Source organism: Zootoca vivipara, chromosome 1 (assembly GCF_963506605.1).
Source record: "Zootoca vivipara chromosome 1, rZooViv1.1, whole genome shotgun sequence".
NCBI classification, from domain to species: Eukaryota; Metazoa; Chordata; class Lepidosauria; order Squamata; family Lacertidae; genus Zootoca; species Zootoca vivipara.
The window spans coordinates 117,391,034-117,535,212 of NC_083276.1; the positions used below are offsets into that span (position 1 = coordinate 117,391,034).

The window sequence follows — 144,179 nt, forward strand, 5'->3', positions numbered from 1 at the left end:
AGGGAAAGGTCACCTGAAGTCCTAGGAACGAAATAGAGGATTCAAATGTGCAAATGAAATGAAATAAAAATAACAAAAACTAGTTGTGTGGTGGGAGGGACAAGGCCGTTTAGCACCTCCTCTCATATATGGTTTGATCAGACTTAGTCTGGGAAGCCAAGCCTAGGAGAACAATCCGCCATAAGGTTAGGCAAACTAAGGCGGTCACCTCAGGCTGATGATTTTGGGTGTTGCAAAATGGCAGGAAAAAAATGGTAGTTATAATGAACAACCATTTCGCACCAGCAACCATTGGGGGGGTCCCAATTTATGGTCCACCACAAACTACATCTGGGGATATGTGGCCCACAACAACTGAGAGCTAGAACCACAATAACTCTCCACACCTCAGATGCTTATCTGCTTAGTCCTTGATTCCTACTACTACCCTCCCCCGTTTTTACTGACATAACGATTTTGGCTATCTTTTCTGCTTCACAAGTAGAAACCTAATAAGAAGTTTAACACTTGGTCTTAAAGATGATTCATCCTTTGTAAGGGGATGGATAAATTCATATGCATGCACACACACACACACACACACATGGTTGTATCTATTTTATGCTTATAGCTGCAATAAATTTGATCTGATCTGATCTAAACAGTTGATCATGCGCTAATGCTTTTGTTACGTTACGTTCCTATTTAGGATCGAGGCTGATCTATTTTTAAAACGATGCCTTTGTTATGTGACATATTGTTCTATTATAAAGTTGTACAATTAGCTTTTCCCCTCTACTTGCCCAGAGGAAGAATGTTGCGTCAATATGTATACACTTCTCTCAGACAAAATGATTTCATGGTGCTTTGTGTTTGTTTTTTCCAGTCTACCTCCTTATTTCCTTCCAGCTTTTCTGGCACTGCAGTCCTTTGTTCTGAGAATACCGTTATCCCCATATATTCCAGATTTGGACTGAGAGAGTGAATGCCTTGTCTAGAGCCATCTAGTAGTTTTTGTGGATGAAAAGAAATACGGATTTTATCGTTCTCACTAATACTACACTACACCACACCGTCTCTGGGCCATAATTTATACTGTGTAAATCTGTGTTATCTCTGTGTGGTTTAGAGATGTCATTGGGTTGGAGCCAGGGCTAGTCCTACTCAGATTAAACCAATTGAAATAGACAGGGGTGATGTAGGTGCATTCATTTCAGTGGGTCTCCTGAAATTCTCTGAGAAGGATTAATTTTGGATACAACCCATGGTTGTCAAGTTTGGCATTTGTTGCCAAGTCTATGCTATGCACACCTTTTTAATCCATGTACTTTTATCCCAGTGTAGTCTAGTTTTTAATACATGGGTAGGCAAACTAAGGCCCAGGGGCCAAATCCAATCGCCTTCTAAATCCGGCCCGCGGACAGTCAGTGTGTTTTTACATGAGTAGAATGTGTCCTTTTATTTAAAATGCATCTCTGGGTTATTTGTGGGTCATAGGAATTCGTTTCCCCCCCCCCCAAAAAAAAATAGTGGACAGTGGACCGGCCCCCTGCTGAAAACATTTGCTGATTCCTATTTTAATATATGCATGCCATCCATATTTTGGACATGACATTTGCACATAGAGGCCTAAGTACACAAGGCAGGATTCGGCTTGGCCCACTCTCTGGTCCCTCAGAATTGGCTCTGGTGGGTCAGAACCCCCAGAACAAAGTGCAGGGAGAGAAGCAGACAGATCGTTGCCTCTGGTAAGCTGAAATGCTTGCAAAGATGGAAGAGCACAACACTGAATCTCTCCCATAGGCTAGAACTATGTGGTAATGTGATGGTGTTGGTGATGATTAAGAATACCACGCCCGTCTGGCTGGGCCTCCCCAGCCACCCTGGATGGCTTCCAGCAGAATGTCAAACGTTAAAAACCTCCCAATACAGGGCTGCTTTCAGCTGTTCTAAAAATTGTGCAGTTCTTTATCTCCTTGACATCTGATGGGAGGGCGTTCCATAGGGAGGGCGCTACTGCCAAGAAGGCCGTCTGCCTGGTTCCCTGTAACTTCACTTTTCACAGTGAGGGACCCGCCAGAAGGCCCTCGGTGCTGGACCTCAGTGTTTTGACTGAATGATGGGGGTGGAGACTGGGCCGAGGCCGTTTAGGGCTTTAAAGTACCAACACTTGCTCATTGGTATGTTCAATGGTCTGTTCATTCCGTTTGTACAGGGTAGAGGTTGTACAACTGGAGTAGTTGTGCAACCTCTGTGCAAATGTGATGCTTATCATGGGCATCATCATGTTGCTGGCCAACATTTCTCTTCTCCCCATCCCATGTGTACATTAGAATTGTCTGCATTTTGTCTTTAGAAAGGAGATGGTTCTGTACACTGATTGAAGTGTGTAGAAGAGGGAATTTTGGCAGGTACAGTGGCACTGTCTGAAATGGAAAATTTCCACCCCACTGTTATATAGTTACAATAGTTACAACAGCTTTATCCTCCTTTGATGTTGTCATCTTTCCAGGAAGGTTTAAAACTTGGCATCTCTCCAGAAATTCACCTACAGAGTGGAGCAATAACAAAGGCACAGAAAGCTGACAATTGTAATCAAAACTTTAGATAAAATGAGATGCGATTTAGGTTTTGCATTGCAGGTTTCCAAGGTTTGCTGAAGAGTAAGAATAACCATTCTCAGTGGCAAAAAAAAAATATGCTTTGTCTTCAGAGATTTTTGCCAATGGAGTAGCATGTAATTGGCATCATGAGAGCAAAATAATAAATATTATTTCCCCCAAGGGCTTCTTTGTACATTACTTCTTCAGATATGTAGATGTTTTAACTAGTATGAGTAAAATATTTAAATTTTACAACGGAATAAATACAGGACTATTTTTCTAGCAAAAAAGAGGTGCGGGAACTCACCATGAACACCTCTCTTGTTCTCGTATAATGGCAATGGTGCCCACCTGAGAGGTGCCGGAACTGATTTCCGGTGAGTTCTGGCAGAAAAAAGCCCTGGATAAAAAGCTAAGGTACCTGAAGAAGTGTGCATGCACACGAAAGCTCATACCAAAATAAAAACTTAGTTGGTCTTTAAGGTGCTACTGAAGGAATTTTTAAGGTGCTACTGAAGGAATTTTTTTATTGTACATTAACTAGTTTATGTAAAGTATATCTTTGCATACCTAATGTGTGTATCCTACAAGCACAACTACTGTCGAGCTAGAATTGGTTGTGGTCTTATGCTGAGTGGACACCAAATAGCAAGTCTGTGTTGAGCACCATGCAGTGTGTGACAAGGCCCTGAACATGGCAGATGTATTGTTTTCTTTTTGAATTCTTCACATCATTTTACCCGCAGGACAGTTTCTCCTTCTTGGGCTTTTGTGATTCTTTCATCGTAGCACTGTTATTACACCTCAGGTGTTATTAACTCTTGACAGGTGTGTTTATGCGAACAAGGACCAGAACACTTATTATCAATCCAGTTATTAGCTATTCCCTTCGGGGAGCATCTCTGCGCACAACGGGAACTGAAGCATTAATCGCCACCCATGGATGCAGAAAATAACTACAAGTAGGAATGTGATCAACAAAAAACAGGTGGGAAGTGCCGCCAGTATTCATTCACCTATGGATGTGTTAAGGTATGCAACACTGGCAATGTAAGATAACAACCTTAAACATTTAAGCAGTGCTATCTAATCCCCATTTTCTGAATCCACCACTTTGAACTAACACTCTGCCCTCCAGTTTTCATTTGCTTAAAAAAAATTTGTTTAGGTTTTTTTTTTCAGATTTTGAAATTTACAATTATCAAACAACCAACATAGAAAGAGAATTCCGGAAAATCTCCTGGACTTCCCTCCTCCCCTTTGTGAGTCCTTATCTTAACCTTTTCCTCCTGCATCTTGTCTATTAAACCAAAATCTATTAAATCTCCATTATAACGAAAATTCAACATTAAACTACAAGTGTTATTCCAATCCTACTAATAAATTTAATTGTTTACAATGGTTTTTAAGGTTAAATTATTTATTTTCCCCGTTCCAGTTTTTCTTTCCTATGTAGCCATCGTTTGTTCATCTCTTGCTATCTACAATTCTTCGCCTTTAAAGGGCAATCTTTTACTGAATTTAGGGGGAAGGTGTCCAATGTTGGCCTAAGACATGGTGCTTCCTTAAATGGAGCCCAGACCCACCCCCTCCCCATCCCATAAGAGGCTGCTTTATACTGAGCCAGACCATTGTTGGTCCATCTAGTTCAGTACTACTGCAATGGATGGGTTGAATGCAGAGGAAGTGATGGGACGTACCAGCTGGGGAGCCCACCAAGGGAACCGCCAGAGGAAGAAGGCTCTGAGCCAGGGAGTTGGTAGTGGGACAATGATGAGTAGTCAGAGGGAGAAGAAGGAGCCGACTGGGAGGAGAAGGTGTCGGAAGCTGAAGAGGTAGCAGGGCTTAGTGAGCAGGAAGAAGCTGTGGCAGAAGCAGGGGCTGGTGAGGAGCGGGGCCAAGAGACAGAGTGTAGGCAGGGCTGCTGAAGAATCTAGGGAGTCTCCCCTTCCTGCTGTAACCAGCTCCCCTCCCCTTCCCCCCTGGTCTCCCAGAGCACAAAGAGGAATGAAGAGGGTGGAGCAGAGATAAACAAGACAAAGGAGCCTCAGGTTGCTGGGGAAGGACCTAGGGGAAGACCTTGTTGGGCAAAGACCTACTGGGAAAAGTTGCTGTGGTCACTAGACCTGAGCTGTTTTGGTTTCTTTGAATAAAGAGATAAATTCACTGGCACTGGGTGTTTAATGATGACCTGCTCCTGACTCCCAAAAGTTGGACTAGTTCATGGGTAGACAAACTAAGGCCCAGGGGCCGGATCCGGCCCAATTGCCTTCTAAATCCAGCCTGCAGACGGTCGGGGAATCAGCGTGTTTTTACATGAGTAGGATGTGTCCTTTTAAAAAAAATGCATCTCTGGGTTATTTGTGGGGCATAGAAATGTGTTCATTTCCCCGCACCCCAAAAAGTATAGTCTGGCCCCCCACAAGGTCTGAGGGACAGTGGACTGGCCCCCTGATGAAAAAGTTTGCTGACCCCTGGACTAGATAATCCTCCGCTTCCCTTCCAACACTACAATTCTATGATTCTACATCTGAGCACCTTTTGTTGTTGTTATTGTTGCTGCTCTGGAGCTTTCCCCATGAAAACCCGCTCTTTAAAGCTGAATCGGAGCAAATGGCAATCTGCAGAAAACCCAGATTGACCTCAAAAAACAAAGCTAGGACACAGAGCTTTAAAATGAGGACCTGTGCTTGGAAAATGGGGAGCAAAAGGTAATTGTGGAGAAGCCCTGAGTTGCACCACGTCAAACTGCAGAGAATGGCAGTTACAAAACTGAACCATTCTCTATATACATTTTTTAATAAATGCTTCACCTACTGTTAGTTTAGTAGATTATCAAAGGTGATGAATTCTAGATACCAAGAGGTAGAAAATAATTATGATTTAGAAAGGAAGACTGGAAGACAGAGAACTAATTAAAGAGGAAGGATTCAGGGAAACTTGGTTGGAAGATTAAAATTTGTTGCAGACCAAAATTTGTTACAGAAAAATTTCAGGAACAGACTGGAAAGAGAAGTTGCTGAATTGGAACTCATTACCAAGCTTAAAGCCATGGAGCCACCTGGGATGAATAAAGACATAGGATTCTTATCTCATTATGCATGATCAAGCTTTCTTTAGCACCTCAGCCCTTGCTTCCCCCCCCCCCCGCCCCGCAGGACCAATTGCAGCCATCAGCAGTCGTTAACAGCCATCTACAGGTTTACCACTCCCATCAGCCCATCACCCATTCTCCCCCACCCACCCCCACCCTCTGTATATACATAAGGGTCTGACGCTTCTGTTTCAAGAGTATCTGAGGAAGTGTGCATGCACACGAAAGCTCGTACCAAAATAAAAACTTGGTCTTTAAGGTGCTACTGAAGGATTTTTTTTATTTTTGGTTGGAAGAGTATTGCTTAGAATTTTAAGAAATCAAAAACTATGCAAAAGCATAACATTGTGCCAAGGTTTTTATTATTTCAGCTCTGTATATATACTGTTTAAGCTCTAAAGTTTCTAAGTGGTCTGCAACAAGATTTCAAAAAGCACATACAGTGACTAAAATCAATTAAAATTAATTGCCGAAAGAATAAACTTCCTTGCAATGTCTGCTGAAAATAGAAGGGTCTTTGTCAAGCACCTGCAGTTCAACAAGGAGAAGATCTGACTGATGACAGCCTGGAGGGAGTTTGATGGAATTAGGCCCACAATACTGTATGCATGACTTCTGGTAGATGTGAGCTCCGTAGCTGAGCTGTAGAAGATCACTTACAGAGACTCCCTGGAGGGTGCATTTCTTATTGGACTAGGGCAGTGTTTCCCAATTATTATTATTTTTATAAAATATTTATTTGGTTTTTCACATTAAAATTATACAGTCACATATCCAACATACAACATGGAAACAATACTCCAAAGAATCTCCTGGACTTCCCTCCTCCCCTTTGTGGATCCTATTGTTAATCATTTCCTCCTGCATCTTTATAGTAATCCAAATCTTTTACCTCCTCATTGTCTCCAAAATTCACCATTGAACTACTAGTGTTATTCCAATCCTACCAACAATTTTAACTGTTTACAATGGTTTTTTAAGATAAATTGTAATTTCTTATTAAAACTTTGCTCTTCCTGATCTCCGATTCTTCCAGTCATTTTAGCCATTTCAGCATAATCCATCAACTTGGTCTGCCATTCTTCTCTGGTAGGGGCTTTATCTTCTATTTGTTTCCCAAACTTGGGTCTCCAACTGTTTTGGGACCACAACTCCCATGATCCCTTGCTAGCAGGACCAGTGGTCAGGGAGGACGGGAACTGTAGTTCAAAAACAGTTGGAGTCCCAAGTTTGGGAAACACTAGACTAGGGACAGAAAGGGTCATACTTCGTAGGAGACACGGGTGGCGCTGTGATCTAAACCACTGAGCCTCTTGGGCTTGCCGATCAGAAGGTTGGTGGTTCAAATCCCCGCGACGGAGTGAGCTCCCATTGCTCTGTCCCAGCTCCTGCCGAGCTAGCAGTTCAAAAGCACACCAGTGCAAGTAGATAAATAGGTACCGCTGCGGCAGGAATATAAACAGCGTTTCTGTGAGCCCTGGTTTCTGTCACGGTGTCCCGTTGCGTCAGAAGCGGTTTAGTCCTGCTGGCCACATGACCCGGAAAGCTGTCTGTGGACAAATGCTGGCTCCCTCAGCCTGAAAGGAAGATGAGCACCACAACCCCAGGGGTCCTTTACCTTTTACCTTGATTTTCTCTGTGCTGGACTATTTTAATTTGTGAACGAATATTCAGATGTGGGATTCCTCACCTGCCATGTGAAGGTGTAATAGTCCAGAGATTAGGTTCGACACCTCATTGAGAATTACGGTAAGCCTGTGTTTGCACTGAGACTTGGATGCAATATTACAGGAAAGTAGGGAGTGTTCATTATTATTTCTTTTTGGAAATCACTTAGGCTCTTTGGGTGGGGCTGCTTCCCAAGTCGGCTTCAGGCAAGACCTGCTTCACTTCCAGCTGGAGGGGGATCCTTGCGTCAGATTTTCAAAGCTTCAGATGTTTCCCCATTGAATGGCTATATGATGACTGCTGCTGTCAATGCCAAGTAGGAGCTGCTCTGAGGGAGCACATCAGGGCTTTTTGACAGCTACTCCCAGACATGGCCCCAGAGCAGGGACTGCTCCAAAAGCTCAGGCTGCCCGTCTCAATAGCTACAAAATTCTGAAGGCAGTCTGAAGCTTCAGACTCGCCTCAATGCTTTGTGACTTAGGTTGGTGGTTTGCTCTGCTTCACTTGAATACTCCAGGTTTTTTGCCCAAAGTGGATGGACATCCCTATAGCAGAGCCACTGGCTGGGTACCAAGATTAGAGTTAGTGATGACTTTTGCAATAATCTAGACTGCACTGGAGCTGAGCTGGTTGCCAGCCGCTCAAGTTTCATGTGAGCATTGGTTACACCGAGGTTCCACTGTAGTATTCTGCAGCACGCATTTCTTCCGTCATAACAAAATAAGGAACTGAACAGCAAGCGTTATCGGAGCAGACCATTATAACTGTGCAACCCATTTCAAAGTCAGATCTGTTGAGCTACTGAAATGTGTATTCTCTTTAATTGAGGTGATGGCAATAGCCATTAACATTCATTTTTATGTTTCTAATCCCATCTCCTACCCTGATTTTGTGGAAGAGGTAGACAGGCTTCATGGTACTAATTGGATAGTTCAAAAAAAAATTCTTGTAAAAGTCATACAGACACACACACACAGAGAGAGAGAGAGAGAGAGAGAGTGAGTGAGTGAGTGAGAGAGAGAGAGAGATCATCATGAGGCACAAAATACAATTATAATGGCTTTCTCTAACACCTAATAATAATAATAATAATAATAATAATAATAATAATATTTATGAACATTACCAGGTTAGCCAGAAATCCATTTCTAACCAGCAGTAAGTCCCATTTAATGGTGCTCACTCTCAGGTACGGTAAGTCAAGTTAGGATTCCACCATGATTGCATTTTTAAAAACCAACTGCTAAGTAAGTATCACAGAAAAACTCAGCCACCTCTGCCCTCCTTACCATTTTATTGCTTGTTTGGAGACCATAGTAAGAAAAATATATATTTGTGATTTGAAGGGCATGGGATTGCTCTGTTGGAATGGCACTAAGCCGAGACCACCACAATACAAATTGCAACCACTGGGGACATGCAAATGGACGCTTCGGGGGGTGGGGGGGTGGACAACTATCAAAAACAGTAGCAGGAATGCTTATAGCGAAATCCATCACACATGGAGTTCGCCCAGCCCAGTCTGGAGAATGGGAGCCAATTACATCATTTTTGCAAAATGCCAGAGTAAGCTGAGCTGATGTGCGTTGTACAAGTTGCAAGTGGAAACAGCCAAGTTTGCACAAGGACAACGTGAGAAGAAGAAAAATGAACAGGTAAACGAAACCCATCACTAATCAGATGAAATATTAATAGTTCTCTTTTGACCCTTGATTTTCTATGAAGTTGACAAGGGGCACTGCCTTCTCTACATCATTACAGTGGTACCTTGGTTCCCAAACTTAATCTGTTCCGGAAGTCTGTTCCAAAACCAAAGTGTTCCAAAACCAAGGCGCGCTTTCCCATAGAAAGTAATGCAAAACGGATTAATCCATTCCAGACTTTTAAAAACAACCCCTAATACAGCAATTTAACATGAATTTTACTATCTAACGAGACCATACTGATCCATAATAATAATAATAATAATAATAATAATAATAATAATATATTTATACCCTGCCCATCTGGCTGGGCTTCCCCTGCCACTGGGCGGCTTCCAACAAACATTAAAATACATCAAATATCACGGATTAAAAACTTTCCTAAAATGAAAGCAATAATCAATGTACTGTTCTATATAATAGAATCATAGAATCAAAGAGTTGGAAGAGACCACAAGGGCCATCCAGTCCAACCCCCTGCTGAGCAGGAAACACCATCAAAGCATTCTTGACATATGCCTGTCAAGCCTCTGCTTAAAGACCTCCAAAGAAGGAGACTCCACCACACTCCTTGGCAGCAAATTCCACTGTCGAACAGCTCTTACTGTCAGGAAGTTCTTCCTAATGTTTAGGTGGAATCTTCTTTCTTATAGTTTGAATCCATTGCTCCATGTCCGCTTTTCTGGAGCAGCAGAAAACAACCTATATGACACCCTTTAATATATTTGAACATGGCTATCATATCACCCCTTAACCTTCTTGTGAGGGACAAGGGATACAGGGAAGTCCCTCCCATCTTAAGTTCCAGCCCATCCCCAAGCGCTGGAGAGAGTAGGGAGAGCTCTGCCTCTAGCGGAGAGTCAGGAAGTGGGGTCCGAGGCTCAGGCAAGGTTGCGGAGCCCATGCACCAGGTGGGACAGGAAGTGGGGGGCCCGGGGGGAAGGCCAATCCCCCCAACTCCCGAATTGCGACGCAAACGTAGGGGGAAGAGGTTGGGTCTCCCAAAGCTTCTGTGCTGGAAGAAAACGCGCCAATCGCCATTCGGAGGTTCTGACACCTCACCTTAAGGATGCATATTTACCGCTCTGAACACTGTAAATAATCAGCACTTAATAAAAGCCTAAAAAGACCATGCTGGAGTCGTTACTCTAGAGTAGCCATATCAGGCCCTCTGACAGCAACCTCCGAATCTTTTTTTGGCTACTTTGGAGTGCCGCGATGAGCGCGCAAGAGGCTGAGCATTGGAGGCTGGAGGCTGAAGCAGCGAAGCAGGAGCTACGGAACCTTACAGCGCAGGCACAGCAGCAATTGCATGCCGCTCAGGAGGAAGCGCGCGGGGCGCAGGAGGAGCTGAACAAGCTGGTGGACCAGGTGAGGACAAAAGAGGAGACTGAGAAACAGCTAAGGGTGATGGTATTGGACCTGCAGAAGAAGTTGGAAGAAGAGAAAGCGTACAAGAAGGGGGCAGATCGCCACAGGCGACCGGGGGAGGTCATCAGGGTGGGGGACAAGGTTTGATTGTCCTCGGAAGGTCTTCCCACCAGGGGGCGATGCAAGAAGTTAGCACCCAGGAGGCTGGGCCCCTTCACGGTCACGCAACAGGTCAACCCGGTAGCCTTCAGGCTAGCACTGCCTGAGGACATGAGAGTGCACCCAGTGTTTCATAGATCCCTGCTGTCGCCGTACAGAGAAAGCACCAGGTTGCGGGACAGTGATCAGCCTCCAGAGGGAGGGGGGGAGACGGGAGACGCCCGACGACTCAATGAGGCAACGGAGATTTTAGACTCACGGAGAGGGGTGAGAGGGCTGGAGTACCTTATGGCATGGGAGGATACTCCGCCGTCCCACAATGAGTGGATACCGGCCACGGAAGTACCTGAGGAATTTTTAGTGGAAGAGTTCCACGCCCTTTTCCCCCACAGACCCAAGCCCTGGCACATGGAAAGGGAGGAGGAGGGGGAGGGGCGGGAGGAAGGGATAGCAGGCAGCAGCTCTCCATGGAGATGGGAAGCGGAATTTGAGGATACGGAAGAAGAGGTGTGGGTTTCACCAAGGTCGACTACGTCAGAGGCAGGAGAAGACTGGCAGAACATTTTTACTCCCACCAGCTCTGACGCCACAGACTTTTTGGGATTCCAGTCTTCTCAGGGGGAGAGGGAAAGATCGCCAGATTGGGGGGAAATTTTCACACCCACAGGCTCTGACACCACGGACTTCTTGGGGTTTCACTCGTCCCCAGCAAGCGGAGAGCCCTTAGGGAGGGGGGGAGAGGAGCCTGGGAGGGGGGTGGATGTGAGGGACAAGGGATACAGGGAAGTCCCTCCCATCTTAAGTTCCAGCCCATCCCCAAGCGCTGGAGAGAGTAGGGAGAGCTCTGCCTCTAGCGGAGAGTCAGGAAGTGGGGTCCGAGGCTCAGGCAAGGTTGCGGAGCCCATGCACCAGGTGGGACAGGAAGTGGGGGGCCCGGGGGGAAGGCCAATCCCCCCAACTCCCGAATTGCGACGCAAACATAGGGGGAAGAGGTTGGGTCTCCCAAAGCTTCTGTGCTGGAAGAAAACGCGCCAATCGCCATTCGGAGGTTCTGACACCTCACCTTAAGGATGCATATTTACCGCTCTGAACACTGTAAATAATCAGCACTTAATAAAAGCCTAAAAAGACCATGCTGGAGTCGTTACTCTAGAATAGCCATATCAGGCCCTCTGACACTTCTCTTCTCCAGGCTAAACATACCCAGCTCCCTAAGCCGTTCCTCATAAGGCATCGTTTCCAGGCCTTTGACCATTTTGGTTGCTCTCCTCTGGACACCTCCTAGCTTTTCAGTATCCTTCTTGAACTGTGGTGCCCAGAACTGGACACAGTACTCCAGGTGAGGTCTGACCAGAGCGGAATACAGTAGTACTATTACTTCCCTTGATCTAGATGCTATACTCCTAATGATGCAGCCCAGAATTGCATTGGCTTTTTTAGCTGCTACATCACACTGTTGACTCATGTCAAGTTTGTGGTCTACCAAGACTCCTAGATCTAATAAATAAAACAGTACTGTAGATGATAAAAATCAATATTATTATTTTTCTTACCTGCACTGATGATAGTCCTTGTTTGAATGGGGGGGGGCTTTTATCCATTTCCACAGTCAATCAAACAATCAATCAATCAATCAATCAGTAGCTGAACTGGGATCCACACAGTCACAAAAACAAATTAACTGAAATCCTCAAAACAAAAAATGCAAAATAAATAGCAGAAACAAAAGCACCAAATATAAACTCCAAATATCACCTCAGAACACTGCAATTGGAAACGGAAGGCTTAAATTACAATGGGGGGATGCAAATTAGCATTGCAACAGGAAACACAGGGGACTAAAAACGGAGTACATTAAGCATCCGAAAAAAGTTCAAAAACCGGAACACCTACTTCTGGTTTTGCTGCATCCGGGTTCCAAATTGTTCGTGATCTAAGCTGTTTGAAAACTGAGGTACCACTGTAATACAGGTCCTAATTCTCCGAGTAGACCTGCAGTTTGAGTTCTTAACCCAGGTGTAGGGAACCTTTGACCCTCCAAATGTGGCTGAACTATCATCCCTGACCATTGGTCACGCTTGCCATGACTGATGGGAGTTGTGGTTTAGCATGATTTGGAGAGACAAATGTTCCCACTTCTGTCTTAATGGAGGCATCTCTCCAGGGGTGTCAACTTGAATAAAATACTGGAGGGTGGCAGGTAAGCCCTGCCCCGCATAACCAATCACATGACGCAACACACACATACCATTTGAATGGCAATACCCATTAACTTGGGGGGGCGGACCCCTCAAATATTTTATTGGGGGAGCAGAGACCCCTCGGCCCCTAGGAGTTGGCTCCTATGAATCTCTCCAATTCTGACACGCACACACACACACACACACACACACACGTCACCACAAAACCACCCTACTCCGATCCAAATGTCTTCATCGAGTCATGTTGCTGTAAGAAGAAAGTGGAGCCCATCAAAGATGCTATTAAGTGTGTATGATCAACATAGTTAGCTGAGACTAGGGCTACCTCAGTCCAATGGAGATTTCCCCTAAATTTCGAGAATTGCTGTAGAATAAAGAGAATGTTTTAGCTGCTGGCATTTGGTGAAAAGCACTTTAAATTTAGCTGAAAACAGCTGTCCTAGAGAGACTGAAAATGCCCCCCTATTGGCCAACGTGTTTATGATGTTAGCACTCTGCTTCCCAGCAACTGTGAATACATTAATAGATATATCAACAATTAAACAGTACTTAAACATTTCATTAAACAGTGTCCTTGAAACCTCGCTCCTCAATGCTTAAGTGTCATCATAAAAATTGTATAAAGCGACCTTCCCAACACCATTCCCACACCAGTCAAGTCAGATTCCTGCTGGGTTGCGAAGGTTTCTTTGTTAATTTTTTTTATTTTAAAAAAAATTAAACTGCTTCCCAGGCGTGATGTCTCCTGAAGCAGTGAACAATGGGATCAAATAATGAAAACATTAACAAAAATATACACATTACATTTCCTATAACCATCAAATAAACTGTCTATGAATCCACCATCAGAGGACGCAGCAAAGACAAAGGACAGCAGCAAAATGTAAAGAGCATTGGAAACAGAAGTGAAATGGCAGCCTGGGTGAAAATATTATAACTCCCTCCATTTGAGTACAAACTGAGCATGGACAAAGGCAGAGTTTTACCAGCATGTGCACACATTTAAAAAAAGGGGGGGGGACTAGCAAGGGAAAATGGCAGAATGATTTAAGAATGATTTATTTTCACTGTGATCCTGTTTCAGTGGTACCTCGGGTTACAGACACTTCAGGTTACAGACGCTTCAGGTAATAGACTCCACTGTAGAAATAGTACCTCAGGTTAAGAACTTTGCTTCAGGATGAGAACAGAAATCGTGCTCCGGCGGCAGCAGGAAGCCCCATTAGCTAAAGTGGCGCTTCAGGTTAAGAACAGTTTCAGGTTAAGAATGGACCTCCAGAACTAATTAAGTTCTTAACCCGAGGTACCACTGTATTTATTTTGCTACCTACTTTGTTATTTCTCCTAGTGTCTAATAGGTTGCGAATATACGAAGGCTTGGATGTGGAAGCACGTAGGCAGAAGTTAACACAAAGCAATAAAGGAAAAAAGAATAACATTTAGCAGGCCCATTTAGCTTCTGTTTTGAGTTTTCCATATTGAGGCTTCGGTTTTGAGGCTTTCACTTTCAGTTTTTGAACATTTGGAACTTGAATGGACTTCCGGAACGGATTACATTCGAGAACTGAGGTACCACTGTAGTATTATTATTATTATTATTATTATTATTATTATTAGCTGCAACTATACCTTTGAAGCACATTCAAAGCACAGTTTGTTCATTATAACTGTGAGGAGGAAACTATAGTCTCCATAATTCCTTAAGGGTAGGAATGTGCTTTGAATGTGCTTTAAAGAATATGCGCAGCCTGCATACAGTTATGTGGCTAATATTCAAATCTGAGAACTGAGGGAAATCCCCATTGTTTATAGCCCTGTCTAGTGTTTGGCTTGCATGTACTGGAACCCAGATAACAAATGTTACCAGACCAGAATTCCTTCATTTCACCTCTGTTATCTGCAAAGCCTTCTTTCATGTTCTGACATGCCAACTTCACGTCCCGTTTTCTCCTACATTTTGCACACCAACCCATCAAAACACAGTCCTCTTCCTTCTCCCCTATTCCTTAACTTTCACAGCCTTTTGGAACCTCCCCTATCCTGTAGAGAGTCTAAGTTTGTACCAAAGAAAGCACATTCGGTCATGCACTGCCCCCTGGTTTGAATGGGATAAAACCCGAGGGTAAAAAACACAAAATTTGTGCGGAAGGTGTTGTGCTTTCCCACATTCTGATAAAAGTAGAATAAGGGGGGGGAAATAAGAAGAAAGCTTCGAAGTGGAAGCACCGTTAGTCAGGAAATGAATAGCTGAGTCTTCTTCCCTACCGATCCTGTAAAATTTCCCATGACTCAAGATGAACACATAGGAGTAAGATACAGATATTTGCTATCAGCTCACTGTGCTTTGCTTCAGTAAATTAGCTGAACTGACATTAGGAATGATGTAGTCTTCATTCTTGTTTTAAAACATTTACACACACACACACACACACACACACACACACACACACTTATTTTAAAATGTGTATTGTGATTGCATACACATATGCAACACGGAGAACATGAAAGTACAAAAAACTTAGGTGAGATAAAAAGAATGGAGTCAGGTTACAACTTGAAAGTTAATCAGATAGCAACTTAACCACCATTTGCATATCTACCCCGAAGCTATTGAGCCACCATTCGGGAATTTTCCCCTGGATGTCCATTTTGCCTTTGAAATCCCAGTAATGTCCAGGAAAATGCAGACATACAACAGCCCTACTGTTTCAGATACAGTATTTGTCAGGAGGCAATCGTTCATTGTCCCTTATATTTGTAAAAGAAATTAATGCATGCTATATGCCTATGGCATCAAAGGAGTCCTTTACTTTTTGTCCATGGATTAACCCAGGCATCCCCAAACTTCGGCCCTCCAGATGTTTTGGACTACAATTCCCAACATCCCTGACCACTGGTCCTGTTAGCTAGGGATCATGGAGTTGTAGGCCAAAATATCTGGAGGGCCGCAGTTTGGGGATGCCTGGATTAACCGAATCTGACTGGTTACTTTTTCTGATGTTGCCTTTATCCTGTATTCAAACTATTCCATTGTTTCATTTCATTTCAAGGAAACAGATACCTTATGTTTCTTTACAGCTAGAGGAAAACATTATTCGTGAGTGTGATTTTTGGAAGGAAAGTACGAGTGAAATCACAGAATGAACCACATTCAGTTCAAAGCTAGCATGGTGATGTAAGACGCATATTAAATCAAAAATAGATGTGCCCTGCCTGAATTTGAGGATGTTTTTAGATGTCACATTGGCAGAGAGAAATCAGCTTGGGCTGTAGCCATTTGTAGAATTTCAATGTGCCAATTTCCAAAGCTGACCAGAATTTTTATTCATATAAAGTTTCTATTACAGAAATAATGAAAAGCAGATTTTTATTTCCCCTCTGGAAAAATGTACTGTTTGTGGCCACGGATCTTATGTTTTGAATTAGAATTCCTCTAGTTTGCTTTCGTCCAGTCTCTGTGCATCCCAGAAAATATAAAACCAAGATAAAAGACCAGATTTTGTGTGTGCTTGAGCAAATGCGCATGCGCGCAGACACACACACAAACAGCACTCTTTTATATGCTTCCCATCTTCAACAGCAAGCTGAATTAGGATTTAATTGTTTGCTGGAATACTTGGAAGGCTTTTTGCAGTGCAATATGTTATATAGACAATAAAACATTTGACATTCCAAGGCACAGCTCTCTGGGAGTTATAAGAAGATATGTGATGAAATATTCATGGAATGGTTGCCTGGATAAAAAACGTTGCCAAGCCAAATTGATAAAACAACAACAACAGAGTGGACACCCAACTACCTCTGTGTTGATGTTCTTTTCTTATGAAAGTGTATCATTGGGATGAAAGGGTGAGCCTGATATAAGCATACTATATGCCAAGATATATAAAACACTCTGAGAAATCCTGTTATGCAATGGGAAATGACACTAGTGAGCCTTTCCATCATGTATTCTCATTTACACCCTCAAACAAGGGAAGGTTTTCATCTCCTTTATTTGATTTTGGCCAGTTTTCACGAGCCGCGTCGTTTCTAACACTTTTGCGCATTCCCCTAGAAAATGAACACTTGTATTTCTGAAATGCATATCTTTTTTGTTTGCTTAATATTATATACACCTGCTGGTGTTTGCTGCAATAAGAGTGTGCAAGTTGGGGGGCGGTGGAAAAAAAACGGAAGGCACAACTGGGACACAGGGAGCTACTATCTGGGCAACTGGAAAACTCCTACTGGTTTGGTGCCTATGTAGTATGTTGTTGTTTAGGCATTTAGTTGTGTCCGACTCTTCGTGACCCAATGGACCATAGTACGGCAGGCACTCCTGTCTTCCACTGCCTCCCGCAGTTTGGTCAAACTCATGTTTGTAGCTTCAAGAACACCGTCCAGCCATCTTGTCCTCTGTCGTCCCCTTCTCCTTGTGCCCTCCATCTTTCCCAACATCAGGGTCTTTTCCAGGGAGTCTTCACTTCTCATGAGTTGGCCAAAGTATTGTAGCCTCAGCTTCAGGATCTGTCCTTCCAGTGAGCACTCGGGACCGATTTCCTTCAGAATGAATAAGTTTGATCTTCTTGGGACTCTCAAGAGTCTCCTCCAGCACCATAATTCAAAAGCATCAATTCTTCGGCGATCAGCCCTCTTTATGGTCCAGCTCTCACTTCCATACATCACTACTGGGAAAACTATAGCTTTAACTATACGGACCTTTGCCGGCAAGGTGATACCTCTGCTTTTTAAGATGTTGTCTAGGTTTGTCATTGCTTTTCTTCCAAGAAGCAGGCGTCTTTTAATTTCATGATTGCTGTCACCATCTGCAGTGATCAAGGAGCCCAGGAAAGTAAAATCTCTCACTGCCTCCATTTCTTCCCCTTCTATTTGCCAGGAGGTGATGGGACCAGTGGCCATGATCATGGTTTTTTTTATGTTGAGCTTCAGACCATATTTTGCACTCTCCTCTTTCACCCTCATTAAAAGGTTCTTTAATTCCTCACTTTCTGCCATCAAGGTTGTGTCATCTGCATATCTGAGGTTGTTGATATTTCTTCTGGCAATCTTAATTCCGCTTTGGGATTCATCTAGTCCAGCCTTTCGCATGATGAATTCTGCATATAAGTTAAATAAGCAGGGAGACAATATACAACCTTGTCGTACGCCTTTCCCAATTTCGAACCAGTCAGTTGTTCCATATCCAGTTCTAACTGTAGCTTCTTGTCCCACATAGAGATTTCTCAGGAGACAGATGAGGTGATCAGGCACTCCCATTTCTTTAAGAACTTGCCATAGTTTGCTGTGGTCGACACAGTCAAAGGCTTTTGCATAGTCGATGAAGCAGAAGTAGATGTCTTTCTGGAACTCTCTAGCTTTCTCCATAATCCAGCGCATGTTTGCTATTTGGTCTCTGGTTCCTCTGCCCCTTCAAAATCCAGCTTGTACTTCTGGGAGTTCTCGGTCCACATACTGCCTAAGCCTGCCTTGTAGAATTTTAAGCATAACCTTGGTAGCGTGTGAAATGAGTGCAATTGTGCAGTAGTTGGAGCATTCTTTGGCACTGCCCTTCTTTGGGATTGGGATGTAGACTGATCTTCTCCAATCCTCTGGCCATTGCTGAGTTTTCCAAACATGCTGGCATATTGAGTGTAGCACCTTAACAGCATCATCTTTTAAAATTTTAAATAGTTCAGCTGGAATATCATCACTTCCACTGGCCTTGTTATTAGCAGTGCTTTCCTATGTAGTATCTCTGAGCACAATTTGACAGCTAGCACAGAGTCATAGCTCAACCCTATCCAGGTTTATTCTACCGTAAGCCTTGCTGAGTTCAATAGGACTTAGGCCCAGGATCGCTTCATTTTGTTCAGGGGTCACCAACATGGCAACTGTGCGTCCACCAGTACCTTCTGTGAAAGGCCTTGTCCACAAACAGCTCTTTGTTCTTCTTGCTCAGTTCCTGTTTGCACTGGCTCATCATTTCCTGGGACTACTGGAGAATTGTGGGTGAGGTGGGTGCTTTGTGGAAGAGACTCATCTGGGACTCCTGCCCGCATTTGAGACTGCATTCTTACTTCTCTCGCCTCTCTATGAAGCTGGCATACCCTCCAACATTTCTCCGGTGGAAGTAGGGACATCCCCTTCCATAATGCTAATTTTACTATTTATGCCCCACACATTTTACTGGGTTGCACCAGCCACTATGGGCAGCTTCCAACATATATAAAAACATAATAAAACGTTTTAAAAAACCGTCCATATACAGGATTGCCTTCAGATGGCTCGGGGATCGGATAACTCCAGACCCATCAGCATTTCTCCAATGAAAACAGGGACATCCTAAGGAAAAGTGGGACATTCCAGGATCAAATCAGAAAGCGGGACAGCTTCTCTAAATCAGGGACGTCCCCGGAAAATAGAGACACTTTGAGGGCCTGAGCTGGTACCTGGACAGGGCACGAGCCAAAGGGTTTTCCTCCTGCAGCTCTCAGCTAAAAGTGAGCAGTCCGAAGATACAGTGGAGAGGACATTAACAGAGTGTCAGTCCAGACAGGATGCATATGGAAATGGAGGAGAGGAAAAAGCTAGCTACATGTTGCTTGAGAATTCAATGTTCAATGGAAATTTACTTGTGATTCCCCCCCCCCCCTCAGCTTTGGGTAGCTATGCTTACACTGCTTTTGAGCCTCGAGTCCGTTTTGATTCACAGTACTGATGTAGTGGTTTCATTAATGATACAGTACTGTTGATGATACTGTACGGTTATCTTAATCGTATTCCGTGAGTGGCAATGATATGATTTATTTTGATGTAAATGGTTCCGAGGTCACTTCTGAGTCCTGGCAAAAAGTGGCATAGGCCTATAAGCGCGCATTGAATAAAATACTGTAATAAATTGGACATGACTCACATTTCATGGGGTGCCAGGGTTGGAGTCTTACCCTGCTCTCCGTTCTGAACAGAAGAGAGAAACATCCCCTCACCATTTTGTGGCTCTGTCTCTCTTTATGTTTTCAGGCATGACAGCCATTTTGTATTCTGCCATGGCGCTGCTGCCATTTTGTGACTGGTGCCCAAAATTCCAAATACGCTCCAGTGGCCCCAAGAAATTGGCACACACCCCTTTTTTTGGGTGTATACAAAGCTTATGCTCCTAACTCATGAGAATGTACTTGATAATTTTTTGTCCTACTCATCCTCCATCATGGAACTCAAGGCGGAAAACGTTGAGTTTTTAGGCATTCTCCTCCTATTCAATCATGGACCAGACTTGGCTCTGCTTACTCAGCTTCACCAAGGTTGCCATGACAGGTGGGGAGCTTCTTGTGGATTACTCTTTACTGCCTGCTGTTCCATCTTAGTCAAACCACCCACATCCATGGCAGATTAAAACGAAACAAGCAACTGAGAACATGGGTAATTTAATATCGTTCTTACCACTAATAGCTTATACAGTCACTATACACATTCCATGGATGAAGCTAACTGCTCATTCAGTTTGACAGATGGCAAGAATATGTCTGGAGCATGTAAAAGCAGCAACAAGCTTTTCCGCGGCAACCGTAGATCCCTAACCATGCTTAAACTCCTGTTGGAAAATGGCTTAAAGAGGTTCTGTAATGAGTATCACTCATGGTTTCCTTAACTTCTTGTGAGTTTAATGTGTCTCCCCCCCCACCTTTTCATTGTTCACTTATCTTTGGCATGGCCCTGTGTGGTTGTTGAGCCCATACCCTCCAACATTTCTCCAGTGAAAATAGGGACACCCTATTCGAGGAGGAGGAGGAGGAGGAGGAGGAGGAGGAGGAGGAGGAGGAGGAGGAGGAGGAGGAGAATTTTATTCAAATCCCGACCATCTGACTGAGTTGCACCAGCCATTCTGGGCAGCTTCCAACACACACACACACACACACACACACACACACACACACACACACACACACACACAAACATTTTAAAATTTCTCTATACAGGACTGCCTTCAAATGTCTTCTAAAGGTTGCATAGTTACTTATCTCCTTGGCTTGGGGGGGGGGTGTCACATAACTCCATACCCTCCAACATTTCTCTTATGAAAATAGGGGGGAAACGGGACATTCCGGGATCAAATCAGAAACTGGAGTGGCTTCTTAGTTAAAAGATTTAAAAGAAGAAGAGAAAAAGGATTTGGTGCAAAGTATTCGAGATAGAAATTCATTAAAAAGTAAAATATTTAGGGATATGGTTAACAACAAGAAATATAAATGTGTATAAATATAATTATGAAAAAGTATGGTGTGAGATAAAAAGGAATATAGAAATATGGAGTAGAATAAACCTCTCCCTATTAGGAAGAATTGCGGCAATAAAAATGAATGTGCTGCCGAAAATGCTCTTCCTTTTCCAGACAGTCCCAGTAATTGTTAAGGATGACTGCCTCAAAAGATGGCAAAAGGATATTTCCAAATTTGTCCCCCCTGGGGGGGGGGAGAGAGGCCTAGGATTAAACATAAGATACTTACACACACAAAAGAAAGAGGAGGCTTTGCCCTCCCAGACTTTAAATTATATTACGAGGCTGCATGTTTGGTTTGGATTAGGGACTGGATAAAACTGGAAAGGGAAGAAGCATTAGATTTGGAGGGACATGACAACAGCTTTGGATGGCACGCATATCTATGGTATGGGAAAGGGAAAGTACATAAAGGATTCTATAACCATTATATCATTAATATATCATTATAGAATCATTATAAATCATTAATGAGAGTGTGGAAAAGGCACAAGGATTTCATGGAACAAAAAACACCTTGGTGGCTATCACCAATAGAAGCTTCGTTACTCAAACCGCTTGGCAGAAAGGGAAAATGGCCTATCTACAGAGACTTACTAGAAGAACAGGAAGGTAAATGGAAATTAAAATAGTATGGTGAAATTAAAGATCACTTTCAGAGTTGGTTAGCATTACAGACTATTAAATGAAATCTTCAAGGATGATAGAAAGAAGGGGTTTAGTTATACAACTTCTGGATTTCAAAAGGACGTGATAGAAGAAGATGTGAAACTATTGAAGAAAGCTTATACCGGTAGTATTCTGCTAGAATGGGAAACAAAAGACAAAGAGGTCAAATCGGTTATGATTAAATGGGCGCAAGATGTAGGACATAATATACAATTTGAGGATTGGGAAAAATTGTGGAAAGTAGATTTAAAATTTACAGACTGTTCCCTTTTGAAGGAAAACTACATGAAAATGATGTATAGATGGTACATTACACCAGTAAAAATGGCAAAAATGTATAAAACTGGGTTAAATAAATGTTGGAAATGCAAAGAAAAAGAAGGTACTTTATCATATGTGGTGGGAATGTAGAGAAGTTTAAAAAAATGGGAAGATGATATATAATGAACTGGAAAAAAAAGTTTAAAAGGACATTTGCAAAAAAATAAAAAATAAACAGAAGCTTTTTTGTTAGGGTTTTTAGGACAAGACCTGCCAAGGAAAACAAATAATCTATTTATGTAGGCTACAACAGCGGCAAGAGCAGGCACCCCCAAAGTTCGGCCCTCCAGATGTTTTGGATTACAACCCCTATCATCGCTGACCACTGGTCCTGTTAGCTAGGGATCATGGGAGTTGTAGGCCAAAACATCTGGAGGGCCGCAGTTTGGGGATGCCTGGGCAAGAGTCTTTTTAGCAAAAGGATGGAAGAATGAGGAAGTCCCAACGAAAGAACAATGGCAAGAAAAACTGATGAGTTATGTGGAACTGGCAAAGCTAACACACAAACTACGAAAAAAGGACAGTTGTGACTTTAAAGAAGAATGGGAACTTTTTACAAACTGTTTAAAAAGACAACAAAAGAATTTGGACTCCTTGGCAGGTTTTGAATAAACATTCACAATTTATTAGGAGAACATAGGATAGATAAGGTAGAGATATGTACAATTTTACAACATGCAGAGAATAACATGTGCAAATAAACCAGGGGGGGGGAGCTGAGGGAAGTCTTGGGAGGGTGGGAATGTAATTGGCTATACTGATTGATAATTTGTTTTGTTAAATTTGTTTAATAAAAAAAATTAAAGAAAGAAAGAAAGAAAGAAACTGGGCCGGCTTCTATAAATCTGGGATGGTTCCTGGAAAATAGGGACACTATGAGCCTTGTGGAACCAGCTGCTTTAAGGGCTGGAGACTGGCGGCCAGCCGCCTTAGCAGTCAGAATACAACCAACATTTGTTGAGACTATAGCATCTAAAGCACACCACATCCCCCCAAAGAATCCTTAAAACTGTAGTTTGTTAAAGGTGGTGGGAATGGTAGCTTCCATGATTCTTTAGAAGGCGTGAGTTTTGAATGTGCTTTAAATGTACGGTGTGTACACAGCCTTTGTTCCTGCTGAGAAGCATTTCACATTAAAAGAAACCTGATGATTTATGTTGCAATGTTTGGTAGAGACATAAGCTGATGCAGAGAAACCATTCGAGAGAGTTTACGGAGATCTTGATTGATTAACTTCTGTAGAATAATAACAGAAACCATTTGTGTTGCAATTATATCACTAACGGTGCAATAATAATTAGAATACTTATGTATTTCTAAATACTTAGAACAGATCCATCAAAACCAACAGATTTAAGTCAAAGTAGATGTTTGGATATATCACCCAAATATTATATATATATATATATGTCTTGTCTCCAGAACTCTCTGCTCCAAAGGAAGCCAAATCATGGAATCTACCTGAAATTTCTGATCGGGGTGGAAGTGGGGAGACCATTATGATTATGCTAGCAGTGGGATTAAGTTTCCTTGGCGAGAAACTGTGAACTGGTGAGACTGAGTCAAAAGGGAGGTTACAGCAGCAACTACCCATGCAAAAGAAGATTTCATTTGAACAGTGAATCGAGGCCTCATAGCACCACAACCGACAGTAGTGGCAGTAAAACCAATAGCAAAGAAAATAACATAAGAAAGTAAGAACATACGAAGAAGCTAGATGCCTATAAGAAAGCTGAGTGATTGTTTTCGGTGCCCCTCTGATGGATGGGGGCGCATTCACACGCCAATTTTGAGGTCCTGTCTTTTGTTTTGCCCTTTCAGGCGTGGCAGCCATTTTGTACTCTGCCATGCTACTCCTGCAGCCATTTTGTGCCGAGTGCAAGTCGAGGACCTAAAAGATGGTGGCAGAACAGCCATATCACGGTCAGTAGGCTTCACATCAACTGATGCTATGCTTGAAGTCTTAACATGAAAATCAAGAGCCCTTACTTCTGTAAGGATCCAAGGCTGGCCAAATGGGAGCGTAATAATATCAAGAAAAACCGTAACTGTGGTTTGTAGCCAATGTAGCACTAGGTTAAAGTCACTTGGCAATATACTTGTTGCACCGGTGGAACATTGTTGTGTAAGGGGAAACCCAAGTACATTACTCAAAATTATTGTGCAAAAGGTTGCACAAGAACCAACTGTTGCACCAGTTTCTGCTAGTGCAACTGTTAACGCTGGATTCCTTTGTTGCAGGCTTTTGGGATATGGCCGCTTGAGTTATACCGTGCTTTATATATACAGTACATTTAAAACATTTCTATCCCACCTTTTCATATAAAAGTTCCAGGGAGCTCTTTTCTACTGAATTGCTTCATGACGATGTTTCCTACTGGGCCAAATTATCTCTAGAACTGGGATGGGTGAATCTTGAGATGTTGTTGGACTACTGCAACTCCCATCTGCCCCAGCCAGCACAATGGTCAAGGGATAATGCGTGTTGTAGTCCAACAAGATCCGGAGGGTCAGAGGTACCCCACCCCTAGCACAGAATATACTTTTTCAGCTTGGTAGACAAGACCCACCTGCCTGGGTGTTGGCTGCAGCATTCTGGAAATATAATGTAGTTAGCCGGAAAGAAAGAGAGCTGAATTCTGCAGCTCACCTATAGTCAGCATAGCTCTGGAATTCCAGAGCTCAGGCTGATAACTTTCTTTAAAATGCAGGCAGGTAAAGCTAGGCTTCGTCAACCTCGGCCCTCCAGCTGTTTTGAGGCTACAATTCCCATCATCCCTGACCACTGGTCCTGCTAGCTAGGGATCATGGGAGTTGTAGGCCAAAAACATCAGGAGGGCCAAGGTTGAGAAAGCCCGGGTAAAGCATTTTTCACGCGCATAGCTGGCAGATTTGTAAGTTTGGGACAGGACTGGGTCCAAAATATAAATCCTAGTTCCACCTGTGGCAATAGCTCCAATAAAGAGGCAATTGCTGTAGGTGAATCAGGGACAATTCCTTCCTGCCCAGAATGGACATAGCTGCCAAGTTATCCCTTTTTTAAAGGGATTTTCCCTTATGCTGAATAGGCTTCCTCGCGAGAAAAGGGAAAACTTGGCAGCTATGCAGAATGGAGCAAGAATGGTAAGGGGAGATGAGACATACTTTCTCTGCCTGTGAGATTTGTCTAAACTCAGCTGGTTGGGGATACGGGGGGGGGGGAGTACACCTTGTCTGTATCTCTCTGACCGGCTGCTGTGATGGTTTTGTGAAATTATGGTGGGGTGGTTTTTTTTGCCTACATGTACCCGTGGGAAGGGACGCGGGTGGCGCTGTGGGTTAAACCACAGAGCCTTAGGCTTGCCGATCAGAAGGTCGGCGGTTCGAATCCCTGCGACGGGGTGAGCTCCCGTTGCTCGGTCCCTGCTCCTGCCAACCTAGCAGTTCGAAAGCATGTCAAAGTGCAAGTAGATAAATAGGTACCGCTACAGCGGGAAGGTAAATGGCGTTTCCGTGCACTGCTCTGGTTTGCCAGAAGCGGCTTAGTCATGCTGGCCACATGACCTGGAAGCTGTACGCCGGCTCCCTCGGCCAATAAAGCGAGATGAGCACCACAACCCCAGAGTCGGTTGTGACTGGACCCTTTACCTTTACCTGTCTCAGTAAATCCTAGGATCTGTAGCTTACCCTCCACAGAGCTACAATTCCCAGAAGTATTAACAAGCTACAGTTTCCAGGATTCTTTAGGTGGGAACATGTGCTTTAAATATATGGTACCTTAGTGCAGAGGTAACCTTTATAATGGGCAAGAAGATAGGAGAAGAGTCCCTTGGTGCCTTACCCAATTGAGGCAGTTTTGGTCGGTAGGGCATGGGTGTGGCTAGGCCTCTCCAGCTTCAGGCCTGCAGCATGAGGATGGAGGGAGGGAAGGCTGGCTGTGAGTGGGTTAGGCCCTAGGCTGCAGGTGGAAAAGGAGGTGGAAAGAGTAGGATTGGTAGGTTAAAGAGACTGGTAGGCAGATCATTGCAGTCATTAAAAAGCCTGCGGAAGTTTACTTGCTGTATGCAGAGTTGGGGGAAGGCAATTAAGTTTGTGCATCACTTGTAAGTGGTTGCACCACACATATATGGTTGTGAGATTCAGCACAGCATCAATACACATAGGTTGCATTGCCAGAAATATATTCTATCAGCACAGGTTTGCCTGCTAGATGGCACCATCACTTATTTGGTGATGTTGGTCCTTAAGTGGCAACTATGACCGTTCTCATACGAAGAAACTTGACTGGTTAGTTCAAAAAGAGAATCTTCCATTAGCTTTTAACCCTTCCTAGATCCAGGACCCCAGGAATTAGAAGGGGCCCACCCAGGCATCATGCAGGCTGATGCCCCCCCCCCAATGCACAACAGTGTTGCAGTATGTTTCTGTGTGTGCATACTGGGGGTTCAGTAGAAAGGAATGAAGGTGTCCGATCTGGCTGGAGGTGTGCATATCTGATGGGATCAGTAGGTAGATTGGGGAGGATCATCAAGCACAGGCATGTTAGGAGTGTAGGTATATAATAAAAAATACTTGCACACAGATTTCTTGCTCTAGAAGTCATTTTAACTTCTATAAAGTAGCTTGCAGTACCTTTTTATCATCAGATGGGGTACCAACTGTTTACCTTCCTATAGAGTGATAGCAATCTGTACTCTAGATTCTAGAAACATCCTTGCTGGATTATTGCCCTTGAAGACTGCCCACAAACTGTCGCTGGTTGAAAATGCGACAGCAGCAGGACTGTTCACTGGCATTTAGTGCTGCAAACATACTATGCCAGGACTTAAAAGAGGTTCACCGGTTATCAGTCTGCACCCAGGCCCGATTATAGTTACTGACTTTGCCTTTTAAATCCTTAAATGGCTTGAGATCGGGGTATCCAAAGGACCACCTTCTCCAATGAGGTCTACCTTGTTATGCTATTGAGACAAAATAAAAAAATTCCTTCCAGCAGCATCTGGTGACTTCTGTTTCAGTATAAGCACCTGTGACTTCTGTTTCAGTGTATCTGAAGAAGTGTGCATGCACACGAAAGCTCATACCGATGACAAACTTAGTTGGTCTCTTAGGTGCTGCTGGAAGGAATTTTCTAAATATTTTTTTTATTATGTTTCTTTTGTCTCAACTACGTCAGACCAACACGGCTACCTACCTGTAAGTATGCTATTGAGGGGCACTTCTCTGGCCTCCTGCACCTTCTGAACAGAAGTATGTGGCTACCTGTGGGAGTGATCCTGGGGTTGATGTCGGCAAGCCGCATCAAGCCTGGCAAATAGAGCTGTCAAATATAAAAGGTTGTTATCGCGTGTAATGCTGGCAAGCCACATTGTACGTCAGTATAGGCACACACGTATCTGTAAGTTGGGTCATTGGGACAGAGCAGGGCAGCAGGTCACCACAGGACTGGACAGAGGTGGGGAAAACAGGATGGAACTGGTTTGGGCAAGTTGTGTCAGGGGAAGCAGGTCCAAGCCAGAAAGGTTGAACCCAGGTTGGGAGGAAAACAATGGGAGGTTTGGAAAACTACCAGTAGTCACAGGATTAAGAGGAGGGGGATGTGTAAAGAGTGCACATGTGACAAGGAGGTGTCTGAGGGATACGTGAGGATCAGGCACTTCCCTTATGGAGGTAAATTTGGGTGTTGGCAGGATGTGACACGTAGGGAAGTACCACCTTTTCTGGGATGTCCTGGCTGTCATTGGAGGAAGACTGCACTGTTGGTTAATTATTTACTTTGTAAATAATTATTTACTTTGACACAGCCTTCGACTGTGTCGACCACAGCAAACTATGGCAAGTTCTTAAAGAAATGGGAGTGCCTGATCACCTCATCTGTCTCCTGAGAAATCTCTATGTGGGACAAGAAGCTACAGTTAGAACTGGATATGGAACAACTGATTGGTTCAAAATTGGGAAAGGAGTACGACAAGGTTGTATATTGTCTCCCTGCTTATTTAACTTATATGCAGAATTCATCATGCGAAAGGCTGGACTAGATGAATCCCAAGCCGGAATTAAGATTGCCGGAAGAAATATCAACAACCTCAGATATGCAGATGACACAACCTTGATGGCAGAAAGCGAGGAGGAATTAAAGAACCTTTTAATGAGGGTGAAAGAGGAGAGTGCAAAATATGGTCTGAAGCTCAACATCAAAAAAACCAAGATCATGGCCACTGGTCCCATCACCTCCTGGCAAATAGAAGGGGAAGAAATGGAGGCAGTGAGAGATTTTACTTTCTTGGGCTCCTTGATCACTGCAGATGGTGACAGCAGTCACGAAATTAAAAGACGCCTGCTTCTTGGGAGAAAAGCAATGACAAACCTAGACAGCATCTTAAAAAGCAGAGACATCACTTTGCCGACAAAGGTCCGTATAGTTAAAGCTATGGTTTTCCCAGTAGTGATGTATGGAAGTGAGAGCTGGACCATAAAGAAGGCTGATCGTCGAAGAATTGATGCTTTTGAATTATGGTGCTGGAGGAGACTCTTGAGAGTCCCATGGACTGCTAGAAGATAAAACCTATCCATTCTTAAGGAAATCAGCCCTGAGTGCTCCCTGGAAGGACAGATCGTGAAGCTGAGGCTCCAATACTTTGGCCACCTCATGAGAAGAGAAGAATCCTTGGAAAAGACCCTGATGTTGGGAAAGATGGAGGGCACTAGGAGAAGGGGACGACAGAGGACGAGATGGTTGGACAGTGTTCTCGAAGCTACGAACATGAGTTTGACCAAACTGCGGGAGGCAGTGCAAGACAGGAGTGCCTGGCGTGCTATGGTCCATGGGGTCACGAAGAGTCGGACACGACTAAACGACTAAACAACAACAACAACAACAACAAAATCTCAATAAAAGGGGGCTCCTGCTTCTGTTCTGGGTCTCCCCCTGGAATTTAATACCTTGTGTTGCGTCTTGTTTGCCACTCAACACTACCTATTGGAGAATGGGTACCACCACTGAAAATAACCCAACAGTGGATCTCCCTCCCAGCAGCCTTTGCTATTTAATGAGTGTCTGGCAAAGTTTGTCCTGCACTTGAGTTTTTAATGGCCTTTTTAAATTGCTTTTATGATTCTGGTGTTTCCCCTTGAATAAGATCTGTGTTTTCTTTCCTGCTTTTCCCCCTTGTCTTAATTTCAGAGGTGTTTATTTGTTTGTAAAAAAAGGAAGAAAATACTTAGCAGTCTGGAGGCTTTGACAATAGGATATAAATCTTGAAAACAGAACAACAGATGTTATGTACTAAGCTTGGATCCTAGAACAATAGACAAGTAGGATCCTGGAATGCAACAACTGATTGGCTTGCAGGAGAAGACCAATCAGGCTCCAGGAAGAAGTTAATCAGCCTATTAGGCTGGTAGGATCGTAGAATGCAACAACTGATTGGCCTGCAGAAAAAGACCAATCAGGCTCCAGGAGGGAAGCAGAATCAGCCAATCAGATGGGACTCATCGTGTAAATAATGTATATAAAAGCCTGACATTTTTTTTGGGGGGGGGGGCATTTCATTCACTTTTTTACAAGCTACAATAAAGAGCATGAAGTCACTACAGGACTGGGAGTATATTTGAAGAACCTTCCATTTTGGTGCAAGTTTAATAGCGAGTGGAGTTGCTTTACTGGATGAGATTTTGCATCCTGTTTCCTATGGCAAGCAGGGCATGAAAGTGACAGCCTCCCCTCACCATCCACCTTTTCTCTTGTGAAAGTGTGGGACCCTTTTCAGGTCATTCCTGCACGTTTATTCCAAAGCAGGCCCGAGGCTCTGTTTGGCACAGCTTGCTTCCTAGCCTCTGGAAAAAAACACACCACCCTGACCTAGAGTGTTGTGTGAAGTGCGTATTGGGGCTGCGGATTCCAAGACTGCTCAGTTGGTAGAGCAAGAGACTCTTGACCTCAAGATCTTGGGTTTGAGGTCCACGTAGGGCAAAAAGATTCCTGCATGGCAGGGGGTTGGACTAGATGACCCTCGCGTTCACTTCCAACCAGAGGTGTACCTAGGCTCCATTGCATTATTGGCAAGGAGCTGTATCAGCACTCCCTCTGTCCCTTGCGCCAAAATACTGGCCACCCGGAGCAGTCTGGGAAGTGGTGCCAACTTGAATAAAATATGTGTGTGTGTGTGTGTGTGCAGGTAATTGATCACACCATTTGAATGGCAATGCCCATCAACTGGGAGGGGGAGCCCCCTCAAATATTTTTTTGGGGGGGCTGAATGGACCCCGATCCCTAGTTGACTCCTATGTGCCTGGGTACTGGTAGGCTTCTAGCCACTCTGAACAGGATGTGGTTTTAGGGCAGTGTGGCTGCATCAGGCGCTGCGCCACGCCACACCACATGGGGTGCTTTGACGATGCTATCAAAGTCTGGGGGTGCCAAATTTTAGAGTGCAGCTGAAATTTTGAGTGCCCAAAGCCGGCCACCGCTGCAAGCCAGAGCAGAGGTGTGATTTCTGCGCATCCCCCTGGACTGGCACCCTTGCTGGGGGGGGGGGCAACCCCTAGGTATGCTCCAGGGGTGCCAACTTGGGGGAAAAATAGTGGGGGATAGGGTGGGAAGTAAGCCCCACCTCACATAATCGAACACATGACACTATCTGAATGGGAATTCCCCTCAAATATTGTATTGGGTGAGGGGAGCGCCGAAGGGCTTAGGAGTTGGCTCCTGGGATAAGTTGACGACGACTCTGGGGTAATGGAACCGGCGTGAGGCGCCCAGGCGGAAGATGGTTCCGCCAAGGGCGCCCATCGCCGTGTGTGCGCTGCTGTATTATGTGCGGCATGAGGGGCCGAGGCGACGAGAGGTGTAAACCGCCACCAGGGAGGAGGAGGAGGGCCTTGCTGCCCTCTCTCTCTCTTGTGTTTGGGAGAGCGGGTGATGTAAGTAGCCGCTCTCTGAGGAAGGCCAAAGAGGGCGCGTCGCTGGCGGCGCTACGGCCTGCTGCTCTGAGGAAGGAGAGGCGGCGGGAGGAGGAGGAGGAGGAGGAGCAGGTGCCCATGCCGGCTTGCGAAAGTGCCTCCTTCCTTCTCGCAGGCGGGCTGCGGGTGCCGACGCTGCCGCGGGGCGGCGACAACCCCCCCCCGCCATTTGCCCGCCGACGGCGGCACCGGCGTTGTGTGTGCCTGACCCCTCCCGGCAGGGGAGCAGCTTAGGCTGGCGGAGAGGCTTCCCCTCCCTCGCCCCCGCCTCACAGTGGCTCCTGCCGCCGCCGCCGCCGCCGCTCTGAGGCGACGCAGTGCAGAGGTGCGGGCAGGTTGCTCCGGCCCGAGCCGCGGCTTCTCCTCCTCCTCCTCCTCCTCCCGCTTGGAGGGCGCGGGAGCCCCTTTCCTCCTCCCCGCGACGCCCCAAGGAGTCCCCGCGCGTGGGGCCGCCGCCGCCGCCGCCCTTCCCTTCCCGCGGCGCCCCACCCCCGGCCATGACCACGGCGGCGGCGGCGGAGGAGACGACGGCGTCGCAGCAGCAGCGGCTCCTGGTCTTCTCCGCGTCGCCCCCCTCTCCGCCTTCTCCCTCTCCTCCGCCGCGCCGCCTCTTCCTCTCCCCCAAGTGCTGCTGCCCCCGGCGGCTGCCGCCGGGCTCCAGGAAAGTAGCTTGATGAGTGTCCAAAGTAGCAGTGGAAGTTTGGAGGGGCCGCCATCTTGGTCCCGGCTCTCCTCCACGTCCCCACCGAGCCTGCAGGGCTGCTCCGCGGCGGCGGCGGCAGCGGCGGCGGCGACAGCAGCAGCGACGGCAGCGGCCGTGGCGGCCTCAGCGGCGGCGGCGGCCTCCCTGCTCCGCAGCGGCGCGCCGCTCAAGGAAGGTAAACAGCGAGAGACCGGGCAGGGGAAAGGTGCTTCTCGGGGCCTCTCCTCGGCCGCCGGGGGGTGGAGAGGGGAGGTGATCGGGGAGGAAGGAGGAAGATGACGGGCTCGGCGGCGGCGGCGGTGGGGGAAACGGGCCCTGGGGGAGGGAGGGGCACGGCGGCCGTGTCAGTAGCGGCAGCAGCAGCCGCCGCCTGAGGCCAGTCCCAGGCTTTGCGGGGCCGAGTGCGCGGCGAGGGCAAAGGAAGAAGAGAAGAGGCGAGACATGTCTTCCTTCTTTTCTGCATCCGACGGAGGAAGAAGGTCTGGGCGCCGCTTATCTCTTTCTCTCGACACCCCCCTCCCCAAATTACTCCCGAAGTCGGGGGGGCGCCCTGAAACCTGCACCCCAGCCTTCTCGCACAAACTCAAGCCTCCCAACCCTTAATCTGTTTTATTTATTCTTACCCAAAAAATGTCGCCTTGAATTCCTCCCACCCCCGCCGCCGTTTACAGTAGCTGCTGCTGCTGCTGGGAGGGGAGGGAGGTGGATGTTCATAATGTTTTCCTAGTTCCACGGCGAATCGATCTCTTAACATCGATCTCTTTCTCCTCTTTGTTTTTAAATGGCTTATTTTTTATTTTTAAAGATTAAAATATTTCGGAGGTTTTCTTTCCTCGGGAGATGGTTAATTCTTTCCTTCCTATTGTAAAGTGGGGTTTTATTACTGGGAAGGAAGAGAAGCGGGTGCTCCTTTTTATATATCTATCTATAGATCTATATATAAAATATAGATATGTAATTTCCTGGCTTTTCCTGGTTGGTTATGATGATGAACGTGGCTGTTTTGCTTAAAATAAAGAAGAAGGAGGAAAAAAAGGGTCGAGTCGCTTTTGGCATCATGGAGGTAGGATGGTGGAAAAGAGACAAAGATCGAGGCACTTATTTGATACAAGAAAGACACTTTCTTCAGCCATTGGCTTCCGACAAAAGTGACGGAGACACGTTAAAAGCCAGTACAGAATGACTGCAACTTTCTCCTTTTCCTCCATCGCATCTTGGATGGTTTACCCCCCCCCCCTCTTTCCTCCCCCTTCCTCCCACCCCTCTTGTATTAGAACGACAGTGAGCGAGAGCAGGGTGTTGTGGGTGTTTGCAGGGAATATCTGTATGAAGGTTATGTGCAAACAAGTCTTTTTTATTGTTTGCCCTTTCCTACCTCCCCCTTGTTCCTTGCATTAAACTATGTAGCCACAAGATGTAGCAATTATACAGTTTATGAAATGATTAAAGCTCTTTTATTTTATTCGAAATTATGGTTAGCGAGGGAGAGAGGGGGAACTTTCATACAACATATGGTATTCTGGAAGAATGAATATTGCATTTTCATGATTTTCAAAATGCGGTTGCCCTTTGACTGTAGTGCTTATCTCAGGGTATTGAATGGCTCTTGCCTTTTGTTTTCATTGTGGGGGGAGGCTTGGGTTCCCCTCCCCCTTTCCTTAAGCACTTGCTAGGCAGCATTAACTTTCCATATGAAAAATGTTAAGATTTTTGAGAAATTAGATGCTGCCAATCTAGAAGACACTTCACATGTCAGGAATATCATTATCAGCAAACATTCTTAAAGATTTCATTTTAAAATGCTTAGAGCCGTGGAAATATATAGTAGAAGTGTTTGCTCTCTTTCTCCATTCCACTACTCAGACTTGCATCACTCCTTGTCACTTTTGCACACGTTCCTAGATAGGAAGCTGACAATAGGAAGCTCAGATTGGCATGAAAACCTTCTAGAGGATACCTGAAATGGTTGGATACAGCATATGTTAAAAACACTGATGTGGTAGGCGTTTTGGTGTTGGCCGTTACTTTGTGAAACTTAAGCTCAAGGGAGAAGAGGCAAAGTTTATATGTGAACCAAGTTTATTAAGCTACTTGCTTTCAGATATTGTTTAACACCAGTAGTGTGTACTACCTATTTTTTAAAAAATACTAGGTCAGTATTTTTAGACTATGTTGTAAAAATCTGATTGGAAGTTTTTGTTAAAGCTGCTTCAAATATATGAGTAGAAAAAATGCTCATTTTTCTGGATGCATGTGTCTAGTTCTCACTTTTAGAGGTTGTATAGCAGCTAAAGTCCAGTATACGCTCTTAGATTGGGTAGAACAGATTGTCATTTATTTACTGTGCTGAGGTGTCAGTCTGTGGTTTGTTAATTCAGCTTACAAGGCCACCAAGGAATGCAATTGGTTTAATACTGGTCTAGAAAGCAAATTGGTATTTGATTTTTTTAACTCAATGGGAAGCAAGATGGTATTCAGTAAAACTGAGAATTTGTATGTCACATGAAAAGTTTAATCCAGCTTCCCACAACCTTCATTCAGCACTTGTTATACAACTGTATGTTCTCTCGTTGTATTTGTTTTGGCTGTCTGATTTTATGTTGTAACCTCTAAAACAGAGCACCTCGAAAGAGAGAACTTTTTGCTCAACTGTATGAGAGCATGTGTAAATGTAGTGCTTTCTGGCTGTACAGTATAGTAGGGATGTAGGATCTCAAATTTTCTGCTTTCACTTTTAAAGCATCTGGAAAAATGTACCGTTATGGCAAAACATGAACAAAGATTCAGAATCTTAATATATGTGCAGATTGCTGATTTGCTAAGCCAGTGTTTCGTTTGAAGTGTTTGTCATCTTAATCTAGACAGTTCTCATTTATTGGAGGGCACTAGTTCAGCCTTGTTTGGAAGATGCAAACACCTGAGAAATATTTTCATGTGTTTCTCAACAGCAGACTATCTTCTTGAAAATGAAATACTTAATAAGGTACAGAGTTAAATATTTCCTAGTAATTGAAACTGAATTTGAAACCTTCACATTTTCAAAAGGACTGTCATTGTCTGAATTATGTGACTCCATTGTTGAATAATCTCTGAGTATGTACAACCACATCCAGCTTACCTCCATCCATGGTTCTTACATTCCAGGTTCCTATGCAATATTTTCCTTTACAGCATCGGACTTTCCTTTCGCTTCCAGGCATATCCGCAACTGAGCGTCCTTTCGGCTTTGGCCCAGCCGCTTCATCAGCTCTGAATCTACTTGTACTTGTCCTCCGCTCTTCCTCAGTAGCATGTTGGACGCCTTCCGACCTGAGGGGCTCATCTTCCAGCGTCATAACTTTTATATGCCTGTTGTCTTTGTCCATGGAGTTTTCTTGGCAGGGATACTGGAGTGGCTTGCCAGTTCCTTCTCCAGGTGGATCACGTTTAGTCAAAACTCTCCACTATGACCTGTCCATCTTGGGTGGCCCTGCATGGCATAGCTCATAGCTTCTCCGAGTTATTCAAGCCCCTTCGCCACGACAAGGGAGAAAAGCAATGACAAACCTAGACAGCATCTTAAAAAGCAGAGACATCACCTTGCCGACAAAGGTCTGTATAGTTAAAGCTATGGTTTTCCCAGTAGTGATGTATGGAAGTGAGAGCTGGACCATAAAGAAGGCTGATCGCCGAAGAATTGATGCTTTTGAATTATGGTGCTGGAGGAGACTCTTGAGAGTCCCATGGACTGCTAGAAGATCAAACCTATCCATTCTTAAGGAAATCAGCCCTGAGTGCTCCCTGGAAGGACAGATCGTGAAGCTGAGGCTCCAATACTTTGGCCACCTCATGAGAAGAGAAGAATCCTTGGAAAAGACCCTGATGTTGGGAAAGATTGAGGGCACTAGGAGAAGGGGACGACAGAGGACAAGATGGTTGGACAGTGTTCTCGAAGCTACAAACATGAGTTTGACCAAACTGCGGGAGGCAGTGGAAGACAGGAGTGCCTGGCGTGCTCTGGTCCATGGGGTCACGAAGAGTCGGACACGACTAAACGACTAAACAACAACAACAATGTACAACCACTGCTCAAGATGGAGTTGATTGTTGTGTAATCATGATAAAGGCAGAATAACAAAGTTCATCGTTTAGAATCTACTCTGAGTTATCAAAAATAGATAAACTTTGTGGATCTTGTTTAATGTGCATTTTGATTAATATAGATTTTTAGCAGTATAGTTGGTGACCACCTTGTATAAACATCTTGTGCATGTTTAATCGGAATTAAGTCCCAATAGTTTCAGTGGGACTTCAGGTTGCAAACGTAATGCAAACTTACCTGAGAGTGTCAGGTAGCTGCAAAACACTGTAAGAACTGCTATGTGTCTTACACTGGAAGTGACATCACAAGATAAGAACAGTAAGTCCCCTAGTAAGCAATAGAACAGGATAGCATACTTTATGTGACATATTTTTTTTTTACATGTAAACAAATATGAAAAATAATTCTAGCGTGCTGAAGTTCAATTTTTTATGTATGTCTTGGTGCTGAGTAAGACTTCTAGCTCTATGCTTCATGTAAGCAGACAGTGGCTAGAAATGTGTTTTACTGTTATGAGACTTCCAAAAATTTCTTAGTACCTTGTGATGCAACTGAATGTTACTTGCTTAATTTTCAGGTAGACCTTCGTAACGGTACTTATTTCCATGTTACCAATGGAAGATGCTTATGTTCATTTACAGTAGTGTTTATATTTTTGTTTGGGTCGCCGCAGGGCAGAGTATCCCATTAACTTCAATGAAAACACTACACAGTAAGCTGTAGTCATTTAAGGCTACAATCCCAAGCACACATACTATAGAGCAAGACCCGCTGAATACACAGGATTCAACTTCTGAGTAAACATGCCTAGGTTTGCACTGTAAGTGTGATATGTTATCCACTGGTACTTTTTTTGTAGCCCAGTCTTATGATTTAGTTGCTGTTGAAGACAGTGCTAATATTCCTTTATTGTATGTGGTATATCTTCTGTCTTAGTAACAAATATATTCCCACTTTCTTGAGAAATGATACCAGTTCTCAAACCTGATCATAATTGGTATCTGATTATCAATGTTCTCTGTAATCCCTGCAAGCAAGACTTGGGGTGGGGTGAGAGAATGCAACAGTACCCGACTTGAAGTTACCATTGCTTTAGAGCAGAGATTTTCAAAACTGTGTCCATCAGATCCATTCAGGTATTCCATGGGAAGGTTGTAGAACAGTAGAAAATATCCACATTTGATCTCTCCCCCCACCCCACCCCCTGGACTTGAGATCAAGGCCATTCTGACTTTGGCCTAATTATCAAAGGGGGAAAAACGTCCCTAGTCTAGGTCAACTGTTTTTGTAATGCAACTGGTTTTGACAATGATGCTGGTATAGAAGGAAAAAAGTTTCCCCTTCATATTCATTGTGTTAGACCATGGTTGTTAAAATATGTATGTGCTTTGATTAGTAGAATATTAATGGTATCCTGAGACCCCTGCCAATTTTCAAGTGATCTGTGGAGGAAAAAAGTTTGAGAACTGCTGTTCCAGAGGTATTGGCCCCCTGCCTTTCTGTCTGCGAGCTGTTAAACTGCTAAGACTTAGTGGTGGTAGAAGCATGTCCCCTCTCATAACTTACTTGGTGCCTCATGTTTGGGACATGAACTTAATTCATTGCATGGGCCACTATTTCTCATGTCAAAACAAAACAATAACTTACAAAAAGGTTATATTTGGGATAAGGTGGGCTTGTGAATAAAACTCACATTGACAGAGAGGCTTAGTTTTCTAACAAGTAGATATTACATGTTTAATAACTAGTTCAGGCTCTACTTGCATAACTGTTCCAAAATACGAGAGCCAGTGTGGTGTAGTGGTTAAGAGCGGTAGACTCGTAATCTGGGGAACCGGGTTCGTGTCTCCACTCCTCCACATGCAGCTGCCGGGTGACCTTGGGCTAGTCACACCTCTCTGAAGTCTCTCAGCCCCACCCAACTCACAGGGTGTTTGTTGTGGGGGGGGAGGGGAAAGGAGATTGTTAGCCGCTTTGAGACTCCTTCGGGTAGTGATAAAGCAGGATATCAAATCCAAACTCTTCTTCTTCTTTCTTATGCCAATGATGGAAAAGAAATGGGTTCTAGAGTATGTACATAAAAATACCCTATTAAAACCGAGATGATCATTACCTTGACTTGAGGTAACTTAAATGGGGAAATAAACAAATCCTCTAGAAGTATTTTTAGATCTGTGTAGGAAGTACCCAGATTGTCCCTTTTTTTAATTAAAAAAAAAGGAATGAGGTGAGTTTTCCCTCTGACAATGATGCTCAAGTTTCCAGAGGAAGGTCAAGTAATTTATTTTTGATTAGGTTCTAAGCAGCTGCTTTCTGCACTTAAATTAACTGCAAGAACTTGACTTTCACATTTTAATTGAAGTCTGGAATAATTATCTGATTCATACAAATCCAAAGCTCTTCTATATGATAGCCTCTCTTTATCTTATTTTGAAAACTCTTGATGCCTCAACTGTTCATGGAAAAGCTATACACCTTGAAAGCTATATTACTGTTTCTTTACTGAAATTCCAAATGTTAAAGTTGTCTGGCTTATGGTAATCAAGAAGTTTTACCTTTCCAATTCACCAAACCAAAGTGAATTGTAGCTGGCCAGGTTTACTTAACAAAACTTAGTTTGATGTAGGTCATATGTTAGTTTGCCTCGCTAGGTTTCAGCAATGCCAAACTCATAAATGGCCTCTCCATTACAGATGCTAGTTGTTGTTGGCATCCATATTTCTCAGGAGGCAATGGAAGTGAAGTCAAATGGTTGGAAACGGGGTGAAGTCAAATTGTTGGAAAGTTGCAGTGCCTGCTTTGGCTGTAGAGACTGATACGGGAGAGCCATGTTTTGTTGCAGCTGGGGCAGATGAAAGCATCCAGCTGTGCTGCTGCAGATGCACCATGGTGTTTCTTCTCTCTGCGCTCCTCCTAGCAGTCATTCCTCATCTGGTCAATACTATGGTTACATGACATGTCAGTCTCCAGGGACTGTGATTGTCTGCAAGAGATTCATATCACCTTACAGATATTAACTCACATTGCAAAACCCTTTAGTAATTCAGTTAGGAATTATTTAGCACACTAAAACTAATGTTAAAGAAAGTATTAGTCATCAGTATTACTTTATAGTTGTTTGTGCAGGCTATAGCCCTGAGTATCATTGCTGTGTTGGTATTTCTGATAATCTGCTACTCAAATAGAGGCCTATTATGTGTAATAATAATAATAATAATAATAATAATAATAATAATAATAATAATAATAATAATTTTATTGCTTATACTCCGCCCATCTGGCCAGGCCTCCCCAGCCACTCTGGGTGGCTTCCAACAGGATTATTAAAAACACAACAAAACATTAAATACTTTCCTAACCCGGGCTGCCTTCAGATGTCTTCTAAAAGTCAGATAGTTGTTTATTTCCTTGCTATCTAATGGGAGGACGTTCCGCAGGGCGGGCGCCACTACTGAGAAGGCCCTCTGCCTGATTCACTGTAGCTTCACTTCTCACAGAGAGGGAACTGCCAGAAGGCCCTCAGAGTTGGACCTCAGTGTCCGGGCTGAACGATGGGGGTGGAGACATTCCTTCAGTTATACTGGGCTGAGGCCGTTTAGGGCGTTAAGGGCCCAGCACCAACACTTTGGATTGTGCTCGGAAATGTACTGGAAAATGTCCCAGTTTAGATGTCTTGGGCTTTAGGAATATGCTTTATTATGTGCTCAGATTCCCTCCTGCAGTTTCTGGTTTGTGGTAATTATAGTTTGATATCATAACTAGAACAGAAGTCACTACTTGGAAAGGATTTCCCATGTTGGTTTGGAGACAAGTTTCTGATTGCAGAACCAAAGTTTCCATGATTTGGATAGCTACTGCAGGCTACACATGACATAGGTAGCGTGGCAAGGAAGTGGAGGAAGCCAGTGTGAAATCAAAGCATGTTGCCCAACCATGGTTGTGATGTAATGTCTGAACTGAGTCAGTGGACTGGTTTGTATGTACCGTTAGGCTATGCCTAATAAAATGTGAGCTGCTCCCAAATCAAAACAAACCATGGCTTGTTCCGTAAAAACCGGGTTGGTTTTCCAGCTGCTTTTGTCTTGTGCTTTTGTAGCTTGATAATCATGTGGGTATGGTCAACCCTCATCCTAGAAAACCTTTTTAAAAATGACATTGGAAGTTACAAGGGGTAGAGAACTACCCCATAAAACTGGCGATTTAGTATAAAATTAAAAAGGGTTGTATTACACTGAAACTCGCGTAAAGTGTTATGGAATATTTTCTATGCCAAGCCAATTCAAATGTGTATTGATGTGGTAAAATGTTACAAAACGAAGCCATGCTGTGTCAAGAGGACACTTATTTGCCTCCCCTGGATAGTGTTAGCTTGAACAGCAGTACAGTATGGGCATATCTATTTTATCTCACTCAACTGGGAGGGGTAGTCAATGCCACTAAAAACGGAATGAGGATTCAAAATGACTTGTAACAGAGAGGTCTGGGCCCAAACTACCAAAATGAATTTCAATAGGGACAAATGTAAGATTCTGCACTTAGGCAGGAAGAACCAGCTGCACAGATATAAGAAGGGGACACTTGGCTTGCCAGTAGTGCATGTGAAAAGGATCTAGGGGTCTTAACTTGAATCAACAGTGTGATGCAGCAGCAAGAAAAGCTAATGTTATTCTAGGCTGCATCAGCAGAAGTATAGGTGTTCTGATCAAGGAGATAAGAGCTACCGGTATTTGATAGTGTAACAGACTTCCTCAGAAGGTAGTGGACTTGTCTTCCTTGGAGGTTTTTAAGGCAGAGGTTGGTTAGCCATGTCATGGATGCTTTAGTTGAGATTCCTGCATAGCAAGGGATTGGGCTGGATGACCCTCAGGTTCCCTTCCAACTCTACCAATTCTATGATTCTGCTATATCCTCTGAGGGAAAGGTGTGATTAATAATAAAAATGAATATAACTATGTCTGTGTCTCATTGAAACACTACCCATTTACTTAATGGTTCTCTATAGTGGTGCCTAACCACTGTAACTAAATTTTGAGGCCCTGCACAGTGACTCATTGCTTCCTTTATTCCCACTCCCTTTTGCAGGTGAGGTGGGACTCTGTCTCTCAATCAATCTCTGTCTGGCTCTTTTAATGAATCTGTAATTGACTTGTTAAAGATTTTGCAGGCTGATAAGAGATTTATGTAGGTTATGGTAGCTGCATCTGCACATCACAATTAAGCATGGTGCCTGGCCTATCATGGTTTACTATGAATGGGCAGTCTGCAGATTCTTACTGCCTGGTTGTTCTAGTTTCATTCCTTCCCTGGTGCAAGTGGGAAAAACAGAGGACAGAACTCACTGAACGAACCCTGGGGTGGTGGTGGTTCTGCTTGTGCTTTCTACCTTCTCCGCTTGCATGGATGACCCCCATGTAGCCCCTGAAACTGGCACTAGAGGGATCAGGAGAACCCCTAAAACAGCACATGGGGGGGGGGAGATTGTTCTATTTGGCAAGCTGATAAGTGTTGGATTCCACCCAAAGTCTGGAAGCAACAATTAAACTGCTTCCTGTTAATATCCAGACAGCATGGTTGGTTGCTTCCTAACAAGCCATGGTTGATAACCAGCCTTGAAACCATGGTCTGTAGATTTAGGAATTCTGACTTGTTAGGAAGCAGCAAACCATGTTAATGCAGAAACCATAGTTTATTGCAGTAAGAAAGCAGAGTCATTGTCATAGGAAAAATAAAAGTGTGCTAAATATGATTATTGTATATACAGTGGTACCTGTTGTATGATTATTGTATATACAATTGGTTCCGGAAGTCTGTTCATAAACTGAAGCGTTCATAAACTGAAGCGAACTTTCCCATTGAAAGTAATGGAAAGTGAATTAATCCGTTCCAGATGGGTCCGCGGCGTTTGTAAACCGAAAATTCGTAAACCGAGGTGTTCGTAAACCGAGGTTCCACTGTATAGAGTGTAGAATCCTAGAGCTGGATGGGACCCAAAGGTCATCTAGTCCAACTTTCTGCAATGCAGGAATCTCAGCTAAAGCATCTCTGACAGATGGCCATCCAACCTCTGCTTAAAAACCTCCAAGGAAGGAGAGACCACCACCTCTCGTGGGAGTCTATTCCACTGCTGAACAGCTCTTGCTGTCAGAAAGTTTTTCCAAAAGTTTGGTCGGAATCTCCTTTCTTGAAACCTGAACCGTCTAACATACAATTATTGGTTATAGAAACTAAGTAGCATTATATATATGGCTTGATAAGTTTGAAGCCTGAGAGCTGTTTTTATTGCTAGTGTATTGAAGTGATTGGGAAGAAATGCACTGTAATTCTCTGTATGAATTAAATTTCAATTTCAAGTGTGCTTGAATAATTTTCCGCTATTTTCTAGTACTGTGACTTATAAGAATTACATAGTTCAACAGCTACATACAAAATACAATGTTTATTGTCCATTTATGTCTGTTGCGATGGGATATACTACTAGTGTGCCTTTACTGTTCAGTTGTAGTAATCTTTGCTGGACTGCCACAAGTGTGATACAAAGTAGTTTGAAATGTGAACAAATTAGAGCCAAGAATGTTCCTGATGCTACCGGGTACTTTGGCTAGTGTCTTTGTACCATGCATAATACAGCATACTGATGACTTATTTTTCCCCTCTGACAAATGTCCACCCAGCCATTCATTTAAAACTTACTCACTGTATGCTAGACATTGACATCGTCAGTGTAAACTAATTCACACTAAGTGACAGAATTATTGAAAGATGTCTGAAGGAACCAGTTTCAAAAAGTTCCCTAAATATGTTTTTAAGAGTGACTAATTTCTTCATGTACTGTGATTCATCAATTTTTTTGTTTAAAATCACAATTACATGTTTGTTCCTGGTGTTAAGTTGTATATAGGTTACTGTAACTTGAATGCATCCTCTGTTTTTCTTACTTTCTTACTTAGTAACATATTAAGATTTGTCATTATATAGAGCAATAACAGAAATGAAAAGGGGTTATGAATAAAAATTACATTTTGAAATTAATATATTGGCTTACATCCCAATTATTTGATCCATGAGTAGGAAAAAATGCTTTCAAATAAATTTTAAACAAAACATTGGTATCATTGGGCCTTTGGGGGTTCAACATGATGACCAGGAATAAAATGCATGTTCATATCATATCAACATCTCAGTTAACATTTCAGTCCATTACTTTGGAAAATGTTGGGACTGAAGATTCTGCTATCTCCTTGTAATACAGTTTCTTTGGGATGCATTCTGTTTGATTATCTCAACACTCTAAATGTAGTTAAATGAATACTACCCTTTTCAGCAGTTAAGTTCTTTTGCAATACATATATAGATTAGTTTGTATCACTTGCAGTTTGGATTAATATAGATCAAGTGATAAAAATTTCTCACTTTTATTTGTTATTGGGTGCTGCTCTACTTCAGCTTCATTTTTTCTTTTCAACAACATTGACCACTGCATCTTGGAAATTTCATTTTCTAGCTGAAGAAACCATTTTGCAAAGTTTTGGAGAAATATATTGGTGCTTTTGAATGTGTTCAAGTGTAGTGTGACATATTGATCAGTTTTGGGTTTAGTTTCAATTTTAAATGCTAGAATGGAGTTGTTATAATCAAGGTACTGCTTGATTATTGAAAATAATTTGTATACTTTGTTGTTCAAAATGGTGTTGGTTAGAAATAGGAGAAAAGGCTTTTAACAAGTAGAAAGAACTTGCATCCAGAATTCTTTCTTAAGTAATCTGCTACTCTTTCACTTTTGACAAATTGAGTTCTACATAACTCAAAGGATTGCATATTCTTATACAATAAAAGCCATCAGTTTTCATATTAAAAAAATTAATATGGCAGCAATTGTTCCTATTCCCTGGAGAGAGAACCCAGTACAAAATTCCTGAATTAGAATGTGGGTTTTTTAATGTGACACTGTGAAATTTCGTCTCCCTAGGAAAGTGTAGCTTCTACAGAAAATAGTTGTCTCTAATTATTGTTATATTGCTGAATTATGGTTATTCAGTATCAGTATAATCAGGAGGGTTTGGATTCTGGTTTTGAGTTGTGTTCTACATAGCACTCTAACAGACCTAATGCTGTATCTTGTAATTGACTGATTTGGGTATCATTTTGTGTAAAATATATTTTTCTTTCTCTTTACTTGGTTTTCAGTCACTTGATGGAAGTGGTCTTTGACCCTTGGAAGCTTATGCCAAAATAAGTTTAATTTAATAATGTTGTTTAGTTAAACATTACTATTAGCTATTTAGTTTTGATTCTGCAATTTAAGTTTGTGTGTGTTTCTGTGCTCCCCAGATTATTTAGTAAGCCTGGTTCTAACTACTCAAATATTTGGTGCATCTTGAAAGAGTCAAAGGATATGACTGTCATAAAAGAACATTGTGATGTCAGCACATTAAAGTCTATTGCCCAATGTATATTTCAGTGAAGGGAATTCATCATTGTGATAGTTGTCTGCAGGTATGCTGTTTTATTGTGCTGTTAAGTTTTTCTAAAATGCAAATTCTGTAGACTAATATACATGCTAAATGCCAGCAAAGTGAGGTTAGTGTACAGCATTATTGAAGTTTATATGTTCATTTCTCAAGCTTGAAAAAGTCTAGTTCTTTCATATACTTCTGGGCCATATTGAAGTTAAACATGTTGACTAGTATTTTAAATGCTGTTTATGTAGTACCAGCTGTAGACATGCTTTATAAAGCAACACATTTCAAATAGTCCCTTGTCTTGAAGCTTACAATATGAGTGAAGCAACAGGAAGATGGGGACAAGGGTAACCGAATAGGAATAAGAATTCTTACTTTAAAACATTAGTTAGATTCTACCTGAAATACCAGAACATTGTTGCTCAATTCAGATGTAATATCAAACTGTGGTTTGTCCAGGCCTGTGGGATCCCTCTTCCACTCTTGCAAGCTGGTTGCACCATAAATTGTTCTCCCTTCCTCCCTAGATGTTGTTTGCATTGTGTATGCAAACTGGATTTTGGAGGCTAGCAGTATGTAAAGTTTTCCAGTTTGGACATCATAGAAAAATGATGCTTAGTGAAAACAGAAGCAAGGGAAGGAATATTTGTATCTCTGGGGGTACTCTGGACCATGGTTGTCCAATGTGTCTCATGTGATCAGGTGTGGCTAACTGCGTGTTGCCCCAAGTTTTCAGCAAGTTAGGGCCAGTTTGTGAAATTTATTGGTTCTCTACTTGTGTATGCATGCACGTGTCTCATATAATCTGTACTGATTATATGGGAATCTCTGTATTCTTGATTATTCTGGACAGTATTATGGAAGTTTTAAATAAGGAGTTCAAAATCTGAAAAGTGGTTCTCAAATTTGTGTTTTAAAAAATAAGGTTTTAAAAGGATTTGGGGTGGATAGGTCACTAGAACATTATGAAAAGCTTATGATGTGCAATTTTTTGTACGATTTCTAAAAAAAAAAGCCTATCATAATTATTTTGAGATGAATCAAAGTGTGGGTATAATATGGAATTAGTTCGTTGGCAACGTAGGCTTTGCTTTGCTGGCTATATTAGCTGCCTTGGAATGTATTGAGGCTTTCTGTAAGTTGAGCTTGGCTTAAGAATCCAAAAGTTATACTGTAGTTGGTGGCATCAATCAACAATCATTTATAAGTAAGGGGTTTTTTGCATATAAAATTTGTCTACCGGGTATCATCTAAAAAGATAAGTGTAAAAGAATAATACAGAATTTATAAACATGACCACAAGTGGCATGCAATAAGGTGTACAATTGTGTTGAGCTGTAACCTGATTGTTGTCTCATTTTAAACTTTTCTAAGAGGCAGAACTGGTCAGGAGTTTTGTAAGCTCCCTTGAATGCCATTTTGACAGAAAGGCAGGGGATAAAACAAAGTACAGTACAAATACCCTGTTTCTCATATTTTAAGACATACCCATAAAATAAGCCATAGCAGGATTTTTAAGCATTCAAGGAATATAAGCCATACCCCGAAAATAAGACATAGTGATAGGCGCAGCAGCAATGCCAGCCGCGGCAGGAGGAGGAGGAAAAAAATAAGACATCCCTTGAAAATAAGCCATAGTGTGGTTTTTTGAGGAAAAAATAAATATAAGACATGTCTTATAATATGAGAAACACGGTAGTAAAATATCAGTGTTAGTGGAGGCTGCCTGAACTCAGGGCCTGCTCTACTTGTTACATATTTGCAGAACAAATGCCTCAAACCAGGAACACATTAAGTTGTAAGAACACAATTTGCTTTAAAATAAAAAATAAAAAATCTGTCTGGCTTCAAATATCTCTTGGAGAATGATAAATTATTAGTGTGTTCAGATATTTATGCACATGGAACTGTGTTTAAATTATCTAGTTGGTCATTATAGGTGTGGTCATTGTAGAAGTTTGAAATATTGTTTTCCTCCTGTTGATAATAAAAAATGCGTAGTGTTTTGAATGCACAACTTAAACAAAATTTCCCTTGCTGGTTTAAATGACAAAATGAATTTAGCTGTATATGCATTTTCATTAACAATTTCCTCTCAAAAATAGTGGATATAAAAATAGAGTTTCTTTTCAGGTAGTGGTTCTACTAATGTATAATTTTTCTACTTGAGTAATAGCATCTTTGAGAGTCACATCTTTCGGTGAGATATGGATTGGCATCTGATTCCCCCCTATATTGAATTTCAGTTATGCTTCATTTTGTGAGCAGCAGTGGCATATTTTGAGCAACAACATAGTTGGATTATAGGTTTGTATTTTTACTTTATACAAATTTTTTATTCTATGCCAGAAGGACTTATAATCAAACTATCCCTTTAAATTACAGTCTTAGGAACAACAAATCCCTTGTGGTATAGCTCTAGTCTTTAAAGATCTTGTAGAAGAACTATATCAAGCAATAAATTTATAATGGTAATTTATTCCTTTATACTTCTTTGATTCCATTCAAACGAATGATATAATAAACTCTATTATATTTATATTTATTTAAGTTGAAATGAATACAATTTGGAAAAATCAAACCAGAGGCTCTGGGGGATCTACATCTACAGCTTTCAACTGCAAGACCAATTTTGTTTCTGCTGAAACATCTCTAACATCTGTACTGTTTGGAGAAATTGTAATCATCACACAATAGTGACTACCATTCATGTTTGTTTATGTTCATTTTATATGTAGTCTTAAACTGTTCACTCATAAATCACTTTTTATACATTTCCATTGCTTTAGGGAGTTCAGGTGATCTTGTTTGTTACTCATACGCTTTGCGACCTTCTCCATTGTTTTGGTTGCTTTTGGAGAATAACTTCTTAAAATAAGCCAATTGTTAGTGTAGCAGTGCCAGACCCAGACCTGTCATATATCTGTCTGTCTGTTCTATCTATCTATCTATCTATCTATCTATCTATCTATCTATCTATCTATCTATCTATCTATCTATCGTTGGGTAACCTTCCAGGGAAAACATCATAGAGGTAAATGTGTTGAAATGTTCACCCATCCACCACTTTTCTCCCTGCAACTCTTTCTCAAGCTCTGCTCACTTCCATTAGTAGCAGTGGGGGTTGTGAGGCAGGGGTGGAAGGGTGCAATGATTCAACATAGTGCTCACCTACTGCTTTTTTAATGGAAGTTGGGGGGCTCTCTAGTTTAGTGTCAAGTTCAGTCATGCATACAAGACACAGATCTTCTGTCAAATAGGTAGGTTCTTCTCCCCATGTCCTTCTAGATTCAGAGTGTATTTGTACCACAAAACACTTGAGGGACCCAGAACAAATCTTCCCCATACTTTCCGTATTAAGATGCTAAGGAAATGGAAGATTGTTTAAACAAGTGATTACTCAATGATTCCTTCTGTGCTCTGTCCGTGGTCCTATTTCAGTGTGAGACAAAATAGCACCCCTAAAGTGGGATCTAGCTTTAAAATGCTGGCTAGGAGCAAACTCTGTGTAGCCTTAAGTGTGCCCAACCCTCTGTCAACATGTGCTAAACACTCTTGTTCCCCTGATAGCAGGGTGGGGGGGGAGGGGAGAACTCCTAATAAAACTTCCACAACTCTTGTTCCAGGTAATCCTCAACCTTGATAAGGTGTGAATTGCTATGTGGTGTTTCAGGGCCCCTCTGCTTAACTTATTGAAAAATAGATGTTTTTACATTTGCAGTTTTTGGAGTCAGATCTACCACAATTGGAATGACTGAGGGGGGGAAATGCATATAAAGGGCCTTGGTATTGGTTGCCCTGCATAATGCAGTTTAAATCTCTTAGCAGCATGCCATATCTACAGATGCTTTACCCAGAGTCCGTTCTGTCTATTTCACAGAGGAGAAGAGCATGATTGGTAAAACATCCCTCCTCCTCAATATTTAGTCTATTTCCATAATAGACTGATCACTCACTCCCTTAGGATTATGTGCATGAGCAAAGAGACGGGGTGGGGGGAGCCTGGAGTCAGTACTGAAATGACATTAAGCATTACTTGAAATCTTGCTCATAAGGAGGAACAATTGTCATATTTTATTTAATTATTTGACCAGAATGAAGTATAATTACTCTACCATCAAAAGTCTGTAGCATCCTTGCTTTTTTCTGTTTGGGCAGCTAGATCAGAATGCAGACCAAGACCACAAAGAAGAAAACCTCTTTACAAATGGTGGCATCTCCAGTTCATGTTCCATTGAAATATTTGGTTTGGTGGATCACTCTACAATTTTTACTTAATTCCAAAGTTTTTGCTGAAATGTCTTAAGTTAGATTTTTAAAACTGATAGGAAAATGCTGTGTGTTAATCCTGCTGTAAATAGTGCATGCTATATTCAGACTTGATCTTGTATATCTTGGATTTTGAGAGCCATTTTTCAGATTTTGGCAGACTGAGTTTATTTCCTTGCGGTAAATATTACTGTTGCTAAAAAACACTACCTCAGAAATGCCATTTAGCCATTCTTGCATTGTGCTGTTAACCAGCTGTATCCCTTTCAGCTACCTTTAGCACAACATCTTAATAGTATTGGTATCTTACAACATGGTTGAGAAAATCAAAGTGTTCATAATGTGCAGAGTAATTCAAGGTTTTCTATTTTTTAAACAAATATTTGCAGTGCCGCAAAATGAAATGCAGATAGTTTGTAAATCTTCAACAGAGGCAAGCTCTTTAAGATGTTAGAGTAAAACTTATGTAGGAGAATCTAAGTAAGAACTTCAGAAGCTGCAGCTAGTCAATTTTGGGGCGATAGAAGATGCTGCTTCTACAGACCAAATATGGTCTTGCAATACGTACATGGGAAATATTATGTTTACAGGAAGAGATTGTCCTACATTTTTGGCAAGGACCACTGATAAAATTGAATAATCTTTTCTAATAGCCATGCAACTTAGAGGAATTTTTTTTGGGGGGGCCACTAGAATGTCCTTTGAAAGATTGCAGTTTCAAAGTATTGCTTGTCAGATGATATAAATTAACTTAGCCTTCTGTCTGTGTTTTGTTTTGAATTCCAAAGAGATATACTTTGATGTTGATAGGGCATCACACCTTGCTCTCTGACCTGTAGCAAGGAAATATAAATAAAGACAGAGCACAGATAATGTCTGACTTGAGTTCTTACATGTGCTAATATTTTTAGAAAAATATTTTAGGAACTAGTGTGTTCAGTCAGCTTCATATAGAGTCGTATACCACTTGCACCCCAATATGTTTAGGGAGTCCTCAGGAGCAGTTATGTCAACGTGCCTGGCTGTCATTCCACACCAAACCAAGACCTTGACAGTATTGCTGTTTCTGGATTTTTGAAAATCCCCAAAGCACATTTAGTAATACCTTTGATTTCCTAAATCTTCATGGGTGGACGACCCTAAAGGGTACCTTACACTTGCAGGGGGTGAGTTTGTAATACCCAACTTCACCAGATAATCGGACAATGACAACAGGGTTGATTCACCCCCTCCCAATACCCAGATGCCCTCCTTCACAAGGTGGCGAGGTTTCCTGGTGAGCAAAATGGAAATATTACAGGCCACATCCACTTCTCCCTCTCTGATCCTTCAATCAAGGTTGATGCCTTCTGGGCAAAGCTGAGTCAAATCTATTCAGTCCAACACTCTCAGGTCTCAGTAATACAAGCCAGATCATAGACTCATAGAACCGTAGAATTGGAAGAGACTGCAAGTGTTATCTGGTCCAACCCCTTGCTATGCAGAAGTCAAAGCTCCCTCATCCATAGTCAGCTCATGGATGAACATGGTTTTATTAGTCCCCTGGCAATAATGGATTAGCTAGTTTTGTTTGACTTGAGATGCTGTAATGACATTTACTAATGGTTTACCAGTGTATTTCCAATATATCAGTTTATTGAGATTTCATAGGACCGTGGTTGAGCCAATCTTTTATTTATTATTTTCAGTTACACCTTGCTTTTCAAGTACATAATCAGGATGACTTTCAGGAAACTATTAAACACAATTGAAGCCTTAATGTATGAAATAATGTGTTGACCAAACCCGTCCTTCGTCTTTGGTTGGCATGTGAAGCACTAAACTTTGCTTCAGGAAGGAAGTTAGGTATTCCAAGAGGATGAAGTAACATATTTGCCCCTTAAATAAGTGACTGCAGTAGTAATGTCCCATTGCTGTTGCACTTTCATAATGCTTACCATCTCTAGCTGTGAGTACCAAGATGCAGGATGAACCCCAGTCTTGAACTTTGTGGGAAGCAATTGCAAGGCTCATGAACTGACCTTCTGTCAATGTTTGTTTGGCCTTTTGGAAGGCTGTGGGAGACTGGTTTTCATTTCAGTAGTCAAAATGTCAGCAGTTTAATAATGAGAGGTGTCTCAGGAGCTGCTTGGTTCAGGGATATTCTGAGGCAGAATGGCTTGGAGTTTATACTAGTGCTCCTTCTTACAGGAAAATGATTTTTTTATGAGCAATGATTTGTAAGTATTTCAATCAACATGAAAACAAAAGCTGCTTTGTATTGAAGTGATTCTTGGAGCAATAGTGGAAAAGCACTCATTACTGTACTATATAGGACACAGACACACAACAAAAACACACACTTGGAGCTGTTCCCAAGCAGTTCAGTGAATTTCCAGATACTATTTGTGTCAACATTTCATAGCCATCTACATCAAAAGTTGCAGAAAAGTCTAATATATGTATATGTCAATACTTGATGTGCATTTCAGAAGATGATGCAATGCAAAATATGTTGTAGTTCGTGCATGTTTAAACCTGCCATTACCACTTTTGCTGTCCCATTAGATGGCATTAGTGAGAATGGTTTTATGTGTAGCTAGTATTTGTAGCAATCAAGCTTTGCAAATATTTTCTGAGTTCTGAAAATACATTAATAGTAGCATAATCCACCTTTGCAAAAGAAATTTGCAGTAATGATCTTCGATTATTTTAAAGAACAAGGCTTTAAGACCTTCCTTAACTGCTCTGGATAACATGTCATTTGCTTATTTGCTCTAGAAAAAAAAACCATACAATTTTAGAGCCTTTGTATCTCTGTGTGTGAAAGTGGGAGAATGAAACAACTGGATATGTTTTTGCCTGCTTCTCTGAATTCTAAGGGAGGTCAAATAACTTATTGATATTTATTATTGATTTTTTTTAAGTCTCATCCTTGTGGGAATGCAGTAAGAGTTGCATAAGAGAAAAATACAGCCCCCCTACCTTGAGGAGTTTAAGGTTCTAAATTAGAGTGACCATGAAAGTTCAAGGGACAAATTTTAACTGTGTGCCAGATCTCTTGCATGGAGATTGCTCTTACGGACTGCCCTTGAAGCTAATATCACCGTCCTGTATAAAATATGCACTTCAAAGTGAAGGAGAGGAAAATATTTTTATTATAAAATCTTGGAATAGGTTTTTTCATTGTTTGGAGCTGTGTTAGAGTAAATGCTGCAGTACTTTATTACTTAGATATTACTTAGATATTTTTTTACTGTTGGAACTTGGTCACCAGCAAGTTGTCTTTTATTTGTTCTCTTTTATGTATGTTAATACCCCATGTGGCTTTGACAAAGTACAAAGCGGCAAGTATAATGCCTTTGCTAAAACTTTCATGCCCAGTAATGTACTCAGTAAGGTTATTGTTCTTATAAGTATGATTTTGAAAGTTGTGCATGATTTTTTTTTTAAAAAAAGTTTAGATATGGCTTCATTGTAGTTCTTCTGAAGTTTTAGTAAGTCTAATGGAGGCTGTTATGTCTTCTATGTTATCTCGTAAAGGGGTCAAAAACTCTGACCACTCCGCTGGAAAATCTCGATTAAATTGTGTGAATGTATTTTGAAACAAGTCAAATTCTTCCCAACCCAGTCTCATGTGTCTTAGTGCCACTTTAGGCTACTGAGAGTTGGCGAAGATTGAGATTTATTTTTTATTTTTTGGCAAGTAACGTACCTGGGTTAGGATGGGAGCAGAGAACTAGCATGCCATATTTCTTGGTGAAATCAGCTCCCCCCGCCCATGTCTCTTTATATATACCGTATATTCTGGTAGGTGTTACCTGTGTCAAAAACAATAATAACAGAAAATAACATTGATACAGAAAACACGCTGCTTCTGATCTTTATTGCTGTTTCTAAATTATAATTCACATGTAACATTTTAAGCCGTATCGTTTTAAAAATATGAGCGGTTCTGTCTGATTGATAGTCTTCAGAGATAATGATTACAGTGGTACCTTGCTTTATGAACTTAATCTGTTCCAGAAGTCCCTTCTTAAACCAAAAACATTCTTAAACCGAGGCACACTTTCCCTAATGAGGCCTCCCGCCGCCGGTGCCCTTCCACCGTTCGGATTCCATTCTTAGACTGAGGTAAAGTTCGCAAACTGGGACACTACTTCAGGTTTTGCAGAGTTCGTAAACCGAATCGTTCGTAAACAGGACTGTTCTTAAACTGAGGTACCACTGTAGTTGCCAGTATATATCCCTTACTAGTTTTCCTTGCATAGAATTCAAATCCTGATGACATTGAACATTGAAAAATTCATTGAGTTAATAAAAATCTAGGTACAGTAATCTGGTCATATCATGTTTGAGAACCTTGAGGTTTTTTTTTTCTCTCTGTGGTGCATCACTTATATCAGGTCTGCAGAAATATGGTAGCCAATCTCTGGTAGCCAACTGGTAGCCAATCTTTAGCTGCCAGTAGCTCTGTTTTTAGTACCCAACTCACTAGGGTTTCCCGTCTGTACTATTAATTATTCTTACCAGTATATAGTTCAGAGTCCAAGGTCTTTGACCTATGGGTCTCGGATGTAGGTGATGAAATGCAGTGTCTTCTCTTGATTCAGGTGTAGCTGGTCGGATGGCATAGTTGATTTGTGTATTAGTGAATACATAACGGAGGCTAGTCGAAGTGTCTTTACAAGCAAGTATAAATAAGCTGTTGTGGGTAAATGATTATGTATGAACAAACACCAGGCTAATACTGCCTGCCGCATCAAAAAAAGGCAATGTTTTCCTTGGAAGAAGTCATGTTTATTAATGTTATAAGAATGTTCATGGGATAGGAGTGAAGACTGTATTTGAAAGGTGCTTACTTGAGGCAAATGATGGAGTTAATCAGCCCACCTGACTCTTACGTCAAAGTTTGGGGAGATCACTGTGCATTGGAGCATGGTTAGAACATGTACAAGTCGTTTTCCTTAATGATTTACTCCTGTTGACTTGAGAAGGTTTCTCTTAAAAATGGAAGGAGGTTAGGTGAGAGGAGCTTTTTATCTGGATACGGTAAGGTATTTAAATACAGTTGAGACAGTATTGATCTTTTTATTGGTGCCTTGTGTTTCCATTGGCAGTGGGGATAATATATCAATGAAACGATATCCTGCTGACACCTTTATGAGTCAGCTTTGCTAATTCTTCTGATCTGCTTTCCCCCTTTAACTTGCTATTGTTGAACAGATTGAGGGAAATACTTTTTTATGATCCTTTGATTCCTGAGATGCTGCTGCTTGTATCTGGTATTAATGCAAAGTATTTTGAAGTTTGGTAATTCAGCAGATGTCAAAGGCACCAACTAAAGACTCTATGCTAATGAAACAGTCACCTAGGGGCAACTAGACATGTTGGTGGTATTCTTACGTGTTAGAATTCCAATCCCTGCAGAATTCTTTTAAAGTGGAGGGAAGAGATAGTAGTATTTGAAGCACAGAAAGGGTAGGGAGATTTCATGTGTACTGAATCCTCAGGCTTCCTGAGTGCTTCTCCCTGACATTTCTTTCTACTTACCTACCTACGTACCTACCTGGCCCAGGTCACCCAGTGAGCTTCATGGTCAAGTGGTGATTTGAACCCTGGTCTCCCATGTCCTAGTCCAGGGGTCAGAAAGGTTTACCTCGCCTGGGCAGGTTCACTTCTGCACAGATGCGATTTCCAGCGCCATGGAAGCAAGTTCCTGCTCCGCGCAGCGCTGGTTTAGCGCAGTGCGCAGGGACTCACCGAACGGGCAGCTTGGTTCGGGGGCTGTTTAAATGACCCCCGTGGGCTGCTTGTGGCCCATGAGCTGCAGGTTGCCGACCCCTGTCCTAGTCTAACACTCTAACCATTATACCACACTGGATCCCCTCTGGGGATCCGAGATAGAAAGTAATTCTATGGATTGGAAAACACTGTAGCTCACACCTGGAAATAATTTATCCAAAGGTAATGTCACATATTTCAGTTCTGGGTAGAAATTGAGAAAATGGTTCATTATGACGGTGTAGATCTCCATATTCACTCACTGATTTTAAAGAGAGGGGAAATTTACATGTCTTTTGGCACAGAAGGATGAAGAATGGAGAATTAATGCTGTAAAAAAGAATATTAGCTTGCTCTCTGGGTGTGTACATGCAGAGAAATGAAAAGAGCTAGCAAGGAAAGATACTACAACCTTGATTTTTATCAAATCAAAGTTAGAACCAAATATTGATAATTTAAATGCAAGCTTCTGTAGTTTTATTGATAGTGGGTAGTGATTAACTGCTGGTGTGTTTAAAACATCTGTCGTTGCATTATATGAAACAAGTTTTTTATATTATACGACTCCTGATATTGTACAACAGTGAAGATACATGTAAGAGGATGAATGGGTGATATTTATAAAATTAAGCAGCTTGCTTGCCTAACGTTGAAGTGCAAAAAAATACATCTGATTGTTTTTGAACTTGTTCCCTGAGTGCTGCAAATTCAGTAGAAGGGTATGCTATAAATACTCTTAGCAGATAAATATATCCCCCCCCCCCGGTACTCATTTGGATAAAAGTAAAATTAAATTTCAATATTTTTAGAAAGCAAAGATAAAACCCGGGCTTATTACAATTTTTCATGGCACAATCTTAGCACTGGTAGATGATATGGAAGCACAAGTCCATCCATTGGAAGAGCATATATATATTGTACTTTTCTGCTCTACATACCTGAGGCAATAAGACCTATCCCAGTACTTATTATTCATACTTTTCCTGAAACACTAAATGGCCCCCTTGGGCAATGGCGGCACAGCAATATCTAGCTATGCTTGTACTCTTAACAAAGAATATGGCAGTTCTGAGTTTATGTAACCAAATGTATTCATTACTACCGGAACTTGGTGATACTATTCAGGCTTTTTGAGAATACTCTAGAGTAGTCCAAGTTTGGTCAAGAATCAAACTGAGGAGCTGTTTGATATTATTTGTCAGTTGTCTAGTTCCACAGAAGATAATAGTTCCTGTTATTCTTTTGTTCTGCATTACTTTGCCTGCATTACTTTGGGCAGGCAACTGATACATCTTTAAACAAACAAAGCCTCTTGTAGCGTTTTAGTTAGATTCCTGAGCAACAGCACAGAGATTGGCTTGTAGATTTTATATAAACATAGCTTGCATTTACAAACTACTTCTGATGACAATGAAGCACTAAATCTAAACTCCAAACATTTTGCTTTAAATGGATTGTTGTAGATTGAGCTGCCTTGAGCTCAGATTCTAACAGCTCAGCTTAACTGGGTTGTTCGCTTGTTTTAGTCTGCTTGTCTGGATTTCAGATACAATTGTACCTTGGCTCCCGAACGCCTTGCGAGTTGAACATTTTGGCTCCTGAACGCTGCAAACCGGTGAGAGTTGCAGTGAGTGTTCCGGTTTGCAAACATTCTTTGGAACCCGAACGTCTGACGTGGCTTCCGATTGGCTGCAGGAGCTTCCTGCGCTTTGGTTTCCGAACGTTTTGGAAGTTGAACGGACTTCTGGAACGGATTCCGTTCGACTTCCGAGGTACCACTTTGCAAAAATTCATGGTTGGGCAGTGCCTTTTATTTGTACCAACCAAAGCGTAGATTAGGCTCTACTTGGTGCTATACAGATTTTTCAGCTAGAACAGTGGTCTGTTCCTCCCATTTTTGTAAATATAAAATGCAGAAAACAAAAAAGAATTGGCTAGTTTTAAAATTAACAAAATTGCAGAGTAAACATATTACAATTATTCACTAGTTGAAGAGAGAAGGTAAGAATTAGAGTCTTATCTTCAGCAAAGTTCAGTATTCTCCAAGACACATAGACGATGCAAAGAAAGTCAGGGTATCTGTGAAAAAAATCTGGGTAATGACTGCATTCTACATTTTCAAAAATGGATCAGCTATTTTTTGTATGCCCTAGCAGCCTTTTGTGCACATTGTAACCTGTGTAGTACCTAATAGAACCTAATCTAATTAAGTCTGCTATCTTTTCCTGTACTCCATCTTTAGACTGTGACTAAATGCAGACACCATGGCTTCATTATCACAGCAGCTTTTTTACTATTTAACATCCAACTTAATGAAGAGCACTGAAGCACTTGAAAGATATCTCACTATGCTGTGACATTTTTATTGGTTCAAATGAAGGTATTGCCTGATAGAGGATTTTGGATTATTTTCTCGTGGAACAAAATGGCCTTTCTTCCTTTTTCCTTTCTGAATAGTATGTGTTAATATTCTACAAACGGTCTATGTTAGTATTGCAACTAGTAGAGAGCTGGTTCTAACTGGTCACTTTTCATGATCTGCCCTTTACTATTTCTTTTCTTTTTTGTTGCATGTGTTGAAGTAGAACAAAAGGCTGTACTGTTTTACTGCTTGGTGCTACAACTTGAAGGATTCCCACTGGTCATTAGATTTTCAGTGTGTGTTGAGCATCTAAACTTAACATGCTTTGACTTAGCATGCTTTGAAAAGTGATTACAGGACTGAAATGCTGTCTCTTCCACACTGGAATGGACTAATAGGCAGTCTTTTGGATGCCAGTAAAAAGGAAAAAACCAGGCAATTTTGGTTTAGGAGGGCGATATCCAGTGTTGACAGTGCAGTAGAAGAAAGCACTGGTAGGGCACTCAATTTTCACCAGCTTACCCTAGCTACTGTTGAACTTTGCTTTGCATCCCGTACAACAGTTGCCAAATATTTTAAATCCAGAGAAGAATCTAAATTAATCGATAAAAGCAAAAGCTTTTCCGATAAATTAAAGCTTTTCTGTTTTTAAGGGGACAGTTAATTGTAATAATTTAACAAAAGCTACCAATATGACTGTGCCATTATAGAAACCTTGAAATATGAGTTTCTGGTAAATGTATGAATCTGATGAAGTAAGCTGATGACTACCAAAGCTTTTGTAACAGTTGAATATGCTACTTAAGACAGACTTATAAATAAATTCATATAGGTAAACTGCTTTTTTCTTAACTAAACTTTTCTGCTTTAATAATGTAAAAGGAAACATTTATAACCATGGAATATAAAATTGTCCTGTTTGACATATTTAAGAAATTTAAATCCATAAATGCCTTAGTTTAATGCAAGCAAAATTTCAAATATACTGTACCTGGTTTCTACTTCTTCTGTGAGTCTTGGTTTGTTGGAATTTAGTTGTCACCCAAACTTTCAGATTTTTCATCTGAGGCTTGGGCATCCACAGCAGGTATTTTGCTCTTTCTGCTGCACCTACTTCTGTCTTTTTATTCTCTCAACAAGGCAATAAGCTGCTTTTCCCCTAGTCAGTAACAGTGATTTGTGGGGAGAGGTGAAAAGGTAGACTATGAGGGAGGAGTCAGGCCAAAAAGGCAGAAGAAGCAGGATGTTCTCTTCCAGCATCTCCAGGCGAGAGCAAAGGTTACCAAAAGAAAGAAAGCAGCAATTCACAAACAGTGAAACTCCTGTACAGTATGTGTCTTATGAAGAGGTCTAGGATTGATATATATATGTCAGAAAAGTAATTCTCTAATTACAATACTTATTCTTTGCTAAAGTTCATGGTTAGCTAGGAGAGAGCTTAATCGTAAGTTCAGATGGCACACTGGGTTCAGATGGCATGCTAAGCCAACCTTTCGCTCAGCACAGGGTTGAAGAAAGCAGCTGGAAGCTCCCCTCTTGCCACCCTCACATTCATGTGGTCTGGCTTACAATGTTGTGTGAACAGGTTCAGTGGCTACTAGTCAGGATAGCTGCTGCTATGACTTAGTAATCATTTTTTATATTCATTTCAAGGCAATTTGCAAACGTGCCGTGAAAACAGCGAAAATGGTTTTTTTAAAAATAATAATAGAAAAACAGTAACTAGAGAGATGTTTAAAAACAATAAAAAAATGAATGCTTAAGACAGGTTTTCATCCAGCTGGAAAAACAAAAATGTCTTCAATTATAGAATCTTAGAATTGTAGAGTTGGAAGGGACCCCAAGGGTCATGTAGTCCAACACCTTGCAAGGCAGGAATCCTGGGTGGGCTCGAACCACCAACCTCATGGTTAAAAATCAGGCCCATTGTGCCACTGGGGGCTCCACATTGTTTCCGGAAAGTACAGATAGTGGGCACCTCTCATATCACAACAGGGATGCTTTCCCACAAAATTGCCAGTGCATCTCCGAGACTATGGAGTGGGCCTCTTCTTGAGACGTTAAGGTGAAATTCCTGCAGAATACAATGACCTACTGGGAATATAAGGGATAAGAGGTTTTCTCAAGTAATCGCTCCTGAGCTGTATAGAACCTTTTAAGTTACTACCAAAACATTGACTTTGACGCACTAGCACAGGGGTCCCCAACCTGAGGCCCCGGGGCCGGATGCGGCCCAATTGCCTTCTAAATCTGGCCCGCAGACGGTCCAGGAATCAGCATGTTTTTACATGAGTAGACTGTGTCCTTTTATTTAAAATGCATCTCTGGGTTATTTGTGGGGCCTGCATGGTGTTTCTACATGAGTAGACTGTGTCCTTTTATTTAAAATGCATCTCTGGGTTATTTGTGGGGCATAGGAATTTGTTCATCCCCCCCCCCCCAAATATAGTCCGGCCCCCCACAAGGTCTGAGGGACAGTGGACAGGCCCCCTGCTGAAAAAGTTTGCTGACCCCTGATATTGGCAGCCAGTGCAAATCTCACAAGTCAGCCCTGTTTAGAGAAGTTTTTAATGTTTGATGTTTTATTCTGTTTTTAATAATTTGGGAGTCGCTCAGAGTTGGATGGGTGGGGTATAAATAATATATTATTATTATTATTATTATTATTATTATTATTATTATTTGTGTGCAGGTGGTAGTTTGCCCCTACAAGCAATACAGAATGCATAACATAAACTTTGCAGCATTTTTGAGGCCTAGTGGCTTTGCTTATCTTCTGAACAACATTGCTTTTGAGCATAGATATGCAGTTCTGTGTAATTTCTTTCCCAGCTTAGGATAGCATATATGGCAGGTGTATCTTGGATTGTGCTCAAGATGGGCATCTATGCAGATGGAGCACCAGTGACTTTACTTGGAAGAAATATACCCTTTTCTGAAAGAAGACTGTGTAATGTCGTACATGCAGGTTCCGCTATCTGCCCACTCAGTGTGTAGAAATTCACTTATCTGAACACAAATAATTAGGCCTAAACCTTGCTATACATCCCACTGGAAATTGTCCAGTTCCTCACTTCCTAGCTTGTTTGTGCTTTGCTGGTCAGTGACAGCCATTTTGGGCAGAAAACATGCAGGGAGGGAGCGCGATTGGGCAAAATAGAGAGCAGGAGAGATCAGACAAATCAGTTTTCTCTTTGTTTCTTTTGCTGGTTGGCTGCAGCCATTTTAGGAAGAAACCATGGAGGGAGTGGGGACAGACATTGAGCAAATCCTGGATTAGATATATTCACATAAGGCTCAGTGGAAATCATGGACTCGTTATGTGAACTTTCACCTAATGAACAATTTCCAGGGAGCACATTGTGTTCCGTAAGTGGGAACTGCATGTACTGATTTAAAATTTAGGAATTCTAAGATTGCACGTGGTTGCAGTTACACATTCTATAACAAATGAAATGTTTTCTTCTAGGTGCAATGGATGAGCTTCATAGCCTGGATCCAAGAAGGCAGGAATTGTTAGAGGCTAGATTCACAGGAGTAGTGAGTGGAAGCACTGGGAGTACAGGAAGCTGTAGTGTTGGAGCAAAGGTAAGCAGTAATATTAGCTGTACAACATAAAGTGCTCTTTTTCAACAAGTGGTGATGATCTGCCTCACCAAGTGTATTAAGCAAAATGTCACAATGAGGTGCAAGAGAAATGCTGAAGTTCATTCAATACTTGGAGTTCCTTTTAGCAGCATCTTCTGGAAGTAGTTGCACAAGCTATTGGCTATGCCAGAACCTCTAATTATGTTCACAAGGTGACCAGAATATGCATGTAGGTGGTAGTTTCTGGAAACATAGACTCTGATACTATCTTAATATGATATAATTTCTAACTAGCTGTTTGAAACATATTATGCCAAATAGTGTCTCTGTTTCTCAACAGGCCTCAACAAATAATGAGAGTTCTAATCACAGTTTTGGAAGCTTGGGATCTCTAAGTGACAAAGAATCAGAGGTATGAAGTAGTTAAACAAGTAAACTGACACTTCTACTGTAAGATTGTTATAACTCTTTTTCATACTTGTGTACTGTAGGCCTCATTCTTGAAATGTACATGCCCGTGAGATTTTCCTGAATGGTTCTACATTGAAGATTTGGAAATAACCAATATTTTAGTGTTTGTGCAGGAAGATTATAAATGCTATGCCGGTCATGTATGAGTAGATTTGGTTCTATGCAAATGGAAGGTTTGCTAACCACTTTTAATTTTCTGTTGGATAACGCTATCTGAAATATTGGGATATTGTCAATTTTTTAGTTAATGCAGATCAATTATTCATCTTTAAATTCTTTCAGTGCATAGTGGCTTCCAGAATTACAGCTGCACTATTATGTGTGCAATTTTTGGTGATGACTTCATTTCAAAGACTAATCAAATATCTGTCTTATTTTATTATGAGATTGGAGTTGATTGGTAATACCTTTTATTCTTAAGCTATGACCCTTAAATAGGACTATATACTATTTAGCAGCTGTACTGCTAAAGGTTCCTTTCAGTTCTTGAAATAGCCAATTCTGTACACCTTGGAATTTCTCCAGCTTGCTAACTTTTCTATAAGTCTATGTGAAATGACGTGTAAAACTTCTGTTGGTGAAATTCAGCTGTACGTATGTAGACACTTGCCCGTGTAAAGGGACTTAACTGTCTTCTCCCTGCAGCCTCCCTGGGTGCCTCCAAAGTCCACTCTTATGGGGCCCCAAACCCTCTAGAGCAGATGTTGAGGGCACATGGAAGACTGCAAGGAGGAGGACAGGAAGGTGATGTCCTTGTTGTGTGACCCAGTCTGTTCTGCTAATGTACAGACAACATTGGTGTGATCAGCAAGTACAGTACCAGTTTCCTTCTGCCTATACCTACCCAAAGAGTCCCTTCAAAGGCCCTGATCGCTGTGCCATCTCAAAGTGAAGTGTAGCAGTGGCTACAAAAGGCAGGGCCTTGTCAGTGCTGGCACCTTGTTTATGATCTTTGTGGCAACAGGTGAAGAACTTTTTATTCACCCAGGCCTGGTAAACTTTAGTTTTCAAAACAAACCATAGGGGCCATATCCAGTGTTGCAGCTCCACTGGCACAAGGGCTTGAGTGTGCACAATGGAACTTCCTATTCCTCTCTTGTCCCCTCCAGCCTTACCCCCCTGCATTGTCAAAATCGGTTCCAGATGATTGACAGACCCTCCAGATTTGGGGCAGATTTGGGGCACAAAGGAAAGAGAGAAAATTGAAATTCCTGCAGAACCTTGCTGGTGCAGCATTAAAGACAATCCTGGGTGTTTCAGTACATTTTCAGATAAACCTTTTGCCCCCTGCTCAGTAAATTGTTTTGTTCTGTCTCTGCTAATTTTTTTTTTTTGTTTAATTGATCTTGGTTGGTTTTAATAACTCTATTTTTAATTTTTAAATGTTGTGTGCATCAATTTTGTAAGCTGCCTAGATATATTCACTGGTATATGTGAGCTCTAAAACTTTGAATGTGTGTGCATTCTCTTTTTCTCAAGATTGTAAAAAATTATTTGACAATAGAGCTCCTGTTAGGATGTGGTTGTAGGGTTGTAATTTCAAAAAGACAACAGCTTTCTGATTACTTGTGATTTCTCCAAAGTACTTGACTGTAAAATGTAGGTTATGCCTGGGATTCAAAGAATGGTGCAGCTATTTTCGTGGGGGGTGGGGAGTGTGCTTTTTCAAGCAGCAGCTTTCTACGCTACATGGCAACTACGCCCGAAAAGAAGGGGTTTCTAAAAAGCCGAGGACCCATCACATCATATCAGCATAAGAATTCCCACTTGACACCTATAATCCCTTGTGCATGCCTAAAAGTAGATCTTTGCATCAAATTCTTTGCATGAATGTAAAACACACATTTAGAACGATAAGTTTTTTTTTTTTAAAAAAAGCTTAACTCAGAAACAGGACAGACTTCATTTCTCCTTCACTTTGTCACTGTAGTTGTCAGTGCACCTAGCAATTCATCCACTACATACATTAGATTTGGCACAACAACTTCTAGCTTGAAATGGGCTTACTTGTATTCAGGAGTGTTCCAAAACGATTGAAGGGTCATCTGTTTTCGATCACATTGTTGGATTGTGGTTGAAATGTGAAGAATTTAGAAAATGCTGTTTTGACTCAGAATTACTTAGCAGTACATTTCCCCCCAAAAAGCTATACTTGGATTTCAGCTGTATATGGGAAATAGTAATTGTCACAGTGGCCGGAGTAGGCTACTTCAGAGTAACGACGCTACGCAGCTCTGCATTTTATTCTTTTATTGGTGCTGCGTATTTACAGTGCTGAAGTCATTGCTATTTACACGGAGTGATGTGGTCAGTCGGTATCAGAACCTCCGAATGACTTTTGGCGCGTCTTTCCCCAGCACAAAAGTCTCGGAAGCCCCATCCTCTTGCCCCTCCTCTTTCTGCGTAATTCTGGCGTTGGAGGGATGGGTCTCCCCCCCTTACTTGCCCCTTCCTGTCCCACCTGGGACCCTGGCTCCGCTACCTTGCCTGAGCCTCGGACCCGACTTCCTGCTTCCCCACTGGAATCAGAGCTCCCTCTGCTTTCCCCTGTGGTCGGTGCTGGGCTTGAACTCAGGAGGGGAGGGACTTCGCGATATCCCCTGTCCCTCACATCCACCCCCCTCCCAAGCTCCCCTTCTCCCCTCCCCAGGTCCCCCCCAGGTGTCGGTGACGACTGGAAGCCTAAGAACTCAGTGCTTTCCGAGCCCGTTGGTGTGAACACCTCCGCCCAGTCCTGCGAGGCCCCCCCTTCCGCCTGGGAGGACTGGAATCCCAAAAAGTCCGTGGCGTCCGAGCTGGTGGGGGTAAAAATGTGCTGCCAATCTGCTTCTGCCTCTGACTGGGTGGATCTTGGTGACACCCATATCTCGTCTCCCGATTCCTCAAACTCCGCTTCCCAGCGCCATGGTGAGCTGCTCTCCCGTGCCTCCTCCTCCTCCCCCTCCCTTTCCATGTGCCAGGGCTTGGGTCTGTGGGGAAAGAGGGCGTGAAATTCTTCCACCAAGAATTCCTCCTGTATCTGAGTGGCTGGGACCCATTCATTCTGGGATGGCGGAGCGTCCTCCCATGCCATGAGGTACTCCAGGCCCCCCACCCCCCTCCGTGAATCAAGGATGGCCGTGGCTTCATTTAGTTGCTCCCTGCCTCCCCTCTCCCCCCCTCCCTCGGGGGTTTGTTCGCTGTCTCGGAGCCTGCTGCTTTCCCTGTACGGCGACAGCAGCGATCTATGAAACACTGGATGCACCCTCATGTCCTCTGGCAGTGCCAGCCTGTATGCCACCGGGTTGACCTGTTGCGTGACTGTGAAGGGGCCCAGCCTTCTGGGTGCCAGCTTTTTGCACCTCCCTCTGGTGGGAAGGCCCTCCGAGGACAACCAAACCTTGTCCCCCACCCTGATGACCTCCCCTTGTCGCCTGTGGCGATCTGCCCCCCTTTTGTACGCTTCCTTGGCCCTCTCCAAGTGTTCTCTGAGCTGTTGGTGCACCGTCTCCAGTTCCTCTGCCCAATCCTCAGCCTGTGGGCCCTCCTCCTCCTCCTCCCCCTCCCTCTCTGGGAAAGATCTGAGGTCGCGCCCGTAATTGGCCTTAAAGGGCGACACCCCTGTGGAGACGTGCACCGCATTGTTGTAGGCAAATTCTGCCAGTGGCAGTCGATCCACCCAGTCTGTTTGCCGCTGGCTGACGTAGCATCTCAGGTACTGCTGCAGAATGGCGTTGACTCTCTCCGCCTGTCCGTTGGTCTGCGGGTGTCTAGCTGTCGACAAGCTGACCTCCACCTGCAGGATGTTCATGAGCCGCCGCCAGAACCTGGAAACAAATTGGCGGCCACGATCCGAAATAACCCTTAAAGGTAATCCATGCAGTCGGAATACGTGGTCCACAAACAGTTTGGCTGTCTCTTCTGCCGAGACCGCCCTGGCGCACGGTATAAAGTGGCACATTTTGGACATGAGGTCCACCACCACCAACACTGCGGTCTTGCCCCTGGAAGAAGGCAGATCTGTGATGAAGTCCATGGACACCACTTCCCACGGCCTGTGTGGGGTGGCTAAGGGCTCCAGCAATCCTGGTGGCGCTGCTCTGACCACCTTTGCCCGCTGGCAGGTGTCACAGCCCCGTACATAGTCTCGAACATCTTCCCGCACCCCTGGCCACCAGAAGTGTCTCATGACTAGGTGGGCGGTTTTGTCCCTTCCAAAATGACCCGCCGTTGGGTTGTCGTGCATCTGCTTGAGGACTGTACGTCTAAGCTGGGTGGTGGGCAGGTACAGTGCACCCTTGTAGAAAAGCAGCCCCCTGCGTTCTGCAAAGTCTTTTGCCTGCTCCCTCCCCCCTCTCAGTTCTCTGAAGATGCGGTTGGCAAATTCATCCGCTGCCGTCAGTGCTGTGAGTTCTGCCTCGCTCACCACTGCTGCTCCGCAGGACCATGCTGACGGGGGGGAAATGTGCCTGGGTGCTGGTGGCGCCTCCTCCTCCATGTACTCTGGCTTGCGGGAGAGGGCATCCGCCCTGACATTCTGCTCTCCCGGGATGTAGTGGATGGAGAAGTTGAAGTTCGAGAAGAACTCTGCCCACCGTATCTGCCGTTGATTGAGCACCCTGGCAGTTCTCCAGAACTCCAGGTTCTTGTGGTCTGTGCACACCTGGATGGGGTGCTTTGCGCCCACCAGGAAGTGTCTCCAATGCTTGAACGCCGCGTGGATCGCAAGAAGTTCCTTATCAAACACTGTGTAGTTTCGCTCAGGCTGGGTCAACTTCCTGGAGAAGAAGGCACAGGGTCTCCACTCCCTGTTGGCGTCCAGTTGCAACAAAATGGCGCCCACAGCTTTTTCAGAAGCATCAGTCTCCACGCGTAGGGGCGCGTCCTGAACCACGTGGAACAGGTTCTGGTCTGAGGCGAACACCCTCTTGAGGCTTTCGAACGCTGCTTGCGCCTCTGGTGTCCACCTGAACTTCTGCTTGCCTCTCAGGCAGTCAGTGATGGGAGCTGTAACGCGAGAGAAATTCTTGATGAACTTCCTGTAGAAGTTGGCAAAGCCTAGTAGGCGTTGGGCATCTTTGCGCGTCCTGGGGCTGTGCCAGTCCAGGATGGCCTGCACCTTGTCCTTGTCCATCGCCAGCCCCTTGTCTGACAGCTTGTAGCCCAGGAAGTCCACCTCTTTGGTGTGAAACTTGCACTTCTCCAGCTTCACATACAGGTGGTTCTGCTTCAGGCGCTGCAACACCTCCCTGACATCTTTCACATGCTGCACTGGGTCATTTGAATAGATAAGGATGTCATCTAGGAAGACCAAGCATTTCCTGAAGAGGAGGGACCCCAGGACGTGGTGCATGAAGGCCTGGAAGCATGCTGAGCCCCCTTGCAACCCGAAGGGCATCACCAGATATTCAAAAGAGCCCAGAGGCGTGAACATCGTGGTTTTCCATTCATCGCCTTCCCGGATCCTGATCAAGTTGTACGCCCCCCGTAGGTCCAGCTTGGTGAAAATCTTGCCCCTGCGTGCCGCTGTCAGGAGATCGTCCACTCTGGGCATGGGGAAAGCCACTGGCTCTGTCACCGAATTCAGCCGTCTAAAGTCCACCACAAGACGGCGCTGTTGCGTGTCTTTCTTGTCCACCCAGAAGACCGGGCTGCCCCCTGCTGCCTTGCTTTCTCTGATGAACCCCCGCTTGAGGTTCTTGTCGATGAAAGCGCGCAGATCCTCCAGTTCCTGGTCTGACATGGCGTACAGCTTGGCTGGGGGTATCGTCGCCCCTGGCACCAGGTTGATCTGGCAGTCAAAAGGCCTGTGCGGGGGTAGGTGGTCGGACTCCGCTTCGCTGAAGACCTCCTGCAGGTCCCAGTACGGCTTGGGTATTGCCTCACCCCCTTTGACATGCATGGTGGCCACCGTGGCTATCGGAGGCCCCTCCCCTGGTTGGTGCTGCATGCAATGTTCCAGACAAAAGTCCGACCCAAACGTGATGCATCTCTGGTGCCAACTGATGGAGGGGTCGTGGCGCGCCAGCCAGCTCATGCCCAAGACGATGGGGGGGTCTGAGATGGTGGTGACGTTGAACGCCAGTGTCTCTGAGTGCCTTCCCACCGTCATTCTCATGGGGGGGGTTTGATGTGTGATGGCCCCTCCCAGCAGCTCTCTGCCGTCAATGGTTGCCACGTGCAGAGGAAAATCCAGCTGCAGAAGCTGGATCTGGTGCTCTTCTGCAAAGTTTCTCGAGAAGAAGTTGGCTGAGGCACCACTGTCAATTAAGGCTAGGACTGTCAGTGGATAGCCATTTGGGAGTGTTAGCGTGACTTCTAGAACCACTCCTGCTCTGGGAGGGGTGGGCTGGCTCTGCTCCGCTCTGTGCGGGTGGGCGGGCTGGGGCTGTTGTCTGCTGACTGTGCCTGGCTGCTGCCCCTTGTCTCCTGCAGCCAGGCTTTCCCGTTTCCCTGCTGTGGTGCTGCGTCAGTGGGGGAGGGCACCACCGTTCCCGCCTTTCCTTGCCACTCCCTGCGATGTGGGCAGTCTCTGACGAGATGCTGGGGGGAGTTGCAGAGAAAGCAATTCCCGCCCCTTCCCTCCTTGCGTCTTGGCGCCGCTGGGGTTTGAAAAGCCCGCCCGTGCGCGCTATCAATCTGCATGGGCTCCTGGTCCTGGCTGGCCCCAGGCGTGGCTTGAAAGGGTTGTTGGGGGAGTGGCTTCTCCTGCGACCGTGGGAACCAAGCCCGCTTTGCGCGCGTTGCTTGCTTGTCGTTCCACCGGGATTCCTGTCTCACCCCCACCACCAGAGCCGCTTTGCTCAGCTGATCCATAGTACTGGGCTTTGGACCTCTCGAGAGCTCATCCTTCACCTCCTCGTGCAAACCCAAGTAGAACGCCGCTTGCATAGGAGGCGACTCCAGTACCCACCCCAGTCTGTGCACCAGCATGGTGAATTTCGCCCAATATGCGCGAACTGTCATATTTCCTTGGCGTAAATTATGAAGTTCCTCCTTAGTCTGGTCCATATGACTATCGGACGAATACATCGTTCTCAAACCTTCTAGAAATTGTTGGACATTTTTCATGCAAGGATTCTTGGTTGCGATTAACGGTCTTAGCCACTCCCTGGCTGCCCCGGTAAGGTGTTCCACAATAAACGCTACTCTGTGCTCATCATCGGGGAACTCATTATGGTGCAGCTCAAGAGCATACACGATCTCAGTCTCAAAGCCATGATATTCCCTCGGGTCTCCATTGAACTTGCTTACTAGGGTCCCGGCTCTCCTTCCTGGCAGCACTTGGACTTGGGGTGCCCCTCCCGCCTTGTCTTTCTCTGCATCCAGCTTGCTTTGGAGGTCTACCGCCACCGCCCTTAATTGCTGCTCTCTTTCCTGAAGCGCTCTCACCTGTTCCGCAAGTTGTAGCCGGTCTTCCTGGACCTTCTTAGTCTCTTCTTTAGCTGCCTTTAATTCTCCCTGTGCCTGCAGCGTCAGCTGCTGCAGCTCTTCCTGGGCTTGTTCCGCGATCTGCCGCCATCTCTCCGCCTCTGACACGCTCATCCCGGCAACTCCAAAGTAGCCCAAAAAAGGATTCGGAGGTTGCTGTCACAGTGGCCGGAGTAGGTTACTTCAGAGTAACGACGCTACGCAGCTCTGCATTTTATTCTTTTATTGGTGCTGCGTATTTACAGTGCTGAAGTCATTGCTATTTACACGGAGTGATGTGGTCAGTCGGTATCAGAACCTCCGAATGACTTTTGGCGCGTCTTTCCCCAGCACAAAAGTCTCGGAAGCCCCATCCTCTTGCCCCTCCTCTTTCTGCGTAATTCTGGCGTTGGAGGGATGGGTCTCCCCCCCTTACTTGCCCCTTCCTGTCCCACCTGGGACCCTGGCTCCGCTACCTTGCCTGAGCCTCGGACCCGACTTCCTGCTTCCCCACTGGAATCAGAGCTCCCTCTGCTTTCCCCTGTGGTCGGTGCTGGGCTTGAACTCAGGAGGGGAGGGACTTCGCGATATCCCCTGTCCCTCACAGTAATGATTTCTGCCTACTGTTTTATGAATACATTGATTCCAATGCCTTTTGGCTTCTAACTTTTCAGTGTTAGTTTTTAACTATGGTTTGGCATTGTGTGCAAATTGAGTACCGTTGGGTACTCATTTTTTTGGCCACTTCACCCCAGATGCTTGTTAAGCTATAAATACACAAGGGCATCTGTAGAATACTCATTGTTAACTCATGATTTGTTAAACGATGGCTTAGCATTATGTGTAAACCTGGCCAATAAGGAAAATAATATTAACGTGTAATTGGGAAATTGCAGTTTTGCTTTCTTTTGAAACTTGGTGGTGGTGGTTTGGAGCTTGTGTCCTAGGAAAGCAAGCGTTTACTGTAGCTTTGATCCAGAGTTATCCCATCTGTGAACGGAAATGTTCATTCTGTTCACTAAAGGGGTTGAGATCCTTTGAAGGCACAAGTAGGAGGAAGGCAGGGAGACGATTTTTGCTAATTCCCCCTTGCCACTATGAAGACTGCTCACCCAGTCCTCTGTAGCAGCTCTTGGGGGGTGCTGCTACTGCTCCCCGCCCCAATTCCCTTATTCCACCTGGAGCATCTCATGTGGAGCTTTTTGTGTGGGAATTCTCAATCCAGCTCTCTGCTCTTGTTTACATTTTTAAGAATACTTTCTAACACTACCTTGAATGTCAAATGAGAGTGTACAAAATTAATGTCTTGGATCAATTCCCACGCACAGCATACATATAAGCACAAGGCATTTCACATATTCAGAGGGGTTGCTGTTCATCCCTCCATTCTATTCTGGAGGGTCTCCTGTTTTTTTCGGGGGGGGGGGCAGTTATGGCAGATGATGTAGGGGTTGCTTCAGAAAGGGAGTGTGTGCAGTAGGAAGGTCATGTGACAGTTCTTTAGATCTGAGCCAGTCTTTTCTTTAGCTCATAGTTGTTACAGTCAGCTTGTAGAGGTGTTTTCAATATTTATATGCAAGCAAATTAAATAATAGAATAATATTAAAACAACCTGGTTTACTGGGGTGATAGAATGAAGTAGCTGCAGTAACTTGATGCGAGTAGGGATTTTGTACAATTCTTGAAAAAAACATTTTATGTGTCACCTTGGAGATAAGTGAAGCTGCCTATTGGTTGAGCATCTCTTTCTATGCACATTTGTGCGCAGACCTGTTGCTGGTTCCTTTTCTATGCATTAAACAGCATGATTTTATGTCTGGCAGACTCCTGAGAAAAAACAGTTGGAACCTTCTAGAGGAAGAAAAAGGAAAGCAGAAAACCAGAGTGAAAGTAGTCAAGGTATGATATATATCATGTACAACTGATTTTTTTTTTAAAAAAATTGAATCATCTAGTAACATTTCAACTTCTTGGGAAAGAAGTCCTCCCTTTTCTGTGGGCTGTGTACAAGTCACACCGTTGCTTCGCCTTGTCAGCTGGCATCTAAGCTGCACCAAGTAAAAATTCCACTAAAAGTTGAATTTGGCTTATGTGTAATTATGGTTTTCTGCTTGCCAAATTGTAGTCTCTAGCAGCACTTTACACAAATATGGCCCTAGGAGTTAGTTTCCTTCTTGAAAAGACAGGATGGAGTCAATTTTGTAGTTATGCTGTCTTCAGCTGAACAGTCATCCATTATGGTTGTTTTAAAAACCAACATTCTTCCTTGTTGCTCTTTTCATTTCATATCATTTTCAATCTATATGTCACTTTTCCACATTACTGATCTCGAAGCAGCTTACAACCTGTTGAAATGACAAAATATAGAACAAAAAACACTGTGCTCTTCTAGACACATTAAGAAGATAATGAAAAATTAACAAAATTCAAGAATTTACTTTCCACATAATAATACTTTTAATATTCAACAAAATATTAGCAAACAATAACAAACTCACCCTGTCAATTACAACAAATTAATAATTGCAAGTATTGTTAACAAAGCAAACAGCGTTTTGATTCTGTCTTAGGGCTTTTCAAACTCCTTCAAAGTAGCCTGGAAGGGACATGTGGCATGTTTTATTTTGTCTTTTGACAGACACTCGAAGGATCAACAAGTCTCTATGGATGCCAAAAATATACTATCTCAGTTTCTTTATTTGGATGGCAAAAAACTATTGGAGATGTGTTCACTTGAGAGCAAATAGAGTGTAATACAAAAATGTTTCAAAGTTGAGGCGGTCTATTAGAATTTTTTAAAATATACTAGCATTGGAATTGATAAATAGCACTCTGTATTGCTATGAAGATTTGGAACAAGAAATAATATCTGGTTGCTTCATTTGCTTATATTTGATTCAATTGCTGGCAGTAATTAGTTCATGAACACCTGTCTCGTCATTCTAAAAGGCTCCCAGCCGTCCTTTGGAAGAGAGTGTGCTTGATCCTGGAGAAAATGCTATTTTTAAATTACATTTTCTTATCTTTGTAGACTTTTGTCCAGAGTACAAAAGTCAATGTCCTCAATACACATTGATACACGCACATGCAGAATGAACATGGCTGCTTGTTTAACTTTGCAGATTTGATGCTTTTAAATTAAATCCAAAAATTTCAGAAGTTGATTTGCATTGTTTAACCATAGCACAAGCTTTGAAGTGTGTTTGTGTGGGTGCTTTACCGAAATGCTGCTAAACAGAAATTGTATAATAAACTTGTACTGTATATGGCTTATTGTTCCTACTATCTGAAATAGAAGAGAAACGTATTTTAAGAGCAGTCCACAAATTAGCTTTAAGCAACTGTTCCGTTGGAGGACTTTATTCTATTAGGTCTAGCGACTAATGTGTTACTTTATCAAACTTGTCTGAATGGGTTTTGCAGAACCCTGTTTTATTTTTGTTGGAAGAAATGGTAGCTGCTGGTTAAATAAAGAGGAGTGAAGGACCATCTTGTTTTATTGTTTAGATAAATAGGCATTCCGTTCATAAACTCATTAGAGATGTGCTGTTGTACGACACACCTTAGAAGTGAGAATAGTTTGAGGGTTATAGTTGACACACAAACAGGCATACCTCCTAGTTCCTTCCTATACCTGTTTTGGACTGCTGCTGTTGTATCTTAGATTGCTATCTTGTCCATCTTCCCAGAAGATCTCAGGGTGACAGGCTCTGCTAGATGTTATTGGCATAATTTTGCACTTTACAGTGGCTTGCATCCAAGAAAAGCTTTGGACCCAGACACAATTTGCTGCCATCTCATAGAGAACACTCTCCTGGAGTGTATGATTGGTGGTGCTCCAATGCTTATTTTAGGGTGCTCACCACGATTGCTAATTCATGCTAATAACAATAATAATAATAATAATAATAATAATAATAATAATAATAATAATAATTCCATAGAATGACTGGTAGACATTTGGAAAATGCTTTCTGAAAACTTCATTCCAAGCTATGGCCAAGTGGAAATTGCCGCCAGTAATGAATTTTTTATGGAAATAGGCATGAGACTAGTGCTCTGGAACAGTCTCATATTATTCTTCATGTGATAACTTTAGACAAATTTATGGTTTTAAAGAATATTTTGGAGAGGAAAGAAAGCATTTCATGATAAAAGGAAGAAGCATTACTTTTTAAAGCAGAAGCCTATGTGTGAGAGAAAGATTCTCGGGCCTTTTTTTCTGTACATGGGAGATGGTCATAATGACTTTGAAAGCTGTCTTAAAATGTCTTGATAGGCCAGTATCAACAGCATCTTGCAAGTACAATTGATGATCCTATACTTGACCTATAAAGCAGTAAAAACTAATGTAGGTGTCCTCTGTGTGCATTGTTGTGAAGTGTAAGATGTTATCTATACCATATTTATATGTAGAGAGTGTTCAGAAAGTTGTCTGTCTTTTCCATTCCTTGGAAATGTATCAGAGTGTTCTGTGTGTGTTCAAAGAGCCATATGACCACTTTGTATTTCAGTCGATGTTTGGTCAGTGCTGTTAAGGAACCAATGCACATGTTCTTAGATTTAAACTTTTTATCTTTCTGGAATTTGGGGTACCTTTATCTTCTAGATTTGTTTTCAAACTATGGTGATTGGTGTTTAAGGTCTTGCGCTGAGCCATCAGGATCAAGCAGCTCAGAACGGTAAATGGATATAAGTTGCTGTGTTTCCTTGTTACTACAATGGTCATACAACTGCTCAAATGTCTTTTGCTGACTAAATCAGTCCTATTAATTATTCAGCCTGTGGAATTAGGATAAGAACACAGATAAGTAGGCTCTTACTTACAAATCCTCATGCCGCAATCAATCTGCAACCATAAGGTGTTTAAAAGGCCTTGTTTACTGCAAAAAAAACCTAACGTGGCTACCGTACCAATGCGATCTTGTACATGTCAGCTCCGACGTAAGTTCTATTGAGTTCACTAGGACTTGGTTGGAGTTACAAGGCAATAGGATTGTGGTCCTGATTATCCAAGATTCAGCAAACATTAGTCACGAATAAGTCTGCTGAAAGCAATGGGAATTTCAGTAGTAACAAGTATAAATCTGGAGAAATAAGGTTGGTCCGTATAGTCTTTGAAAAAGTGATTGTTCAGACATTCCTAAAAGATTAATCTAAGGAAACAAAGTACTTGCCAAGCTAACGAGAATCTGTGAGAAGCTAAAATTAAACAATACCTTACAGCCTACATATCGCACAGCAGAAATTATATGCTTTATTGTCTCTCTAATCTTTTTGATGATTTTTTTTTAGGGAAAAACATTGGTGCACGTGGGCACAAAATTAGTGACTATTTTGAAGTAAGTTTATGATTTCACTATATTCTAGTTACGTTGTTTCTGTTTCATACATCAAATGTAGCTTTTTCTGAGGGATATAAACTATTGTATTTGGTTGTTTATTTTTATTTTGTGTATAAACATTTTTTCTTTTCTTCATCCCAAAGTGCATAAGGTAACAAACATTTATTTAATCCCTTTTTGAATGCTCTCTCAAACTATCTATATGTTGATTTACTTTGTTGGGGAGAAGATGGTTGTCACTAAATCTAGTGCAGGTCTTCTAAAACTGGTAAACTGAATAAATTGGGGTGCATTTTGACTTTTTTGTACTTAAACCATACAGTTCCAGCTAGAAGTTCCAGGTAGTGTTGCTGTCCTTTCACTCTCAGGCTATGCTAATTGGAAATTTATACAGAGCTAAAACAATATGGATTTTGTGACCCAGTCATGCAGTTGCTAGTTTTCTAACATTGCTTTTGTGAAAAAGCTTCAGACATATAGTCATAACTGGAGACTAATGGAACCTAGTAGGAGATGTGACTCTACTACAATGTGCTTTTTAGAACAAATGAGCAAAAGGTGTCATCAGTAGAAAAACGGGCTGCTGCTAATATCCTCAGTTTTAGTATCAAGTGTATAAATTGTCAGCAGCTTCCTTAATTTACATATTTAGACTTGATGGCATTCTGCACTATTTAATAGATTTCTCAGTTATGGGAGAATTGCACAATCTTTCTACCGTTAAATTTTGCATGCCTTTCCTGTGAAATTTGACAATCCCTGGTTTCCTAACTGTAATACTGTATACATCTTCAACAGTTTAGTTTTTTGCTTTTAAATTAATTTACTTAGAATTTCAAGAAATATTGAATTAAGCAAGTTAGGAAATAAAAGTATTTCCAAAGACTTTCCCCCCTCATTTGTGCTTGTTGGTAAGCTATGCTTGCTGGTAGCTTTTCCAGGGTAGTGTCCCTCAAGAACAGGCACCCTCAAACTTTGGCCCTCCAGATGTTTTGGACTACAATTCCCATCTTACCTGACCACTGGTCCTGTTAGCTATGGATCATGGGAGTTGTAGGCCAAAACATCTGGAGGGTCGCAGTTTGGGGATGCCTGCTCAAGAAGCTATTGAGTATATATTCTATGTTAGCTGTTTCTAGAGGCCCTTGATATTTTTAAATGTTTTAAATATGTATTTATTTTATTTTAATAGTATTGTTCCATTACTTTGTTTGCTGCCCCGGGTTTCTTTCAGGAGGATGGATGGGATACAAACTTAATAATGTACAAGTTGGAGATTGCTCCTGCAAAAGTGAACGCCTTTGCCTTAAATCAAAAGTTATAATGGCAGTAATACTAAGTTTTGCTCAAGCATCAGTTAATGGGCAATTAGTTTTTATACAGAAATAAAAATGAAGAATTGTTGAGTGTTGAATTGCTGTTATGATAAACAAGTTTGTCTCAACACACCCCATGCAAATCACTCTGAAGGGTATTGCATTTGATTACATAATCTGAATTTTGCTTAGTACCTTTCTGTTAGCATATAATTGATTCGTTCACTTTTTTCCAGTACCAAGGTGGAAATGGGTCTAGCCCAGTAAGAGGAATGCCTCCTGCGATTCGCTCTCCTCAAAATTCACATTCTGCCCCTTCTTCCGTAAGTTTACTCTGTATAATTATAAGCTTATGATTCAGAAATGTTTATGATAGTCAAAACTAATCATACAGAGGCAGTGCTTTGATAGATTGTTCCCTTAGAACAGGGAACGTTTGACCAGGACTGATGAAATTGGAAGTGCAATATGATCTGGAGAGCCACTGTTTCCCCAACCCTGCCTTAGAACACACGCAAAAACACCAACAACCGCTTTTATTGTATTGTTACTTTTTGTTTGCCTCCCTATTGGCAGTATGCTTGCATAGAAACCAGCGGTTGAGTCTTTCTGCCGGGCAGTGTGATAGGAGTGTTCTGTTTCTCCTTTCTGCAGGTCCACATGTTGGGGGGCGGATCCAGATCATAAATAACACTGTAATGTTAGAAGTTTTTAAATGGCCTTAATGGGGTATATCCAATGATGTTCACGTGATTGAGAAATGGATTTCTGTTTGCATGATGGGACTTATCCTTCAACTCTCTGGAGCATATTTTTGTGGAGTGTGGGAGGTGTAGGGTCTAGGGGAGGAAAAAGAAGTCCCATTGGGTGAGCAGACATACCTGTATGTAGTTAAATGTTGCCTAATAAAATTATTCAAAGTGTCAAACTTCCATGATTTGTCAGTTCTTACGCTTGCACTTTTTTGGAAATAATTGGCAGGAGCATTTGAACGTGGGAACAGGTTTTTACTGTCGGGTTGCCATGTTTCCAAAAGTGAAAATCCGGATGCAAAAGTTGTTGAGATTTTCTTAGTTTTGCCCAAAGTTATTGAGCTCCCCCCAGCCGCAAAATCGCTAATAAAATAAAATAAAATCCAGTGATTTCCGCCCAGACACTGTTTCCGACTGCTGTATTCCAGTTATGTCTTGGAAATTCTGGACGTATGGCAGTCCTGTCTTGCTGAGCACTGGGGTAGAATATTGCCAGAACATTTCTGGCCCCCCTCCTTATAAAATCTGAAGAGAAACCAGAGTACTCCCCTCTCCTTATCTGCTTTGAAAAATATAGCCTATTAAATTTTTTAATGTGGAGAGGGACCTGCAGGTAGTCAGCTGGATTTTTGATAATGCAGCTTGTAAGAAGGTGAAGGTCCAATCTAGAATGGTAAAATAGATTACGCACATCCAGTTGTACCCGGTTAGAGAAACGTGAGACATTTTTAAATCTCAAGTTACTATATCTCACTGAGGAGAATTTTCCCTTCCCCAATTCCCGGTCCTACTCCAATACTGACAAAAGCTTCAGACTTTTATCTTCTAGTAGCTGAGAAAATTGAAGCAATTCCAGTTAAATACCTCTGCACGTTTAATCTAACGAAACAATGGTGTCTTCAGTGGGTCTGGATTACTCCCCTGGTATTTCTCCCTCAATTCTGCTATAGGCAAAGCTCTTGGGAATGAAAGAAATGTTTTTCTCTTCTTCCCCTCCTCTTGCTCCTTCTTGTAACTATATAGAATCCACAGGCATGTTCAGTTTACAGAAACAAAAACAAAAAAACCCCACACAGGTTGGCTTTTTCTTTAAAATAGAGTGTTTCCTCCTACTTCTTCTTTTTACTAAAAGATAATTGAGAGGGGTTTCAGTTATGCATATTTGGAAGATTGTCAGTCCCCTTTTTCCAAACAAGTATTTCAGGACACTTCCCCCTCCCGCCATGTATTTTGGTTTGGGTTGTCTGAGGCACATCTTTCCAGTCAAAGATGCAGCGACGCCATGAGCAATTTTCTTCCCCATACATCTCCTAGGTCTCTGCGTCAGAGGTGGGAGAGAGCCGCCTTCTGCTGTGTCCCCACGAAATAGTAGGGAGAAGCAATTCATGCTTGTCCTTGGACTATTCTATTAAATTATTTCTTAGAAACCTCTAGGTAAGGTCTGCCATTGCTTAACTGTTCCCTTTCTGATACAGCAGTTAGGGAGGCTGGTGTTTTTGTGTAGCGTTGCTTCAGAAATGAAGCGTTCAAATAGGGTAGCCATATCTTGAGGAGCAAAAAGAGGACAGCCTCAGCTGCTGTCAGCCCAAGCGCCCCCCCCCCCAATAAAACCCCAGACATTTCCTTTAAAATGTAAAAAGTTGCCCGGATGTACATGTTGGCCCCCCAAAAGGGAACATGTCCAGGTTTCCCCAGATGTATGGAAACTCTAACCAGCCATTACCATCTAAAGCAGGCACCCCCAAACTACGGCCCTCCAGATGTTTTGGCCTACAACTCCCATGATCCCTAGCTAACAGGACCAGTGGTTGGGGAAGATGGGAATTGTAGTCCAAAACATCTGGAGGGCCGAAGTTTGGGGATGCCTGATCTAAAGGAAGAATATTCCCTGATCATTTGTGGGGTGAAATATATTTGTTCACATACCCTGTGTCAGCTACAATCTAGTAGTTGATGCGTTGTTGCCTGTTAAAACAGCTTTACCAACAAAGTGTCTCCAAGCATTTTTTTTAGAAGAGCTGTTAATTTCCAATAGCTATAATTTGTAGTGAGAGTCTTTGAAATAATATTGTGTACCAAAAGTATTAGAAGATGCAGCAGTGGCTCCCCTAATTGCCTTCCTCCCTGTTGTCTGCAAAGTCTCTGCAGTTGCTGAGACAAGTAACCGGTTGCTAGAATTTGGATAGTGATGCAGGATAAAAGTGTTTCCATTAAGAATTAGCACATTTACAAACACAAGTCTCAAGTCTATTGAAAAATAAATTGGTAATACCTGAGGAACGGAACCTGTCCAATGCAAAAGGGGTGAGGTGGAAGATACAGAGGTCCCTTGATTCTGTGCTGTCTCTCAGAGACCAATTTATGTTGCTGTATCCATGCAGTTGCCTTATACAACAGCCTTAGAGACTGTTTGAAATGGTATTTTCTCTGAAGGTGCATGGAATGATTTCCCCCCCGTTCATTACAAAATAAATAAATTGGGGACAGTTCTGACATTGGTGGCAGAGGCAAATGGTGACTTCGTAACATTCCCTGCAGACAATATTCTCATGTACCATGAGGAAGTTTCAGTCCTCTGAGATCGGAATAGTGTAGCTTTTAGTACTGGAGAATGAAAAACCATGTGTATTCCAATTGTAGGTACTTATTGCTTGTAGTAGAAGAAATACAGTATATGGCTGGTTTTTATTCATGGTCTGGCTACAGTGGATTCCAAGCATTTCAGGTTTCAGGAGGGTGAAAGAGGACAATGTCTGGCCAGGCAATTTACTTCGTTCTTATTTCTGCTTTCCAGTTACATGTAAATCTTAAATTTTATCTGTGCATATTTAGGTTCGACAGAATAGTCCTTCTCCTACTGCATTATCTTTTGGGGACCACCCTGTTTCACAACCAAAGCAGTTGTCATTTAAAATTACTCAGGTGAGCACTCTGGATTGTACTTCTATGCTTAATGCTGAAAATACATGAAGCCATTCTATTTCATTATTCTACACACATACACATCAGTTCTGGTTTGTAACTGCTGCTTAGAAAAGGTGCTGGGTGGTTAAAACTAAACTTGAAGTATTTGTTGTTACAGTGAAAGATTGAGAGTAAGTAGAAGCAAGCCATTCTTCTCTCTCTGTATTTTACACCCCATTCCCAGCATAACAACACATGATCTTCCTAGGGGGATATATATATATATATATATATAGAGAGAGAGAGAGAGAGAGAGAGAGAGAGAGAGTACAATTTCAGGAACAGATGCTTTGGGATTTAAGGTCTCGAGATTCTGATAAATGGAAATGAAAACATCAACAAAAGTTATTATTATTAAAATTTGTATACCGCCCTTCATAGATCTCAGGGCAGTTCACTACATAAAAATACAAGGTAAAAAACACAAAATGCATAATAGCGAGATTCAAATGGAAAAGCAGGGTGCAGGTAACTTTTATCAAGGCTGTGTAAAGTAAAGGTAAAGGTACCCCTGACCATTAGGTCCAGTCACGGACGACTCTGGGGTTGTGCGCTTATCTCGCTCTATAGACTAAGGGAGCCGGCGTTTGTCCACAGACAGCTTCCGGGTCATGTGGCCAGCAGGACTAAGCTGCTTCTGGTGAACTAGAGCAGCGCACGGAAACGCTGTTTACCTTCCCGCCGGAGCGGTACCTATTTATCTACTTGCACTTTGACGTGCTTTCGAACTGCTAGGTGGGCAGGAGCTGGGACCAAACAACGGAAGCTCACCCCATTGCGGGGATTCGAACCACCAACTTTCTGACCAGCAAGCCCTAAGCTCTGTGGTTTAGACCACAGCGCCACCCATGCAAAGATAACACAAACTTAAAATTCACAGGAAAGTAAGCTGCCTTGTGCTAATTCAGACAATTTCTTCATTTAGTTGTATTGTCCACACTGACTAGCAAGCAGCAGCTGTCAGGATTCTTTCACAGCCTTCTCTGCCTGTGGAAGGGCTCAGTTTCTAGCTCCTCCAAAGTATGTGCTCTACCACTGAACTGTAGTCCAATTGTACAGCGTTAGCTGACCTGGTGCCCTCTAGGTTTTGAACTCTAGCCCCCATCAACCAATCCCAGTCAGCAAGAAGGGCAATAGTCAGGGAACATGGGAGTTGTAGTTCAGAACATCTGGTGGGCACCACATTGGCTCTCTGTGCTGCAACTTAACAGATTCCCTTAGGTCCAGAATGCTTGTGAAGCAGCAGAAGTGTGTTGCCAGGTGAGGTGGTCCTCACGCTGGTTTTCTCTTTTAACTTGCAGGACTCAAGACAGAAAGGTGGCATAGCCATTTGTGCAACCTGGCATGGCAGTGACCGGTGCTGCCTCTTCTCTTGAGTCATGCATAAACCCAGTTCAGCACTATCTGGATTATACAAAAGGCATACAGTATTGCTCATTTCCTTCTTCTAAGAAAGGGAAGAATTTAGAGCTGCCACTCTTCAGGCTTCTGATAGTATTTACTCTTTTGCCCTAGGGTGAATAAGTTAGTGGTAAATTAAAAGGCTTCATTCTGATGGAACTTTGATGGAATTTGATAAATATTTGCTTTCCACTTCCCTACTATTATTTTTTTAATGTAGACTGATCTCACAATGTTGAAATTAACTGCACTTGAAAGTAATAAAAACCAAGACCTGGAAAAGAAGGAAGGTCGTATAGACGATTTGCTCAGGGTAAGTGTGATAATGGTAAGATTAAGAGAGAAATATAGGGTTACTTACACTGCTTTTAAAATGTCAAATTACTTGTATTGCATTTGACTTAAGCTATCAGAAAGACATATAAATGTATGATTGCCAAGATACTTATAATACTGCATCCTCCAAACTCTAGGAATCTTTTTGGGGGCTGGGGTGGGGTGGACTGATACCATATTTTTAATACCTGGGGATAGAGAAGGCACGACTTTGGGTCTATATGTATGCAATTTATAATTGACATTCCTCGTTTCCTGTATTTGTGATTTGTTCATGCTAAAAAAAATCTTTAGGAAAAAAGCCCTAAGAACTCAGTGGTATAGAACTGACTGAGCAAGGGGGCGGGGAGATGATTAGGTTGGAAGGGGAACTGAGTAGCTGGAAAAGGAGGAGGAAAGAAGCTATTTTAGTGTCCTCAGAGATGGAAGGGAGAGTTGCCCCAAAGATATGAATGGAAAAGTGAACTATTTTTAATATAGCTGGGATTTGGACACAAGTGTGTCACCCAACCTAAGCTGGGGAGAACTCCAAAACAGGCCGGTGAGGACTGAGCCTGGAATGCTGTTTGTGTGTGTGTGGAATGGATGGAGAATAAATGAGAAATGGAGATGGAGGATGGAATAGGGCTGCTGAGACCCTATTCTAGAAGCATTCGGCCTTTGCAGCATTTGATCGCAGGGCCCCACTCGTTACAAATACAATTTCATTTGATTCTCAGGCTAATTGTGACCTACGGCGACAAATAGACGAACAACAAAAGCTACTTGAAAAATACAAAGAAAGGTTAAACAAATGCATTTCAATGAGCAAGAAGCTTTTGATTGAAAAAGTAAGTTGGATTTTGTTATATATTTTTGTTCAGTATCCGCAGCGAAGCATACTCTGTCATCCTAATCCTGTAAATCAGGTTAAACTGCAATGGCATGAGCTGCAGTTTGTGTCATTTCAGTAAAAACCTGATCCAATCAGCAGTAAGGTGGGTCAGATACCTCTGTGTCCCCCTCTTACTGTAGCAGTGCAGGAAACTGCTTCTCTGGGTTGATTCCCACACAGCAAGAGAGGGGCACTGTGTAAGGTGGGGGCAGATGCATGGATTTGTCTCATAGGTAGATCTTCCCTCCAGGATGAAATAAGTCGATGAATTAATGGATGAGAGGAGGTTGTTATGGTCATATGTAAGAAGGGGTAGAAGAACTACTACCTTGACGGTGCTGTATTTAAACACAGAAATAGATCCCTGGGTCCTGGGATCAAATTCCAAGCTGGTATGAGGGAGAGTCATGATAAAATAGGCTTAATTTGAAACTATTTAGAAAACTGGAAGAGGTTTTTTTTCTTCTTCTGATGCAAAGTAGAAATAGCACCCTTTCCTCGCCTCCGTTGAGAGTAGCAAACCTGTCCAGAATACAGTCTTTTTTTTTCAGGAACAGGAGGAGGCTTTAATAAAGAATGCAGAAGGTTTCAGCTTTCAGCGCTCTCGTATTTGCTTTGCTTGATACCACAAGCACAAACCAGTAAGGCACTTGCAGAGATACTCAAAGCAACCGCATTCTGCTCGGCGTTAGCAATCTCAGCTGATGTACTAACTGGGTGGGTGGTGAGCTGCTTCCCCCCCCCTCCCCCAGTGCTGAGGAAAATGCAATATCCTCACAAAATAGAAGCCTTGAAGGAAGGTATCTTGGATCCTTGTGCAACAAAATAAGCGTCAGTGTTGCATTTCTTGTGGCAAAAACCCGTTGCTGAGAAGGAAGGGCTCTAAAACTAACTGGTGATATTTTTGATTTCCTTAGAGCACACAAGAAAAGCTGGCAAGCAGAGAGAAGAGTATGCAAGACAGATTACGCCTTGGGCATTTTACGACAGTTCGACATGGTGCATCGTTTACCGAACAGTGGACAGATGGCTTCGCATTTCAGAATCTTGTGAAGTTAGTCAATATTGTGTTTTTAAATTGTTCGTAATTACTAGCTCCAAGGAGTGGACGTTTTTATGTAAAACTGCCGGCTTTGGGTTTACTTTTTACATACATCATGGTATTCAGGCTTTTAAAAAAAGAAGAAGAAAACAGAGGAAATCTCAAGAGTACAGTAGAGAATTGACTTAATCAGCTGTCTGTTGAATTTCTTACATTTGGTGATTTTGAAAGCAAACACATGAGTAGGTTTGCATGCATTTCTCAGTGAGTCTTGAAAAGAAAGCAGACTTTTAGAACATGGGCACTGTAGATTAATGACTCAGCTTGACCCAGGCATCTACAATTTATGAAGTGCTCTATCGGTGTGCTTATTTGCCATAAAGGAGCAGCAACAAGTAAATGAGAACCTAGTTGACTTGACTGCACTTCCACTAGCATAAAATAGGGAATAGGAGAGGGAGAGCCTGTAGTTGCTGGTAAAAAAAAGTTGCCTCAGTAACATAATTTAGCAGAGACTTGGCAGAGAATGACTGAGAAGGTGTATAGGTAGAATCAGAGTGAAGAAAAGTAGAATTCTTGCATTTTAATTTCTTAGTTTGAATAGAAGGCTGTCATGTGTAGTCTATCTGGTTTAGTAGTAATGTTACTAAGCCTTAGTTAAGAAGATTGCTTGGGATGCCTCTTCAAGTTTGCACATATGTCAGAGAACCCTTATTAACTAAGTTACTACTTTGCATGTTGGATTATACATCTTAACATATGTCTTGCACAATTTTTTAAATAAAAAAGCCAAGCTTCTGGAACTATTGTAATTCAGTTATTTGAATGAAGAAAACATGGCTTATTATGGAGATGTGGAGGATATTTGGGGGCCTGTGACCTGTGCCAGGTCAAATTTGGCCCGCAGACTAGAGGTTCCCCATTTCTGCTTTAGGAAATCAGCTTAAATCCACAAGAGAGTTAAAACAGTTTTTTAAAAAATATATAAATTCTGAAAATCATCTTAAAACAATGCTTTGGGTTTGCAGGCAACAGGAGTGGGTAAATCAACAAAGGGAAGATATAGAGAGGCAAAGAAAACTTCTGGCAAAGCGAAAACCTCCTGCTACAAATAATTCTCAGGCGCCCTCTGCCAATTCAGAACCTAAGCAGAGGAAAAACAAAGCTGTCAATGGAGCAGAAAACGATCCGTTTGTTAGACCCAATTTACCACAATTGTAAGTTCATACTCCTTTTCTAATTATGTATCGAGTATTTGTCATGTTGGTGCTCACAACCACCTTTTTGTAGCCGTTCACAAAGTTGGAGAAGCTGAATCTTTCTCCCTGCTTGTAATGGTCCTGGTGTTGTGGCTTGGGGGGTGTTCCAACGATGCATGTCTTCCAAAAGTGTTGATAATTGCAGGTTGCTTGTTTATCCTACAGAGCTCTATAGGGCCATTTCCGAAGCCTGCCCTCTGTGTTCTGTATTTTAGTTATGACAAGGGATGGAACTGATTTTTGTATACGATGCTCATTTTGGTTTAGAGTCGGCAAAGTGGTGTAAGATACGTAGGTGTTCCAATGAATACTAAAGCTTGGGTCCCAAACTGGTACTTTCTGAATCTAGGACATCAATAATTCAGACCCTTCTGGCATCAAGTACCCTTTCTATTTAAGAACGTCACTGTGTAATCTGTTGCTCATTCCTATAAATGCGACATGACTTTGCACTAGTTCCACATTATTACAGAAACCTAATATCTCTTTGTCATCCTTTGTTATATAAGATGCCTTGTCATATAAGATGCCTTGTAGACCAATAGCATTTAGCACATACTGCAACATCAGCTGCATTTGATTCAAACACCAAAGAGGAGTTGCGTGAATTTCACTGTTCTTTGATACCTCCCTGTATCTTTTAGGTAGGAGTGTGGATACAGTTTTGGTATCAGAACATTTTGTTCCACATTAAGCTTCCGGTCATTCAGAATGTAGCGGATTCTACAAGATGCTGGAGGAATTGGCTTTCTGTGTTATGAATCAGAAATTAAATATGTTTTTTCCCATTCAACTTTTAGTAACGTACTGTGACTTTTCGTCTGCAACTTTTGATTAAAATGGTTTGTTATCTATGGTAATTCCTGCAGGCTAACACTAGCAGAATACCATGAGCAAGAAGAAATTTTCAAGCTTAGACTAGGACATCTCAAAAAGGTATGTTTAATGGTTTAAAGTGCATCTTTTTTCTGATCATACAATACTGTAACCATAGACTCTACCCCATTAGTTATAGATAAGATCCAAGTAAGCTGTTTAAGACTGAAAGAACCTTGCCTGTAGTTGGAGCATGCTTTGAAATACTATATAGAGCTGCTCAGATAGTCAAAGTTGTATGTCACTTTTAAACTGAAAGGTGTATGGTGATTTTGCATCGCTTGTGAAAACGTCAGTATTTTGTGTCTTGCATTATATACCATGAAGAATAGCCATTCTGTTAAATGTCTAGTTTTTAATCAAAATTCCATGCTGTCATTTTGAATGAGGAAAGGAAGGTATCCATAAATTACCCTTTGGTAATGTTAACAGTTGCTATAAGAATGTGTCAGTTACATTATAAAGTTAGTAATCTGCATTTTTGGGACAAACACTACACTGTATACTCAGTACTTGTACTTAAAAACTAGCAGTGGTAAACTTATTGTTCAATTAATAAGATCAGCTTAATGGACCTTTTTTCAGAATACTGCTCCTCTTTGCACAGTGGAAGCTTTTATTTGCTAAGAAAGGCATTATGCAGCAGAACATTCTTCAGGAAAAACATTGCCATCTGTTTTGTTGCTCTTTCAACTCTTGAGAAAAATGCTATCCCATAAGAGAATAGATAAAGATTGATTTTTAAAAGTAAAACATTTGTTTCCATTCAAACTTTTTTTAAAAAATGTAAACAACTTGTTGTGTGTGTGTGTGTGTGTGTGTGTGTGTGTGTGTGTGTACCTTATAGTCAATCTCTAAACTGATTGAATGTCCTCTACCAGATACATTGGCTTAAAGGCGGTTTTTCTTATTGAAAAGCCAATTTGATAATTTCTCAAATATGAAAATTTAATTCATTTGCAGATTATTGGATTTATACCACCGTTAAGAAAATATATGAAGTATAACACATAGGAAACTAGATTTAAGTCAGTTATTTTGCATGAACCAACTTGAACCCTGCATTTGTCACCCGAGGCCTTTCTCCATATGCCCCCTGTAAGGGAGGTGTGGAAAGTAACAACAAAAGAAAAGGGCTTCCCATTTCTGGAATGCTGTGCCCAAAGAGGTTCGCCTGACATCATCACCTTTTTTTTAAATAGAGTTCAGACAAAAAAAATTTTCCCCAATGGTTTTGGAGCTTAATTTTCTGCTTATCCTTTATATGCATCACCTGCCCCACATACAAATCATTTATACATATCATTTGCCTCTACATGACCAGGCAGGCACAAAGGTTTTTGAACTTGTTTAGTTATGAAACTGGTTGTGTCTTTCAGTTTGGGTACTATCCTCATTGTTGCAAGAAAAAAAAATGAAAACATCAACTAGAGGCTTTGTAGGAGGAAATATCTTGTGAATTATGTGTATGTCTTTCAATTTCTCCTTCAAATGTTGAGATCCTGAAATAAACAATTCCCTAGTTAACAGCTGAGAGAGGGATAAAAAGTAAACAAACAAACAAACCTTGAGATTTCATAAATTGTTTGTTTTGATTTTCAGGAAGAAGCTGAAATACAAGCAGAACTTGAACGTCTGGAAAGAGTTAGAAATCTTCACATACGCGAGCTGAAAAGAATAAACAATGAAGATAATTCTCAGTAAGGCACTAGATTTTAATCTTGCATTCTTACTCTTCTCAACTTCACTCGCTCTGGAATAAATGACACACAGATATCCATGCTGCAACTCTGAAAAACCTTGCTTTTATGTTAGCAGTACACTTATAACAACAACAACAACAACATAGAATGTATTTTAAGTTGAATCAGTACTGCTATGATGCAGAAATATAAAAATGAAATACTGCACTCCAGTATTTCCTTTTTTTGTATACACAAAAATAATTAGTATTAAATTTAAGTACTTGCCTTTCTCATTGACCAATGTTCTTGCTTCTTTTTTTAATAATAAGGTTCAAGGATCATCCTACGTTAAATGAGCGATATTTGTTACTTCATTTACTTGGTCGAGGTGGATTTAGTGAAGTATATAAGGTAATGTCCTCTTCTTGGCTGGTAATATTTTTATTTTATTTTTTTTAATGTATGCCTACCAACATAGGTGACCCTCTCTAGAACCAATTCACTGAAAAACATTTTAAACAACAAAACTATATCAACTAAAAAGTATAAAAAATAACCTCTCCAGGCTTTCCTGAACAACTAAAAACTGGTAGCAGGGTAGAAAAATATAAAAGTCAATCAATCTGTGTCCAGAGAATACCCAAACCTTTCAGCTCAAGCTTGGATTGCAAAGCGCTGTATTGGAATAAGCATAGAGAAGGCAGAATGCCTTTTCTAAGCTGGTGCCTACTTTTCTTTAAGTGACCTGTACATGCAATTGAAAACTGCATGAATTTATCTTCAGAAATCTGGGCCTCGTTTGAACGGTTTAGCGTTCCCATGGTTTAGCGTTACGAGGGAGGCTAGTTTCAAGGAAACATAGTTAAGATTAACCACAGTTTAGAGTTTGAACGACATGCTAAACTGCAGGTTATTTGAAACTGAAGCTTGGTGTCCCCTTACAGTTGTGCTGAGATGGTTGTGAAGGAGTGCTCAGCTTGCTGAAACATGTTCTCATAATGCTAAGAACATGTGGTGCCCTTGGTCTGCACATTGCATTAAACCAGACCTTGTCTATAGCTTGCCATTGGCGAGGAGAGAGCTTAACCAGTTCGGATGACACACTAAGCCAAACCTTGGCTTGGCTTACCACAGTGCAGGAGGAAGAGCAAAATGGCTGTGAGGGCCTCTCCAGGAACCCGCAATCCTGGTAAACTATAGTTTGGTTTACCTACCATACCACGTGAACCAGGCTATTAGTGTGTGCTCCTCTGCAGTCTGAATCAGTCAGAAAAGGGGTGACCAAAATGGTCAGGGCGCTGGAGCAACTCTCCTGTGAGGAATGGTTACAATGGTTGGGGCTTTGAAAAGGTTGTGTCAGGAAAATATTTGAGGTCTGTAGGATTTTATGCATGCTCTTTCATAAAGATAGACGAGGATCAAGCATTACCCAGGGGAGCTGAATGATGGGAGGCACTGAACAGATAAAAAGGAAATACTACTTCATGGTGGATAGTTAAACTGTGCAATCTGCCAAGACAAGATGTGATTAAAAGGGGATTAGACAAATTGAAGGAGAATAAAGCTATCCCATCAGGATAGTTGTACACTCATTCCAGGATGCCTGTGAGTGCATTCATGTCCTGCTTTTGTTGCCTTCTCATAGACCGGGGGAGGTTACAAATCTGTAAAATTTAAATAATGTTTACCTGCTTTGAGTATTTGATCTGGAAACGATCAAGGAAAAGCTTGTGGGCCAATTAATAATAAGCAGTATTTATTCATTATGACAACTGCTTTTTAGTATTTTGAATTAGTAAATGCACGAGTACTGATCACTCTATTTGAAGTGAATGTTCAGACTAGGAGATAGTAACCAGGCCATCTCTCAATGTGTAGAAGTGATTGGGAGGGTGGTTTATTTGGCCCCAAAGGCAGATTATGTACAGTGTCCTGGTTGTTGAAATAAGCAAAAATTAGAAAGGTGCCAGACAAATTATCTGACTCTTCTGAGACCATTAACAATACAGTGGTACCTCGGTTTAAGCACACATTTGGTTCCGGAAGTCTGTACTTAACCTGAAGTGAACTTTCCCATTGAAAGTAATGGAAAGTGGATTAATCCGTTCCAGATGGGTCTGTGGGGTACTTAAACCGAGGTATGACTGTAGTATGTTCGCTCCTGAAAAGCTCCTGAGAAAACAGTCAATTAAAAATTCAAGGTTTTCCCCACTATTGGGCCAGATATGATGTATTGCACCCTCAAGCTATATTGAAATGTTAATAAATACAATTCTCTGTGGCTCGTATTTTACAAAATCTGTTTCTACTACTTTCCCCCCAACCTTCCTTACAGGCTTTTGATCTCTATGAGCAAAGATATGCTGCTGTGAAGATACACCAGCTTAACAAAAGCTGGAGAGACGAGAAAAAGGAAAACTACCATAAGTAAGCATTTCAAGAAAACACCTTTTTTTGGTCTTTGTAACAAATTAAAACTGTTCTGGTGGTTGTGATTAATTTACCTATGTCTTCTAGGCACGCCTGCAGAGAGTATAGAATACACAAAGAACTTGATCATCCAAGGATAGTAAAACTCTATGACTACTTTTCCCTGGATACAGATACGTACGTCTCTCTCTCTCTCTCTCTCTCTCTCTCTCTCTCTCTCTCTCTCTCTCTCCCTCCCTCCCTCCCTCCCTCCCTCCCTCCCCCCCCCTCTCACACACCAGTTAGAAATTAAGACCACCCTTCAGGAACATTTTTGGTTGGAGATAAGTATGATTTAAATTTCATGGTGTTTGGCTTCACTGGCTCAGTATTTTCTCTAGTATGATGTTCAGAATGCTGTGGCATTGATTATTGTTCAAGTACAGTGGTACCTTGGTTGTCAAACAGCTTGGCTCCCGAACACCGCAAACCCGGAAGTGAGTGTTCCAGTTTGTGAACGTTTTTCAGAAGCCAAATGTCCAACTCTGCTTCCGCAGCTTCCGATTGAGTGCAGGAAGCTCCTGCAGCCAATCGGAAGCCGCGCCTTGGTTTTTGAAGAAATGATTAAGTTTGACAACCAAGGTACCATTGTAGATTGTTCCTGTTTCTTTTGTAAAGTGAAAATGTGATTTCACCATTTCTGCGTTTTCCAAAAAGTTTTTGTATCCATTCCTCTCTCATCGGGACCTCTTCTTTTTTCCATTTCTGGGCAAGTAACATTCTTGCAGTTGTGGTTGCATACATAAATAAGTTTCTATACTGTTTAGGTAGTTCTACCCCTATAATTCCCAAGAGGAAAGCAAAACTTACTAGAAAAATTAAGAAATCAAGATAACAAGTTTTTATTAAAGAATGGACATGCTTATTGAATATTAACACACAATTGGAAACAGATAAAGACATTGGCAGGATTATTGTAATAACCTGCAGTTTTAAAAAGAATATAGAATTAAAATAAATAAATAGAAGGATAAGTTAATTTAGGATATACAGGAAATGATAAAACAAATTGAAGGAACTGCAGAAAGGAGGAAGTTGAATTGTTTGAAATGTTACAATTTTTGTAAAACTATTGAAATGTATACAAATGAAAACTATAAATAAAAGTTAAGTGAAAATGTGCAATTAATGCAAAGAAATGATGTTCATATTTCCATTGTATGCTTGAATAGTTAAATAACCATTGTTTCCTTATCTTAACTTTTATTTTTCCCTTTCTAGGTTTTGTACAGTATTAGAATATTGTGAAGGCAACGATTTAGATTTCTATCTCAAGCAACATAAACTAATGACAGAAAAAGAAGCTAGGTCCATTGTAATGCAAATAGTAAATGCACTGCGATATCTCAATGAGATTAAGCCACCTATAATACACTATGATCTTAAACCAGGTAAATAAGAATGGGGGGGGACATCATACATTGTATATTATATCTCTAAAACACATTCTTCTCTTAATTCTTACTAGTGTACCGCCTGCCTCTGTTTTTCTTTATTAAACCCATCTGAGTTCACATTGGCCTTGAATTTCTTTTATGGTATGAGGGCTTGGAATACAGGAGTGGTGCCTCTTTTAATCTCTGTTGTCTCTAATCCTTAACAAAAATGAGAATTTAGTTTTATCACACTGCTTCATTTAATCACACTCTTCTTTTTTCTAGCTGCACACACCTAATTCTCTCTTTTCTGCTGTTTGCTTTGAAGGCAAATTTGCACACTCTGCCCCCTCACTCCACTACTTAATGTTTTGGTTTCTACACTGAGCTGTTTCAATGGATGTCTTCCATATTCTGTATGAATTTGGCTGCAATAGGATTTCTTTGTATCTTAAGCCACTCTGTGTGCTTAAATATAATTAGAAATGGATTGAAGTAGCAATAAAACATCATATTTGAATGTGGCTTGAAGTACATATTTGATATCTGTATAATTTTATATTTGCAGCATTTAGCTCCTTGTGCCATGCGCTTGACCTCACAAGTCTTTATAAAGAGGTGCAAAACATCACATGCAATCGCATGCATGATTTGCCTTCAGTAAACCAGAAGTATAGTTAATTATTATTTTTCCTTTTGAATATGCAGGTAAATAATACTGCACACATGCCTCTTTCACACAGTTTTTGAGTCTTTTGTTCTTGTGTAGATCACTACCTAATACATTTTTTTATTCGGTAAATGAAAAAGCATTAAGGCTGCTTCAGAAGTCCAAGCTTAGCTAAGGCAAACGAGATAGTACTGGGAAAATACTGAAAGAGCCAACATTGCAGAAAACACACAAAGATCTGACGCATCTACATGGTGCAGAGTTAGCACAGTACTGTACCTTGGGTCCCGAACGCCTTGGTACTCAAGACATTTTGGCTCCCAAATGCTGCAAACCCAGAAGTGAGTGTTCCGGTTTGTGAACGTTCTTTGGAACCCGAATGTCCAACGGGGCTTCCGGGGCTTCTGATTGGCTGCAGGAGCTTCCTGCAGCAAATCAGAAGCCGTGGTTTGATTTCGGAACGGATTCCATTTGACTTCCAAGGTACGATTGTGTTATGAAAACTTGGGAAGAATTAACTTTAACCAAACTGTAGCTGTCCTTTGAAAATCTATGGCTCAAATTCTCCAAGAGATTGTTGAGACACAACTGTCTCTGCTCACAGGATGGGGCAGTTCTGTGAATATATGTGGAAGAAGGAACCATAAGCACCAACCTGAGCCCCTTGGAGGAAATCTATAGTAATAAGAAATATAATAAATGAATGAACCATAGATGTGCCTATAACTAGGGTGTTTCTGTTCTATAAAGCTATGCCATTGTCTTCATTTAAACACAATGGAAAGATTGTGAACCACAGCTGGGGGTAGGCTTGGTTATTTTAACGAACTCTGTCCCTCTTGATAGGAAACATCCTTTTGGTAGATGGAACAGCATGTGGAGAAATAAAAATTACGGACTTTGGGCTGTCTAAAATAATGGATGACGATAGCTATGGTGTGGATGGAATGGACTTAACTTCACAAGGGGCTGGGACTTACTGGTAATATTATTATTTCCCATTTGGCAAATGTATTTCTTACTTGTGTGAGAACTGTTTGTAAACCTCTGCCGACGGATGTAGTTGATGGAAAGAATGTGCTCTCGTTGGTTATTTGAGCTTATAACCTGATGGTAGAAGTCTGGATTCTACCCATGAGTGAACTGCTAGTGCAGACATAGGCAAACTCGGCCCTCCAGATGTTTTGGGACTACAGCTTTCATCATCCCTAGCTAACAGGACCAGTGGTCAGGGGTGATGGGAGTTGTAGTCCCAAAACATCTGGAGGGCCGAGTTTGCCTGTGCTAGTGCAATGGGGCTTTCCACCCATGTCCCAACAAATTGCATTTGTGGGGTCAGAAGAATCCTAAGAGCAGCATGTGGGCAGGGGCGCAAGGAGGATAGTTCTGCATGGGGAGCTGAAATGTTTCTACTCCTGGAACAATTGCTGTAGTGGTGTGTTGAATTCCTTCTATAGAATTAATCTTCTCTAATGCATGGAGATTAGTAGTTATTTAATCTTCAATTCTTTTATTAATTATTATTCTCAAGGTTTTACTGTCTGGTTTCTGACTGAGGAATGATCACCTTCATTTAGTGCGAACTTGGTGTAGTTTAACATGCAGTATTGATCACTGATGGAAGAAATGGATAGTGGCAGAAATGTAGGGGTTTTTTTTAAAAAAAAAATCTGGTACAGTAGTTAAGGTTTCTACTGGAAATATGGGAATTGTTATGTACTTTATTATTATTTTCAGAAACAGCATCTCTCCAATGTAGATAATAGTGAATGAATTGCTTCTGTTTATTGAGTTGTGGGGACGCAGGTGGCGCTGTGGGTTAAACCACAGAGCCTAGGGCTTGCCGATCAGAAGGTCGGCAGTTCGAATCCCTGCGACGGGGTGAGCTCCCGTTGCTTGGTCCCAGCTCCTGCCAACCTAGCAGTTCAAAAGCACGTCAAAGTGCAAGTAGATAAATAGGTACCGCTACAGCGGGAAGGTAAAGGGTGTTTCTGTGTGCTGCTCTGGTTCGCCAGAAGCGGCTTTGTCATGCTGGCCACATGACCTGGAAGCTGTACGCTGGCTCCCTCGGCCAATAATGCGAGATGAGCACTGCAACCCCAGAGTCAGTCACGACTGGACCTAATGGTCAGGGGTCCCTTTACCTTTTTATTGAGTTGTATATGTTTGCTTATATGTTAACCTAACTTGTCTGCTTTCAAAGGCAGCTTAAACCACACTACAGTTCAAACCACACTACAGACATCTGGTCCGAAATTCAGGCTCCCCACTCTTTTTTACTCTGATCCATAACTTCCCGGTTTGGCATACCATAATCTGTTTCACCTAAAGTGGCTAACTGTGATTTGTGCTTGCTACCCAAACCAGAATTGGAAGCCACTGTTTGAAGTGGGGTTCCAATCCTGGTTTGTGGGGTTCCAATCCTGGTTTGTAGAGCAGACACAAACCATAGCTTGTCAGTTGAGATGTAACAGCAAACAATGTTTTGCCCAAACTGGGAAGTGTTTGGAAATCAGAATGCATAAGTGAAATGGAGTCTAATGGAGCTTAACTTAACAAACAGGTTATCATGTGAATTGACCAATACCATGTAAATCTATTTTTCAAAAATTCCTAGAACAAATAAGAAACATGTGAGAAAACCACTAGATTCTTGGCAATCTGTATCTCTCATAAATACTTCCAAAAATCAGCCTGCCTCTGAAGAGGGAATCTTCTTAATGTGTCTGTTTTCAGTGACTGAGTTTCTTCTTTTCTATCAGGTATTTGCCTCCAGAGTGCTTTGTTGTGGGCAAAGAGCCACCCAAAATTTCTAACAAAGTGGATGTGTGGTCAGTTGGAGTAATCTTTTTCCAGTGTCTATATGGTCGAAAGGTAAAAACAAACGCTTAAACATAGAGTTTTCTCATGCATTTCAGTACATCTTCAACGTGGTCTTTTTGAAGGAAAAAAAAAACCATTTCTGGAAGTAGTTATGGTTCTTCAGCCTCCACCATTTGCTCTTTCCCAACAGGGAGAACTTGTTTTTAAGTGGAATAATTTTAGAATAAAAAAAGGTGGTGTTGCTTATTTCTTTTACTGATATTTGGACATTTAGCAATCACCGTCTGAACTTTTTCCTTTCTCCAGCCATTTGGTCATAACCAATCCCAACAAGATATACTTCAAGAAAATACAATATTAAAAGCCACTGAAGTACAGTTCCCAGTGAAGCCTGTTGTGAGCAATGAAGCCAAGGTAATATTCATGGACTCAAGGTATACATTCTGCTAGAATATGATGCAATCAACCTCGAGGTGGATTTTGTTTCGGGGCTAAGGTCAAAAGATAACGTTGAAGCAAATTGTAACAAAATTTGTGTTAAGGTGGTTGTTTTTTTTAATAGCACACCATATTTCAATTCATGTATGTCAATAAATAAATCTGAAAGTAAATTCAAAGTATCATTTGCATTGCGTATATATCAAATTGGTCATACTTACTATAAAATATAAGATACTAAAAGTAATAATTTCCTGAAAATCTTGCTCTTGGACTCTTTCATACATATTCTTGAATGTTTTTTTTGAGTCCTCTTACCTAAAATTACTAATTACCCATGAAAATAGACAAATTCCAGATTGTAGTAGTAGATATTTAAAGTTTCTTGACTATTTCTAAAATCAATTTTGATATTCCAGCAGGACTAAGCGGATAAAACAATTACGATAATTTCATCCTTTAGCATTTCTTAGTGCTTCTCCTTCTAGAGAGGCCAAAAGTGCTTTGAATCAGTTTCCCATACACTGCTGTCATTAATGCTATCTAATTTTAGTGTGTATTTGTCATTGTGAACTAGCAAAGACACAATCACCACGTTAGAACAATCGTTGTAAGTTCCAATGATAGATGTTGAATGCAAAATTTGAGATTCCATTAACACAAAATGTGATGCACCACATTTTTTCGCTCCATAGGACGCACCTGACCATAGGACGCACCTAGTTTTTAGAGGAGGAGAACAAGAAAAAAATATTTTGCTTTCTTGAATTGTCTTATGCTGGCCCTTGCACGGGCTCTGGGTTTGCGCGGGCTCTGGCTCTCACACTCGCTCCATAAGACGCACGGACTCTCCCCCTCCCTTTTTTTTGGGAGGGAAAAAGTGCATCTTATGGAGCAAAAATACGGTAAGTGCAGAGGATATCAGTAAATGAAAATTCTGCACCAGAAACTCTCAGCAAGTCCCATGCTCCAATTTATGCACATGAGTACTTAATTATGGGAGTAATTCTCTCCCCTCCCCAGTTACTGGTTTACTTAAATAATGCAAATATAAATATTTCCTTTTTTTTGTTGATTCCAAAAAGAAAATAGGTAAACTATTGCATGTAGATTATAATTGTGTGTCAAAAATTACCTTGCTGAATTGGGTGTGGGTGTGGGTGTGTGTCAAGTGACATCTGATCCAGTCCTCCCGCTGGGATATAAAGAGCCCCATCTGTGCACAGGAACATTCTGGTTTTCAATTCTGGCCTCAGCCCTCTTTTGCTGGATCGGACGCCATTCCACTGGGTTCTTGGACCTTCAGTAGCAATTTGTGGCAAGGAGAGGCCACTGTAGAAAAGAGTGTCAGCCAGATGCCCTGAAGAGACTCAAAAGTAAGACAGAAACAGACCACTGTCACCTGCAGTTTGGCTGGCATTTGGTAAATTGGAGGAGAACTACCGGTACCTCCTCAACATGGAGATTCTGTTCTTTACTGCTCAGGCTACTAACCATTCATAGAGCCTGTCCTTTGGATTAATCCGGTATGCTTTTAATCTGATGGTTAGCACAGCCACCTGTCAAGAAGCGGGAACTCTTTGTGCTTGGCACCCACCCACAACATCCTCTCCTTAGGAGACAGATAGACATGTGTGTGATAAATGGATAATGCCAGTTTACTCATTTGGACTTACCTCTGACTCCTGCTGTCATGCCTTTCTGGGTTTTTATTTTTAGTGTCTGAAAATTATATTCCATGCATTTCACAAGGGAAATCGTAATTGCTAATATTTTCCCTATATGTGTTAGCGAAGGATGCTAGTGAGGTATGATTCGGAGCGGACATTGAAATATATGGAGGAGCAATTTGCAAGGCATGAGCTCTCAACCGCATAGAAGGTGGGGCCTTTTGTGTAGATTGCCTGCATACTAACACACCTGCAATCATGAAACTTGCTTTAAAAAAAAACACTGTGATTCTGTGCAGCTGTCAGATTCTCCCAAATTCCAGGCCTGGTAAACCACCAGCCCCATTGCTAGAGGTTTGCTTTTGAATAACATTTTAAAAAACTATTGACTTTTTCATGAAACTTTATCTCTGCTTAGTTTGGCAAATAATCCACAGCCCTCTCCCCCCCCCCCCAAATGTTACGTTAAAGATGTAAAACTGACAATCAGGGAGGGACTGGTGGAAAGGTGAACATTAATTATTAACTAGTTACAGGTAGGTAGCCATGTTGGTCTGGCGTAGTCGAAACAAAATAATTTTTTCCCCTTCCAGTAGCACCTTAGAGACCAACTAAGTTTGTCATTGGTATGAGCTTTCGTGTGCATGCACACTTCTTCAGGTATCGTGCATGCACACGAAAGCTCATACCAATGACAAACTTAGTTGGTCTCTAAGGTGCTACTGGAAGAATTTTTTTATTATTCTTAATTTATTAAATTTGCAAATAATATAAGTAAGGTTCAACAACAGAATTTTTATCTCCCTTTTCAAAGATGCACGCTTAGAGAACAAAGCAAGAATTATACAGTGGTACCTCGGTTTATGAACATAGTTGGTTCCGGAAGTCTGTTCATAAACTGAAGCGTTCATAAACTGAAGCGAACTTTCCCATTGAAAGTAATGGAAAGTGGATTAATCCGTTCCAGACGGGTCCACGGAGTACTCAACCTGAAGCGTACTTAACCTGAAGCATGGGTGTAATTGGTTCTGGAAGTCTGTTCATAAACTGAAGTGTTCATAAACTGAAGCAAACTTTCCCATTGAAAGTAATGGAAAGTGAATTAATCTGTTCCAGATGGGTCCGCGGCGTTCGTAAACCGAAAATTCGTAAACCGAGGTGTTCGTAAACCGAGGTTCCACTGTATTGGAAGCTGGAACAATAGCACTTTCAGTTTAGTGCTAACTTTACTCCTTTAATTTGACTGTTCAGAAATGTCTGCAGTTCACAGTGGCTGCGTACATTTTCAAATAGCATTGGGCTGTTCATTTATGGTCACACGTGTCTTTGTGTAATAAAAGTTTGGGAGTGTATAAATTAACATCTCTAAGCATTCACATATTATCTCAGTGCCTGCATCTTTGCAGATTAAACAAGAATTTGAGTGTGGCACAGAATGGGGGTTCAAACTGAGAATGTCTTGTGTAAAGCCATCTGACAAATTCTGCACGAGCCAAAATCTGAACTAAATCAGAAACTTTTAGCTCATCCTTCTGACAACTGCTAGTTCACTCTGTGGTGTAAGTGGGTTATCAAATAATGAGCACATCTCCATTTTGAATCAAAATCCCACTTAACCACTTTCACTTTTATTTTTAGTTACCTTAAAGAGCTCAGATCCCTCACCAGAAGAGGTGATTCAGACCTCGTTTACTGTTAAGAGAATTTGCTCTATAATCTCCCCCCTCCCCTCTCTCCCTTTCTGCAGGCATTTATCAGACGTTGCTTGGCATACCGTAAGGAGGACCGGTTTGATGTTCATCAGCTAGCTAACGATGCTTACCTACTCCCACACATGAGAAGATCAAATTCTTCAGGAAACTTGCATATGACTGGCCTGGCAGCATCTCCTACGCCGCCAATATCCAGCATTATCCCCTACTGAAGCTTCTTAAACATGGAAGGCTTGCATGATATCGTCATGTAGTTTTGCTGCAACAGACTTTCATCTGAAAGCGTTGGATTGGTGTTTTGACACAAGTTTAACAAATGGGGTTGTTCAGACTGTGGCTCTTCTACAAATGTCATTTCTATGATTGGACTGGATCATGGTCTGTGAAGGGTACATTCATTTCAGACTCTCACATTGGAAACACTGAAGGACAGCATTGCCTGTTGCCTCCAAGCAGATGTACTGTGTTTTTAAGACTGAAGAAAATGTGTGTTTTCATGTTGCCGGGAGGGGAACACTGTAAATAGCCTTTTTAATACTTACCAACACTTTTGGTTGATACTGGAGAGCTCTAATAAGGGTAGTTTTTCATTATTTGAATAAAGAAGAAAAGGAATGAAGCACGGAAGAACAGCACAGTGCCTGGACAAAAAGCTAAATAAAGAATCTTTCTTCCCAAGAAGTCAACCTTTCAAAAACCAAAGTAAAAATGAGAGACACAGCTGCGTATGTTAATTTCTTTGGATAGAAGTGATTTAGTATTCTGGGGGCTGGGGAGAAATCTTTAAAATAACTGTTACGTTGGTTGAATGACTGTATTTCCAAAGGGATAAAAATAGCATTTTAAGTAAGGTAGCAAAAGCTAGTTTGGAAACTAGTTCAATTATTTAAATGGCATTTTGATACTTAGCGGAGTTGTCAACTGATATCCGCTGCCCAGGCTTTTGAAGAGGGATCTACAAAGGCCATGTATGTAACCAAAAGCAAACAGGTCATATTCAATGTTTCTATGCAGGATAATGACAAAATTCCCTTCTAACTGTATTGTAAATTGTTGTACAGAGGTCATATTTTCAGTTTAAAAAATTTCAGCAACTTATTCCTGTACAAATGTTTAAAGTATGGCTTTTCTAATTGGATATTGTATTTTTTTTAAGTCTCATTGAAGGCGCTTTTAATTGCTGCTAAATGATGTTGCTTTTGCTTTTGCAAAAAATAAAAATAAAATAAATCAAATGACCTCCTTAAGGTGCAAGTCAACTGTACGTCCTAGAGAGACTGAAAAGTAGATAATTCATTAACAATCAAGGCATGTAAAACTGATCTGTGTTGGAACTATACAGTGCAGTTCGAGTCAGTTTCCTGAGCTGGAGCACGTTGATAATAGATGTAGAAGTTGTTTATGGTTATTCACGGTTTCTGGAAATTCTGTCTACAAGGTGGGAAGATGTTCCTCTAAAGAGATGTTTCTTGTGGCCTGTACAGATATTTTAAAATGTGAAACATTTTCTAACTGCCTTGTACGGTAGAATCTTTTTTTCAGAATGCAGTATCTCTCCCATACAAGATTCCTTTGACTGTCACATTCATAACGCTGAATTACCTGTACGTAACTTTGTCCATGTTGCAGAAAGGAAGGCTGTATTACCCCAGGTTTTGTTTTTTTCCATTTAATATTGTACAGTTAAACTGTGGCTCTTGTTTCTGATGTTGCAAGCCATTTTGTTTTCATTGTACATAAGGATACATTAACTGTCTCTTCAAGATGCTGCTGAAATTGTAGAGAATGTAGCCAAAACAGTAATAAAATAATGACAGTTGGAATTTCAAGTAGTTCTCAAGTTATTGCTTTGGATTGTGAAGGGCATTGGCGATAGAAAATTTGTTTGTTTTCAGATCGGACCACTAAGTTCTAATCTTGGAGGCAGTCCATATATTATGTGGGAACAATGAAAAAGACACAGTACAAGTGACAAGGTCGTATTATTACTTTCCCTAAGTTCTACAGTGGTGATGTGTGCAGTTTCTTACACTGAGATCTGTGCATTTCAAAGTCATTTGGGGCTGTCTGATCCCCTTGCAGCTGACATGGATGAGACCCACATCTCACATTATTGCAGTTGGGGACAGGAGTCATTTGTGCAAATTTCTTCACTTCTAAGTACTGTGTTTGCTTGGGGCCATAGAAAGAAGCCGGATGCTAGGAAATTCAGGAGAGACACAAAGGCAAAATTAAAACAGTGGCATTAGCTTCCATGAGGTGATGTCTACCAACCTGGATGGCTTTAAAAGAGGTTACACATTTACCAAGGATGAGATTCACTGGGGACTAGGCATGGTTGCTATATAGACTATCTCTGCATTGTTTGATTTCAGTGGACTTATAATTGCAATAAACTTGATAAGCCCATGCTTGAACACCAGATCTACATCTGCCTAGATCTCCCTTGCTCTAGTTCATATTGCAATTTTGATGTTTTTGAATGTGCCGAGATTATGAACCAGTCTTACTTGAAGCTGAATTAGCTCCAGGCAGGATGCACTTCAGAATGTGTTGAAGACTTTGTAATAATACAAGCAGCAACCCCATTTGCCCCTTCATTGTGTTTGTTCTTCTTTTACTTAGAAAACAAAACAAAAGCAGAGGGGTGGGGGTTAGAGATCTTTTAAAGATGTTTTACTTGAATTCGCCCACTAATCTTACAAAATGTGTGTGTGGTTAATCTGGAACCTACAACCTGAACAGGTAAGGATAAAAGGCAGAGCACAGCAATCATGACTAGTAGCCATTGGTAGCCTTTACTACCATGAATTTGTCTAATCCTCAGATAGATGCCATTTCAGCCTGGCAATTTGTTTTGTTGGTTTTTATTTTCCCTATTAGACCAAGTACTTGGTCTCTCATCACTATTTGCCTCAGTTCCTCAAGCTGCCTTCCAGCAAAAGTTAGTTCAGTTTCAGTTCGAGTCTTCCTCTCTGAAAACTGACACAATAAAAATTAAAAATAATTCAGCTTCTCTGCAATCTTTTTATTCTCCTTTAGCACAGCATTAGACTCATTTATCTTCCAAGGGTCCAATCACCTCTAGCTGATCCCCTGCCACTAATATATTTAAATATTTTGTTGCTGCTGTTCTTCGAGGAGCAACATTGTGCTTTTAGACAATTCTTTCTTAGCATCCCTTATTGTCTGCTTGCATTTCTTGTGCCCAAGTTTGTGTTCCATTTTCTTCCCATTTACACATGACTTCCATTTCTTGAAGGAAGACTTCTTGCCTCTAATAGCTTTCATAAATCACACTGACATCCTCTTGCCTCTGATCTGTGGGATACACTCCAGCTGAGCTTTCTATATTGCGTTTTTAAACAACTCCAAAGCATTTTGGAGTGATTTGACCATCTTGACACTGCCTTTCAACTTTTTACCAGTTATCCCCATTTTTGAGAGGCTACTTCTTTCGAAGTCACATGCGACCATGTTTCATTTTTTTGGCAACTGACAATTTACTTGGCCCATTTAATTTAATTTAATACCATTTAATTTAATAGCACTTGGTCCATATTCCCAATTTCTTCAGCTTATATCTTGCACCAAGTCCTAGTTGCTTCTCAAAATTAATGTCCAGGGTTATCAAACCTCTGGGGTTTGTTCCATGACCAACTGTTTCAAAGCACAATTGTGTAAGGTACATGGGATGCGGGTGGTGCTGTGGTCTAAACCACTGAACCTCTTGGGCTTGCCAATCAGAAGGTCAGTGGTTTGAATCCCCACGACGGGGTAAGCTCCCATTGCTCTATCCAAGCTCCTGCCAACTTAGCAGTTTGAAAGCACGCCAATGCAAGTAGATGAATAGTTACCGCTGCAGTGGGAAGGCAAACGGTGTTTCGGCGCACTCTGGCTTCCATCCCGTTGCGCCAGAAGCGGTTTAGTCCTGCTGGCCACATGACCCGGAAAGCTGTCTGTGGACCAACGCCAGCTCCCTCAGCCAGAAAGTGAGATGAGCGCCGCAACCCCATAGTCACCTTTGACTGGACTTAACCGTCCAGGGGTCCTTCACCTTTTACCTTTTAACCCGTGTAAGGTACCTATAAATGTTACCTATTTTTTTAAAAAAATATATTTGCGTTTCTGATATAATTCCATGTCAACTAAATATGGACAAAAATATTACAATAAGAAAAGAATCTCTGAACTAAAGAGGTTGCAATTTAAGATTTCCAAGAGTAAAACAAAACATTCCTTAGCCAGCTTCCTATCCTCTCCGTCCATGGTTTCTTTTATCTCCTCTCTTTCCCGCGTTTCCTTGGTTCACCCCGTCTATCATAGTACCGGTAACTATTTTTTAATGCCAGAATGTTGTGAAGAAGCTTTTGAGCTCCTCGGAGCTCACCAGGCAAGACGTTTTCTTACTTTATTTATTTATTTATTTATTTTATAGCTGCCCCCATAAAATGAGTTCTCTGGGCAGCTCACAAAGAGTTCAAGAAAGAGTAGGATCTTCAGGGGTGAGGAGGAAAGAGAGAGGGGGTTCTTTTTTTTCTTTTTTTTTGCCACAAAGCAATTCCAGCAGCATTGATGGAATTGTGGTTGCAGCCTTCTCCAAAGGCTATTGATGGCACGCAAGGCTATTGGTGAATTGTATAATGAGCTGAACTTCAAAGACTTGCTGGGACTACTGAATTTGTTCAGTATGCAAGTCCGGTATTCTGCTAACTGAAAAATGCCTGGACAGAGCATCTGTGTTTCTGCTTGCTCTGTAAGTTTATGAGTGAGAATGATCAGCTTGTTTTCAAGTGTTATGTTTTCAGGGCCTTCTATATAAGTGGTTGCTGGTTTTTTTAAGTGGTGGGGGTCTCTTTTTTTAAATAAAAAAAAAGTTTTAAGAATTATAATACAGTGGTACCTCAGTTTACAAACACAATTGGTTCCGGAAGTCTGTACTTAACCTGAAGCGTACTTAACCTGAAGTGAACTTTCCCATTGAAAGTAATGGAAAGTGGATTAATCCGTTCCAGACGGTCCGCGGAGTACTTAAACTGAAAATACTCAAACCGAGGCGTACTTAAACCGAGGTATGACTGTATTATGCATGCATGGGGTTGGGAATTGTTGGAATAACTTGCAAGGTTGCAGACATCAAGTTGTGGCTCATCAGGTATGGGGTATTGCTCCGTAAAGGTGATGGCTGCATTTTATAAAGGTATCACAGTACCAAGCATTCTACTCTTCTCTTTAATTGTATTAACATCAGCTTTCTTAAGTAAAACAGGCTTCATAATTGGAACAATCAGCAGCTTGAGTGGCAGCTCAATTAATCAGCAGAATTGGCAGTGAAATCTCTGATTAATTAAACGCTTAACAAATTTAATACTGAAATGATGCCTTTTTAAACTAATGCTTTCCCACTCAGCAGGCTTCTGTTTGTAATTAAAGTTGTCTTTAACATAATTGGAAATGAGAACCTCCGGTAGAATTTATCTTTGGGAAAGATGATAGTAAAATGGATGTCAAAGCTGTGGTTTACCAAACCAAAAAAAATTATAAAATACTTTTGAGATAAGACCACTTATTTTTCAGCAACCTGCAGCTGGCTGGAAAGAACTGTGTCCCTGAACATGTGCCGAGTACCTTTTCCACATTGGTGGAAAATTGCAGTCAACCTCTGTGTGTCTGGTAAGAGCGGCGGGGAAAGCTTTTGGCTTCAAAGGCATGATTTTCATATTCCACAGATGAAGTGTGGTATAGAAATTTAATTAATAAATAAAATAAATATCTGCCATTTTGAGTCTCAACACCTCTTTTTCCATAACTTAAATACTGTACTGCTTTGAATGTCCGTACTGAATATACCAGTTTTAAGTGCCCTGACTTGGTTAGCCAGCTAACTCACCTAGACAGAATGATCAACTTCTATAGAAAATTTATGTGATTCCACTGATGTTAACTGTGTCTGAAGTGACTTAGTGACTTTGGTTAATTGGATATCTTGAATTTCAACTGGCCGCTTATTTTTAATGTGATGCCCAATGGGAGCCAAACTAGACATGGTACACATTGTGTAGTTTGTCCTTTTGTCCCCTTTTGTGGTTAATTTTAACTTTATATTTCCAAACAGGTACTGTACAGATATAAGGAAAGGAAAAAAATCAGCCGATCCCACTTTAACATTAATCCAATCACCTTGAACAGACATATAATCAAGGTGTTGATAATAATAACATAAATCTGATAGCTTTTCAAAAGGGCAGTTTACATTAACTAATTTACATGGCAAGAACAATACATATCAGGATCAGTGGAATTTTATGATTTTCAGATCCTTGCCTAATGTGATTGGGGAATCTCTGTTGCCGTCTTTTTATGTTAGCAAAACTAATAAAATCTGACCACCCTTTAGCAACTCTATCTGGTTTTGAGAATCCTTTTAGAGTCCTTAGTTTTTGCATTAATCTCTCTGTTAATGCTAGGTACTATTCTTGGTGGCACCAATATTCCAAAGTCCCCCTCTTCAGTTCCTTCAGTCATTTTTATTCGAACAGTCATCAGTAAAATGCTTTGCTATTTGTTTCTTAGTTTGGGGTTGAGTTGAGGTCCATCAAGGCTAGCTGTGGGTTTTTGTCCACAGACTGCTATAACCTCCTGTTGTTGCTTAGTCGTTTAGTCGTGTCCGACTCTTCGTGACCCCATGGACCAGAGCACACCAAGCACTCCTGTCTTCCACTGCCTCCCGCAGTTTGGTCAAACTCATGCTGGTAGCTTCGAGAACACTGTCCAACCATCTCGTCCTATGTCGTCCCCTTCTCCTTGTGCCCTCCATCTTTCCCAACATCAGGGTCTTTTCCAGGGAGTCTTCTCTTCTCATGAGGTGGCCAAAGTATTGGAGCCTCAGCTTCAGGATCTGTCCTTCCAGTGAGCACTCGGGGCTGATTTCCTTCAGAATGGAGGCTATAACCTCCTAGTTTTCACCAAATGCACAATTCCAGAAATGGTGAGCCCATGGGCAGGACCACCACATATGGTGATAGGTACCAAATTCTCCAGCATAAAAGTATAGCATTGGAACTCATTAAATGGTATATGTGCTATCTTTAGCATAGATTATTTGACCGGGGTCGATGCTGTTTATACAACTGATTTATTCCACAAATAAACTGGGTCAACTTCTTCAGTTTATATACCCCAATTACTCCTGTTCCCAATCACACTCCCATACCATTTAAGACCACGTACACCCCAAATTGCTGTCCAGTAATACAGTATACAGTTTGGAAATCATACACTTTCGTTTCAGCAAAAAAAATACTGATCCAAAAGCGGCCCACTCTTTTGTGGGCTTGGTCACAATTTTAGGATGCACAAGAAAGTCACGTGCCTGCTTCTACTGTATCCAAGCAATATTGCCTAGAATCGGTCACAGTTCTGGACTCCTCTGTGTTTCCAGCCTTCCACCAACATGTTTGTAATTTGGTTCTCTGTCATTTTCTGCATCTGCTGTGCAGCAGATGTCTTGCTTAGCACACTGGGAGCCGTCCTGTCGATTTATTCTCCACCTCTATCCACCTTCTATGCGAACTATCTAAACAGAGGGATGTTAGATAATAACATTGATTAGCTTCACACAGTGCTTCCAAGTCTCGATTGCCCCACTCTCCTCTGTCTCTTGGTTCAGTGGGAACAGAACATACGAAATGTAAAGAAGGAATAATGAATTCTGTTAAAATGTTTGCAGGTCTGTGCTTGTAAACATGCAATAATATATTCATTCAGCTGTTTTCTAACTGCAAACTGTCTCTCCAGGGTGTGGCAATCATCCCATTTGCGGCTATGGAGAAGAAAGCATTATTATTATTATTTTGTGCACAAGACCTGATTTGTACATCAAACGACTCAGCAAATGGGTTTGTTTTGGAGTACCGGTATCTGCACCCTGTGCTTCCTGTGGGTCTTGGAGAAGACTGTATTCACATTACGAGAGAGACTCAAACTGAGGAAGCTTTTTCTATCCCCTAAAATTGAGGTGCTGCTTTCTGTGCCCTCCAACCACTAAGCCATGCTGCTCAATTTGGGCTCTATTGAATTTCTACTTAGTGCATGATCTAGGATTTGTATTTTGATCTGGATCAGGGCATGCATGTTTGCTGCTGAAAAATCATTCTCACCACCACCACCACATGTCCCCGATAGTGATGTTTCCATTAAGCTCTAGCTTGGTTCATATAAAAACGACCGTATTTTACTGAATTTTTTGTTCTCTGTCTCATAACCAACCTGCGAAGCTTTGTTTAGCACTGGATGGAAACGGTTGTATTTTTGACTTTTACACAAAATTAAGTGTAGCATCCCTGCAGGATTAGGGACAACCTAAGATTTGCCTCACCTAGTTGAGGGATAGCCAACATGATGTTCTCTAGATGTCCTTGGACTTCAGCTTCCATCAGCTCTTGCCCACACGCCCAACGGTCAGGGATTATTTAAGTTACTTACTCCTGGCCTAATAAAATTGTACGATTTCTGTTTTCTGCATTGTACAATTTCTGCATCGTACGATTTCTGTTTTCAACACCAAATCAGATCCCCCCTCCTCACTTTATCTCTCCCCCTACCCTACCCTCAGGTTATTTTCCGGCCATATGAAGAGTTATGTGGTCTCAAGAGCTTGCTGGCTTTTGTCAGGACAACGGGGAGAACGGAGAGGATCCCTGCGAGGAGTGTAGCTGGAATTGGGACACACTGGGGCAAGCTGGGGATGAGGAAGGAGAGCTTGGTGTAGGACAGGCACCCCCAAACTCGGCCCTCCAGCTGTTTTGGGACTACAACTCCCATCATCCCTATCTAACAGGACCAGTGGTCAGGGATGATGGGAATTGTAGTCCCAAAACAGCTGGAGGGCCGAGTTTGGGGAAGCCTGGTGTAGGAAGTACTCCCAGGGAGACAGAGGATGGCAAGGGGATGGGGTTTGGTGCACAGGAACCAGAGCAGCAGGACCCACCACTAGGGCCAGAGGGGCTCCTATTTCCACAAACACAGCAGGCTCTGAGGTGTAGGGAGCAGTGGGAGGGGTGTTCTAGGAGGCTGAGACAGGCAAGGGCCCACAGCCCAGCTCCCTAGCTGGCCAGGTGGGGCTCGCTAGCTCTGGGAGGAGGGGTGTGGTTCCTCCCTTGGAGCAGGTGAGGGTCACCTGCTTCATCAGGCCCAGGTGCTGCAATCAGCCTGCAAAGTCCAACAGGGAAGCAGAGCTGAGGGGCTGTGTTTGCTCAAATGCCCAAAGTTGATGGGCCTCAGCTTGGATGTTCCAGCATCTCTGTGGGACTTAGACTTTGGATACGTGGCTTGACCCGGGACTGGGGACTTGACCTACTGACTCGCCACCAGGTAAGCCAGGGTTTCAGGACAGTTTGGTTGCCGCTCCTAAGAAGCCTGACCGTAAAGGTTTTGAAATAACCCTCGAATTGTTTAGTGCAGGAGAGGGAGGCTTGTCTGTTTGGTGTTCCTGTTGGGTACGTTCTGCATCATAATTTTGCAACCCTGCAGCTGGAGGGCAGTTAAGATACCTGGCAAACCTTCTGACATAATGCAGCTTTGGAAAGAGATCCAAGCAAGGCGGTTTAACAAAACATGTTTAAGTAGGTACACGCATGGAAAAGTCATGATGTCATGGGGGAACCCCTGCCAACTCATGTTCAGAGATGCCTCCTTAATGCTCAGTTGGAGGTGCCTGTGGTGAAAGAAACTTTAGCAGTCTGAGGGTGGGACGTTTTTTGCTGGCATCTGTCTGTCTCGGGAGACAATGGAGGAGTGCGCCTTTGGGGGGGTGTGTGAGGTCAGATGGTTGGAAGCTTGCAGCTCCTGTTGTGGCTGTAGAGACAAGTTTCGTTGCCGCTGGGGCACAGGAAGGCGTCCGGTTGTGCTACCATGACATTTCCTGCATTTTCAGGAGGTTGGATGACCACCGTGGCACTTTCCAACTCTACAATTCTCTGATTCCACATGGAAGGCTCACACAAAGTTCATGAGAAAAGGAGCAGGTTGTCTTCAATTAGTTGGGGTCCAATACGTATTGTTAGACAGGGAAGTCCAGGAGCTAAAGGTGCACTGGAGAAGTTGGGTGTCTTTGTAATCCCTCTTTCAGTTACAAATAACCAAGCAGTGCATACCGGGAGCAAATAGGCATGGCTAAAAGACGCTGCAAACTTGCCAGAGCTGCATCAGATTCCCAGAATGTGCCCCCCATCCTCTGCCAGCACAATATGCTTCCGCTTCCGCCAATCCAAACTCTCTTTCCAAACTGCAAAAGTGGGCTTCAAGTTGTTTCTCTGCGCCTCTCGCTAGTTGGGAGTGTGCTCCCTTTCTGAACTCTGACGGCATCATATTTCAAAGACAGAATTTCCTAGGGCCAGGGCCTTTTCAGTATTGGCCCCGACATGGTGGAACGCTCTCTCACAGGAGACCAGGGCCCTGCGGGATTTGACATCGTTCCACAGGGCCTGCAAGACAGAGCTGTTCCGCCTGGCCTTTGGGTTTTGATTTGGGCCATTTTAAAATGAGGCTGCATTTTAAAACAAATTTTAAATCTAAATTGTATTTTAATCTGCATTTTAATCAATTGTTTTTCTTTCTTTCATGTTTTATTGTGATTTTATTGATGTCAGCCGCCCTGAGCCCGGCTCTCACTGGGGAGGGCAGGGTATAAATAAAATTTTATTATTATTATTGTTATTATTATTACTGTATCATCATCTCTCGTTGACGAAGCATCAACCATCATAGGCAATACTGACTGCACAGATGCATTGTCCTAAGTAAGTCTATAGTCCTGTAACATGATCTTTATCTAATTATCTTTTGAACTTGTATAACAATGGCCCCATACGAATGCCTACATTGTAGCTTGTCTGGTAGTATGCAAATCTGACACCTACCCCTCTTCCAAGCACCTGCTCTCTTATAACTGGGCTACAATGAAAGCAAAACATTTCACCCATCCTTTCATGTTGGGACCCTGGGTCTGTAAAGCCATTAAATGCCTTAATTTGCATAAATAAAACCATTTTAATATAGCAAAACAATAGATGCATATGATGACTCGTTCTCTACAGTTATAAGAAAAATAGGCTAGGCAAAGCAGCTGCATTTAAAGGCAATTGCATTTCAAAAAGTTAATTTCTATTGCCATTATTGATGAGACATAATAGGTGATATTAAGTGGTTCTGCAGGATATGTGGTTCTACGGGACAATAGTGGCTTCCCTTTTATGTCATCAGTGAGGAGCCACACAATATTTAATAAAATTAATAACAAACCCTTCAGTGAGTACACAGTAGTAATTAATTGGATAAGGGTAGGGGAAAATTAATTGTGCCATTAATTTATGCAAAACATTCAGCTCGGCATACATTAATTGCACAATTAATTTTATTCCTAAGCTCTTCCAATTAATTACTAAGCATGCTTGTTGAATGTTTTATTATTAATAATATTAAATATTGTGCTGCACATAATTGATAAGACAAAAGGAAAAAAAGGTAATAAAAAAAGAAATAACATAGTTGCACAGGGAGAGTTAAGGGTGGGGCTGTTCTGATACAATGCCCATTGTTCTGCTGTTTTCAGTTATGTAGTGAATGCTTTTTTAGGGATAAGACCAAGGCTATATCAAAAATTCATATTTCAGGTTTCGGTCTTTCCTAATCAAATGTTTTGGACTACAAATCCTGTTATGTAAGTAAATACTACTTTTATTTATTCACAAAACAATGTGTGTGGTTGTCATTTTAAGGGGGAGAAAAGGTGCATTACCAGGGAGTCTGCCTTAAACAAATACTGGATTATTGCTTCTAGAAGGTTAAAACAACCTTGTCTTAGCTTCTAGTCTTAAGCTGCTGAACTCACTAACATGAGCAAGGAAGGATAATAAGTAATAAGTGTGGCTAAATTCGTTCCTACAAAGGGGCTGATGGGAGTTGTAGTCTGGAGGGCACCAAGTTAGGGAAGCCTTGCATAACAGGTTCTCTGTTCTTTCTATGGCATTTAGGCTGCAACCGTATACGCTTACCTGGGTGTAGGTCTCTATGAACTCAGTGGGGCTGATTGCATTGTTAGTCCCTTGGCTTCCAAATACAGTCAAACTTTGGTTCCCAAATGCCTCCGTTATCATACGTTTCGGCTCCTTAACGCCGAAAACAAATACTCCGGTTTCCGAATGTTTTTCGGAACTCGAACATCCGATGCTGTTTCCGCTTGAGTGCAAGAAGCTCTTGCAATCTCAGTTGTCAAACGTAACGGAAGTCGAACGGTCTTCCGAAACAGATTACGTTTGTTATGTATTGATTTAATTTGTGTACATGAGTCTCTCTGCTAGTCCTGCTCTTGGGCGATTCAAATGGGTGCGGTGACAGTTGCTATTGGTTAACTTGTTAGCACAATTTGGATCCTCACTCTGATAGGTTCCCGCCAAAATCTAAATGTATCCTTTCCCCAACCCCTGCTCCTGAGAGTATAAAAGGAGCTCACCCTTTCCCTCCAGTCAGTCAAGATTCCTACTGCAATAAAGAAGACTGTTCTTGTTATACTTGACTCCTAGCAGTTCCTTGCTAGTATGCTGAATCACTATTCTGAGCTGACTTCACGAAGAGCTGAAATCACACTCACGACATAACAACGTTCGACAACCAAGGTTTGACTGCACATGGTTGCAAATGCCTTGGCGCAGAGTAATCCCTGCAAAGTGCAAGGGAAGGCCATCTTTGCTTAATCAACCTGTCAGATAAATTGGTATGGTATGCTTTTTAAGTATCCGGCTTAAATCTGTGGGATGCAAATGTTTACCTGTCTGTTCTGTGAAAGGAACACCACTGCTCACCTGAGGTGTGCTTGGAGGAGACTTTCAGAAGGTATCTTGTTGGAGGGTTAGGCTGATGTGGAGGAAAATCATTCCTTTTTTTAAAAAAAGTTTTTCGATACAAACATCAACTGCAAAAGACACATACAACAAAAAGCATAGAAATAAATTCAGACATGACTCATATTTTTGGTTTGGTTTTTTTTGGCAGAATTTAGGCCACAACTTTATTGATTACAAATCAAGTGAGTGGTTGCATAGGCTCTGCTTCCAAAGTTACCTAGGGTAGCGCTGACTCAGGACGCACCTTGAGTCAGCAGCCAGGTTCACACCTGGGACGGGGTCCTGACTAGCGCCAGGCCTGATTCCCCCATGTGTGCCCAGAACTCTGGTGAGGGCACACCCCACTTGGGGGAATACCAACCAGTAGTCCAATGGATTCCTTTAAGAGGAATACCCGGGGATAGGGTGGTAAGGGATCATTCCACCCTATCAGCGTGAACCAGAGCCTATCCGCCAACCTTACAAGTTGTGATGAATTGCTACATGGCAGGCAAAACCCAAGTGGCAACAGCCACTCCGCCAAGTGGGGAAAATTCCTGCTGTGCCCCTGTCCCAAAGACGGCATAGCAAGGTCAAGCACAAGCCCTAAGATTAGGGAGTGGTGGGTGGGTGTTCTGATGCACAAAGCTGGAGAAGAAGCTTCTCTATGGCTCGTGCAGGGGTAATGTAGGTGGTCCATATGCCTCTTTGATTGACATGCCCTTAGACCAATTGCACCCCACAGATGGACCACCAATAGAGTGTTGGGGCTGCTCCAATTGTCTCCGCCCCAACACCTAGTCCTGGTTGTCGGGCTCACTGCAATGCATGCCCTCTCTTTCAGGGAGGACCTGATTTGTGGCTCTTCCAATTTATCAAAACAAGTTTTTTTGCAACTAGTATAGCACCGTACATCTATTTATTTATTTATTGACCCTTTGAAATCTCCCACGTTTCCAGAATCAATCCTTCAGCCACCCAGGTCTCAGGCCACGAAGGACTTCTTAAAAAAGCATTAGCACTTTAAAGAGACAAAACTAGATGTCACATTTGGAATGGGACACCTGTTTCTTAAAAACTCAGTATATCTGACAAGCCAGAAGTCTGCCCAGTCTTTTGGCATTATTATTTATTAGTATTAATATTAATATTAATATTATAGATGTATTATATGTCTACCCTGCCCTTCTTCCCAAAGGAGTTTTAAATTGCATTTGGGAGGCCCTTGTTAGCATGGAAAGGTGACAGCCTGCTATTTAGTATTTATAAAAGCACTTTTTATGATTCAGACCACAACAGAGGCAAAGGGTTAAACCTCCCCACAAGCCATGATTCCAATAATGCTCACCCCATCCTGCTGTGCTGGCTGTTTCATTTTTTAATAAGCAGCAAAAACTAAGAGTATGTTTACTTTGGCCTTGTAGTGTACCTAGAAACAGACCAGGCAACAGTGCCGCTGTTGAATGAAGCACTGACAATATATACAGTGGTACCTTGGTTCTCAAATACCTTGGTACTCAAGCAACTTGGAACCCAAACCCTGCAAGTACGGTAAGTGTTCCGGTTTGCAAACTTTTTTCCAGAAGTCGAATGTGCTCTGTTTTGAGTGTTACGCTTCCGATTTGAGTGCCACACTTCTCTTTTGAGTGTTACGCTTCCAGTTTGAGTGTTACACTGAAGTCTTTCAGCAGCACTTTAAAGACCAACTAAGTTATTATTTTGGTATGAGCTTTCGTGTGCATGCACACTTCTTCAGATACCTTCAGATATCTTCAGTAGCTGTGTGTTTTTGCTATTTATTTTGCATTTTTTGTTTTTGCGGCTCTTTTTGTTTTGTTTTTGTGGCTGTGTGGAACCCAGTTCAGCTACTGATTGAGTTGCGACTGCAATACATTGTTTATTGCTTTCCTTTTATGGATCAATGGTCTCATTAGATAGTAAAATTCATGTTAAATTGCTGTTTTAGGGGTTGTTTTTTAAAGTCTGGAATGGATTAATCTGTTTTGCATTACTTTCTATGGGAAAGCGCGCCTTGGTTTTGGAACGCTTTGGTTTTGGAACGGACTTCTGGAACAGATTAAGTTTGAGAACCAAGGTACCATTGTACTCCCACCCCCTGGTCCCAGTTAGCAGTGCTAGGTTTAAAACCAATGTCAGTTACCCTGGCAGCCCCACAAATAACACATTATAGTAGTCTAACACGGAGGTTACTAAAACATAAATAACCTGAGGCTCAGTTCTCAGTCCAGCTGTGGTACGCCTAGAAATTTCTTTGGATTGTTCAGCCGTGAATGCAAATGACTGCCTGTTTCAAACAACAAGTGTTGTCAGACGGAGGGATTTGCTTGCCAGAGGACATTGATTGACTCCTGTGACACCCCTATATGCACAACATTTCCAGAACTGCTCTCCCTATCGTTTGGATTTATAAAGCAGAACTTTCTACCCTACGAGGTAAGTTTTTTAAAATCTTAACAATAAGCTCTGTGCGGTGGGGGTTGAGGGAAGAAAAGGCCTCCAATATTTAGGAACTAATCCCCTTGTAAGATGGAGATTTCAATTGTCTGTTTATATAAATACCGCAGCATGTTAAACCTGGCAAATTATTCTAATTAGTGGCTTTTATGCTTTCAGCCTTTGTATCGTGGAGCGCGAGGCATTTAAAATCCATTATTTGTTTGCGCAGCAGCCGCACATGACAACAGATCCCAGGGAAACAGTGCATTAATGACAGCAGGTAGAGGTTCCCCACTCGCTAGACCTCCCAAGCTATTTGTTAAGGAGCCTTACTTAGCGCCATTCCACTGGCGGCTAAACAAGCTGTCTCTAAATCCCTTCAGAAATCTTATCGGTGCCCATCAAACGGGGACAGCTGTTTTGTTACTTTGCATTAGGAAGGCAAATGGCAATTCTTAATTCATTACTAATACCACAGATGCAGGAATGGAGGGGTGGGGAGAGGCAGAGCAGAATTATGAGAGCAAAATATTATGATAATAATAGTGGTGTTGTTATTATTTATACCCCACCAATCTGGCTGGGTTGCCCCAGCCACTCTGGGCAGCTTCCGGTACATATAAAGAGATATAGTGATACCTCGGTTTTCGAGCATCTTGGAAGCCGAATGTTTCGGCTTTGGAACGCCGAAAACCTGAAAGTGATTGCTTCCGTTTTCGAACGCGCCTTGGAAGTTGAACAGCTTCCGCTGCGTGTTTTTTGATTTTCCCAATGGCCCTTTGTGCCTCGGTTGTTGAACGTTTTGGAAGTAGAACGGTCTTCCGGAACGGATTACATTTGACAACCGAGGTTCCACTGTATTGTCGTTTCCTCAATTGCTTTATCTTTTTGCCCCTTCCCCTACTCTCCTGCGTAATCGGAGGGTGCGCCTATTGCTCAGCAGCTCACAGATTATCCTTAGCTCAGATCTTAAATCAAGCCCGCCTCTTCCTAAGCAGAAGGTGGGATGTACCCCTCAGGAAAAGGACACACAATATGCCTGTAGTGAGCTTATTCTCTGAGTGACGGTTGTCATGAAGCCAAAACAGCACCACCCCCAGACAATAGGGAGGTATCAAAGGATGCTCAGGGTTGTGTTTTGCTGATTTGAAAATAATAATAATAATAATTAGAATCATAGAATCATAGAATCATAGAGTTGGAAGAGACCACAAGGGCCATCCAGTCCAACCCCCTGCCAGGCAGGAAACACCATCAAAGCATTCTTGTCATATTGTCTAAGGGTTTCTACTGCTGGAGCACCTTTTAAATATCCAGGAAAAGTGGGAATTGTCTCTGTTGCCGGGATGTGAGTTGTATAAAGATAAAGAGATAAATAAAGAGATCTGCCAAGATCTGCCATAAACTGTACGGAGCAAAGGAATGGGGATGCAGCTTTTGAAAACAAGTAGTCAACCATAATACTGCTAAAACGTAACTAGAGTGGTAACAGAATTCCTCACTCCATTGTTAGCAATAGCCAGCTCTCTTAGTTATGAGATCTCACACGTATCTCTGGAACAGGTAGCAATATTCATTTTGTTATAGTTAAGAGGTGCATAGAAACACAAATATTCAGGAGTTTCTCTTCAGCCAGGCATTTGGCTGATGAATATTCTATAGTTGTTTAAATGTATCTACAGGAGGGGTTTATGTTGCTTTTGTTTTATTAAGTATTTTGAGTTTTCATTTTGTATGTTCGTTTTGTATGATAGCCATGTTCAAATATATAAAAGGATGTCATATAGAAGAGGGCGAAAGGTTGTTTTCTGCTGCTCCAGAGAAGCGGACATGGAGCAATGGATTCAAACTACAAGAAAGAAGATTCCACCTAAACATTAGGAAGAACTTCCTGACAGTAAGAGCTGTTCGACAGTGGAATTTGCTGCCAAGAAGTGTGGTGGAGTCTCCTTCTTTGGAGGTCTTTAAGCAGAGGCTTGACAGCCTTATGTCAAGAATGCTTTGATGGTGTTTCCTGCTTGGCAGGGGGTTGGACTGGATGGCCCTTGTGGTCTCTTCCGATTCTATGTTTATGTTGCGAACCACCCTGTGATCTTTGGCGGTATACAAATTAAAATAAAGAAGAAAAGGCCAAGGAGTAGACTGTACACAAATCTGGAGTCCTTAAGACTGTTGGATGGTGCCTTGTACGCCTCCTTCCAGCAACTCCTGCAGCCAAGCTGGTGTCAAATGTATTGCTCTGCTTTCCTTTCTTGTCAGGACCTCCATACACACTGCCCAGGCTTGCTCTCCAGAGAGGGCTCTTCGGTGCTACTAGTGCAGCAGCAACAACACAGGAGGTAGCAGTTACGAGTTACAAGCAGGCGCTGTGATTCCCCAGCGGTTTGACTAGAGGTGCACTCCATTGTCTCTTGCGACAGACAGATGCCAAGACCAGCTGCCAGGTGAGTGAAGGATTGCAGCTGAAGTGCTTCAGTTTGGTTGGAACACGTACTTGCATTTTAGAGAAACAAATTGTGGTAAATTGGGTCATGCCCAAAACAAATAATCACAAAGACTATTCCAACCAACTTTGCTGGGCTTGGGGCCTTAACTCCCTAACCCTAAGAATCTGGGAGAAATTTCTAACAAAGTCAGCCTTATTTCTGGTTCAGCATGTTTAAGGGCAATGTGTAAGTGTACGCATAGACTTTGCACCATCCAAGTAAAAGGTAACAAATGTAAAAAGCTGATCCAGCAAAGCTGGAATTTCCTGACCCATGGCAGAGTCATCTAAAATGAAGTCTCCTCAGTTCTGGAAAGAAATTCAGTCGAGACAAACACAGCTAAGGAGGATTTGTTGACCAAACTCATTAGGTGATTCTTATTTAGAAATTACAGCTGGCAGCAGACAGCTGAACTTACTCCTTTCGGAATTAGGAAAATATCTCTCGTGTTGGCTATTGCAGAAATGCAAACTTCAGTCTCTCTCTCCCCCCATGTTAATTAAAAACAAAACAAAACATGGGCATGACTATTTGGATAGCTTAGTTGGTTAGAACATAGTGCTGATAACGCCAGGGTTGCAGGTTTGAGCCCCATACGGGGCAGCTGCATATTCCTGCATTGTAGGGCATTGGTATAGATGTTCCTAAGTCCCAGCCACCTTGCAGTAAATTCAGATATTTTTACTGCCTGTTGACGCAGCAGCAATCTTTGAACTTAACATGCTTACAGGTGTTAACTAAACTAAAGAGGCCAGAGTTCAGCAAAACACGATGACTATTTTCCTTCTCGAAATGATGACGGGCCTAAGTTTCCTCAGAAATCCTTGATACATTATTCTCCATAGCCTCATTTGATACAGATTCAAACATAGCTCAGGTTTCTGAGAAAAAACCCACACAGATGGAGGTCTCCTTGCAAAGCAAGCTATGCAGCACCACCTAGTGGTGTGATAACTTTTTGCTCTTTCTCTTCCCCCAACTTTCTACAAGGGACACAGATTAGAAGGGAAAGCATCCTTAGTTCACCAGCAAGATGATTGTATCCTGCAAAGCTGCAGTGCCCACTGCTTCCCTAGCCACATCTTTCTTCACCAATGACAATTTGAATCTGTGACTTGCCTCCTGATGAGATCTGAAGTGCAAATTATGCAGCTGCGTAACGCAATGTGCCAGAAAGGTGCACCCTCCCTTGAGAATTTCCATATAAAGTCTCAGCAATATGAACATGTAAACCAAGGTATTCAGGAACAGAATTTTTTTTTTTAAGCGAGTGATTTATTTCACATAGCTAGCACCGAGCCACAAAGCAATGGTGGTTGGGTTCTTGTGAGGAGAGCTGCGTGTACGAGGTCCTGTGTTTTTCTGCAAGCATGAAAAACCTCAATAATAATAATAATAATAATAATAATAATAATAATAATAATAATAATAATAATAATTTATTATTTATACCCCACCCATCTGGTTGGATTTCCCCAGTCACTCTGGGCGGCTTCCAACAGAAAAATGAAATAAAACAATCTATTAAACATTAAAAGCCTCCCTAAACAGGGCTGCCTTCAGATGTCTTCTAAAAATCTGGTAGCTGTTTTTCTCTTTGACATCTGGTGGGAGGGTGTTCCACAGGGCGGGTGCCACCACCGAGAAGGCCCTCTGCCTGGTTCCCCGCAACTTGGCTTCTCGCAATGAGGGAACCGCCAGAAGGCCCTCGGTACTGGACCTCAGTGTCCGGGCAGAACGATGGGGGTGGAGATGCTCCTTCAGGTATACTGGACTGAGGCCATTTAGGGCTTTAAATATCAGCACCAACACTTTGAACTGTGCTCAGAAACCTACTGGGAGCCAATGTAGATATTTCAAGACCGTGTTATGTGGTCTCTAGAGTTTGGCATTAATTACTGAATACCACCCCCCAACAGAGAGACCTTGAATTCATATGAAAGCATGGAAGAAAATCCTGTGAAACCTCCTGAAGCTAAATGGCGACTATACAGATGATTTTTCACTAGGTGGGCTGGTTATTTGGTGCCTCTCCAATGAAAGCAGAGTAAATGATGGAGAATAGACTGAGTGCTTAGTTAGCATAGTTTATACAGGGCCGCAAAGCTTACCTTGGGGTTCAGTAGCCGAGACTGCAGAGCTCATGTTAAAACCTGTTTTTAAGAATATGTTTTACTAAATATATATTTTATTTGGTGACGGCTGCTTGCCTCTTAGAAACAGAATGCTGCTTAGACTAGTATGGAGTGATTCAAGAATATAGGAAAATAGCAGATATTAGCAGCATTGAGGGAGGTTTTCAATGGTACATTATTGCATCCAGTCCTTTTTTTTCTGGGGTACTTCAGGCTACGCAGTGCCAGCACCATTTTTTCCAAATGTTGAAAGTGTGGCACTGACTTATAACAACTTTGTGGTGAGTACAGGCACCTTTTTTTCTTTTAAGAGCACTGATTGAATCTCTACCAAGGAAATCCACTCCCCTCTGCAAAAAAATCACGGCACATTTGTTTCTGGCTTCCACATAATGTATGTATAATCTGAAAGGAAGCGTGCAGCATGTCTTAAATTTTGTGTGTCTGTAGGAGGGGAAAATCTGCAGAAAGTTTATTCTCTACGAGTGTGGCAAAGCTGCTTTAACCAAATAGATTAGTGAAAATATTTTGACCTACTTCATGGCTGCCCAACAGCTTAAGTATACAGTGTATTAATAGGATTGCGATATTTCAAAAAGTGAAAAGTTGTGCCAAAGTTGTCGAACGTTTTATTTTTGCAAAATCTCCCCCCTCCCCCCAAAAGTTCCCCGCCTTTTAAAAAAATAATAATCAAAATATCAACATTTCTGATTTTAGCCACCCAGACGCCATTTTTGGCAGACAAATTCCGGGAAATTCTGGACATATAGCATCCATATGTATTAATCCTGATAATGTACTGTGTATGAAAACGGAAAGGGTCGCTGGAAGGGCTTGTTTGCACCATGTCTCCAGGACATATGCAAACCTGTTACTTCGCAAAAGATCGGGTTGAAATGCTGTGTAGAAAGATGATGGGCTCCAAAGACTCACAGGCAAAACTAAGACTGTACCAAACAGGATGCAAGCTGTGAAACCACCTGGCCTTCAGCACCAGAGGACCGATGGATTTTCTGGTCCTCCACGTGGCTCAATGGCCAGCAGGGAGGAGCAAGCAGATAAGGCAGGCCCTTTTCGGATTGTGTGCTAATTTAGAGAGATACGCAGAAGCCCAATGCGAGGTTGGGGGACCTGGGACCTTTGAGATGCCGCTTGCCCACAACTCCCGCCATCTCTGACTGCGGAGCTAGTCGTAGTGTTAGCACTGAATGATCTCTGCAGCTGAGACTCAAGAGAGTTTGCCATTCATTACATGCTGCAATGCAAGGCCTTTTCATTGGGCCGCCATTTCAGAGATGCATAGTGACTTTGCACAAAGATGGGACTATGGCAACGCCATGTTTGTGAGAAGTCTCCCTTGAGAAAGGAAGTTTATGAACACACACACACACACACACACACACACACACACATTCTCCCCATTGTTTGTGTAACTCTGCATCATTCTTTGTAGGCCTATTCCTCACCCCAGGCCACCTGTGCAAGAGAGCTAATGACAGCACTTCCTCCCTCCAGATTACAGAGCTTTTTTAAGCTTCCAGAAGCAATTCAAAATAGAAGCGTGGAGGTGGTAAAAAAAGAGTTTAACCCATCCCTGCTGTGGACAATCGGTTGCGCTCCTATGCAAGTCTAACTCCCCCTTAACTCAAAGGACTTTGAAGCAAAAATGCCTCTAGTAAGCTAGTCACCTATTGGACCATAAGGTTAAGGCTGACCTTGTTACTCAACTTCCAGAGGTTACCAGCCTGTATTGTTTAAAAACAATAACAATAACTTTCTTTTAGTCGTAAGATTTTTTTTAAAAAAAAACTTCAGGCTGTAAGTGCCTCTTTCTCCATTTCTCCTTACCAGACAGAAGCAAAGGAAATGAATCCTTAACCTTCACTCAAGCAGAGTGCCTTTGGATCCATGGTTGGGGCAGCACTTGCGCAGAAGCGTATCAGGCTACTGGAGTGGAGAAAAGTGCTGTTCGCTACCCCGATTGGCTTCTATATATACTGGCTATGGAGGAAGCCAACAAGGCTGGCAGAGTGTCTTTTCTACTTTGCCAGGGGGAAACCAACCGTCTGGAGGGCCTTCCTGACTGCCAATGGTAACCAGGCCAATTGGTTGAAGACAGGGTAAGTTACACATTGACAAGCTGCATTATCTTTTCCTCCTCTGTGGAGCTAGTCGTAGTGTTAGCACTGAATGATCTCTGCAGCCGAGATTCAAGAGAGTTTGTCATTCATTACATGCTGCAGTCTGTTGAAATGAATAGATGTGACCTGGACAGCTCAGTTGGTTATAGAGTGTGGTGCCGACAAAACTACAAGGCTGCAGGTTTGATCCCTGTATGGCCATAGCTGCATATTCCTGGCATTGCAGGGAAGTGGACTTAGATGTTCCTCAGGGTGCCTTCCAACTCTATGATTCTATGACTGGGCAAGCAGAGGATCCTCTTTCTCTCTGCAAGGTTAAGACCCCTTCCTTAAAAGAGCAAAAGCTGTAAAGCACCTGCTGTTTGCCCAACAAAGGGGTATCTGTTGAAGTAAGGGGAGTCAACTGGCATGCCATTCCTAGTTTCTGCTTGCCACGGTCCATGCAACGTCCAAGCCAAGCACCTCAAAGTCAGGTACTTGTCCCACTTGTCAGCAAGTGTAGTCAGCATCTACGGTACTGAACTTATTGAGACAGCCTTCCTTTTACATGAACCCTTTAAAAATGTGGCATTTGACTTAAATTTGACATCTGAAGAACCGTGAGACTGGTTTGCACTGCAGACAGAACAGAGGCTATTTACTCAGCAGTTAGTCATCCTCCCACCTCACAGATATTTATTGCCTAGAAATCAATTTAAGGTGGGCATCCTACAAATACTTACTTAGGAGCATGGCTCGCTGAAATGGTGGTAGGCTTGGACTTTGCAAATCAGTCATCGGGCTTTAAAGAGAACAGATTCTCCATCTTCTGGACCCGAGTCCAAGTTAAATCCAACTATAGTGAAATGTTTCTTCACCCCCCAAAGATACAGTTTGCCTAAATTCCTAATGTAAAAAAAGGTCTCGTCGTGTCAAAAGGTAAAATTCTCAGAATTTATTGCCATTATGTAAGCTCTTTCCATACAACTCTTTTTGTTTTTACAAAAGTCAGAGTTCCACCCCTCCTCCCTTTGAGCTATGTCCAATGTTAATGGGAGCATTTTCCTTCTGATTTCTTCAAAACGCCTTTTTGACAGTGGGCTTTATAAAGCAAAGCAGCAGAGGTTAAGGAGTAAGGGCTGGCAGAAGCTCAACAGAAAGTCTGTGTTCAGGCAGATTTTAAAATGATGCTGAACTGACAAGTCACACTCTGTGGCATTTTTTAAATATAAACAGCTTTAGTTCGAAGGACTTTATAGAGCTAAAATGTACAACCTGGACAAAAGACCTCTGTCCTCTCACAATGTTATTATTACCAGGATTCTAATTCTTGCAAAGTGCAAGAATAATGGTTCTCAAATGCCACAAGCATGAACTGCTTCTTCCTGTTTACAGAAGCAAAACTTGGAGGCGGGGGGGGGGGGGAGAAGCAAGGCAGCCTACAGAATTCAGATTAGATTTTTTTTAAAATACCTCAATTTTTGGAAGTTGAGGTCTGCAAATTCTACCTTGATATTTTTTTTTGTTTTTCTTTTAAATATAAGCACTTCCTTCCCCTCTCCCCATCCCCACACCAAGCTCCCTGTAAAAACCCCAGACCCTTAGTATATTTACAGGAAACCTAAACTGCAAAATACAAACTAGCATGAAATTAATGGTAGTTTGCATTTCTTTTAATATTCATCCCACAGCTGAATAAATACACCGAGCCTGATCCAACTCAACATTTGAAGTTATGATGATTCAGATGCAGCTGTCTCCGTCACCAAGGATGCTGCTTTCTCGTTGAATGCAGATGAGCCATCCCCTCTGTCTTCAGGGGTGGACACCTTGGCAGCAGCAGCAGGAGCAGCATTGGGAGGAGGAGTGGCAGTAGCAGCCATCGTTGTTGCAGTAATAAGAGGAGGAGGAGTATCCAGGATAAAGGTGGAGATTTGTTCCACACCTACTGTAGTGCCAGGATTAACAGGTAAGCTCCATGTCTGAGGAGCGGAGGATAGTAGATCCGCAGGCCGGGTGGACACCTCAGTCACCAATGGAAACTGTGCCATAAATTCTGGCGAGATCCCAGTAAGGTTTAAGGAAGGCAAGGAAGGAAGCGGTGGCAAACCTAAGAACGTGGAAAGGCAAAAAACAGATCACACACACTTACACTAGGATGTTATATGCATACGCATTTCCGCACTTAGCTTATGAAACAGATATTCTAAATCACAGCACGTATTTAGAACGAATATTTCATGCTGAGAGCATTCAAAGCACTTCACATGTTAGTGGTAATTAGGCCTGGGCAATGTAATTGAAACATCGCCCAAGACCGGTTCTGGGGCCAGAGTGTGATGGAGACTTCACCTGGCGGCATATCGCTGGGGGGCTTGCCTGCAACTCCCTCTGAGCACTGGGCGCTGGCAGCGGAGGGATGCGATTGCGCCCGGCAGCATCACTCCTGGCCCCACAAGGTGCCATGGTGAAATTGCCGCTGCCACCGCCGAGGCAGTTTCGCCCCAGCGCCTCGAAGCTGGTTCCTCCCTCTGCTTTTCAACATGGCAATGTACCAGCAGCCCAAGATCACAATGTTGAAAAGCTGACACTGCCTAGCCCTACTGCTTTTCCCTCAAGAAGACACACTATGGCTTATTTTCAGGAGATGTCTTAGTTTTTAATTACACGTCTAGCCTCGCCTCTTCCTTGGCGCCCTCCAGAACTGTGCCTATCACTATGTCTTATTTTCGGGGTATGGCTTATATTGCACAAATGCTTAGAAATCCTGCTATGGCTTATTTTATGGGTATGTCTTATTTTCGGGGAAACAGGGTAGTTACTAATCCTTACAGCAATGTGATATCATCCCCAATGTTGCAGATAGGTGGCGCATGGATGCCATGCACACAAGAAAAAACAGGCTTAATTAAGGCTACCTACCAATGTGAAATTTTGGTGCAGGGTTCTTTTGCTCCACAGCTCTGTTCCCTAGACATCTACCATCCTATACAGAGATGGCCATGTCTCTTATCCCCATGCTGCATAAATCTGCCATTGTATGGAAGAGCAGCTATTTCCTCTGCACACAGATACTTTGTGTGAGAAGCCTTCAACTTTATGCCAAAGACATTCCTATACAGAAGATTTCACATTCCCTTTTGCAGCTCATGTGGTGCAAGTGAACAAACGACCATTAGTCCTCATAAGTAGAGTAACATGCAAACAGTTTATCATTCCGTGTCCACAACTCTCCTTTTCACACAATGACTAGAAAGCAAGACTGACTCTTTTTTTCTCCTTCAGCACAACACAGAGTGCACGAGCCATACTCTATTTCCAGTAAATGTGGCCTAATTGGTTATGATTCACAATACATAAGGAAAGAGTGTCACACCTAGTCCAGTTCTAGAATATTTTTTAATTTTATTTTTTTTACTGTATGGTTGTTTTCTGTGGGGTTGATTTAGGAAAGTGGCGTGGCATACCCGCCAATCCTCTAGGATTAGGAAGAGTAATACTGGCAAGCCAGTACAGTGACAGGTCAGGAGGTGAAGGTATGGGTCAGCTGTACTGGGAGAGGCTTGATGAATCTGGAGAGATTGGGATAGAACTGGTTGATACAGGCTTGACAGGGGAAGACCGGGATGGGTCAAACTAGGGTTAGGAAGAAACAATGGAAACAGGTAGAGTGCTTGGAAAAGTACTGGAGATCACAGGATTAGAAGGAGGGGGATGTTTGATGAGTGAGACATGTGAGGGATGTGCAGTCCACCACTTCCTCTATGGCAGAAAGTTTGGGGTGTTGGCAGGAAGTGACCTGTACCTGTACATGTTTATGCATGAGGTTTGCTCTGTGATTGGCTGGAAGTTACATCGTGAGTTAATGTTTACCTGTCAAAGCTGCTGCTAATAAATACAGGCTCCCGAGCTCCGCCCGGGGTTGGCCTTTGGGGAACTCAGCCTTGTCTCCATCTCGTTATTGGATTACCAATTGCTACAGTTTTCTATCACTCCCCAGCCATGATTGATTCCTATATGTCAACAGAAACTGTATTCAACTAAACATCCGTTTCTACTCTTTAAAATATGCTTCCTGAATATGTTAGCCTTTTATTCAGTGCCATAAACTAGCTATATATTTTTGGCATTCTTGCCTTCAGTAATATGCTTATTGCACAGGGCGAGAATGCTGACTTTTGATCTTTTCTAGAGTCTAAATCCAACCCAAGTGGTCAATATTAACATTCACAAACATGTAAAGTCTGTATGCATTTTTTGCGCCAGCTTTTTTTTCTCTGCCAAACCGCCATTTCAGAGTACTGCTATGTTCAGGGCTGTGAATATTCTGCACACAAGGAAAGAAATCAAACAGCGATTTTAAACCATTTTTCATTAACAGGTCTAGTTTTGCTAGAGGGCAATGTGGTGCCTAACCCACTGGTTGTTATTTTTTTTAGCAACCCTGTTGTCTTTCAGTGATTTTGTCAGGCATTGCCTGCACACTTTCAAACATATGTACTAGAAGCTTGAACTTTGTTTTAGAAAGGAAATCTGAGGTTTTCAGGAAGCTGAACTCGGCGCCCAATGCTGCATCCTGCTTTTTCTGAACTCTTTGCAGAACTGTGGACCGTCTTCATACCAAATGTCACGACGCTATGCTCACTCGCTGCGTGGTGGTGAGCTGAAAGCTTGTTAAGATTTGGTTTATCAAAAGCCAATAAACAAGTCTGCAGAAACTTACCGGGATGTCCTATGTCTGCTAATCCAGGACCAGGCATTAAGTGTGGGGCGGGTAAGTTAAGGTTCGGGATATTACCCAGGTTGGGAAGTCCAGTGGGTAACGGCATCAGTCCTAAAAATGTATGGGGAAGGAGAAAGGGGAATGAGCAACCAGGTACAGTATGGCCATTAAGATTTCAAAAGCTTGACAAATCAGATTTAAGGCAGAGCAAAAACCCAAACTTCACGAGACTGAATTGACGTGTCCAAAAATCACTGGGTCAAAGGAAGCATGTTCAGTACATACATTCTCAACCGGATCAGGAACCGCGTGGATCAGATGGTAATATTTTAGCTCAACAAAGATAAGACTGCTTCAAGGGATGACCCCACTGGGTCTCGTGAACAGGCAATTGGGGCTGTCGGAGTTGACAACCTCAACTATCTGATGGAGATGTGGTGCTGCAGATGCACATAAAAAGCCAATGTGTATCTGTGCGAATCTGTCTACAATGGAAACAGCTACATTCTGGGAACATGTTTTGCTGGATGAAGTCTGTGTGAATGTCATACTGATGTCGGGAAGGTAGTTTCCTTTGTGGCTGTTGGAAAATTATGTGCATACCGCTTAAATAGCATAGGCCAACAAAGAAATAAAGGGTCAAAGGTGTACAAGCCACAGTTTTGACTCCCAGCTAAAGCTGGATGGATGGCAACGTGGTCCTGGCCTTCTCCGTAGCAGCATCTCCCCTCCCCTGCAATTCCCTGTATTTCAGAGTTTTTAAACTACAGATTTATCTTTTTATGAATTCAGAAATTTAAACACATTGCAGCAGCACCAGGAACATTTCATTCATTGCAGACCCTTGTAAGACTGCAACTTTTAATTGGGCCTAAATGGTGGAGCAGCTAAAGCTTTTCCTCATCAGTCGGCAGTTGCCACTATTAAGTGGTGTGACTGTGCTTAAGGGTCTTCTTATTTTTACGGCTATTCTGGTTCTGGCATGTTGGTGAATATCAAATGAAATTATTTATTTTCCTATTTCTGAAAATTAAACCAAATATTACCATATTTATTAAAAACCGGTCATGGCTCTTATTAAAATTAAAATTTTGCATTTCCCAGCACCTTAAAAAGCTGCCTATAATGCAGCAATATGCAAATGTACATACATTTAATTAAAATCATATATTGGGTTACTGCTCTGATTTTTTAGAAATATTGTGTGCACCACCAACATTAAATTAGGATCAGTATACCTCTAGCCCATGTATGTGAAAACCTGTACATTTAAAACCACAATTGTAGAGGGGGAGGAGATAACCTCAAATTTATCCACCTATATTTGCCAATTAGAGCACTGGCAGAATTAGTAATGGCAATACACTTGCGGTTTGAAGTTCTAGTACAGCCTCTGCCTACCTGCAGTGGACAGATTGCATTAGGTTGTACTAATGCACCGAACAAGGAAAAACCCACACACTTGCTCCTTTTGAAAAGATCGTTTCATTTTCATTGTGTTACCACTTACCTGGCAAAGTTACTGCTGGGTTAACTGGAGGAAGAGCCTGGCTTGACTGGGGAGGCAATAATGGTACTGTAGGAACACCTAAAGAGGGGGGGGGGAGGCCAACTTTAATTTCAGATGCCATCTAGATTATACCAAACAAAACTATTTTGTCTATCCAGCCTAGCATCATCTGCTTCAGAACTCTCTGGGGTTATAAGCAGAGGACTTTCCTATCGCCTACATCAGGCATAGGCAAACTCCGGCCCTCTAGATGTTTGGGACTACAATTCCCATCAACCCTAGCTAACAGGACCAGTGGTCAGGGATGATGGGAATTGTAGTCCCAAACATCTGGAGGGCCGGAGTTTGCCCATGCCTGACCTACATGATTTCTGCACATTGCTCCCTGTTCTTTCACTGAATTCCACCTGCGGGAATAAGGATCCCACCTTTCGTGAAGAACAGTTCCATTCTGCAGCCCCAGGAATGTCCCCCTTTGCAATGTCCTGGCACAAAGGTTCACGAGGCCTTGGGTTGTTTTTTTTTACCCCCCGGATCTTCAGTAATTAGAACAATAAACTAAGCTCATCTCTGCTTGTGCTTTCATTTGGCAATATCCTTATGACATAAAAAGGCAAACCTGTATTGAGCACGTTAGGGATGGCAGGAGTTGAGCTAATGGAAAGCCCAGCCAGAGCCTGTTCGGTTCCTGTGGTTCCAGGTGGTAATGAAGGTGGAGGGTTCACCGAAGACAGCTGAACCTTATTGAAAACAAACAAGACACTATGTTGTAGAATTGCTGCTTTAGTGGGATTCCCAAGAGCGAGATTCCCAAGGACAAGATTGTTGGACAGTGTTCTCAAAGCTACGAACATGAGTTTGACCAAGCCGTGGGAGGCAGTGGAAGACAGGAGTGCCTGGCGTGCTATGGTCCATGGGGTCACAAAGAGTCGGACACGACTAAACAACAAGAGCATAAAACCTCTCAGTAAGGATTCAGCTTTAAGAGAGCAATAGCAAATGTATATACTTGGAAAGGGACATGCAATTGTGTCGTTGCAGTATCAAATAGTTTTACACTGCTCCTGCAAGGATGGAAATATGACACATCTGTTAAGGACAGGAGTGCAAGTTACAAAAATAAAACAAAAGGCTGCAACTCACTTCTGTAAAACCATCTTTGAGTGGGGTAATAGGTGAACTAGACAACTGTCCTGGAAGAGAAATCTTCTTTCCCTCTTCAAAAGGGCGCGTCGGTATTCGATGCAAGTAGCCATACCCAATGCCACAACCGAGGCTTTTAAAATAGAAACATATAAGGTATTAGAAAGTCCAAAACAAGGTGTTTTATCCTGGGTCCTTTACCAAAGAGTTGCTGCTTTGGAAATATACATGGTGCTTTGTCAGGATTCAACTCTTAAGTAGATCTAGCTCATTTATGAAGCTAGTGCACAATGTATGTTTGCCACTGCAAGCCATAGCTAATTCAGTGGCTGCTGCTCCAAGCCAAGTTCTCAAAGAGACATATAAAAGACAAGATGGTAAAACAATATGAAAAACAACTATTAACACTAAAAAGAATGACTACTGTCAACTGAATGTCTGGATGTAAAGCAACTCTTGACCTGAGCTAGGAGCCAGATGAACAGCCTTCTATAGCCAAGGCCTTCTCAGTGGTGACACCCCATCTCTTGTCATTGCTTGTGTCGTGTTATTACCTATATCTTTATCCCTGGTCCCTGCAAAGAGAGCTGGGAAAACTGCAAAGCATTGTGGAACTCTGGTTCGGCTCAGAAACCCAGGCTTGGGAAAGTAAACTTCTGAACCTGAGAAAGGAGGTTCCTGCTATCCTCCCCTTGCTCTTTGATTCAAGTGTAAATCTTCACAAGTCTCACATTCCTTTGATAAGAGTTTAATGGTTTTCACTTGGGCATGAGAACAGGAAGGTTAAATTGCCTCAGAGTGATTGATATGTAAACACCGGACATCTGCATAAGCTCCCTAATTGATTGACAAGACAAATGTCTGTTATCCCTTGATTGGCTTATTTGAAAGTAAAGCCAACGTGGATTGGCTAATTACCTGAAAACCCATGTGGAGCTAGGTGTACGCCCTTGAGGGGTTTTGAGAGATTTAAGCCTGTAAAGAGCAAGTTCTTTTGTTCTGCAAATGGCCTGCAAGGTGCTTGCTGTCTTGCTGTCCCAAAGAGCCTGAGAAATGCGGCGCTTGCCGGGCTCTCAGCTGCAAGTTGCCAGGATGGAGAAATGCAGCTTTGTTCTCTAACATCTAAGTTGTACTCGTAAGTTAGCTATGTTTATTTGTTTTAATCCTGTAATCCTTTGCTGAGAACTGTTATATTCCGTTTGTTTAACTATAGTTCTATAATAAATAGTTAAAAGATATTTCTGTGGGTTTTGGTCCTTTCTGGCTTCACATTGCTATTCCAGTCCTTACTGCTTTGCCCTCTACCAGAGTAATATTTGTCCGAACGGCTTGGTTAAAGCGTTCGGTGGTGGCAGTCTACCGAAATTTTAGTGAGGCAACGGGGTATAGCTTGGTCCTGCCTGGAAAAGGGGCAGCCCAGGGGCCTTCGGAGGAAGAGCGGGTGTGCCCAGGTGGGGGAGAGACAAACGGTATCCCGTGCCCTCGACATGACAGCTTGCTGAATCTCAAATGACACGGGGAATCTGAAGGAGGACCTCTGATGCAAATCTGTAATGCATGGGTAGCTTCTTGTGGAAGAAAGCAGTGAATGAGGTCCCCAAGCTATGTATTCAATGATTAACTGAGAGACAAGATTCTTGAAATGCAGACATCCATTACAGTGGTATCTCTAGTTACGAACTTAATTCGTTCCGGAGGTCTGTTCTTAACCTGAAACTGTTCTCGACTAGAGGCGTGCTTTCGCTAATGGGGCCTCTTGCTGCCGCTGTGCTGCTGGCACACAATTTCCGTTCCCATTCTGGGGCAAAGTTCTCAACTCGAGGTAACTCTTCCAGGTTAGCGGAGTTTGTAACCTGAGGCGTTTGTAACTCGAGGTACCACTGTATATGAAATGCTGTTGTACAATTACAAGAGTTATAAATCGTTCTCTCCGTTTGGCTCAAAATACAATCCCCTTTCCAAGTTAGATATTACAGAGAAGCCAGATATCACAAGACATTGTCAAGGTAACGGTTAACCCAATATGCTGGGGGGGGGGGGGAAGAATCCCTATTATTACATTATCTTCAATGTACGTGAAGTGTGTGTTAATAAGTGTTCAATAAATGAGAACATGGAAGGGCGTGGGTATCCCCCCAATCACTCATGTTTCTATACATTAATCCAAGGAGAAATTCTGGAGCATATGAGAAATTTTACTATGCAGCAGATTCGTGCACCTGCTCTTTTCTCCTACAATTTTCATGGCACACCTTGGTCTATATACAGACAGCTGAATAAAAAAAGATGTTGGGAGCCTCAGCGCTCTGCCACCTCAAGGAGAGGACAGAACTGCATACCTATGCAACAAGTGTTCACTTAGCATGGAAACAATCCAGAAGCTTAATATTATTTTTCTATTAGGTCAGCTTACCTTCCTTCTCCACCCCAGGCTGAGTTTGGGGTAATGACCACTTCCCGACAATTATCAGTATCTGTGTTGTATACGTAAAGTTTTAATGGTTTGGTTTCATGCGTTTCGATAAGGGAGAATAAATCCTCAGACTGAGAGGAGAGAAAAAAACGGTTATTTTTCTTTGACATATGCCAGTGCCCTCAATAACCTAGGTCTACTACAGCCCTTCTAAACCCACTAAGCCAGGGGTCCCCAGACTTACCCGGCTTTGGGGCGGTGCCCGCTGCGCCGATTGCGCGGCGGGCCGGAGGGCAGGGGAGTGCGCGCACAGCGGGCTGGAGGGCGGGGGACTGCGCACCCGTGCGCATGTGCGCACACACTTACTGGCGCGGTGGCGCGCTTCCAGGTCGAAAAAAATCGCCGAAAATCGTTTGTGCGCATGCGTATGGGCCTCCCCCCCGACCCGGAAGTGCACCGGAAATGACCTCTTCTGGGTCGGGAGAGGCCCATACGCATGCGCACAAACGATTTTCGGCGCTTTTTTCTGATCTGGAAGTGTGCCGCCGCGCTGCGCGCCGTAAGAGCGGGCGACGGCAGCGGCTGGCGGGGGTCGTCGCGGGCCGGATTGGGAGGCCAATTGGGCCGCATCTGGCCCGCGGGCCGTAGTTTGGGAACCCCTGCACTAAGCAATGCTCTAGATTCTGAAGTTGAGAACTGAGCCTGCTGTTTATGCAGAAATGGAGACTGGAATGCTGCAAAACCACAAAATCAATTTCCTCGGGAGTTTGCGCTAGCTCCAAACAATTACAGTGAAAGAGAAAATTTTGAATTACCAAGTTATTTATGTCTCCTCAAAGGGAAAGATCTGCACTGCAGGACACAGGGCAATCCTGAAACCATTCTCAGAACGACTTTTGAGTTAAAAATAGCCCCTGCCCTGGTTCTTTAATAAATGAAATATGTACTTACCTCATTCATGACAGTATCTGCACCAATGATGTAGTCACTATGAGGTCTGAGACCTGCAAGAGCAGCAGGTGAGTTGGATTCAACTTCCTGGTTTCAAGACATAAAATTGAGAGAAGCAGCAGAAGTTAAAACTAAAGTCAGAAAAGTTACAGAAGGCACTATCAATCTTTGGTTAAAAAACAAGCAAACCGAAACTTCAGACCGATTATGTGGGTTTTTTTTTTGGGGGGGGGGTCCTCCCTTCTCCCTTCAAACTCCCTGGGTAACCTCTGGTTAACAAGTTGATGGTGCCCTTCAGTTCATGCAAAGGTGGTGGGGGGAAACCCCCTCTGTTTGAAATGTATTTTACTAAAAATGCATCCTAGACCTGCTCTGGGTACTGATCTGTTGCCATTGCTCACCCAGTTACCCAACAAGACTTACTGCACTATCCTTTGCAATAACGAGAAAAATGGGCACATGCAGGGTTATAAAAAGCTGCCCCAATATACAGAACCATGACAGCAACTGAAAGCCGTATGCACGTAGACCTCTGCATGTGGAACCACACATGCGCAACACACTCCATTTGCTGAAATGATGTATTGTATCCGTTGCTTGCGCATAGCCTTTACCCACAAGAACTGCATACAGAGACCTCATTTCGGCTCAGGTACTGTCTGCTTGACCTGGATGTGCATTAAACCGAATGATGAAAATCCTACTGGATTTGTTGACCAATAATTTCACTCAGTGAAGAAATAATTCAAGGAAATGGGCCTAATTCAGAGAAAGTCGTTGGGCTAAGTGGATGGAAGTTGCATGACACTCCAACTTCCTCTAGGACTTGTGCAAACTCCCTCTGGACTGCTCCAACAGCAATCCTACTCGCTATTAAAAATGTGCAAATCCCGTTAGAACTAGAAGCATCTGCGCATCCAGGGAATTATGTTTGCAAGCAAAACAAGTGCTCTGCTACTGAGCCACAGAGAGGGCCATGGACCCTTTACATGCCAAGTGTCACGAGTTCAACCCTTGGTCTCTCCAGGTAGGACCGGGAGACCCTGCAGAGCTGCTACCAGCAGACAATATTGAGCGAAGAATGCCCTCTCGCCTGACTTTCTCTATGGCAGCATAACGTAGAAAAGCATCTACCTGCTTCTACTTACCAGCACATGCCACACATTCTCATTGGCCCCGTCAAAGCTGCAGAAACGAATGCTGACTCCCAATAGGCCTTGCCCACCCCAGAGGTTACTGGGAGTTACCGATGTCTCTCTGAGCTCCAGGGTTTTGCTGCTGTACACTAGCATTTTCACGGGTTTCTCCACATTCGCTTTCAACAGATCCTTGAGCGTGTCGTTGTCTTTGTTCTAGGAAAGGCATATAGGTATTGTTTTCAGAGTTCCTTTGCAGTTACATTCTTCACTGTAGTGGCATATAAGCACTTTAAAAGTTTCAGATTGGAAAATTATAGAGAGAGAGAAAATGATTTTTTTTTAAAAAAAAAATCGGCTATTGGAATCCTTGCTCATTACAGCAATGTGGAGTCTAGCTCAATGCCATGAAAAATGATGGGACATCTGCGCAACCAGGGAACTCTGTGGCACGACAAGAAACATACTAGGGCAAATATTTAGAGCTGAAAGGGCAGGTTACTTCTATGTTCTTTGCTGCTGATGGCATTTGGAGCCACAAGCATGTCACACAGTCCACCCCAAGTTCGCAGCGCAAATGGTTCTAATGGCAGAAGTATTAAGTTCCCGCATTTTAAGAACTCAACCCTCTAATTAAAAGGCTTCTTCTTGGACTGCAATCAGTCCCCTTAATATTTTGTTAATTCGAATTCTCAAGTTCATGCTCTGAGCTTGAATGAGGCAGATCGCCACAAAAGTTGTACTCTGGCGACAAAAATATTGGGTTGGATCTAGACTAAATGAGAGGAAGTCTCATTGGCTTCGAAAGGACAAGCCATGATTCTAGCTGCAATGATTTCAAAGGGATTTAAGTGCAGTTAAGTGCACTTTTTTTTGTGTGTGTGTGGGACCCAGGTGGCGCTGTGGTTAAACCACTGAGCCTAGGGCTTGCTGATCAGAAGGTCGGCGGTTCGAATCCCTGTGACGGGGTGAGCTCCCGTTGCTTGGTCCCAGCTCCTGCCAACCTAGCAGTTCGAAAGCACATCAAAATGCAAGTAGATAAATAGGAACCGCTACAGCGGGAAGGTAAACGGCGTTTCCATGTGCTGCTCTGGTTTGCCAGAAGCGGCTTTGTCATGCTGGCCACATGACCTGGAAGCTATACGTCGGCTCCCTTGGCCAATAATGCGAGATGAGCGCGCAACCCCAGAGTCGGTCACGACTGGACCTAATGGTCAGGGGTCCCCTTTACCTTTTTTTTTTTAAGTGTGCAGCCAATCAATTCTCTCCATTTTGAAGATAGCTATTATTGGATTTGTACGCTTTGTTATGCTTTACATTAAAGACATCATATAATATGTGCAAAGAAGTCCTATTTGAATATTTGGTGCCATTCAATGAATACCTGAGTTAACAATCCTGGAATGGGGGTGAAGCGGTAATACTGGTAATGTCGCAAAGTAAGAAAGATATCACAAGTTCATTGTCCATATTTGTTGTACCTGCACAAATTCTTCACTGCTAATTATTCCCAATATCCTTCATTTCAGCTCCCCTGCTTCTTCCTGCAACTTTCACTGGTATAGTGAAAATGAAACTGGGATACTTCAGCTCTGCTTTACGGGGGGGAAATCCAGACAGAACCACTGTCTCTCAATCAGAAACTCCCACCTTTTCTAATATAACCATACAATAGGTTCCAGGGGCAGGCGCATAGGAACCAAAAATATCTTCTTTCATCAATGACCTATTGTTATGGATTTATGCCTGGAGTGATGCGCTTCTGTTGGCTACTACAACTCGAAAGCCATGGAGAGCCTAAAATAGCTAACATAATTTGAACCTCACTTAAAAATACTTTTATGTATCATGGCCTTCTTTTTTATTGCGAGGAGCTCTCCCTGGACTAAATCCAGCAAAAAACATAAAATATATATTATCAGGTTGGTTCTCTGATATGCACCCTACAAGCCTAAAACCCAGGGCAACTTTAATTCAGGAATTAACTTACCAATCTTGAACCATTAATTGAAACAATGAAATCAAAGAATGGCTCCAGTCCAGCTCTATGTCCTGGTGAATTTTCTTGCACCTGCAAAAACAAACATTACAAGAAAAATTAGGAAGACATTTCAATGGGTTTGATAGCCAGTGGAAAAAGCCTGAAATTTCCAGCCAGGGACCCCATAAGGCAGTCACTAGATTGCTGGGAAAACCACCAGTAAGGTTACTACAGATGTAAATGCCCATAACTCTTTCTCATGTCAAACCCTTCTTCCCAGTATTAAAGGATACTTCACCTCAACAGAGGAGGTAGCAAGAAATCCAACCTCTATTGTTTGTTAGAAAGTATGGCCGACTACCAAAGCCCTGCCAAAATGTATGGTTCCCTATTCCCCAGCCACCAATGTCACAGCGACCTTAGTAAATCCAAAATTGGAGATGGCAGCTCAAGGATATTGGCAGACTTTGAAAGCCAGCTCTAATTAACTTTTAAATAAACATAGCCTGTGCTCTGCCTCTTCTGCCATCAGGCCCTGACAAAAAGTTACAGTACTGTAAATTAAAGTAAGTGGTACCTCTACTTACAAATAACTCTACTTAAGAATTTTTCTACTTACAAATGGAGCTCCGTCCGCCATCTTGGATGCGGTTTAGATAGGATTTTTTCTACTTACGAATTTTTAGATAGGGTTGCTTCGACTTACGATTTTTTTCTCCCAATGCATTCCTATGGTATTCAACTTACAAATTTTTTCGACTTACAAATGTGTGTTCGGAACGCATTAAATTCGTAAGTAGAGGTACCACTGTAGTGCAAACAAAATACAGAAGGCTGTTGGTATTTTGTGTGCCACACTACAAACTATAGAATCCATTACATCCCACGGAATCTTTTTAAAAATAAAGAACAAGCTTCCCTTTTCTGGAGTGAATAGCTGTTAGTAGCATAGGAAGGGGCTCATCTTCCAGCATCATAACTATCATATGCCTGTTGTCTTTGTCCATGGAGTTTTCTTGGCAGGGATACTGGAGTGGCTTGCCAGTTCCTGCTCCAGGTGAATTACGTATAGTGAATACTCTCCACTATGACCTGTCCATCTTGGGTGGCCCTGCACGGCATAGCTCATATCTTCTCTGAGTTATTCAAGCCCCTTCGCCATGACAAGGCAGTGATCCATGAAGCAGAGACATCACCTTGCCGACAAAGGTCCGTATAGTTAAAGCTATGGTTTTCCCAGTAGTGATGTATGGAAGTGAGAGCTGGACCATAAAGAAGGCTGATCGCTGAAGAATTGATGCTTTTGAATTATGGTGCTGGAGGAGACTCTTGAGAGTCCCATGGACTGCAAGAAGATCAAACCTATCCATTCTTAAGGAAATCAGCCCCGAGTGCTCACTGGAAGGACAGATCGTGAAACTGAGACTCCAATACTTTGGCCACCTCATGAGAATAGAAGACTCCCTGGAAAAGACCCTGATGTTGGGAAAGATTGAGGGCACAAGGAGAAGGGGATGACAGAGGACGAGATGGTTGGACAGTGTTCTCGAAGCTACGAACATGAGTCTGACCAAACTGTGGGACGCAGTGGAAGACAGGAGTGCCTGGCGTGCTCTGGTACATGGGGTCACGAAGAGTCGGACACGACTAAATGACTAAACAACAACAACAACAACAACAAAGCATAGGAAGGCAATATCAGGGAACTTCCTAGGATCAGGAAGTAGGAAAATTAAAAGCAAAGATGGACCCAACTAATTCATTTTGCCAACCCACAGCATATGCAGTAATGACAGGACAAGGCTGGCTTGCATGTTAGTCTAATCTAGGTAGATTATTTTTAAATATCACAATTCAGTGACACAGCTAAAGGGAGAAGACTAGCAAAATACTGACCTTAATTAGACTGGGCAAAGTGTTGCCCAGAGAACATTTTCAATGGGGGGAAAAAGATCTAGTAAGGATAGCAAAATGTTCCCTGAAAAATGGACAAAAACATACTTTCAAAGTGTTGGTGCTGACCTTTAAAGCCCTAAACGGCCTCAGAACAGTATACCTGAAGGAGGGTCTCCACCCCCAACGTTCAGCCCGGACACTGAGGTCCAGCTCCGAGGGCCTTCTGGTGGTTCCCTCACTGTGAGAAGTGAGGTTACAGGGGACCAGGTAGAGGGCCTTCTCGGTAGTGGCGCCCGCCCTGTGGAACGCCCTCCCATCAAATGTCAAGGAAATAAACAACTATCTGACTTTTAGAAGACATCCGAAGGCAGCCCTGTTTAGGGAAGTTTTTAATGTTTTATCTTTTATTGCTTTTATTATTAATATTCTGTTGGGAGCCACCCAGAGTGCTTGGGGAAACCCAGCCAGCTGGGCAGGGTATAAATAATAATAATAATATAATAATAATAATAATAATAATAATAATTCGCTGGTTTACTTGCTATTACTCAAAAGTAGCTTCATTAACACTGGCTCCATGATGACACCCCCCCAACCACTAGGAAGTCTGCTTGGGCTTTTGAAATTTCTCCAGATATTTCTGACATACTTTCAAGCCTATTTTCACAACAAATTCTGTTAGGACTGACAAGCTGCATATCTGTCTTAAAGATGTTTTCTTAAGAGGCAGATCTATTAATTTCAATGTGACTGTGTTAGAGCTTCAGGGTCTTTAACTGCTATGCATCTAGAATGTGAGAATCTGGAGTTCAGTTCAAGTGACTCAAGTTACCACCTTCAAAAAGCTTTTAAAAGGACTTTTCCAGAACATTTATTAGCTGCAAAATGCTGAAGAGATAATTTTTTTGTAGTGCAGAGGAAGCCTAATGCAATAAAATGTTTCTACAAAATATCTGCAGTAAAGGCAATTCTTCAGTTAGCACCATGAAAATTGATTGTCTGATTGCATTAAAAATGTATTAAAATTTTATAGGATTCCAATGAACTCTTTCGGAAACAATCTATTTTTTCAGGAGAAAAGGCTTTGTGAGTGAATTGATCCAATGGTTACAAGAAAATAAATCACCTATAGTGAGCAGTGATCCCCTGTCCCATCAGTACAGCTAGTCAATTGTTTTAGCTTATTTTATAACCTTTCCTTTCTAGACAAGTTGTAACAGAAGAGCTGATGAAAAAGCAAAAACAACAACAACAAAACACACAAAACCTTGCATTAATGTACTTCTTCTAAACCTCTTCAGCATAAAATTACTTGACATGCAAGAAACCTGAAGCCGTTATTTCCCCCTACTGTTAAGTAATATTTCAAAATCAATATAGAATATACACATCACTTTTTGACTACCACAAGCAGGTCTTATGAGGACCTCTGGTTGCTTCAGTATTCCATTTGCAAAGTACAGATATGCATATATTCCAATACTGTACAAGACTGTATATGCAGGAATTAAATATCGCATACAAGCTAAATATTCTGCAACCACTTCCTCCAGTTTCTCCCAGGTTTAACAGGGCTATTCCCCCCTGTTAATTCCTAGCTTGCCCAATAAAAACTTGTTTTAAGTTCAGGCTTTGGTGGACCTCCAGAGAAAAGCATCAAAGGTATACATACACATGCTCTCTCTGAAAATCAGCTCCTTGCTCAGCAGGAAGCTGGTACACATTCTGCAAGCATGGATGGAACAGCCTTCCGAACAGCTTACCCCAGTTATACTTATTTTAGATGTCTATTTGACAAAAAGTGGAAAACCACTCACTAAACAGGACGGGCAAAGAGTATTTCTGGTTAATACTATGACTGAGATTCCAGAGCAACTGAGCTGTGAGCTCAGTCTGATATGACAAGAGTAAGAACTACTGAACTCCACCCACCCACTTTACCAGTAACAGCTTGCTACATTTCCTTTTAACAGTGCCACTGGAAGAAATGAAGCCTCTCCAAAGAGCTGAGCTGGTGGTACCATATTAATGCCATATTAATCTATAACAGGCACCCCCAAACTGCGGCCCTCCAGATGTTTTGGCCTACAACTCCCATGATCCCTAGCTAACAGGACCAGTGGTCAGGGATGATGGGAATTGTAGTCCAAAACATCTGGAGGGCCGAAGTTTGGGGATGCCCGACCTATAACTTCACTCAGCAGCTTCACAAACATGAAACAGCAAAGGATGAGCCTCCCCTTTCTATCCCAACCACTGGCCCTAGGGGATTCCCAGGCACTAACTGGAACCTCACTGCCAAGTATGAACCTCACTTGTTTAAGCAGAAGCAAACACTGCCTCTTCCAGGTTCTACTGTGTTGTTAATGTTTCAGTCTATGAAACTTTGGTAATGTCTATTCAGTTACTGCCAATTTCTAAGCAAAAGCACTCCAGATCTGAAGCTGGAAAGCAGCAGTTGGGAGAATGTCCAACCTCTTATTCTCAGGGAGGTGCTCACAATCAAGAGCACAAGAGACAAGGTGCCACCTCGCAGCTTTCCTGCAACATACACCTCTTCGTACTGGTGTATGAGTGCTGCAACCCCATAGTTGCTTTTGACTGGAATTAACAGCCCAGGGGTCCTTTACCTTTTACCATATTGTAGAAATACAACTAGCAGGGCTAAGAAACTTGCTCCTGATAATTTCTGCGATAAAACACCAAATCAGTTTTGGGGTCTTAAAGAATGTTCAATAATGCATCAGGATTGCAGGCAAGAATTCACCTGATAAGTCCCCTCAGCGGAAGTCTTGAACAAGAACTTCCGTTTGCGCAATGGGGTTCTCCCCTCCCGGTCCCCACTGGCTCAGTAGATGTATGGGTCTGGATAACCCCTGGAACAGTGTGCAGGGGTAGGAGGGGGGCAGTTATGGCAAGCAACAATGCTTGTGCCAATGAATAGTACAATACTGAATTCCTCCCTTTCTCTTTGCTGGAGGGAAAATAATTAAAGAATGCTATCATCCGGAACAAAATGTAACATTTTAACAACATATATCCATGAGAAAGAAATCAGATGGACATCAGAAGCACCTTCAACAGTATACGGTACTGTATCAATAATATTCCTCAAATTATTATGCATTATAAAGGATGAAATTAAATACAGAACTATAGCCATTAGTGTCCGATGTTAGGGCTCAAACAACACATTAAGATTACTTCTTGCTATCTCAAGGGCTCAGGGCAAATCCACTACACCACATTAGCTCACAAACACACATTGGGACAAGACTCTAGGTATACTCTTCTACAGACTCTAGGTATTACCAGTACGCTTCTACAGATCAACAATGTGATTATGGCTTACCTGGTCTGCACTGGACTAGAACAATTAAGTGGCAAGGATCTTACAAAATATCCTTATCTTATACTTACTTACTCAGTGAAAAATGAGTAACTGAAATCAAGTAAAGTTATTCATCTTGAGATGAAACACCCGATAAATGAACTCTACAAAGAAGCTTCAACTGAGTGAGAGTTCTGATACTGAAATCAGCCACTATTTCCAACTTTTGTCGTTAGCTTGAAGATAATGAACTAAAAACTCCACAGATGAAGTAACTGGACAATATATTTATCTTCGAATACACCATTATTTGTGCAGGAAATAAAGCAAGATTTTCTATTATGAACAAATGCAATTTTAGAAATATAAAGATGCAACTTCTCCATTATACTAATGAAATGAACACTCATGATGTTCACAGTGGAGAATTTGAAGTCTTAATATTAGTAAACATCTAAGAAAGGGAATTAACTTTTTAATCTTCAGTGATGAATGTTTGTATCACCTTAATGGCTAACAAATCTATTATGGCATGTGAACTATAGTCCACTTCATCAGATGCGTATTTTGAGTTACAGACAGACAGACAGACAGACAGACAGACAGACAGACACACACACACAGAGTTTGGAGGGAATGTAAGCAATGATGTCAGAACAAAATGTAATGCAGAAAGCACAGAGAGTGGTACCCGTAATTACATTATTAACAGTGGCCACTGTTGAAGGTGAGTAACATAATTATCACCTTTTATACTTTCCACACTTCTGCTTGTCCTGTGCCTAGAAAACATGGGTCCAAGAGATTTTCTGCTTGTCTCGTACATGTCCAAGCCACTTTTCATTTATCCCACCACTTTCCCTGGGAAAACCTATTGACAAACGTCAATCCCCCAAAAACCTATTGAGATTTGTTCTGATTCAGTAGTAAACAGTGGGTTTTCCCAAGGGACAAGTGTGAGGACGAATCCTACCAAGGCTATCCCTCTGGAAAATATTAGCATTTGACAATTCTATGAGATGTTCTTATTGGTTCAACACATCCCCAAGAGAAGGAAGGCGGATCACACTGGACACTTCAGAAGCATCAAGGTCATACCGTAATTTTCCTTACAGGATCTCAAGACTACAGCATCAGACACCATCTCTTTCTGAGTATTATCATTGAACGACACTGTTAAGTTACTCAAGTGATGGAAATAAAGATACCCGACATGTAGACTATGCAGTAAAACAGAATGCATTAGTAGCACAATCAAAATAGGGACCAAGGCTAGACATAAGCAGCATATCAAAGGTGGACTAGTTTGGGCTAAGAAAACTCTGTAAAAGTATATAAATAGAAATGGTTTGGGGGACAGCACGCCATTACACTCCCAATCCAAAATATATTCAACAAGCAGCATGACTTGCTTCTGAAAAAGGCTATATAGGAGCAGACCGGTGATCACTGTTCAAAGTGACTGTGCCCCAATAGGTGCAGATTCTCTCCAAGAGAATCATCAATGTAATGGATAAAATCCTGCTTGCAACTTCCTCACCCATGCGGTTCCCTCAATGTGCCAATGTGGGGTAGTGTGTGCAGAGTGTCCAAATACGGCCTGGAAGACCAGGGTTCGAAACATCTCCCCTGCCAGGAAGCTCACCGGAGTGATCTTAGTGGGCCAGTCCTCTATCTCCCTGCCTTAGCCAACCTCACGGGGTTGTTGTGAGAAGAAACAGAGGGAGGGAGGCAGGAAGAGAACAATGTACCAGCTTCTTAGGACTGAAGGTATAATAAACACAACAACGACAAGAAGAAGACGGCGTTTCAACCCATCCCAACCCGCTTCTCTCCCCAGCAGCACGTACTCGACCACGCAGCCCAACACAAGCGGCTCTCTCTTCAAAGTTTAAAGGAGGCCAGCTCCCTCTCCCCACAAAACACCCTGTTCTGAAAAGGCAAAGCGGAGAAACGATCAGCTTGCAGAGGGCTGGGCTGGTGCGGGGATGGCGGTGGCGGTAAAGCCATTTTTGTTCCTCTGTTTGTCCAACCCTGGAGCGCACAAGGAGACGACCGGCTGTGGTGGTCACGATTCCTGAATTGCAGAGGCGGCGGGGGGTGGACTAGATGACCCCCGGATACTCCTTTCCCAACTCTTACGGGTTTGTTCTATTTTATCTCTCGCCGCCCTCGCCCCGTTCCCAGCCAGCCAGGCAGGCAGGCCGAAGCCCACCCCCCCCACTCCCGGGTGTCTTCCTCCCGCGCGCATTCCCACGTATACGCCTCCCCCCCGCGCGCATTCCCACGTACACGCCTCCCCCGCCCGCATTCCTACGTACACGCCTCCCCCCCCCGCACACCCAGCGTCTTCTCTTACTCTCAGGACGTGGTAGCCCTCTGTGCCCCCGCCGGGGATCTCCACGCTCTGAGAGGAGCCCATGGCTCAGGCCCGGAGGACGCTGAGGAAGCGGCGGCGGCGGCTGGAGCGGGGAGGGGGCGGTTGTTCTCAGCACACGCGCGCCCTGCCCTCGCCCGGCTCCTCCTCCTCCTCTTCGCCGCCACCGTCAGAGTATTAAGGACGTGGCACTCCGTCGGGCCGGGGCCGCCGGGTGCGCAGTTGGCTGAGGGTGGGGGGAAGGAGAAAAAGGGCACACACAGAGAGAGAGAGGAGGCGCCGCCGCTCCTGCGACAGCGCCACCTGCTGGGCCCAAGCGCTCTCTCTCACAGACAGACACCTATGCACACCAGCAGGGCAGGAAGGAAGACGGCTCACCCGTCTCGCCCCGCGGTTGCTTATGGGAAGTCAACCGGAAGAGGAATAAAATAAAAGGGGCCGTTTGTACGGCGCCCCGCGAGGGACGTAATTGTCGACAGCTGCGCTTGGGTCTCGCGCGTCGTCGCTTCGCCAGCCGGAAAGGAATTCTTACCGTAAAACGCCGTGAAACGGCGCGGCTACCGTAGTTGCTCCCTGCCTCCGCCGCTATTGGCTGGGACTACTAATGGACCACAACGGTGATCGCTTCTTTTAGATTATTCCCGTGGCTTCTGTTTGGGGCTTTGTATGTGGGATTATTATTATTATTATTTATTATTATTATTATATTGGCTTTTAAGATTTTCCATAACGGAACAAGGGACATGGATAAAGGGGGCGGGGGCGAGGAGAGAAACGTTAGTTACCAAAGCAGGAGAATGCACACCCTTATTGCAAAATCAGACAAAATCAAAGCCAATAATTCGAAAAGGGGAGATGTGGTTAGATAGGCGCTGGAAGGCTCTGGCATGGACCATATGACGTTCATATTATGCAAATAGCTCCAGCCAGGGGTGCCAGACTCCAGAAAAGCAACCTTTTCGCCCGCTGTTAGACAGGAAATCTACCAGACTCCTCCTGTAAATGCTGTTAGTGCCTTCCAGTGCTGTAAAAAGGGTTGCTTAGCCACCAATGAAGCGTGCAGGGTCTAGCCGCAAGGTCCTTCCTTCAAGAACTTTGCAAAGCTCACTTTAGGATCCCAATAATTGTTCAGTGGAAGCCATGTCACATACCTGACGGTCACATACCCAGTGTTGGAAATCTCCCAGGTGCGTTTTGTGACCTGCGCAGGTCCATTCGCAATCATGTGGAGATCTCTGGATGCCAGGTTGGCAACTGGGGAAAGCAAAACGTCACTTAGAGAAGGATCTGAAATAGGGTCATGGCATCTCCGCATAAACGCTTTGGGATTTGATCTTTAAAATAGAAAGCGATATAGAAATCTTTAAAATAGAAAGCGATATAGAAATGAAATGAATAATAATAATAATAATTCCACTAAACACACACACACACACACACACACACACACACACAATGATGCCTAGGCAGTCCATTGTGGCAACCATAATTTAGGTTTGGTGATTAGATTATATATCTGAGGGTCTAACACTGCAAATGACTGCCGGCTCCCATGGGCCAGAAGTTTGCCACCTCTGAGCTAGTTTCATGGTCTATGGGGTCTCAAGTGGTGATGCCCCGGGGGCCCTGATGCAATTCCCCTTATCACCATCACCTGTGTCTTCTTCTCCCACTGTTAGAGGTACCTTCTTGAGATCTTACTCATGCCTGGCCAGCTCCCTAGGCATGGCGACATTGTGGAGCACGGCACAAGTCGCAACCAATTCAGGCACCTCAAGGGACCATGTCCATTGCGCATTTACTAGTGTGATGCAGGCATGGGAATCACATCTTCACCAGCCTCAGTTCCCACCCATTCACCATCTTGGAAGCACAGGTGTGCCCTCTGCTATGTTCCTTGGGACCAGGGACCTCTGTAGGGTACAGTGCTGTGGGGTTTGGAGGACAGGACCTCCCCACGGGGTTGAGGTTCCACTGCTGCCATGTGTGTTCATTTGTGATGATGGCAGGGTGTGTGGCATGCGTTTCTGTGGTGATTGGCTGCAGGTGTGGTGAGCTGCGCGGCTGGGCATGCTAGAAGCTGTGTCCGTATTGGCTGTTCTGTGCACAGAATTGCAATGGATGCCATGGGCACTGGCCCCTCCAGATTGGCCCCAAGTGGGGATGCCGTGGAATTTCTGTGGGCTGATTCCCAGCGGCTAAAACAGCAAATCTATAATATAAAAAGAATCGGAGTAAACCAGATCAACATCTTTTATTAATCCAAGACTTCAGTGGAATTACATGGGGTTGGATATTGTCACAGTGGTCGGATGGGACTACTTCAGAGTAACGACTCTCCACCGCTCTGCATTTTATCTTTTTATTGGTGCTGCGTATTTACAGTGCTAAAGGTAGAGCTATTTACAGAGACACATCTTTTCAGCTTTCATCAGAACCTCCGAATGGCTTTTGGCGCGTCTTGCGCCAGCATAACAACTTGGGGAGCCCCATCCTCTTCCCCCGACGCTTTCTGTGAAGTTCCGGAGTTGGGGGGATGGGTCTGCCCCCCCTCTTTCCTCCTTCCTGTCCCACCTGGGACGCTGGCTCTTCTACCCTGCCAGAACCTTGGATCCCACTTCCTGTTTCCCCACTGGAGCTGGAGCTCTCCCTTCTCTCAGTCGTGCTCTGGGCTGGGCTGGAACTCAGGAGGGGAGGGGCTTCGCGATACCCCTTGCCCCTCACAGATATTATGAACAATTCCATGCTCATGACTGCCTGGTAAGTATAGTTCAGGCACAGAAGTTCATTTTGATGATGATATTATTATTATTATTATTACAGTGGTGCCTCGCTTAACGAATGCCCTGCTTAACGAAACTTCCGCTTAACGGAAGGATTTTTCGAGCGGAGCTTGCCTCGCTAGACGAATGCGTTTTACGAAAAATTCGTCTAGCGAATCGCGGTTTCCCATAGGAATGCATTGAAATTCAATTAATGCGTTCCTATGGGCAAAAAAAAAAAATCAAAAACAATTCAATGCATTCCTATGGGATTCGCTAGACGAATTTTTCGCTATAAGAAAAGACCCATGGAATGAATTAATTTCGTCTAGCGAGGCACCACTGTATTATTATTATTATTATTACAATTATTATACTCCACCCATTGGACTGGGTTGCCCCAGCCACTCTGGGTGGCTTCCAGCATATACACAAACATAACAAAAACTTCCCTATACAGAATCTAGCATCAAATAATTATAGAGTTGGGGAAAAAACCCCGAGGCTCATGTAGTCCAATCCCTTGCAATGCAGGAATCTAGAATTGCTTGGGTGACAAGCACTAATCAACAGCAACAGTTCATATTTGGGCTGCCAAAGGAAATCCCTTGTTCAAACTAAAGGGTGGTATATAAATCTAATCAATCAATCAAACAAACAAACAGAGATGCAAAAAGAGCCAAAGGATAAATTTTCAAGCGGCTGAAGGAAACATTGCATCAGAACGCTGTTTGTATCCTTGCTTCCGTGCTTGGACATTCTGGGGTCCAGGTTCCTGTGAAGGGCCCCATAGCACTGAAAATGGAAGTAGGAGCAGAG

At 42.5% G+C, this 144,179-nt stretch overlaps 2 protein-coding genes across 3 annotated transcripts; one reads left to right on the forward strand and one right to left on the reverse strand.

Annotated features, from left to right (window-relative positions):
• The first annotated feature begins 31,473 nt into the window (after positions 1–31,473).
• On the forward strand, positions 31,474–98,887 carry TLK1 (tousled like kinase 1). 2 transcript variants are annotated; one of them, XM_035135535.2, is made up of 21 exons: positions 31,474–31,843; positions 60,072–60,190; positions 60,531–60,602; positions 69,874–69,949; positions 73,346–73,392; positions 74,948–75,034; positions 78,296–78,385; positions 80,049–80,141; positions 80,884–80,994; positions 81,956–82,092; positions 83,109–83,297; positions 84,209–84,275; positions 85,818–85,915; positions 86,230–86,311; positions 88,236–88,327; positions 88,418–88,507; positions 89,591–89,760; positions 91,262–91,397; positions 93,178–93,289; positions 93,545–93,652; positions 97,094–98,887. In XM_035135535.2, exons 1-21 carry the CDS (start codon positions 31,639–31,641, stop codon positions 97,268–97,270), a joined length of 2,358 nt encoding a protein of 785 aa, XP_034991426.2. In that variant the 5' UTR covers positions 31,474–31,638; the 3' UTR covers positions 97,271–98,887. The 2 variants fall into 2 exon arrangements, with proteins under 2 accessions (XP_034991426.2, XP_034991419.1); XM_035135528.2 differs by lacking the exon at positions 31,474–31,843 and adding an exon at positions 31,998–32,147.
• Positions 98,888–120,069: 21,182 nt separating this feature from the next.
• Positions 120,070–140,854, reverse strand: GORASP2 (golgi reassembly stacking protein 2). Its single transcript, XM_035135556.2, has 10 exons — positions 140,581–140,854; positions 133,004–133,084; positions 131,026–131,229; positions 129,878–129,964; positions 128,927–129,057; positions 126,514–126,646; positions 125,990–126,110; positions 125,371–125,448; positions 123,861–123,971; positions 120,070–121,247 (listed from the first exon to the last, which is right to left on the reverse strand). The coding sequence occupies exons 1-10, from the start codon at positions 140,641–140,643 to the stop codon at positions 120,871–120,873; spliced, it is 1,386 nt and encodes a 461-aa protein (XP_034991447.2). The 5' UTR covers positions 140,644–140,854; the 3' UTR covers positions 120,070–120,870.
• Between the last annotated feature and the right edge of the window lie 3,325 nt (positions 140,855–144,179).

What these genes read in the sequence shown, in the direction of transcription:
- GORASP2 (XM_035135556.2), bottom strand. Translation starts at nt 140,643, where the DNA reads ATGGGCTCCTCTCAGAGCGTGGAGATCCCCGGCGGGGGCACAGAGGGC. An exon ending in CCCTAACGTGCTCAATACAG is followed by an intron (nt 125,449 to 125,989) that starts GTTTGCCTTTTT and finishes CCCCCTCTTTAG; the next exon opens with GTGTTCCTACAGTACCATTA. An exon ending in AGCAGACATAGGACATCCCG is followed by an intron (nt 121,248 to 123,860) that starts GTAAGTTTCTGC and finishes CCACGTTCTTAG; the next exon opens with GTTTGCCACCGCTTCCTTCC.
- TLK1 (XM_035135535.2), top strand. Translation starts at nt 31,639, where the DNA reads ATGAGTGTCCAAAGTAGCAGTGGAAGTTTGGAGGGGCCGCCATCTTGG. An exon ending in TAAGTGACAAAGAATCAGAG is followed by an intron (nt 60,603 to 69,873) that starts GTATGAAGTAGT and finishes TATGTCTGGCAG; the next exon opens with ACTCCTGAGAAAAAACAGTT. An exon ending in ACACTATGATCTTAAACCAG is followed by an intron (nt 89,761 to 91,261) that starts GTAAATAAGAAT and finishes CCCTCTTGATAG; the next exon opens with GAAACATCCTTTTGGTAGAT.